Source organism: Lepus europaeus, chromosome 7 (genome assembly GCF_033115175.1).
Source record: "Lepus europaeus isolate LE1 chromosome 7, mLepTim1.pri, whole genome shotgun sequence".
In the NCBI taxonomy this organism is placed as follows: domain Eukaryota; kingdom Metazoa; phylum Chordata; class Mammalia; order Lagomorpha; family Leporidae; genus Lepus; species Lepus europaeus.
This window is the reverse complement of record NC_084833.1, coordinates 90,921,351-91,065,529: the sequence shown is the minus strand read 5'-3', so window position 1 is coordinate 91,065,529 and position 144,179 is coordinate 90,921,351. Positions and strand designations below refer to the sequence as shown.

At 43.5% G+C, this 144,179-nt stretch overlaps 2 protein-coding genes across 2 annotated transcripts; one reads left to right on the top strand and one right to left on the bottom strand.

Annotated features, from left to right (window-relative positions):
• The first annotated feature begins 40,558 nt into the window (after positions 1-40,558).
• Positions 40,559-97,569, top strand: TMEM123 (transmembrane protein 123). Its single transcript, XM_062197594.1, has 7 exons — positions 40,559-40,579; positions 43,116-43,393; positions 43,976-44,619; positions 47,925-47,981; positions 90,785-91,063; positions 91,250-91,403; positions 94,929-97,569. The coding sequence occupies exons 1-7, from the start codon at positions 40,559-40,561 to the stop codon at positions 94,951-94,953; spliced, it is 1,458 nt and encodes a 485-aa protein (XP_062053578.1). The 3' UTR covers positions 94,954-97,569.
• Positions 97,570-116,305: 18,736 nt separating this feature from the next.
• BIRC2 (baculoviral IAP repeat containing 2) lies at positions 116,306-137,939 on the bottom strand. The gene is made up of 9 exons (XM_062196934.1): positions 137,790-137,939; positions 134,479-136,621; positions 134,284-134,383; positions 124,636-124,714; positions 123,904-123,952; positions 120,829-121,071; positions 117,465-117,719; positions 117,139-117,180; positions 116,306-117,041 (listed from the first exon to the last, which is right to left on the bottom strand). The coding sequence occupies exons 2-9, from the start codon at positions 135,311-135,313 to the stop codon at positions 116,848-116,850; spliced, it is 1,797 nt and encodes a 598-aa protein (XP_062052918.1). The 5' UTR covers positions 135,314-136,621; positions 137,790-137,939; the 3' UTR covers positions 116,306-116,847.
• Positions 137,940-144,179: the final 6,240 nt, after the last annotated feature.

Here is a 144,179-nt window from a genome sequence, read left to right as displayed (position 1 = left end):
AAATATTAATTGTAAGTTTCTTAGGACAGATTTTCTTTGAACTTCAATTCGTATGTGTCCTTATATGTCATTATCAGATAAATAAGCTGTTTTGGCTAGAGTCTAATATTCTGATCATCTTAATAGCCATCACATCATCAACCATGATTAAAAGGCTTCATTTTAACTATTTTCAGGCAAGGAATTTATGTTTTATTAGACACATAGAAGATCATGTGACAGAGTAGGCACTCACTAAATATTTCTTGAACAGCAGAATAAATTAATTTTAAAAAACTGCACTTCCCAGTTGGAGTATATGATAAAGAATGTACAACCAAAGGCTGGCATTGTGCCATAGCAGGTAAAGCCACCACCTGTGACACTAGCATCCCATATGGGCACTGGTTTGGGTCCTGGCTGCCCCACTTTTTATCCATCTCCCTGCTAATGGACTGGGAAAGCAGCAGAAGATGGCCCAAGTAACTGGGCCCCTGAACCCATGTGGGAGACCCAGAAGAAACTCCAGGCTCCTGGCTTCAGTGTGGCCCAGCCCTGGTCGTTACGGCCATTTGGGAAGTGAACCAGCAGATGGAAGACCTCTCTGTCTGTCTCTTCCTCTCTCTAACTCTGCCTTTCAAATAAATAAAACATTTTTTTAAAAAAGTACAATCATCTTCAATCCATACTAACATTCTAACCATTATAGCAACCCTGAAAGGTAGATATTATTTCATTCCCTTCTCACAGCTAGCACATGATGTTAATTGGATTCGAAGCCCTGGTGCTATGTCCCCAAAGTCTTTGTAATGCCTGTCCAAAAAGACAATAAACACAAATCAAAAACAAACAAAATGACCAGGTATTACCTATGCTGACCGCAATGCATGCCCTGGCCTGAGCTTGCTTTCTTTTCATAAACCAGGAGATCATTCAGCCACCACTGCTTTATGAGACCTGGGTGCCGTGAGTGGTGACTGCTCCGGGTCAAGCATGCACACTGCAGTGCAGGCTGACTGGCCCTCAAAACCCAATCATTTTCCCTGCTGATGTGTGCTTCAAGGATGCAGAGCAGTTTAACGCTGCCTGACATAATTCTTCCCCACCCTAAAGCCCTGGAGATATTTCACATTTTCTTCTGGCAGCTTTAGTCGTTTATATTTAAGTTCTTTTTTTTTTTTTTTGTTCTTTTTTTTTTTTTTTTTTGCCAGATGTGACAATCTAATTTATTTTTTCCTACATAGCCAACTAATTTTTCCTACAAAATATTTAAATAACCCAAATGCTCATATGCCTGTTTCTGGATTCTACTCCATTCCATGGTTTATATGTTCTTATACCAGAACCATATTGTTTTACCTACTACAACTGGGCAGTGTATTTGAATTTCAAATAGACTCTGTCCTTTTTTCTTTTCTTTTTCATAATTGTCTTGGGGGTCAGAGCACTACAGCCCATGAATCAAACCCCAATTCACTGACCACGTTTGTAAGTAAAGTTGAATTAGAAGATGCTGACTCTCATTTGATTATGTTCTGTGTCTATGGCTTCTTTTGAGCACTGCAAAGGCAGACTTGAGTTGTATCCAGTCGCCAAAAGCTAAAATGTTGCAATATCTGGACTTTGACAGAAAAAGTTTACCAACCCCAGGTCTTAAATCCTCATGAAGGTGCATTTTACTACGTGTAAGTTATAGAAACATTTTGGAAACACTCTCAATTCCAAATGCTTGAGTAGAAGAAATAGATACTAATTCTAACTCAATGCAGAAATGGAATTTGTTGGGGAAGATATCAAAGAATTCACAGAATCAGGGAGAAGATCAGAAAAACAAGCTCAGAGACTGGCAGGAGCCAAGGGAACAGCAGACGTAGCTACACAGCAGGGAGACCATGGCTAGGATGTTTAGAAAATTCTTACACACTGTCCCTCCATCTCTGCACCTCTCTGCATCTCATCACTCAGCACTCAGTCCTGGAAAGGAGAAGCTCATGTCTGAGCTGGGCTCACACCCAGAGCAGTCTCCCTAATCTAGGAGGGGTGTGTTCCAAGACCCCAGTGGACACCTGAAACCACAAGCAGTAACAAACCCTGTGTTTTTTCATATGCTAAAGTCTAATTTATAAATTAGGCATAGTAAGAGAATGACAATAATAAAATAGAACCATTATAACAATATGTTATAGTAAAAGGTATTTAAAACTTATGAATTGTCTATTTGGGGAATTTTCTCTTTAATTTTTTTTTTTTTTTTTGACAGGCAGAGTGGACAGTGAGAGAGAGAGAGACAGAGAGAAAGGTCTTCCTTTTCCATTGGGTCACCCCTCAATGGCCACTGTGGCCGGCGCACTGGGCCAGCACACCACGCTGATTCGAAGCCAGGAGCCAGGTGCTTCCTCCTGGTCTCCCGTGCGGGTGCAGGGCCCAAGAACCTGGGCCATCCTCCACTGCACTCCCAGGCCACAGCAGAGAACTGGCCTGGAAGAGGGGCAACCAGGACAGAATCCGGCGCCCTGACCGGGACTAGAACCCGGTGTGCCAGTGCCACAGGCGGAGGATTAGCCTATTAAAGGCGCCGGCTCTCTTTAATATTTTTTAAGATTTATTTATTTATTTGAAAGGCAGAGTTACAGAGAAACAGAGATCTTCCATCTACTGGTTCTCTACCCAAATGTCGACAACGGCAAGGGCCAAAGCCAGGAGCCAGGAGCTTTTTCTGGGTCACCCAAGTAGGTGCAAGGGCCCAAGCACTTGGGCCATCCTCTGCTGCCTTCCCAAGCAATTAGCAGGGAACTGGATCGAAAGTAGAGCAATTGGTACATGAACCAGAGCCCACATGGGATATTGGTGCCACAGCGGAAACAGCCTACTACACCACAGCACCGGCCCCTCTTTAGCTTTTTTTACATAAATGATCTTAACACTTGAAAATGACAATTTTATCTCTTCTCATCCCATCTTTATATTTGTCAGCATTCTTTCTTGTCTTAGTACATTGGAATGAATCTCCAGCGTGATGCTGACTTTATCATAGCAGGGATTCTTGTTCTGCTCCTACTCCAAAAGGAAAAAAATATTTTCAAGTTTTTTCAGATAAAAAATTTTTGTCATATTAAGGAAATTTCTTTCTGCTTCTGGTTTTTCACTAACAACTTATAAATGAGTGTAAACATTTATGGTATGCCTTTTCTGTACCTGTTGAAATATTTGTAAGTAATTTTTTCTTCTGTTTGTCAATATAAGAGATTATTTTAATAGATTTTTCAATATAGAATCATTTCTTTATATTCCTAAAAATTAGCAACAATTGGTCATGGTATATTATATTCCTTTAATTGTTATATATCTTTTTAATCATTACTTAATTCAGTTAGTTAATTCATACTAGGGTACTTTGCTTCTGTGTTCACAAGTGGGACTGCTCTGTAGTCTACTTTTATTGCACAGCTCTTACGAGTTTTGATAGAAGGGTCATACTGCCTTCACAAAGGGAGTGGCAGCATTTGTTATCTTTCTGAAAAGGAGGAAATAATAAAACTGAGTTTACAAATCAGCAAAATGGACGACTTTTGAAAGTAGAAGGGATTGCCAAAATTATGATTTCTTGTTTTAAGATGTTGAGAAAAACAGAAACAACCAGGTTGACATAGGGGAACTCCAGTTTACACCTGCAGTCCTGGCACAATCATTAGCAGTAGCCCATTTCTTCCTCAAAATGTCAGTGTCGGGCCATACATTATCCCTGCAGGTGAACATACAATGCCAGATGGGGTCGACACCACAATGACCTGTGTTACTATGGTCAGTTTGCCTGGCCTTTCTGAGCTTCAAGTTTCCATAAGCAAAGAACAAATCGTAACATTGACCTCTCCAGGTAGTTTGAAGATCAATTAAACAAAGGAAGTGAACTGTAAAATTCTAAATGAAAAGGTAGTTAAATCCAGATCAGCCAACCCTGACCAGCTGCAGATGTGAGCAACAAGACCACAGACCCCAGTGTCAAGTCTTACAGCATTCAAAGCCACCTTGACTAGAGGTGAGAAAGCACGCGTGAGGCTGCACACCAGTGCACTTACCCCAACTCCTCCTCCACTCTACACCCTCTCTGCTTGGCAACTGGGAATATTCCATTTGATCTGGACACTCTGAGTACAAGCTCCTTGAAATGCTTCGTTGTGACAACCAGGGAAGCCCAAATCCAAAGCCATCTCCTTTAGCCATCTCTCACCACCCCCCCATTGCTTTTCCCACTAATTGTCTCATTCATCTGGTCCTGCAGAGGCCTGGGTTCTTCCCTGCACTTGCCACCTATTAGTGGCCTCTATTAGTGTGTAGCAGGGTATAAATGCTCACATCAATTTTTAAATAAATAAGTTTATTTATTTATATGAAGAGAACAGATTTCATGTATTTCATCTATACAGTTTTTGTTTTTGTTTTTTTATTTTTTTATTTTTGACAGGCAGAGTGGACAGTGAGAGAGAGAGAGAGAGAGAGAGAGAGAGAAAGGTCTTCCTTTGCCGTTGGTTCACCCTCCAATGGCCGCTGCGGCTGGTGCGCTGTGGCCGGCGCACCGAGCTGATCCGAAGCCTGGAGCCAGGTGCTTCTCCTGGTCTCCCGTGGGGTGCAGGGCCCAAGCACTTGGGCCATCCTCCACTACACTCCCAGGCCATAGCAGAGAGCTGGCCTGGAAGAGGGGCAACTGGGACAGAATCCGGCGCCCTGACCGGGACTAGAACCCGGTGTGCTGGCGCTGCAAGGCGAAGGATTAGCCTGTTGAGCCATGGTGCCGGCCACATCTATACAGTTTTAAACAAAACTACACTTCCCACACCCCTTCTCCTTCCTCCTTTTTATTATGCTTTTAATTTCTGAGCTAACATGCTTTTAATTTACTCAATAATCACAAGCTTAATCCTCTACTAGATAAAGATTCAACAAGTAGAAAGTGCACCGTTCCTCAGGAGTACAGACAAGGGCTATAAACAACATCAAATCTCAAGATGTCAATTTCTTTTTGTTTTTTGTTTTGCTTTAAATTTTATTTAAGGTATACAAATTTCATGTATTTCATATATACAGATTCAGGAACATAGTGATACTTCCTACCCTACTCTCCCCCCCACCCACGTTCCCACCATTCTTCCTCCTCCATCTCCTAATCCCATTTCTTATCTTTTTCTTTTCTTTTTTTTTAAAGATTTATTTATTTTACTTGAAAGTTAGAGTTACACAGAGAGAGGAGAAGCAGAGAGAGAGAGAGAGGTCTTCCATCCACTGGTTCACTCCCCAAGTGGCCGCAATGGCCAGTGCTGTGCCGATCTGAAGCCAGGAGCCAGGATCTTCTTCTGGGTCTCCCATGCCAGTGCAGGAGCCCAAGGACTTGGGCCATCTTCTAATGCTTTCCCAAGCCATATCAGAGAGCTAGATAGGAAATGGAGCAGCTGGGACTTGAACCAGCTCCCATGATGGGATGCCAGCACTGCAGGCAGTGGCTTTACCCACTACGCCACAGTGCCAGCCTCCCATTCTTATTTCTTGTAAAGAACTATTTTCAGTTAACTTTATACTCATAAGATTAACCCATTAATCACAAGATTAATCATAACCCATTAACTCATAAGATTAAGTAAGAGTTCAACAAATAGTATGGGAAAAAAAACACCGTTCAACAGTAGAGGCAAGGGCTTATTAAAAATCATCACATCTTGGGGCCAGCACCATGGCGCAATGGGTTAATCCTCCACCTGTGGCACCAGCATCCCATATGGATGCCGGTTCTAGTCCCAGCTGCTCCACTTCCAATCCAGCTCCCTGCTATGTCCTTGGAAAGCAGTAGAAGATGGCCCAAGTCTTTAGTCCCCTGCACCCATGTGGGAGTCCCGGAAGAAGCTCCTGGCTCATGGCTTTGGATCAGTGCAGCTCTGATCATTGTGGCCAATTGGAGAGTGAACCAACAGAAGGAAGATCTCTGTCTCTCTCTCTCTCAGTGTCTGTAACTCTACTTCTCAAATAAAATACATAAATCTTAAAAAAAAATCATTGCATCTCAAAGTGTCAATTTCTATCATCTAATCCTATAGATTATATTTTAAGTGCTCCATTAGTTACCACAGATTGAGGAGAACATATGGTATTTGTATTTTTGGTACTGGTTTATTTCACTAGATATAATGGTTTACAGTTGCGTCCATTTTGTTGCAAATGACAGGATTTCAAATTTTTTTTACTGCTGTATAGTATTCCATAGTGTATATATACTATACTTTATCCAGTCTTCAGGTAATGGACAAGATATCAATTCCACTCATATACATTGTATATTTTGTGCTCTATATATTAGTTATCACATGTCAGAGAAAACATATGACGTTTGTTTTTTTGTGATTGATTTACCTCATTAAACATAATGGTCTCCAAATATATCGATTTTGTTTCAAAAGACAAGAATCCATTCTTTTTATGGTTAAGTAGTATTCTATTGTGCTAGATTTATATATCACATTTTCTTTCATCCAGTCAACAGCTGATGGACAACTGGGTTGATTGTATATTTTTTTTTAGGATTTATTTTTACTTATTTGAAATACAGAGTTACAGAGAGAGGTAGAGCCAGAGAGAGAGAGGTCTTCCGTCTGCTGGTTCACTCCCCAACTGGCCACAATGGCCAGAGCTGCGATGATCAGAAGCCAGGAGCCAGAAGCTTCTTCCGGGTCTCCCACATGGGTGCAGGGGCCCAGGACTTGAGCCATCTTCTACTGCTTTCCCAAGCCATAGCAGAGAGCTGGACTGGAAGAGAAGCAGCCAGGACTCAAACTGGTGCCCATTTGGGATGCCAGCATCGCTATTCAGGGCTTTAACACCCATGCTACAATGCCAGCCCCTCCATATCTTAACTATTGTTAATTGAACAGTTATAAGCATAGGGGTAAAGATAACTCTTTCATGTGCTGATTAATTTAATTTTATTTTCCTGATTGCAAGTGATCCTGAGCATCGTTTCATGTGTCTACTGGCCATTTGTATTTCATCCTTCAAAAAATGCCTTTTCATATCCTTAGCCCATTCCTTTCCTTCTTTAAAGATTTATTTATTTATTTGAAAGTCAGAGCTATAGAAAAAGAGGGAGAGACAAAGAGATCTTCCAATCTGCTGGTTCACTCTCCAAATGGCTGCAATGGCCAGGGCTAGACCAGGTCAAAGCCAGAGGCCAGGAGTTTCATCTGGGTCTCCCAAATGGGAGGCAGGGGCGAATCACTTGGGGTAATCTCCACTGCTTTTCCCAGGCCATTAGCAGGAGGCTGGCTCAGAAGTGGAGTAGCTAGAACACAAAACAGCTCCCATATGGAGTGTCAGCATGGCAAGCGGTAATTTTACCTACCACACCACAACACCAGCCGCACATTTCTTAACTGGATTGTTTGTTTTTGTTTTCGTTGAGATTCTTGAGCTCCTTATATATTCTGGATACTAATGCTAATACTAACATGTATAGTTTGCAAATATTTTCTCCTAATCTGTCAGTTGCCTCTTTGTTGAGTGTTTCCTTTGCTGTGCAAAAGCTTCTTAGCTTGATATAATCCTATTTGTCAATGTTTGCCAATATTTATTGTGCTTCTGGGTTCTTATCCAAGAATTCCTTGTCTAGTTCAATGTCTTTCAGTGTTTCCCCTGTTTTCCTCTAGTAATCTGATGGTTTCAGACTTAGGTTTAGATCATTTACCTATTGTGAGTTGATTTTTATTTAGCATGTAAGAAAGGGGTCTTGTTTTATACAGTTGCATGCAGAGATCCAACTTTCACAATACCATATGTTGAAGAGACTGTCCTATCTCCAGAGAGAGATTTTTAGCTTGTTTGTAAAATACTAGTTGGTTTCTTTCTTTCTTTTTTTTTTTTAACAGGCAGAGTGGACAGTGATAGAGAGAGACAGAGAAGAAGGTCTTCCTTTGCTGTTAGTTCACTCTCCAATGGGCACTGCAGCCGGTGCTTCTCCTGGTCTCCCATGTGGGTGCAGGGCCCAAGGACTTGGGCCATCCTCCACTGCACTCCCGGGCCACAGCAGAGAGCTGGACAGGAAGAGGAGCAACTGGGACAGAATCTGGCGCCCCGACCGGGACTAGAACCCGGTGTGCCGGCACCACATGTGGAGGATTAGCCTATTGAGCCACGGCGCCGGCCAATACTAGTTGGTTTCTAATGTGTTCCATTGGTCCATATGTCTGTTTTTGTGCCAGTATACAGATGGTTTTGATTATATCTTCCCTGAAATATGTCTTGAAATCTGATATTGTGATGCCTCCAACTTTGTTCTCATTGTTTAAGATTGTTTAGGGGGCTGGTACTGTGGAATAGCAAACAAAGCCAATGCCTGGGGCATCAGCATCCCATATGAGTACCAATTCAAGTCCTGGCTGCTCCACTTCTGATCCAGCTCCCTAATGTGCCTGAGAAAACAGCAGAGGATGGCCCAACTTTGGCCCCTACAGACATGTGAGAGCCCAGAAGAAGTTCCTGGCTCTGGCCAGCTCCAGCCATTATGGCCATTTGAGGAGTAAACCACCAGATGGAAGATTTTTCTCTGTGTCCCTCTCTCTCTCTAACTCTGCCTTTCAGATAAATAAATAAATCTTTTCTTTAGAAAAATCACTTTAGATATTTGGGGTCTCTTGTATTTCTGTATGAATCTTAGCATCGTTTTTTCTAGATCTGAGAAGAATGTCATTGTTATTTTGATTGGGATTGCATTGAGTCTGTAAATAGCTTTTGGTAGCAGGGACATTTTGATGATATTGATTCTTCCAATTCATGAACGTGAAAGATTTTTTTCATTTTTTTCTGTCTTCTATTTCTTTTCTTAATGTTTTGTAACTTTCACTGGAGCGATCTTTCAGGTCCTTGGTTACATTTATCCCAATATGTTTATATTTTTGTAGCAATTATAAATGGGATTGATCTTACAAGTTCTTTTTCAGCTATGGCATAGTTTGTATATACAAATGCTATTGATTTTGTGTGTTGATTTTATATCCTGCAACTTTGCCAAACTCTCTTATGAGTTGCAATAGTCTCTAAGTGGATTCTTTTGTTTCCCCAATCATGTCATCTGCAAACAGGGATAAGTTGACTTATTCTTTGCCTATTTGTATCACTTTGATTTCATTTTCTTGACTACTGGCTCTGGCTAAAACTTCCAGAATAGTAATTTTGAGAGTGGCTACCCTATTTTGGTTCCAGATCTTAGTGGAAGTGCTTCCAACTTTTCCTCATTCAATTTAATGCTGGCTGTGGGTTTGTCATATATTACCTTGATTGTGTTGAAGAATGTTCCTTTTACACCCAATTTGTTTAGGGTTTTTATCATGAAACAATGTTGTATTTTATCAGATGTTTTCACTGCATCTACTGAGATAATCATATGGCTTTTATTATTGAATTTGTTAATGTGATGCATCACATTTATTTATTTGCATGTGTTGAACCACATCTGCATCCAAGGGATAAATCTCACTTGGTCCAGGTTTTGTGTTGTTGATTTTGATTAGCTAGTATTTTGTTGAGGATTTTTGCATCTATGTTCATCAGGAATATTGGTCTATAGCTCTCTTTGTGAGTTATATCTTTTTCTGACTTTGGGATTAAGGTGATGCTGGCCCCCTAAAAGTTTGGGAGGATTCTTTCCCTTTTAATCATTTTAAATAGTTTGAAAAGAGATGGAATTAGTTCTTCTTTAAATGTCTGGTAGAATTCAGCAGTGAAGTCATCCAGTCTTGAGCTTTTCTTTGTTGGGAGAGCCTTTATTACTGATTCAATCTCTGTCTTGGTTATTGGTCTATTCAGGTTTTCTATGTCTTCATGCCTCAATTTTGGTAGATTGTATGTATCCAGAAATCTATTTCTTCCATATTTTCCAGTTTATTGGCATGTAGCTGTTTGTTGTTATTTGTGATTATGGTATTCATTGTAATATCTATTTTTAGATTTCTGTTTATTAATTTGGGTCTTCTCTCTGTTTTTGATTAGTTGGACCATTGTTTTATCAATTTTACTTATTTGTTCAAAAAACCAGTTCTTCATTTCACTAATCCTTTGCATTTTTTTACTTTTTATGCTTTTTTATTTCAATTTTGTTCTCTAATTTTTACTATTTCTGTCTTCCCCATAATTTTGAGTTTCTTGTTCTTTTTCTAGGTCCTTGAGATGCATTGTTAGGTCACTTATTTGGTGAATCACATTATTTCAATGCATAATCTTCACTGTTTTAGTTTTTCTTTCCTTTCATGGATACACTAGAAAGTGAAATGCAAATCTTTTTCCTCATCTTTGAAGACGTAAGTCCTCCCTTCCTGGGAGCAAAGAAAAACATGTGTTTCAAGTTATAGATTTGATGAGCCATGAACATGTGTGATGAAAGAACAAGAGGGAGAAACATCCACCCAGACTGTGGCGGTACTGTGGGAGAGAGGCCTACAGGACTACAATTCAGAAAGACCCGGCCGGTGCCATGGCTCAATAGGCTAACCTCCGCCTAGCGGCGCCGGCACACTGGGTTCTAGTCCCGGTTGCCCGTCTTCCAGGCCAGATCTCTGCTGTGGCCAGGAAGTGCAGTGGAGGATGGCCCAAGTCCTTGGGCCCTGCACCCCATGGGAGACCAGGAGAAGCACCTGGCTCCTGGCTTCGGATCAGCGTGATGCGCTGGCCGCAGCGGCCATTAGAGGGTGAACCAACGGCAAAAAGGAAGACCTTTCTGTCTGTCTCTCTCTCTCACTGTCTACTCTGCCTGTCAAAAAAAAAAAAAAAAGAGAAAGAAAGACCCAGTGTCTGCTGTCAGTCATTCTCCCGAGCAGCAGCAAGACTCAAGGCACCAGGTCCATGAAGGCAAACAGAGCCCTGGACACTGGGTTTCAGAGTTGATATTCCCAGTGTCCTAAATGTGTCAGGGAAACTCCTGGAAGCTGCCAGCCCTGACAAGATTGTGCAGACAGAGACAATGGGGAGATAAGCAGAAACTGGAGTAGAGCGATGACTAATGACCAGGTGAGGCCTCTGGAACCTGAGCACAGTGAGGGAGTGCGATTGAGGTGGGGATACAAAGCTGCTGGAATGATTTATGTTACCTTCCAGCAGCCCAATAGGAGAGCAGCTTGGAGTCAAAACTAGGTCGCTTCATTGGTATAAGGAAATGTGTTGTTGCTTGTACACCTGATTCTTGGATAACCAACTCAGACTCGGGATAACACAGTAGACTCCTGACTCAGAGTGTAAATCTAATAACTAATGAACTATCCCCCGGAGGGAAGATCTCTCTGTTGACCATTCTCATTTTACTCTTCTACACAAATTATGGCCACACTGCAACCATGCCTCAGCTCTAACACCACCCTGCTCACTAGCCTCACCTGCTATTGTCCCACCAGAAACTGGGCCAAGTTTCCAGCATTGCTTCCCCAGCTCTTTCTTGATATTAATCTCAGGAAAGTGATGCTGGTAGGATGCAGGGAGTTTCTCCTCTGCAGTTTCACTTTCCATGTGTTCTGGGGCAGCCATATGTTTCCTTGCAACTCCCAAATCTGCCTCCAGTCCTGTCCTCACTACAGAATAGCAACTTACACATATGACGGCTTATTGGACAAATCTTTGAGTGTCGTACATGTAACTTGAGTTCTCACTGCTAAGAACAGACCCATTAGCTCATGCAACACTGCCTTCAACATCCTTATCTCATGGATTAGAACCACTACCCAGTTGCCTTAATCACAAACCCGAAGTCACCAATTCCTTTAAATTTTCTTAATTCTCCAACTTCTCTGGTTCCATGGCTTCTGATTCAGTTCAGGTCTTCCACATTTCCTGCCTGAATTATTACACACTCTTCCTAATTTGTCCAGTTCCAATTTTATGTCCACAAAGCCAGATTGTCCTAACACATAAAGTGACTATCACTCCCTTTTAAACACTATTCAGTGATGCCTTATGACTCTTATCCTATGTCCTGCAGAAGGTCTACAAGTTATAGCCCCTGGTCAAAACCAGCCTATAGGATAATTTCGTAGGGCTCTGAAGCTAAGAATGAATTTCACATGTTTAAAAGTTTGTAAACAAAACAATACCAACAGTAATATTTTTTTTGACAGGCAGAATGGACAGTGAGAGAGAGAGACAGAGAGAAAGGTCTCCCTTTACCGTTGGTTCACCCTCCAATGGCCACTACAGCCAGCACACTGCGGCCGGCGCACCACGATGATCCAAAGCCAGGAGCCAGCTGCTTCTCCTGGTCTCCCATGTGGGTGCAGGGCCCAAGGATTTGGGCCATTCTCCACTGCCTTCCTGGACCACAGCAGAGAGCTGGACTGGAAGAGGAGCAGCTGGGACAGAATCCGGCACTCCAACTGGGACTAGAACCTAGGGTGCCAGCACCGCAGGCAGAGGATTAGCCTATTGCGCCGTGGTGCCAGCAAAAGTAATATTGAAGGGTGGCCATAAATAATTTATTATCAAACCTAAATGAGTTACTATATTATCCTTAATGGCAAAAAATAAAGAAATTTAAAAAGTCTGCTACCTCCTCTAAAGTTTAGAAGGTCCCACTCAGGGCCCCTGTGTCTACCCAACCTCACTCAGAACTGAGAGTCCCATGGATCCAAAGGGCTGCCCCACTAAGAACCTGTGTCCTTCACCATGCAAGATGATACTCCTGGAATTGCTAACCCAGATGGTCTGAGTCTACCTCCAGAATCATGTAGCCACCTGGCTGTCAGAGCGCATCCTTATGCCTTAGACGTGGCCACAGGGCAGATGTTTCCAGGAAGGAAAGGACAGAGCTTAGGACTGCAGGCTGGACTCATCTCCCATGTGTCTGAGCTGTAGGAGAAGACATAAGAAGACCAGCCCAGAATCAGTACCTGTGCTCTTGCCCTGGGCTCCACAACTTTTAGGAACAGCTCATTCAGGATATTTAAAAATTTCCTAGTGTGGCAGCTGGCATTCTTCATGATGTAGTACCTGTGGAGCTCACACCCATGGCAAGCACAAACCAGGCTGACTCAGCACACGGTGCTGTTTGGCCAGTTCCCATGGACTGGTCTTCCTTTCACTGCCCATCCTGCTGGTAGGCTCCTCCCATCTTCAGGACTCAGCTCAAAGATCAACTCCCTTGTAAGACCTTTCCTACCTTCTCTATAGTCATCTATCTTTTCTCCTCATTTAGTCTTTAAAGTCTCACTACCTTCACACACTGTTTATCATAGCACCATGTATTCTAGCCAGTTTATAGTGTCTGTTTCTCTCCATTAAGCCTGAACTTCCTGGAGAACAATAACATGATCTGATTTGTCTCTGTAGCCCAATCAGTGTAGAATATCTAGCTCTGTAGCCCAATCAGTGTAGAATATATATATATATATACACACACACACACACTCAATGACTGTTGAAAGAACACATGAAAAAGTGAGTATGTTGGATCAGTATACCCTACCAAATCTTGAAATCTACCTTTAAGGACCATGGATACTTATACAGGGGGAAGACCTCCATCCCATTATTATCCATAGGGAATTAGAATCAAACCAGGATCCTAAACTATAGGAGAGGCAAACTTCTACCTATGCGTTCTTGGAGTTTTTCTACTGGGTCCATATTAAAATGACAGATGAATAAGATCAGAAGAAAAGCAGGGGCCAGTGTTGCTGAGGGAGGCAGGCATACAGGTTAAAATCGATTAGGTTTGTGAGCTGGAAGACCACGCCTTCGCCACACCCCTGTGTGACCTCATTCCCCTACCTGGCCACATCTGAGTACCCACCGGTCAGTCAGGTTAATTAACCACTCCCCTTTGGAAGTGGGTTAAAAGTCTGGGACACAGTGTGCCCTCTCTCTCTTCTTTTCCCCCAGCCTCTTGCCAGGAGGGGGCTGCCTGTAGCCCTGTGCCCCCAGGATGCATGGCTTTCGGGCCACCCACCCTAGGCTTCCTGGCCTAGATGCTCCTCCACTTGACTAGTTCCTGGTGCTTGGTATGAACCCAGATTTACCCCCCCCTTAGATAAAGCTCCCACTCTCCTATGCATCTTTCTCACTAAATAAAAGCCTAAAATGTACCATGCTGCCTTGTTTATTTATGCCGGTATTTAGAATTCTCTAAATATTAGGCAAGAATCCTCTCATGCTTATTAATATTGGGGATTTATTAATAAGCATATGGTGATATATGGCACCCCAAATTCTGGTAACATATGTGGCACCCCACACTCGACCTCTGGGGAACTTTAAGGGGCCACATTTTCATATATATTTTAGGGGGTCATTTCCGATATCACTGTGGCATAGCAGGTAAAGCTGCTGCCTGCAGTGCCCACATCCCATATGGGTGCTGGTTCAAGTCCCAGCTGCTCCACTTCTGATCCAGCTCTCTGCTGTGGCCTGGGAAAGCAATGGAGGATGGCCCAAGTGCTTGGACCCCTGCACTCACATGGGAGACCTAGAAGAAGCTCCTGGCTCCTGGTTTCTGATGGGTTCAGCTCAGGCTGTAGCAGCCATCTGGGGAGTGAACCAGTGGATGAAAGACCTCTCTCTCTCTCTCTGCCTCTGCCTCTGTAACTCCACCTTTCAAATAAATAAATAAATACATGTTTAAAAGAAGAAGAAGCAAAGCACACATTTACTTAGCACAAATTGTATGTAGCATGCTAGCCTTTGTAAGGAGGCAGCGGGGATGGCTGAAGTACTTGGGTCTCTGCCACCCACATAGGAGACTCATATTGGGTTTTGGACGCCTGACTTTGGCCTGGCCCAAACCCAGCTATGGTAAATATCTGGGGAGCAGAACAGGAGATGGAGGCTCTGTCTCACTCTCACTCTCTCTGCCATTCAAGTGAATCAACAAACAAACTTGAAATCTGAGTTAGTGGCTGCAAAGAGAAAAATCACAATAACAGCTAAAAAGCAAGAGATCTCCACAAATGAAGAAACTGAAGTTATGCCTCACCAAAGAAAGAGTGGCTCCTGCTCCCACATAGCTAGGGGAGGTACAGGAATCCCAAGTTCATCATCTTTTTTATTAGAATTCTTATTCTGATGCCAAAAAATCTCTATTAGATTTCCAAGGTCTAGCTCCCTGCCAAAGACTATTATCTCTAGAGAGATGATAAAATCATTTTAGAGGGAGGGCCAAGTTTCCTACCTCCATAACAATAATTTATAGGCACTTGATCTGTTTCTCATGAATTACCAAGTTCTTGTAGCCTTCTAAAGAGAGTAAAACTAAAACAGCTTGTAACTTGCTTTAAAAAGCTGTAGAAAATCACATCAATGAGTTTTATATAGACTCTTGGAATGACTTTCAATTTTTCTAGGTCAAGAATAAACTGAATCTCAGTATAAATTATAAGATGGAGGCAATCCAGCTAACCCGCAAAGCAGTCTGTCACAGTTCTTTTCTTTTATCCTACATACAGGGAAATGTGGAGGAAAAGAAAATCAAATCCAGTGAGGATCACCCCTCCCTAATCCTATTTGCCACTTCTTCTTTTCACCAAATAACCTAGAAAAAAGTGAACACAATTGAGTGTAAGATGTCATGTTTTTAGTAAAGATATCGAAACATTCCAGGAAAGTAAACAACCATATTCCTTTTAAAGAATTCTTAGTATTGGCAGAGTAAAATAGTTAAAGGTAGGATTGTAAAGGCTACCCTGGATTTAATGGCTATAATATCTACTTGTAAAAAAAAAAACAAATTTGTGAATAAACCAGTGGAAGAACTGGTTTTCTAACCCTTTTCCTTAAACTCAATCTGCCTATTTGAACATATAACTGCTTTTTAAATGTTAATTGTAACCTTCTTTAGCAGTCAACAATTTGCACACATTGTTTTTAGGAGAACCTTCTCCCTCACAGACTCGTAATAGTCCAGTGTTAGAATTGCATCTGGGCCGGCGCCATGGCTTAACAGGCTAATCCTCTGCCTGTGGTGCTGGCACACCGGGTTCTAGTCCCGGTTGGGGCGCCGGATTCTATCCCGGTTGCCCCCCTTCCAGGCAAGCTCTCTGCTATGGCCCGGGAAGGCAGTGGAGGATGGCCCAAGTGCTTGGGCCCTGCACCCGCATGGGAGACCAGGAGAAGCACCTGGCTCCTGGCTCCTGGCTCCTGGCTTCGGATCAGCACGATGCGCCGGCTGCAGGGGCCATTGGAGGGTGAACCAATGGAAAAAGGAAGACCTTTCTCTCTCTCTCTCTCTCTCTCTCTCTCTCTCTCTCTCTCTCTCTCACTATCCACTCTGCCTGTCAAAAAAAAAAAAAAAAAAGAATTGCACCTGGAGAGGCCATGGTGGTCAGCAGGAAAATGCTCTGGATTTTTACCTTCGGATTGGCTGGTAGTCATCCTCACCTTTGTTGCTGCCGTCCTCTTCAGTGTTTTTCAACCTGGTCTGGCAGCATTCTCAACACCTGGGAACTGGTTAGAAATGCAAATTCTCAAGCCCCACCCCAGACCTACTGAAGCAGAAATGCTGAGGGCTTGACCCAGCCCCTTGTGGCATAACAAGTCGGCCAGGTGATTCTGCTGTGTGACAGACTTTGGGGGTCCCTGCTGATCTCACAATTCACCATATCCTCTACCTTTATCTTTCAAATGTTTCTACCCCTACAGAGGCCCATAGCACCCATCCCATAGAGGTGAAACAGAAGGAATTCCTTGGCATCTGGGAGCTGACCTAGCACTCACAGCTAGGCCTATAAAACATAAATAATTCCACAGAATGCCAACATCAGACCAGGCCACTGCATAATCATGTCTGCATGATTATGAAATAATAGAGCATGTCCAAACCACAAAATAACCAAAACATCCCCCAGCCTAATATGAGTAGTTGTAGTCTCTTTGCCAATTAGAGCCTCAGACTCTGTTTATTCCTGCCCCTGCCAATCGGATATATTAAGATCCTCAGTCATAGAATTTCCTGAACACACCCAATCTTGGGCAAAGCCCCACTTCTCATTATTACCTGATACAAGCCCAAATTCTGAAGCAGTTCTTTCTAATTTACCCCTACCAGGTTGACCCATGGTGTGCAATCTCCCTTGCTATAAACCCCCATTGTCAATCACAGGTGTGCTCCCGTTGGGTTCCTCTAGAGCCCCAAAACCCTGGATGCACTCACAGACCCACCCACTGACACCAGGCAGGAGAAGAAAATAGGTGTTTCTTTTGCAATGCACACTGCAAGGAATCAGGCAGTGATTGTGCAATTCCTGAACTCCCCAAGGGATTGAGGGTGGTGAGTCTTACAGATGAAAGTTGGAATTGAGCAGTGTGTGACTGGTTGTGTGTGGGTTTCTGGTTGGTGCAGAGCTCATGGCCTTCCTTGGATCCTTAGTGATAGCAGGCCAGGGAGTTCTTCTGGCCCAACCGGGATCTGTGGGTAGATGGTTATCACTTCCTTTGATCAGGGTTTTAAGTTCCTGTGAAGTGTCTCAAAATAGAGTCTAACATTAGGAGGTTGACTACAGAGTCTGCAGGGCCAGCCTGCCCCTTGTACCGCTCCCTTCATTTAGTGAGTTAATCTTTAGTGTGGAGTTGATCTGTAATCATCACAGGGAAGTCAGAAGAGCTGCAAGCTAAGGAGGGCCACTGAGACCTGATAAAGTCTACATCAAAGGCTTTAGGGATAGGGGTTCAGTTTCACTCCTGGTGGCCTTCGACTGCGATGTTTTGGAGAGATTATTGCACCATCTCCAGCTAGTGCTACATTCACTGTCCTAGAAACAGCTTTTTCCAAAACAAGTGCAAAATTGGGATATGTTTACAAATATTTATGCTATTTGAAATAGTAATTCTATATCTGTTGAGTCAATAAATAAAACATCAGTCTTGTATTTTGAATGACAGTTGCTCAAATTTCATTTTTCTAATAATTTTAATTGTGCTTTTATAATGATCTTCAAGAGACTTAAAAAAAATGGTTCTTAATCACGAATGGTTTGAGAACCACGGAAAGGACTTTTTTTAAGTGGATAAAAGTTTATTTTGATACAAAAAATGTTTCAAAGCCATACATAGGTTTGTTTTATATACATACATATATGCTGCAAGTTAACTTGCATTATTAAAATCAATGACTTTATCAGAGCATATTTGTCATTATAAACAGAAGATTTTTTTCCCCAGAAACCCTTTATTTAAGGTATACAAATTTCATGCATTTCATAAATAGAAATTTAGGAACATAATGATTCTTCCCACCATACCTGCCCTCTCACCCTTCTTCCTCCTCCCTCTCCTCTTCCCATTCTTATTTTTTACTAATATGTGTTTTCAATTAACTTTATACACATAAGATTATGCTAAGTAAAGAGTTCAACAAATGTATGAAAATAAAAGCTGTTCCTCAACGATGGAGACAAGGGCTGTTCAAAGTCATCACATCTCAAAATGTCAATTTCACTTGTATAGATTACCTTTTAGGTGCTCTCTTAGTTATCACAGATCAAGGAGAACATATGGTATTTGTCCTTTTTGGACAAAGCATGATGTTATCCAGTTTCATCCATTTTGTTGCAAATGACAGGATTTCATTTTTTTTACCACTGTGTAGTATTCCAGGGTGTACCTATCCTGTAATTTCTTTAATCAGCCTTCAGTTGATGGACATTTGGGTTGATTCTATATCTTAGCAATTGTGAATTGAGCTGCAATAAACATGGGGGTGCAGACAATTCTTTCATTTGCTGATTTCATTTCCCCTGAGTAAATTTCCAGGAGTGGCATGGCTGGGTCATATGGCAGGTCTATATTCAGATTTCTGAGGTATCTCTATACTGTCTTCCACAGTGGCTATACCAGTTTACATTCCCACCAACAGATTAGGGTACCTTTTTCCCCATATCCTTGTTGTTTGTTGATTTCTATATGAAAGCCATATATGGGGGTGAGATGAAAACTCATCGTAGTTTTGATTTGCATTTTCCTGATGGCTAGTGATCCTGAACATTTTTTCATGTGTCTGTTGGCCATTTGCATTTCCTCTTTTGAAAAATGCCTGTTTAAGTCCTTTGCCCATTTCTTAACTGGGCTGTTTGTTTTGTTGTTGTTTCTTGAGCTCTTTATAGATTCTGGAAGTTAATCCTTTATCAGTTGTGTAGTTTGCAAATAATTTCTCCCCTTCTGACGGCTGCCTCTTCACGTTGCAGTGTTTCCTTAGCCGTGCAGAAGCTTCTCAGCTTGATGTAATCCCATTTCTCAATTTTGGCTCTGACTGCCTGTGCTCTGGGGTCTTTTCCAAGAACTCATGACTGTGCCAATATCTTGCAGGGTTTTTCTGATGTTCTCTAATAATTTGATGGTATCGGATCATAGACTTAGGTCTTTGATTCATTTTGAGTGGATTTTTGTGTAAGATGTAATGTAGGGGTCTTGCTTCATAGGTCTGTATGTGGAAATCCAGTTTTCCTGGCACCGTTTATTGAAGAGACTGCCCTTGCTCCAGGGATTGATTTTAGCTCTTTTGTCAAAGACAGGTTGGTTGTAGATGCGTGAAAGGGCTTTTCTAGTATTTTTCTTTTTCCAACATGGCTATCGTGTTAAGATTCTTAAAATTCTACTTTCAATATGTGACATTCTTTCTCAAAGATCTTCCACATTATAATCTCCTTGATTTTCCAGTTAAAAAAAGAGGACAATAATATATTTTGAGAACCTAGTGAATGGTATTAATTGTATAAACCTATACACAACAAGATACTTGTGAAAGAATTTTATTTTGCTTTTTTTAATTTTGAAAATAAATTGCTTTATATTTGTACATATATGTGTGTATATATATATACATATATATACACACAGATTTATTTTATTTATTTGAAAGGCAAAGTGATATAGAGAGATCTTATATCCACTGGTTCACTCTTTCAATGGCTGCAACAGCCAGGTTTAGGACAGAGTGAAGTCAGGAGCCAAGAACCCCATATGGGACTGAAACGTGGGTGGCAGAGGCCCAAGCACTTAGACCATCTTGTGCTGCCATCCCAGAAACACTAGCCAGAAACTGGATGGGAAATGAAACAGCCAGAACTTGAACTGGTACTCCAACATGAGATGCCAACATTGCAAGTAGAGGCTTAAACTACTACACCACAACAACCAACCCTGTTTTATATATATTTAAGCTATAAAACATGATGTTATACAATATCCTTAAAATCTTGTCATTTAGATTAAAATCTAGTTATTTAGCAGAATTCTCAAATACAATACAATGATATTAATTTTCAACTATGTGTATTAACTCTCAAGACTTTGTAGCTCCTAACTTCTATCTCTCTATTTCCTTCCCTCACCCCACCCCATTTCTTGCCCCACCCCTGGATACCAGTTCTATATATTGGACCTGTTTTTTTTTGTTTTTGTTTTTGACGGGCAGAGTTAGACAGTGAGAGAGAGAAAGACAGAAGGAAAGGTCTTCCTTCCGTTGGTTTACCCCCGAAATGGCTGCCACTGCCGGTGCGCTGCGCTGATCAGAAGCCAGAAGCCAGATGCTTCCTCCTGGTCTCCCACGCGGGTGCAGGGCCCAAGCACTTAGGCCATCCTCCACTGTACTCCCGGGCCACAGCAGAGAGCTAGACTGGAAGAGGAGCAACCAGGACAGAATCTGACATCCCAACCAGGACTAGAACCTGGGGTGCTGGCGCCACTGGCAGAGGATTAGCCTAGTGAACCACGGCACGGGCATATTGGACCTGTTTTTTTTTTAAAGATTCCACAGATAAGTGAGATTATGCAATATTTTTCTTTCTATGTATAGCGAATTCACTTAATATAATGTCCTACAATTTTATCTATGTAGTGACAAATGGCAGAATCTACTTTTTAAGGATGCCTAATATTCAATTGTGTAAATACCACACTTTCTTTATCCATTCATGACAATTAGGCTCTTTCTACATCTTGACTATTGTGAAATAATGCTGCAATGAAGGTGCATATCTTTACAGAGTGGTACTTTCATTTCTTTCAGATTTGTTCCCAGAAGAATTGCTGAGTCAAAAGATTTTTTTTTAAGATTTATCTACTTATTAATTTATCTATTTGAAAGACACAGTTACAGAGAGAGAAGGAGAGAAATTCCATCTGCTAGTTCACTGCCCAAACGGCTGCAACATCTGGGGCTGGGCCAGACCAAAGCCAGGAGCCAGGAACTTCTTCTGGGTCTCCCACAGGGGTTCAGAGGCCTAAGCACTAGGGCTATCTCCCGTGGATTTTCCAGGTACATTAGCAGGGAGCTAGATCAGAAGTTGAGCATCCAGGACTCGAACTAGCACCCATATGGAATGTTGACGTCACAGGCAGCGGCTTTACCTGCTACGCCACAACACAGGCCCTGGATCAAAAGAATTTTTTTAAAAATACTATCATCCCACCCCAAAACCCACTCCCCCAATAGTACATGGCCTCAATGATTTTTATAGATAAACTGTTTAATGATCAAGTGTTATATATATATATAACTTATATATATAAATTTATATTTTATATATTTATATTTATATATACACACATATATGTATGTATGTGTGTAAGAGAGTACTTGAAAAAGTTTGTGGGAAAACAGAATTAAAAGATAACTTTGGGAACAAGACAGTAGCTGAGTGAGGCGTCCCGGTGATCATCTCCCACAGAGACTCCAATCTGAACTATTCACACACCTTCACAAGAATTAAGGAAGCCAGGTGAGAGACCAGAGCACCCAGTTTTAGCACAAGAATAGGAAAAGATGCAGTCAAGAAAGCAGTGAGGAACATGTTTCCCACATTGCCTCTCCCTAACTCCAAGTAGCATATATGGGGAGAAAAGCCTTTCCTGTCTTGCCCTCCACACCTTGGGGGAAGGGAAAGAGAAATAAGCACAGACCTTAGTCTTGAAACCTAGTTCCAGTCCATCACAATAAAAAACCAATGCAGCACAGTACCCTCAATGCAGACTGCACCTTTGAATCCTCCAGAGCCAGGCAGCCAAGGGACTGCCTCTACCACCCTCCTCCAACTTCCACAGACGGGAGCAACTTCCAGCAGACAGTGGACCAAGACTCCAGCCACTTGGGAGTAGGGCAAGAAAAGTAATTTTGGACTCTGACTTGGAGTTCAGAGCCAGGCCCCCATTAGGTGAGACCTAGCACCTGATAAAGCTGGAAGGCCTCTATTCCCAGGCCATTGCTTGCAAGTGGAGCCTCTAGATTAGATTACAGCTTCAGGTGGAGACTTGGACCCTGGTGGGACAGATTTGTTTGCATGTTTATCACGGCCAGTCTTACATGGGCTTGGCCAACACACATGAGACTGCACAGGGCCTAGTGTCTATGAAATCTAGATATGACCCCAGGTTAGTGTCATCTGGAAGGCTAAGATCTGATTTTATCATGCTCCCCAAACATTGAGCAAAGAGCAAGGAACTGTAGTACTGTGTCTTGGGACTCAGTGCAAGCTTGGCAAACCTAACATTGGACCAGTAGAAATAGTCCTCGTTCCCAGGCCAGTGCCTACACTCACAGCCTCCAGACCTGCTCCACTGCCAAGTTGAGTCCCAGGGCTCCAATTGATCAGATTTGCATCCCAGATTGGCTGGTTGCAGTGGGCTTCAGCAGTGAGTCCTTTCAGCAGCTGATAGCCTAAAACAGTGTAGACTTTGGTCCTACCCATGTGCTGTGTTGGATACAGCAGGTTGTAGGCCACTTGTGTGAGCTAGCGTTATAGCATTTATGGCCAAAGAACTAGGTCTGTGTGCCTACCCAAGTTCCAGAAAGAGGCTCGCAGGAATGGGCTACCCTTTTTTAGATACTCTCACAATTCATATAGAACAACTTACCAGCTGTAGAATTGGGACAAATCTGAACTTGGTGCATCTTTTAGTGGTATAACAGCAATGACGCACCAACAGTAGGCTTGCAGCAAATCTCCATAGGGTGCTATAAGTACTTGGGCCCTTGCATCTGTGTGGGAGATCCAGAAGAAGCTCCTGGCTCCTGTATTTGGATTGGTCCAGCTCCAGCCATTGCGGCCATTTGGGGAGTGAACCAGTGGATGGAAGACCTCTCTCTCTGTCTCTCCCTCTCTGTCTATAACTCTGCCTCTCAAATAAATAAAATGAATCTTTAAAAAAAAAAAAAAAACAGAAGAAAGACAAATGTGATGATGAATGGAGTACAAGTATAGAGTTCTTTATTTGCATTTCTGATCATTTTTTGTTTCCATATATTTTTACTAAAATGTCAAGTTGCTATCATTTCAAAGCAACTTGTTATGAGCAAAAGAAGTTTTTTGAATACCTCATTGTAACCACAAAGCAAAAATCTTGGTAGACTTACCAAAAATCATAAACAAGGAATCAAAACACACTTGAAGGGAAATCACTTAACCACAAAAAAAGGAACTACAGTGAAACTAGAAACCAAGTATCAAAATGGCAGTAGTAATGCCTTACCTATCAAGAATTAACTTTGATGTAAATAGGTTAAATTCTTCAATTAAAAGACACAGAGTAACTGAATGGAGGAAAAAGCAAGACCAAACTATACACCACTTACATGAAACTCACTTCAGTTCTAAGAACACACATAGACTAAAAATGAAAGAATGGAATAAGATATTCCATGCAAATGGAGCCCCAAAGAAATCAGGAGTACCATATTTATATCAGATAAAATAGATTTTAAGCCAAAAGCAGTAAAAAAAAAAAAAAAAAAAAGACAAGGAAGGTCATTATTATATCATGATAAGAGTTCAGTCCAGCAAGTAGAATAACAATTGATATATGCACCCAATATCAGAGCATACAAATATTTAAAATAAAGATTAATAGACCAAAGTGAAGAGAGAGAGAGAATCCAGAATGGTAATAGTAGGGGCTTTTAACAACCCACTTTAGGAAATGATATATCATCCAGACATTAAATAAGAACAAAAGCAGCAAGTTAAGTTAAACCATGAAACTACTAGAAAAAAATGCAGAAGAAATGCTTTTGGACATTGGAATGGGCAAGAATTTTTGGATCAGACCTCAAAAGTAAAGGAGACAAAAGTGAATACAGATCCATGTGATTTAATCAAAAGAGAGCCGTCAACAGAGTGAAGAAACAACATACAGAATGGGAGAAAATATTTGCAAGTAAAATATTTGACAAAGGGTTGGCTGCCAAAATCTATTAGGAACTCAACTCAATAGTATGCGTGTGTGCGTGTGCATATATATATATATATATACACACACACACGCAATTCAATTTTAACATTGGCAGTAGGTCTAGAGATGTTTTTTCAGAGGAAGACACACAAAAGGCCAATAATGACATGAAAAGCTCAACATCATTAATCATCAGGGAAATGCAAATACAAAAAAGCCATGAGTTATCAGTAAGCAGTAGTAGTAAGTTCTATTGCATGGTACAGTGACTATAGATGGCGATAACATACTGTATATTTTCCTTTTAGAAAAGGAAAGAAAAAGCTAGAAAAAAAAGAATGTTGAATGTTTTTGACATGGAGCTAGGCCAGGAGTCAATTAGGAAATAATAAGTTGGAAGATTTGCCACGGTTTCTGTCTCTAGCCCTGCACTTTGAATCCACCCCCTTGAATGCCAGTTCAGCACACTCTTTCCTAAGTCTTCTCCAGCACCATGAAGAAGCCAGGATGAACGTGCATAAGCTAAGCTCCACATGGAGACATCATGGAACCTTCCCAGAGGACTTCACTCACACTGAGTCCCGGCCATAGTTCACCCTGTTGGTATATTCAACTGGGGCACCACCCTCTCCCATACTTAGGGTCACCAGACAGCTGGAGGGCTGGCTCTCCTCGGAGGCACAGAACATACTCCTTGTGTGGTTGCCCACACTAACATCTGAGTGTGTATTCACTCTCTTTTTACTTCTGTCCTTGCTTTGAATTCTTGTCTTATGTGGAGAGAAGAACCTGGAGTAAAAAGCTGAGGAACATTTTCCCACATTTTCAGTATAAAGAAATTATGCATGTTTGAGGAGATAGATATACTCATCCTGATTGGTCATTATACAATGTGTACAGGCATTAAAACATCACAAAAATGTATAAAATTTTTAAATGTCAGTTAAAAAATTTTAAAAATTATTTAAAAACAAAGAAAAAATATAAGTTTATTTTGGTATAAAATAATTTTGAAAGTCATTCATAATTTTTTAATAATATGCATTTTCCATGAACCTTTTGAAAGGCTCTTCTTTATCATGAACATACTTATCTGTGTGTGTTTGTAGACATATCAACTACTGCTTAGAGAACTAGAAAAGAAGGCAGACTTCCTAGTTGATGCTTTAGAAGGCAGCATAGCAGAACAAACTGGATCCATAAATCATTTGAAAAAGTACACTTGCTGTAGTAAATATTACTACGGAAACACAGTACCAGGTATTTATGATTGTTCTTCAGGCAACAATTATCATGTACAGTAATACCCCCTCCCCCCACATCCACAGTTGTCCTCTGTGTTTTCAGTTACTTGTCGTCAACTGAAGCACAAAAATATTACATGGAAAATTCCAGAACTAAGCAGTTCATAACTTTGAAATGTATGTTAATCTGAGTAGTGTAATGGCATCTCACACCACCCTGCTTCCTCCCTCCCAGGGTACGAATTGCCCCATTGTCCAGCATCACATTAGCTACTTAGTATCCTTCTCAGTCATCACATGGATTGTCATGGTATGTCATTCATGTTCAGATGGCCCTTATTATATTTAATAATGGCCTCAGGGGTGGGTGCTTGGCACAGCAGTTAAAGATGCCACTCCCATATAGGAGTCCCTGAGGTCAAGTCCCAACTCTGCTCCCAATCCCAGCTTCCTGGGAGGCAGCAGATGGCTCAAGCACTTGAGTCCTTGTTACCCAGGTGAGAGACCCAGATGGATTTCTGGGCTCTTGGCTTCAGCCTGTCCTAGCCCTGGCTATTGTAGGCATGTGGGAAATGAACCAGCAGATGAAGATATTTCAATGTCTGTCTCTGTCATTCTCTTTCTTTCAAATAAAAATGAAAATAAATAGTAATTTTTAAAAATTTAAATGCCCCCAAAGCATAAGAACAGGGCAATTTGGATGTGCCAAATAGAAGCCACAGAATGCTTCCTTTTTGTGAAAAGAGGAACGTTCTCAGCTTGATATGGAAAGAAAGAAAATTGTATGTTGAGTTCACAATGCTTATAACACTCTCTTCACCTCTTTGTATTATGTAAACATTGTATTATCTCTCATTATCAAAGAGAAAGATGAATACAATACAATAAGATTTTCTTGTAAGATTTATTTATTTATTTGAAAGTCAGAGTTACACAGAGAGGAGAGGCAGAGAGAGAGAGAGGTCTTCCATCCGCTGGTTCACTCTCCAATTGGCCGCAACGGCCGGAGTTGCACAGATCCAAAGCCAGGAGCCAGGAGCCAGGAGCTTCCTCCAGGTCTCTCACATGGGTCCAGGGGCCCAAGAACTGGAGCCATCGCCTACTGCTTTTCCAGGCCAAGGCAGAGAACTGGATTGGGAGTGGAGCATCCAGGTCTCAAACTGGCACCCATATGGGATGTTGGCGCCTCAGGCAGTGGTTTTACCTGCTACACCACAGCACTGGCCCTACAATAAGATGTTAAAAGACTACATTTGCATACCTTCATTATAGTTCATTGTTGTAGTTGTTCAGTTTTATTGTAATAATCTCTTATCGTCCCTAATTTATAAATTATACCTTATCACAACCAAGTATGTATAGGAAAAATTGCAGTAAACTTATTAGCACTATCTGCAGTTTCAGACGTCTAAGGGGGTCCTTAGAGTGTATTCGCTGTAAAAAAGGGAGACCATTTTACTGTTTCGGCAACATTCATGATCCGTTCATTGGCCACGTTGTGCTACTTCCTCCTCTTTTGATAAAGGCTCTGTGACCCTTGGCTACCAGAGTGGGTTAGTGACACAGGTAAGGCCAATCAGAGTACCTCACCGCTCTGGCCTCAGTGGTAGATGCGCAGATGTGTTAATGACCCATGTAGCGCTTTCCCAGGATTGTTCCAACTGCAGATAGCAGAGTGCTCCTTCCTTGCTGCTGAGTCATTAGGACATGGTTAAAGTTGCCAGTGACTGAATTCTCACCTAATATATGGAGAAATTCTAGACAATGTAAGGGAAAAAAATCCATCTAAAATGCAGAGAAATGTCAAGATGGAAGGGACAAAATCAGAGCAGGTGTGCACCTGAGCCTGTGGGGCTCACTCAGGCCAGGTCGTCCTTGAAGGCAGCAACTACTCTTCCCCTGGTTGGGCTGAGTTTCATAAACCAGTAAAATTCTTTTTTAGTTTAAGCTAATTTGAGTTCCTTTTCTGCCACTTAAAACCCAAAGGCCTTCACTGATACAAATCTTCATTGATACACGTCTCCCACATAGGTGGCAGGGGTCGAAGCACCTGGGCCATATTCTGCTGCCTACCCAGGTGCATTAGCAGGCAGCTGTGTTGAAAGCAGAGTACTCACCACTCTGATATGGATGTTGGCATTGCAAGCAGTGGCTTAACCCACTGTGCCACAAGGCCAGCCTCCAAAAATATTTTAAGGTACATTTTTATTTATTTTTGTAGAATACTCATTTTTTACTTTCTAGTCTATTTGATCTTTCTTATATTTCTTCTTATATAACTTTTCAAAGGTTTCCTAGTGTTTATGAAATGGTCAAACCTTTGGTTAAAGTATACAAGTGCTGAGGAATATATGTAATCCTTATCAATAATAAGTAAAGCAGAACAGTTAAGAGCATGTATTTGGGTTCCAACACTGATTGCCGCTCACTAGCTATGCACGCTATGCCTTGGCTTCCTCATCTGTGAAGTGGAGTCAGAATACTAGTGTCATCTTTGTGAACTAGTAAATATATGTAATGCTCTTATAGCATTGTCTGCCACACAGGAAATAGTAGACAGTATCCATATTGCTAAATTTATTAAATTATTAAAATTGTTATCACTACCTGTCAATGACAACATTTGTAAATTAACAGCTTTTCTTCATATGATCCCTGTTGCTTGTACTTCAGGGGATACAGAGACCAGGTGAAAATGTGCCCATAGAAACCTGAGGGAAACTTGACCCAAGGGCTTTATTTAAAGACAGAGTTCAGGGTGGGCATTGTGGTACAACAGATTAAGTGGCTGCTTGGGACCACTGCATCCTATAATGGAGTGAAGGTTCGAGTCCCCAGAACTTCTGCTTTTGATCCAGCTTCCTGCTAATGCATCATGGGAGGCGGCAGGTGTGATTGGGCCCCTTTCACTTACATGAGACACTAGATGGAGTTCTGGGCTTCTGACTTTGGCCTGAACCAGCCCTGGCTATTGTGGGCACTTGGGGAGTAGCCTCGTGGAGAGAAGATTCTGTGAGTGTGTGTGTGTGTGTGTGTCTTTCTCTCCACCTTTCTAATACATGAAAATAAACAATCTTTTTTTAAGAAGTAAAGAAAAAAGTCACATTTACTGAATACTCACTATGCTGGACACAGCAGATGAGATTTCCTATTAATTATCTCATTTCTTCTAACACCCCTGTGACATAGATGCTGTTCTGATCCTCCTGTTATAGTTACGAAGCCGAGGGATTTGCTCGGGTTTGTAAGTGGCAGAAGGGACAGATTCAGAAAATCAGGCTGTCAGGTGGCACAGTGATAAGAAGATGCACAGCTGTGCATCTCTGGGGTCAGTGCACGTGTGTCCCTTGAATTCTCAGGTTTGGTGCTGGTGTTGCTGTTGTTTTGGGAAGCTGAATGAAACATTCAAGACTCCCCTGTCAAATGTATCCCCCCTGTGTTACCTAAGAATGTAGTTAGAGCTCACAAATGTATGGTTTGTGTTTCCTGACTTAAAGCAGCAAGAATGAGGCCAGAGCCTTAGTGTCTAACACTTGTCCGGAGACCACAATGCTCAGCCACTGTTTACAGCTTCTAAAGGCCTGAAGTCAGACTTTTTAAAATTGAGGTTTGATAAACAACACCCTGGGTTGATTGACATGGGAGAAATACGAAGTTATGTAGAAACATAGTAAGTTGAAAATTGTTCTCATCTAGGTAAACTTGTATTGTTACTTCTATACTTCCCAGCAAGCAATAAAAGAAGATAATAGAAAACAAAGCATTCTGAACAATACGAACCTGCAAAGAAGTTGCAAGTGTTTAACTAAATTAGATTACAATGCCATACCGCCTTTTGAATATGCTAGGACTCATGTGAGCTAACTGGGTCAGCAAGAAGAAATGTTTTATTCTCAGTGAAAATTCCTGTTCCCACTGAAGTGTACCCCTCTCTGTGAACAGGTACAAAGCATGATGAGACTTGCCACCTCTGGTCCCCAGCTCCACCACCAGTCCCTGGCGTCTCAGGCCAGGCTGTGCAGGAGAACGGTCCCAGGCGATCTCGGCCGACTTGGCTGTCTCCCACAGTGTGCTGAGAAGGTGACACCTGAGATGAGGAAGGGTCTGGGGCAACCTGAGCAATGTGGTCCCCCAGGAAGGATGCTTGGTGATGCTTGAGCTGAGCAGGCCTGGCGGCACCCAGGCTACACAAGCCCAGGCAGAAGGCTCTCCAAGTTCCACAACTGTTGTGTTAGATGGAGTAGGTGCAGATGAGACACCATCCACTCTAGGCAGCTTTCCTGAGCCTTCAAGGACTGCTTCCCTGTGGATCCTAGGCTTTGGTGTATCCTTGCGGCTTCTCTGTAATAAACCTGCTTGCCTTACATGGTGTGCCTGAGTGGCTGTCTCACCAGACTTGTAATTGGGAGAGAACCTTTGCAATCCATCCCTCATTAACATGAGTGAAAAATCTCTGAAACAGATTCAAATCCAGAGATATAACCTCTAAGACTGGGGCACTCGTGCCTTCCAGTTACCCAAGCATTGAAGTATTTCACTTATCGCAGCCAATGACAAGCTTTGAGTTCCACAAAGAAGGGCACTTGATGAGTTTGCTATGGTTTGGATGTTGAATGTTCCTCTAAGGCATACATGATGGAGGCTTGGTCTCCAGGATGGCACTGTTGAGAGGGGGCCTAGTGGGAGGCCTTTCGGTCACTGGGGAAAAGAGATACATATTTGTCATGCCAACCCTTGGTAGTGCTCTTGTGACCTCTCAAATTCTCACAAGGCAGTTGATGTAAAAGCCTGGGGGTGGGCATTGTGGTGCAGTGGGTGAAGCTTCTGCTTGAATACCCACATCCTGTATTGCAGTGCCAATGCAAGGCCTGGCAACTCTGCTTCCAATCCAGCTTCCTGCTAATACATTCTGGCAGGCAGCAGGAGATAGCTGAAGTGCCTGGGCCCCTGTCACCCAAGTGGGAGACTGGATGGAGTTCCAGGTTCCTGGCTTCAGCCTGCCCCAGCCCTGGTTGTTGTAGGTGTTTGCAGAACAAGCCAGCAGATGGAAGATCTCTGTGTCTCTCTCTTTATGTCTGTCTGTTTCTAACTTTCAAATAAATTAACTAAAACTGAAGGCTGAGTTTGGGCCCAGCCATGCTCTCTGCTTCCTGCTTCAGCCTGTGATCCTCCATTCCACTTGTGCTCTGCCAGCTGCCCTGAGACCCTCGCCAAAGACCGTATTAAGCCATTTGGACTTTGAACCTCCAAAACTACATGCAAAGAAAATATTTGCCCTTTATCGAGTTAGTGGCTTCAGGAAAGCTAACTGGAAGTATTCACTCCACTAGTCAAGCATTCCAAATGTTGTCCCCAATCTACTGGGATTGAGACTCTGGATCTTTTGGCCTGTCTCTCCACATTGTTTTCTTCTACCCAAAAAAGTCCTGTCCATCCCAGTCTTCATTTCTCCATTATCCTTCCTGGAGTTCTCTGGTTTCACAATCCAGTCCCTATCCTCCGAACTTGTTTCTATTCTCCCAGAAACCCTGCTATGATATAAAGACACTTCACATATTTTTTAAAAGGTATTCATTACTTATTTGAAAGGCAGAGTGACAGAAAGAAAGATGGAGAGAGCCTCAATCTACCAGCTCACTCCCCAAATGGCCACAAGAGCTGTGACTGGGTCAGGCTGAAACTGGGAGTCTGGAACTCTGTCCAGGTCTCCTACATGGGTGGCAGGGGCCCAAGCACTGGGGTCATGTCTGCTGCTCTCCCAGGTGCATTAGCATGAAGCTGGAATGGGAGTGGAACAGCCAGGACTTGAACTGGCACTCTGATATGAGATGTGGGCACTGCAAGTGGGGAATGCTGGCCCCAGCACTTCACATCTTAATATTCTAGTTATTTATGTACATGTCTTTAATCATAGCATAATTTAAACTCCAAACCCTTTCAGAGACAAGTGACTTCTTTTTCTTTCTTTTCTTTCTTTTTTTTTTTTTTTTTGCTATATCTGCTCCCATGTGTATTTCCTATTCATGACTCCTGTCTGTATCATTAGACTGATCTTCTAGAGGACAGCAAGTGATCTCTGCATTTCATTTTCAATTACATACTATCGAGGTAGTTGTTCTGGCCAAGGAACAAATATTGCTGGTCTGGCGGCTGAATCAGTATCTAAAAGCCACAAAAAGAGGAAGCCGACACACTCGGACGCAACAAGAGTTTACACACCAGTACTGAGGTTTTATTTTGTTTTGTTTCTTTAAGAGTTATTTATCTATTTGAAAGTCAATGTTGGAGAGAGAGGGAGAGACAGAGATCTTCCGTTCACTTGTTCACTCCCCAAGTGGCAGCTGAGCCTGCTGCAGCACTGAAGGTTTGCAATATCCCTGAGTATATAGAGAAACAGATATTTTCATGTCTACATCTCAATAGGAGTTAAGCAACTTAGGATATTAACAGTCCACTCCTGGAGCCAGCATTTGAGCACATCAAGGTAAGCCACAGCTTGTGCTGCAGGCCATCCTGAACACCAGTTCCAGTCCTGGCTGCTCCACTTCCAATCCAGTTCCCTGCTGATGCTCCTGGAAAGCAGCCAAAGACGGCCCTAGTGCTTGGACTCCTGCACCCATGTGGGAGATCCAGATGGAGTTCCAGGCTTCTGGCTTCTGCCTGGCCTTTGGGGAGTGAGCCAGCAGAGAGAAGATTCTCTCTCTCTCTCTCTCTGTCTCTCTCTCTCTATCTCTGTGCTGCTTCTTCTCTCTGTGTAACTCTGATTTTCAAGTAAATAAATAAATAAGATTTTATTTATTTGAATTGCAGATTCTCAATCTCTAAATCAGAGTTACACAGAGAGAAGCAGCAGCACAGAGAGAGAGAGAGAGAGAGAGAGAGAGAGAGACTTCCATCCGCTGGTTCACTCCCCAAATGGCCACAACGGCTGGAGCTGTGCTGATCCGAAGCCAGGAGCCAAGAGCTTCTTCCGGGTCCCCCACACGGGTATAGGGGCCCAAGGACTTGGGCCATCTTCTACTGCTTTCCCAGGCCATATGAGAGAGCTGGATCAGAAGTGCAGCAGCCGGGACTCGAACCAGTGCCCATATGGGATGCCGGCATTGCAGGCAGCAGCTTTACCCACTACGCCACAGCTCTGGCCCCATAAATAAATCTTAAAAAAGATAATTCCCGGAAGAGGAATTATGGATGGCTAATAAACACAAGCAAAGTTGTGCCATCTCAGTTAGCAAGAAAGGAAATGCAAATTAAACAAAGTGAGACACCATCATTTGCTTACCACACTGACAAAAACCACAGAGACATTATTAAGTCCAGTGTTGGCAAGAGTAGGCATGTAAATTTTAAAGAGCACTTTCTAATACTGAGCAAATTTTTAAAACATGTATTCTTTGACTAAATAATCCCATATCTAAGAATCTGCTCCTCAGAACTCTTTTTTCGACATTGTCAAGATAATGGCTTGAAGTGTCCATAGTGCCATTAATTTTAAATTAGCAGAAACCAGAGATAACCCAAATATCTGTCAAAAGGAGGCATTTAAACTACACCCACACCTTGAATGCTACATAGCCATTGCAATGAAGTGTATCTATTTGTACAGATACACAGAAAGAATGATTATGATACATTGTCAGAAACAATAAGTTGCAAAGCAGTAACTGTGTAATTTGGGGTGAAAGGACATGTTCTATGTTTATGTTTATATAAGCACATATTCAAATTGCTATATAACTGTATGTATAAAAACTAAAACATACAAACAAAAACAAAGGGCTGGAAAAAAATAAAACATCTAACTGCTGACTGTGCTCACCGCTAAGGAAGTGAAACAGGAAGGCCCTTCTCCTTTTACTTTATGTACTTCTGGGTATTGTTTAAATGTGATTCAACACTAATATAATATTTTGACTTTTTTTGAAATGAATGAAACCAACAATATTAAGGGTCTTAAAAGTTATTATCAAATGTTCAGATATTCTAAGAAATAGTGATACAGCTATAGGAACCACAATCACGAATAAACTCCAAGTTTGAATTCTACGCACCCAAAATTATTGACACATATTTGGGTTAGTTATAGAAATCTTAAATGCTATGTGGTAATAGAACAGTCATTTCCATATTGTAGATGAGGTCAGAAAAGAACCAAGAGAAAGAGAAATGTCTTTGACCCTTAAACAAATTGACAGGGGTAGGCGTTTGGCTTTGTGGTTAAGATTCTGGCTAGGATACTGTCATCCAGTATCAGCGTGCCTAGGTTTGAGTCCCAGCTCTGCCCTCAATTCCAGTTTCCTGTTGATGTGCTCCCTGGGAGGCAGCAGGTGATGGCTCAGGTGGTTGGGTCCTGAACCAGTACCCATATAAGATGCTAATGTCTTAGGCGGTGGCTTAACCCACTGCACCACAGTGTCGGTCCCCAGAACTTCATTTTTTTTGGGGGGGTGGAATAATATTCTATTGTATATGAATACCATGTTTTATTTACCCATTCATCTGTTGATGGAATCTTGGGTTTTCTCTACTACTTGGATATTGTAGATAATGCTGTGAATGTTAGTATACAAGTATTGGTTTGAATCCTCTGTTTTTTATTCTTTTGCATATAAATATATTAGCAACAGAATTGTTGGATAATATGACAATTCTATATTTCACTTTCTGAGGAATTACCAAAGTTTTTGGAAGTGGCTGCACCATTTTATATTCCCATGAATGTCAATTCCTCATTTGTAAGACGAAGAAACCAGGGCAGATGTTGGGCTCACATATAAGATGTATTAAGGATGTTCACATCCCATATCAGAGTACATCTGTGGCTCCTGACTCCAGATTTTGGCCAATGCAGACCCTGGGAGACAACAGTGATGCTTCAAGTAAGTGGATTCCCATCACCATGTGGGAGACACGGCTTGAGCTTCATGTTCCCACTGCCAGTGTGGGCCCCCCCAGGCTGTTACGGGCAGTTCAAGAGTGAACTCAGAGGGTGAGTATGCATGAGCTCTCTCAATGCTCTCTCAAAGATAAGTAAATGAACAAAAAAGTTTTAGTGATGAACATTTGGCACAGAAGTTAAAATGCCACTTGGGATGCCCACAACTAATATCAGAGCACCCGGCCATCTAGGTTCAAGTTCTAGCTTCAGTTCCATGTCCTGCTTCCTGCTAATGCACACCCAAGGAGGCAGCAGTGGCTCGAGCAGTTGCGTCTCTGCCACCCACCTGGGTGACTTAGATTGAGTTCCTGGATCTCAGCTTTGGCCTGGTCCAGCCCAGGCTTCTGTCAGCATTTGGTGAATGAACCAGCAGATGGAAGAACTCACTCTCTCTCTTTCTGCCTTTAAAATAAATAAATAAATGAGATACTGTTTTTGTTAATTTTAAGATGAAGAAATCAAGGGTAGAACCAGTTGGAAAGTCAGCAGCAGAACTGACATTAGAAACCAGGAACCTTGGCTGCACTAAGATTTGATTCAGATGATCACACAAGTGATAGTCTTGTCCACACAAAGAAACACTACACTAGAAACAGATCCCTTGATGCACTGAGTATTTGAATAAATTTTGTGCTCCATCATGAAAAAATTCTTTTCTTTTTAAAGGTTTATTTATTTGAAAAGTGGAGTTACAGAGAGGCAGAGGCAGAGAGAGAGAGAGAGAGACGTCTTCCATCGGCTGATTAACTCCCCAATGGCAGGGGAGGGGAGGGGAGGAGGAGACTGTCCTTCTACTGATTTACTCCCCACATATAGGCAATAACCAGGTCTGGGCCAGTCCAAAGCCAGGAGCTAGGAACTCAGTCTGAGTCTCCCACATGGATAGTAGGGACCCAACTACTTGAGCCATCACCTGCTGCCTCTGAGGGTCTGCTTTAGTAGGAAGCTGTATCAGAGACAGAGAAGCACTGACCTGAACCAGGTTAGTGACTCTACTCTCAATCCCTATCCCCAATATATTCACTGCTTCTATTTTCTTCTCACTACTTCTACCTTTTTTTTTTTTTTAATTTTTTGACAGGCAGAATGGACAGTGAGAGAGAGACAGAGAGAAAGGTCTTCCTTTTGCCGTTGGTTCACCCTCCAATGGCCGCCGCAGTAGCACGCTACACCACGCTGATCCGATGGCAGGAGCCAGGTGCTTCTCCTGGTCTCCCATGGGGTGCAGGGCCCAAGCACTTGGGCCATCCTCCACTGCACTCCCTGGCCACAGCAGAGAGCTGGCCTGGAAGAGGGGCAACCGGGACAGAATCCAGCGCCCCGACCGGGACTAGAACCCGGTGTGCTGGCGCCGCAAGGCCTACCTTTTTTTTTAAATTTATTTATTTGACAGGTAGAGTTACAGACAGTGAGAGAGAAAGAGAGAGAGAGAGAGAGGAAGGCCTTCCTTCCGTTGGTTCACCCCCAAAATGGCCGCTATGGCGGGCACTGCGCTGATCCGAAGCCAGGAGCCAGGTGCTTCTTCCTGATCTCCCACGTGGTTGCAGGGGCCCAAGCACTTGGGCCATCCTCAACTGCCCTCCTGGGCCATAACAGAGAGCTGGACTGGAAGAGGAGCAACCAAGACTAGAACCAGCGCCCATATGGGATGCTGGCACCGCAGGTGGAGGATTAACCAAGTGAGCCAGGGTGCCAGCCCCTCTACCTTCTTTTAAGCCACCAAACAACAGCCTCTCCAGTGGTCTCATTGTTTCTTCTCTTGTTCTTCGTTTTTAGAAACTAGTGTCTTCTTTTCCACATTTTATTTGAGATATAGAGAGTCACAGATATCCCACTCTCTGGTTCAATTCCCAGTGCCTGCAACAACCAAGGCAGGGCCAGATCCAACCCAGGAGCTGAACACAACCTGGGGCTCCTACATGGGTGATAGAGTCCCAACTAGTTGAGCCATCACCTGCTGCCTCCCAGGGTGTGCATTATCAAGTAGCTGGCATCAGAAACAAGGCTGGGACTCAAAGGTAGGTACCTTGTATGGAATGCAGACATCCAAGCAGCATCCTGTTTGTCCAGTGCCCACCTCTGGTGCCATTTTCTTTAAGATTTATTCATTTATTTGAAAGGCAGAGAGAGAGAGAGAGAGAGAGAGAGAGAGAGAGAGAATATCTTCCATCTTCTGGTTCACTCCCAGAAAGGTAACAATGGCTGGGGTTGGGCCAGGCCAGAGCCAGGAGCTTCTTTTGGGTCTCCAACATGGGTGTAGGGGCCCAAGCACCTGGGCCATCCTCCACTGCTTTCCCAGGCCACTAACAGGGAGCTGGATCAGAAGTGGAGCAGCCAGGACTTGAACTCGCACCCAAATGGGATGCCGGCACCATAGGCAGAGACTTAACCTTCCATGCCACAGTGCCAGCCCCTATCTTTTCAAAATATATAAATCATATGTCACTTGGCAACTTGTCTTTTAAAGATCTATTTGTTTGTTTGAAAGGAGAGAGAGAGAGAGAATAGAGAAAGAATGAGAAAGAATAGAGAGAGAATGAGAGACTGTCTACTCACTGGTTCACTCCCCCAAATGTCCACAGCCACCAGGTCTGGGTCAGGCTGCAGCCAGGAACTCCATCCTGGTCTTACACACGAGTGACAGGACTCAAGTACTTGACCCATCATATGCTGCTCTCCCAGAGCATTAGCAGGAAGCTGGATTGGAAGTGCAGTAGCTGGGACTCAAATTTGGTACTCCAATATGGGATGGCTCCATCGGAAGTGGTGGCTTAACCCGCTGCACCACACCAGCCCCCATTTGCCAACTCTTGAATTGCTTTCCATCTTTATGTAAAATAAAATCTAAACTTTTAACCTGAAAAGCCCCAAACCTCATTTTCCACACTTCTGCCCTTACTTACCAAACCTTAGCCACACTGACTTTATTTCTGTTCCTCTAATTTCAGCTTGGCTGAGCTGTACTTTCCCCTGGTTTTCACGTGGCTCCTTTGAAGGACTCAGTTTAACTGTTATCTACCTTAGAGGACCCCCTAACATCTTATTCTAAAGTAGCCACCCAGTCATTCTCCAACACATCACTAGTGCTCTCAGTACAACCCAGGCTTCTAGTTGTTTTTCTGCACATACGTGTGTGTTTTCAACTATTCAAAACGTTTTTTCCAGTGAATGAATGGTAAACCCGACTCTTCCATTTCCTGGATGAAGGATAGGAAATACTGAGCAGGGATTAAGACTGTTACACCTTTGTTTCATTTTTTTTTAAACTTCCCCACCATAACTCTTTTATTAATTTCTCTGTCCAGAGTAGCAATGAAACCCTTGCTATGGAAAATGTTTATGCTCATGGCAGCGAGAAGGCAGAATCTGGGGATTTTATAACAAACTTCAAATGCCCTGTGCTTAAAGAAATACAAACATCACAGGGTGGGGGAAGTGGCACTGCCTTAAAACAGGAAAGAAAACCAGGCAGAATTCCTGCAGCCAGCCTCCTAGAGGGAAGAAACAAAGAGACACATTGGGAACTGGTAAATCACCTGGGACTTAACAATGGAAAAGCCCGTGGGGCTTGCCCCAGCCCACTCCCAGAAGCTCTGAACTCTCTTTCTGCTGTCCTAAATAGCACAACACAACCTGCCTAGAACTCATCCGGAAAACACCAACATCAGCCCTCGCCCAGCCCAGCCAGATCCTTCGGTTTGAGAAGCTGCTCCCTAGCCCCTTTTTGAGAAGGTCTTTCAAAGCTTCTGTCTACCCAGAGCTTTCTTCTCTAGCCTCCTTGTTCCAAAAGCAAAACCGAGTTGGACTTCTTTGATCTCTGCTTATTTTTTGTATATCTTTAATTTTTTTGCCTGTTTTGTTTTTACCTTTGCTCATCTTAATCTAGAATTCTACACAGAGTTGAACACAAAACAGATACCCAATAGGATCTTTTGGATTAATTAAGTAGATTTCCACTCTGACTGCAGCTTGTACTCAGAAGGAAGCAGCAAGAAGGAAAAACTGAAAGGAGAGGGAAAAAGAGGGTACCAGAAAAACATGGGCTCAGCTGCCACGGCGGGAGTGGGGGAGGAACCTCACAAATCAGCTTTCATGTGGCGTCTTCATCACATTTTATAACTTCTTGTCAGTCGGTTGAAATGGAAGTTGACAGGAAATTGGCACAAACAGGGAAATGGACACAGGCCAATTGACAGTCTTTTGTTAAGTCTTTCCACTGCCTTGCCTCCCCAGTATTTGCATCTACTTCAGTCTCAAAGCCAGGCAGATTCTGATTCTTTGCTCATGCAAATACTGATTTGTCAACGGTCACATAGCTGGAAGGCAATTATCTGTTGGCATCAAACCAGATGGACCTTCCTCCTTTATCTCTTGATTCTTTTTATATTTTAAATATTCATTTTTTTCTATTTTAAAGATGCAGGGAGATCTTCAACCCATGGGTTCACTCCCCAAAGGCCACCAATAGCTGAAACTGGGCCATGTCTGAGCCTGGGTCTATAACTCCGTCCAGGTCTCCCATGTGAGTGGCAGGGCTCCAAGAACTTGAGCCATCACCTGCTGTCTACCAGAATGCACACTAGCAGGCAGTTAGACTAGAAGCAGAGTAGCCAAAACTTAAGCCAGGCACTCCAATATGGGATTTGAGCATCCCAAGTGGCAGCTTGACCCGGCACACCACAGTGCCCACCACTGTCCCCTACCTAGGTGCATGATGCTCTTTCCAGTTCTGTCTTTTCACGAGGCAGGTAGATCTGTACTATTCATTGTCATTTTCCAGCACTTAACTTAGTGTGTGCTTCCTGCCATGTGTTCAATGAACTTAAAATATGTTAACTGATGGAGTAAATGAGCGCTGATTCTAACATCTGGTCCATCCTAAGGCAAAGATACAACCATACAGGAAATACAGGATGGATAAAAACAGAGCATTACTGAAGGAAAAGGCTATCAGTTTTGCTGCTCTGTTTGTCTACCCAAAATTCATTCTACAATGTAAATTGAACACTTCTATATGATGGAAAGTATGTTAGACACTTAGGTTCCAAGATGAAGACACAGACCTTGCCTCCCATTTTTTTAAGACTTACTTATTTGAAAGAGCTACAGAGAGCGAGCGAGTGAGCGAGTGAGAGAGTGCGTGCAAGAGCACTCTTCAATGTGCTGGTTCACTTCCCAGTGGTTGCAATGGCTGGAGCTGTACCAGGCTAAAGCCAGGAGCCAGGAGCTTCTTCTTGGTCTCCAAGTGGGTACAGGGACCCAAGCACTTGGGCCATCCGCTGCTGCTTTCCTAGGTGCATTAGCAGGCAGCTGGACCAGAAGTGGAGCAGCCAGGGCTTGAACTTGTGTTCGATGGGATGCTGGCACTGCTGACGGTGCCACAGTGCCAGCCCCCTTGCCTCCCCTTTTCACATGATAGTATTTATCATACTCTATTATCATTGCCTATGTGCTTACCACCAGACCCAGAGCTCTGTGAGAATACTGCAAGTAAGCACTCAGAAAACACGTGGTTAATCTTCTAATGGAGACTGTAGTCTACTGGAGAAAGACAATCATATATAGCCAGGATCTTTCGCTGTGATAAAGAAAAGCTGCTGACTTCTGCTGATGTAGCAGAAAACAAGTACATTATTGAAGATATTGGGTAACTCTGAGGATTGTTGAAAGACATTCGGGACTGAGGCCAAGCCTCCAGGAATGTTAAAACCAGCACAGAACTAGCCCAATCAGGAGACTGTCTCCAACGCAGCTCTGCAGAAACCCCACTTCTCATCAGAAATTCAATTCTGCAACCACTGAAAAGCTGCTTTTGCTGCCAGCGCTGCCAACAAAGGCAGCCGCCTTTACTGTGCGTTCCAGCAAAACGGGAAGCCCCACGAAGAACCTGTTTCCTCTGGTTGCTCAGACCTGCATTCAAGCTTCACGGGGCTGATCCTGATTCGTAGAGCCCGAGTCACATTCCTGAGCCCAACTGCAAAGGAGTCTGGGACTCTGAGTTCTAAGTGAAAGAAAGCTATTCCAAACATGATGAGCACCCATAACTAGGACAAGTGCCCACTGACCTGCAGCAATGTGACAGGAGCTAGACTGAAAACGGGCAGACAGGATTCTGTTCTCATAGAACTTACATCCTCGTAGGAAAGACAAGCAATGAACGTGATGGCTAGTGATGGAAGCACAACGACAAGTGAGGCTGTGAATGAGGGTCTTCAAGGAAGGTTTTTCTAAGATGAAGACAGACTCAGATGAGGTAAGGGAGCAGCAGGCACAAGGGCTCTGGGATGGATGCTGACTTGGCATTCCTAAAGTCCTGCAAGGAGGCAGAGGCTGGGCTGAGGAAGTGAGGCGGGGAGGGGGGGGATATGAGCTGGGAAGGGAAGCCGAGGACCACGTCACCCAGGCCATAGCTTTGCTTTGTTTTGTTAAAGATTTTATTTGAGAGACAGAGAGAGAGAGAGAGAGATCCTCCATCTGCTGGTTCACTCCCCAAATGGCAGTAATGCCCGGGGCTAGGCTAGACTGCAGCCAGGACCCAGAAGCTTCTTCAGGTCTCCCACGTTGGTGCAGGGGCCCAAGGACTTGGACGTTTCACTGCTTTTTCCAGGACATTAGCAGGGAGCTGGATCAGAAGTGTAGCAGCCAGGACTTGAACTGCAGGCCACAGTTTTGAATTCGGTCGGGTGGCAGAGGAATGGTACTACTTGACCTATATTTTAAAGCATTTGGCTGGTGCTGTGGTGCAGTGGGTTAAGCTGCTGTCTGCAGTGCTGGGATCCCACATGGGTTTGTGTCCTTGCTGCTCCACTTCTGATCCAGATCCCTGCTAATGTGCTGTGAAAGCAACGGAGAATGGCTCAAGTCCTTGGGCCCCTGCATCCATGTGGAACACCGGGGGTGGGGTTCAGGGGAAAGTTCCTGGCTCCAGTCTGCCTCAGCCTCAGTTGTTGCGGATATTTGGGAAGTCAAACAGTGGATGGAAGCACTCGCTCTACCACTCTCTCTCTCTTTTTCTTTCTCTCTCTGTAACTCTGCCTTTCAAAGAAAAAATAAGATTCTTTAAAAGGGGGGGGGCAGTTCACGCTGGCAATTGTTCAGAGAACAGATAAGGGTAAAAGGATAAAAGTGGGAAAAGCGAGCTGAGCAAAATATGGGCAGTGGGACCAGAGCGCTAACTAGACCCAGCTGGTTGGGGAGAAGGCAAGGCATGAAAGGAATCTTGAGAAACAAGTGAAAATTGCCCCAGAGAAAAGGTCACAGGCATCTTAGGCAAAAGCAAGAAAAGGAGGCAAGGGGCTGGCACTGTGGTGCAGGGGGGTTAAGCTACCACCTGCAGTGCTGGCATCCCAGTTGGGCACTGGTTCAAGTCCCAGATCCTCCACTTCTGACCCAGCTCCCTGCTAATGTGCCTGGGAAAAGCAGTGGAAGATGGCCCAAGTGCTTGGGCTCCTGCACCCGTCAGGGAGACCCAGAAGAAGCTCCTGGCTTTGGCCTGGTCCAGCCTTGGGTAATGTGGCCATTTGGGAAGTAAACCAGCAGATGGAAGATCTCTCTCTTTTTAAAAAGAACACAGGGAAAGCTCTGGAATGTTTGGAGAACTTTTGAGTGAGGTTACAGAGAAGATGCAGACACATGGCTGGAAGGGAAGGGAGACCGCCAGAGCTGTCCACACCCACACTCCAACATACATGTTATTTATTTTCAATATCATAGCAGCAGGCTGGGCCAGGGCCAGGTCTCCCACACAGGTGGCAGGGACCTAAGTACATGAGCATCCCCTGCTGTCTCCTAGGGTGCTCATATCAGGAAGGCTTGGAACTGGAAGCAGAGCTGGGAATGGACTCCAGGCGCTATCATGGGATGCAGGTGTCCCAAGCAGCACCTTAAGCACTGTGCCAAATCCCATCCCGTATGCTGTTCTTTTAGCCTTTGATGTCCTCAAACTAAAATGCTGCTACAGTGATGGGGGCGGAGCGTGAGACAAAACTGGAGCTACATCTTCCCCCAGGGAGTCCAGACCTTACATGAGCGTTTCTAAGGGGGCAGAAAGTTCATAGTTCGTGCGTCCTCCCACCCCCAGACTAGACATGAACCACCTACGGCACTGAGCTGTTACTATTCAGGCAGCGCTGGACATATGCACTCACAGTGTGGTGTGCAGTCTTCAAAGGAGATCTAAGGGCTGGAAAAACTGTCAAGTAGTCATCTGGTCTTCTGTCCTGTGCTAGTCTGTTCCTGCTGCTGTAACGTAACACCTTACACTGGTTAACTTCTAAACAACTGAAATGTATTTGCCTCAGTTCTGGAAGCTGCAAAGTCAAAACACCAACAGGGGCTCCTGCTGCTGTGTAGTAGGTTAAGCTTCCACCTGTGGCACCAGCATCCCAGATGGGTTCCCATTTGAGTCCTAACTGCTCCAATTCCTATCCGGCTCCCTGCTAATGTGCCTGGGAGAGCAGTGGAAGATGGCCCTGCGTGGGAAACCCAGAAGCAGCTCCTGGATCCTGGCTTTGGGTTAGTCCAGCTCCCCAACTCCGGCAGTTGCGGCCATTTGGGGAGTGAACCAGCGGATGAAAGACCTCTCTCTCTCCCTCTCAAATACATAACTATTTTTAAACAAAAAAGATACCAACAGATCTGCTTCTGGGAGGGCATCATCTCGCTGCGTGCTCACACGGTGGAAGGAGAGCGCCAGCTCCCTAAGCTCCTCCTACTCACTGAGAGAGTCCTGGTGACCTAATCAGCTTCCAAGACCCCCCACCTCTTAGTGCCAGCACCTTGGGGACTAGGTTTCAGCATGTGGATTTGGGGAGGGAGGCAAACATTCAGACCACGGCACACCTTCCCATTACACGTCTGGAGGCACCTCTTCCAGGGAGCAGACGCACACGGAGCCTCCAGATTCCTCAAACAGGCCGACCAAAGCCTGGAACGCGTGGTGCTTGCTGTTCGTCCACCGTGAACGCGGGGAAGGCGCCGCAGGCTGGCTGGTGGAAGCCACAGATGGGCCTGTCAATTTAGAACTGGTCTATGACTGCTCAGGTCCGCTGCGACAGATTTGTAAGAGGTCAGAGAGTGCAATCACTCACAAGAAGGCTTCGGGAACTTAACTGCAATGTGCCCTTTACTACAATAAAATCTAGGTCAGGTGCCAACGATTTGCAACATTGAGAGCACTGCAGGTGGGGATTCACCTGATTTTAAGCGCCCTGGATCCATCTGCCCTCCACCTCAGCTGAGGGTTCCCTTCCAAACCAGGACTCAGCTGCGGGTCGCTCTCCTGCGGCATCAGACACAGCTGACTTCCGAGTTCCCAGTGGGACCCACGGGGCAGACTTAGAAGCACTGCACAGCAAGTGTGCAGAGCTGGCTTCCAAGCACTTCAGAGGGATCCACCAACAGGATACAGAAAAACATGGTGTTGTCTCCGAACGGGGCCACCTTAGGAGAGAAGGGGTCTGGTTAGACCCCCGTGCCTCAGCCTCGATCTGCCTGCAGCCCGCGCCCCCATTACCCTCTCCACGAATCTGCACGGAACCAATCTTGATCCAGAGAGCCTGTGGCGAAGACGACCTACAAAGGGGGCATGGAGATCGTGCATGCTTTACGTTTCAACTTAAAACGACTGTGTCGGGCCTGCCCTCCCCAGGCTGGCCACGGGGCTGGGGACAGACCCCTACCCCAATGCCGCCGCTCCACTTTCCTCCCGGACTCCGCTCGGCTCCCGCCCCCACCTGCTACTCCCCGCTCCGCCTCCGCGCTGCACGCACCCCGCCCCCCGCCCGAAAACTACTCTTCAAAGACTTCCTTCCGGGCCCCGCGAAGCGCAGCGTGCTCGGATCCGGAGCGGCACAGCGGGCCTCGCCTTCATCCGCGACAACAAAACCGCCGCTTCCTGGCACACAGACAGCCGAGCCACCGGCGCACCGGGTCCTGCGCTCCAGGCCCCGCAGAGTCACCGCGCCCGGCCCCGCCCCAGGCCCCGCCCCGGCTCCGCGCGCGGCGCCCCCTCCAGCCCGGCTCCCGCGCCCTATTTGGTCATTCGGGAGGCCGGCGGCGGGAAGAGCGGCTCGGTCGGCGCGGAGGGACGGGCGGCGGGCTCCGTGCGCTCGCTGAGAGGTTGCTCTCCCCGCCGCAGCCGCCGCCACCTGGGCCGGGGACCCACGAGGCCGCCGCGTCCTGCCCTCGGAACAATGGGACTGCGCCCGCGAGGTGCCTGGGCCGTGCTCCTCCTGGGGGCGCTGCAGGTGCTGGCGCTGCTGGGGACCGCCCTGAGCGCCCAAGACCCGCCGGGTGAGTGAGCTCCGGGGTTGCCAGCCCCCCAGGCCAGAGCGGAAGCGCGCCGCCGGGGAGTGGGCTTCCGAGTTGGGGTCCCGTGCGTGAAGTTCGGGCCGACCGGGAGGAAGAAGACAGGGTGGGGGGAAACTGAGGCTGGGGCGGGTCTGCGTCTGGCCCTGGCTCTGGGGTTCCGGGAAGTGGCGGCCGCAGCTCCGGAGGGGCGCCTACAACCTGTTGAGTTACCCGAAGCCCGGGCCTCGAGCGGTTCTCCAGGCTTCCCCGAAGTTAGGGTCCCGTGGCTGGCGTTGATCGCAGGCTTCCTCCGTAAACAACGCTCAGGTGGATTGCAAGTAGTGCCTGCCGACTCGTGCGGAGACGTTGTCTGCTGGTTGCTTGGGGATCTTTTCGGGCGTCTCCCCGGCGTTTTTATCGTCTGATTATGTGTCGCATCTCGCGAAGGATGTGCAGTCCTAACGCTTGAAGTTAGGCTCGGGGGGCGAGCGGGACTGGGTGGGAGCCGGGGGGCCGCGTGCCTGCTCTCCCGGCGCAGGTGCGGCTCGCGGCCCTGCGCTTCGCGCTCCCCGACCTCGCCGGCCAGAAGCACTCAGCCGTGGCGCGCGGCAGCTGCGCGGCCTGAAACCGCAGCTGTAGGGGCACAGGGAGCCCTCCACGTCGCCTGCAAGGTCACAACAGAGTGCTGTTGACTTGACTCGTGTAGGCGCTTTTGTTCCCCCTCGGGCCTCGGGCCCTTTTGGAGACTTGAAAAGAGTGTTTTGGATGGGGCCAGGAATCGGGGAACCCGCTCGGTAAATTCTGTTTTGTCAACTATTCTAAGAGTTGAAACACTGGATGGCGGTCAGTAAACCAGAAATAAGTTGCTTTTGCTTTAAGTTAGCCACGTCTTTCATGGCCTCTCTCTTTGTGCTGTGTAGTTAACTTGGATGAGTTTTATCTAGCAAGAGAGAAAGAGGCGCTTTGCATAATATCCAGCCAGTCCAGGCACCACACCTGCTTCTGCTAGAATCATCTGGTTGCATCACATAACACTTTTTATTTGTTTTGCTGATTTTTTTTTTTTGTTTGCTGAATTGTGCATGTGGAAAACTGGCTTTTTGCACACCTAATTTTGAGGTCATGTAAGAAAGTGGCTAGTAAGATGCCCATGTACCTTGGTGCTCCTGGTATGTCAATATTTATTCCAGGAAGTCTTCATTTTTCTTTTGAAGTTTTTTCTTTGTGAAAGTAAACCTTTTTATTGTTTCTCTAGTGAATTACCATTTAGAGAAACTGTTGAGGGCCATTTTATTTCTTTTGCCCTCCTAACAGATTTTTTTTTTTTTGCTCTATTTTAACACTCATCTTACTCAAAATAAAACAGTGAATACATGTTTGATTTCCAATCGGAATCGGAACTCATTAACCATTTCAACACTAAGCACATTATGTAAGGTGGGCTCCTAAAGAGGTGATGATTTATTTTCATAATACTGCTGTTGTCTACAAGATTGTGAGAGGAGAGAAGAAATCATGGTGGAAATTCTGCCTTCAAAATGTTCTTCACTGTCTGCTGCATGGTTTTATAAATATCCTCAGTTGGAGGAGGGGATGAACAAGTTAGCGGTCAGCCAATAGAGACTGTGGTTTTCTAAGGAACAATGATGAGAGAGAAGCTTGGAGGCGAAAGATGGAAGTCAGCCTTGCACAATCTTAGGGCAAGAAGGGACTTCATCCATAGTTGTGACTGGAAAGTTATGAGTGGAGGTAATTTGGAACTGGCTGTGTTCAGAGGTTCCTGTAGGTTACCAAGAAATCATTTCGCACAAACAGGAAGCTTTTGCAGCGGTCCAGGCCAGAGATGATGGTGTGCGGTAACAGCGGTCGCAGGTCGGTGGATTCTCCATCTGAGGCCGCTCACTTGCGAATGGATTGCACAGTTGAGTGGGATGGAAGGAGAACTCGAAGGATGACCTCTTGGTCTGGGGGTTCGAGAGGCTGATAGCAACAAGCAGGAAGATGGGTAACAGCCGCTCTCCAGTGGGCCATCAGCAGGTGTGTTCTGGTGCTCACACACACATAGGCTTGGGATCCAACAGGCTGGCCCAGATCCAGACTCTGCCACTTGGCCCTCGATAGGCCTCAGTACCTGTCGCTGCAGAACTGCTGCTGGGTGAGAGTAGTGGTTGGGAGGGTGATAGGAGCTAATGTCAGTGCCTTGCTCCCCACAAGGCCTGACATGTGGTGAGCGCTTCATAATGTTGGCGATTCCATGATACGTGCCACTGAAGGCCTCTGTGTAGTCTCCTGACCTTGATCTTGAAGTTTGATCTTATACTGTATCCTTCTATGATAAAGGGATTATGGTGTTATCAAGAGGAAGAAATTTACCTAAGCGGTAAAGATAGCGCCTTCACAGTTGTTACCGCTTGCCTTTCTTTGTACTTTTAGTGGGGGAGGGTCTGTCTTTGTGAACCATACATAGTAAAACCCTTGCCCTCTTTTTCAGTCTTCCTTTGTACAAAGATTGAAGGTGAATAAACCAGAAGTCCCTTAGCTAGGCCGCAGGATTCTCTTTTTTCCAAATCTTAAGTACTGGTTTAAAAATGAAAAGAGGTTTTGCAATTGACAGTGATGATCCTGCCCTCTTCATGTCTCCATTATGAAGGTAGAGATGGTGGTGGTGCTAGGCTTGGACAGAACCCGAGTAGAAAGGCGACCTGCAGCTACTACTTCAGTGTCCCCACCTTCCAACTCCAGTTTCCTCCTAAAGCAGGTCCAGGAGGGAGCAGGTGATCGGGTTCCTGAAGCGGTGGATAGCGGAGAGCTCCCTCTCCCTTACCTCCTCTTCTCCTCCCTCCCCACCCCCTTACCAATTCTCTTTCACTGCCTCTTAAATGAGCTACAAAGAAAAAGGGGGCGGGGAGAGACAGGAAGAAGAAAGGGGCCCTCTGGAAATGGTCCACTCCTCTCAGAAGAGCAGACTTGTAGGAGCAGAACCTGTCGCCATTTTCTCTGTCTTCATGTGGGCAAATGAGTTTTGGCAAAGCTGTCACACTTGTGTGGCTGGCACATAGTAAGTACTATGTAAATGTTTGTTACATAAGCGAGATGTTTTCTGTCTTGAAAAATCCAATAATGCAGTTCCAGATTTACTGACAGCTTCAAGGTGTGTTTCATAGCAACAGTGGCAAAAGTAGAAGTTCCTGTGGAATAATCTACCCTCCCCCATACCACCCGTCCTCGGGCTAAAAGGAACATATTGCCAGTGTTCCTATTAAATATTAAACGTTCTTTCATAACAAGATATGTCTTTATTTTTATAGGGACTTCAGATATCAAGAATCTTGTATCTCTGCAAAACTCCACTGCTAACTCAACAGGTGAGTTTTAAAACATTCAAGAAATGGATTTCCATAGGTCTGGGATACGTAAAGTGTTGGCAGCCAAGGAAGGACATGTATGTTGGCCCACAGACCAGTGTTAACCAGGCGAACTCTGAGGGTGTGTCTCCTGTAGGATGTGCTGTGATTATTCATCCATGAATCTGTTGCCTGCCCCGAAGGGCTGTCCGGCAAAGGCATCGATATGGGGAGTACATTCAGAATGTTTATCAGTCTAGCAAAGGCTAAGCGAATAAATTCTAAAATACGACGTACCAGACTTTGATGTGAGTTTTGGAGCACACTTTGACACGGGAAGGCTTTGTATTCCGCCTGTAGGAATGAAGGAGGGACACGTGCATCTGCGGGGCCTGCTGGTGAGACAGCTCACTCAGCCGGTCCGCTCTGGCAGCCTTGGTGTACCGTGGCTGTCTCTGAGACCTGCTTACAGGTCAGCTGTCGGTCCGACTCCATGCTGCTTGCTTGCTGAAACCGTTGGTGAGGCCCTTCCCCCTTGCCTGTCCTTTGCCACAAATGGATTCCTTCCATGCCACTCTGAAGTTGCTAGCATGCAGAGAGGCAAGCATCAGGCTAACGTTGTCCATGGCAGTAGTAAATCATCAAGGCGTGATTCTCCTAAGCCCTGCTCGGGTCACCTCCCCACTGCCCTGTCCTTCATCGTTCACTGTGTGGAAGCTATTAAAAAGGAGCACATATCCTGCTAGACCCATTCCCTCTGCTTTCATTCTGTGAATATTTAGCAAGTGTCTCTAATGTGCTGGCGTGTTCTCCCTGCACAGTGGACCAAATCCTGACTACTTGCAGATTTTGATTTTTTGGTTTTGTATTACTTTTGTAAATATCACCTGAAGTTTATCATTGTACCCGTATACTGGCTGTAGTCCAGTAGCATTAGGTACATTCATATTGTTGTGCAGTTTCATAGAGTCCTTAATTCTTGGGGGCATCCCAGGGCTCCCCCGGGTTCCTACTCTCAGTTGACCTCTGCTTTCTTTTCATTAGCTCTGCCTTTGCTACTCGCCTCTGGTGGAATAGAATCAGGACACACTTTTATGCCAGCAAGGCTTAGTTTTTCTACATAAAAAATTTTACTAGAGGAAAAAAGACTAGATAGATTACCCTAAAATATAATAGCAGTTATTATTGGGTGGTTATGGCAGGAATTTTTAAAGAAAACATTTTAATAGGTTATTAGGTGTCTTGTCTATTTTTTTTTTTTTTTAAAGATTATTGATTTATTTGCGAGGCAGAATTATAAACAGAGAGGGAGAGGCAGAGAGGTCTTCTGTTTGCTGGTTTACTCTCCAAATGGCTGCAACAACTGGAGCTGGGCTGATCCAAAGTTGGGAGCCACGAGCTTTCTCTGAGTCTCCCACATGGGTACAGGGGCCCAAGTGCTTGGACCATCTTCCACTGCTTTTGCAGGTACATTAGCAGGGACCTGGACCAGAAGTGGAACAGCTGGTACTTGAACCAGCACCCATATGGGATGCCAGCATCACAGGCAGGGGCTTACCCTACTATACCAAATCCATTCTTTTTTTTTTTTTTTTTTTGAGATTTGTTTATTTATTTGAAAGGCAGACAAAGTTACACACAGAGAAAAGGAGAGGCAGAGAGAGATCTTCCATCTGCTGGTTCACTCCCCAATTGGCCGCAATGGCTGGAGCTGCGCCGATCTGAAGCCAGGAGCTTCCTAGGGGTCTTTCCATGCAGGTGCAGGGGCCCGAGGACTTGGGCCATCTTCTACTGCTTTCCCAGGCCATAGCAGAGAGCTGGATCAGAAGCAGAGCAGCCGGGTCTCAAACCATTACCCATATGGGATACTGGCACTGCAGACGGTGGCTTTTCCCACTACGCCACAGTGCTGGCCCCCCAAATCCAGTTCTGTGCTGCCTAACTTTTAACTTTGGATAAACCCAGGAGAAGAAAAGTAAAAATAAGGGTAGTATTAACAGTAGCCATCATTTATTGTATGCCAGAAGCTTCTACAAGACACTTCTCATATGTTTTGCAGTCTAACAGTGATGAGGTAGGGATCATCTTTGTTGTATGCATAGGAAATTTTAAATTCAGAGTGGTTAAGATACACAGGATCACAGGACAGTAAGTGCTGCATTCAGGATTTGAAACCCAATTTCTTGGATTTTAAAGCATGCATTCCTTCCCACACTTCTTGAAACTGCAGTGTGGCCTTAGCTTTAAGAAATACTTCTTGGGGCTGGTGCTGTGGCATGGCAGGTTAAGCTGCCACCAGCAGCGCCGACATCTCACATGGGCACTGGTCTGAGTTAGGCTCCTAGCGTCAGCCTGGCACAGCCGTGGTTGTTGCGGCCATTTGGGAGATGAACCAGCAGATGGAAGATCTCTCTGTCCTCTGTCTCTGCTCTCCAAACTCTGCCTTTCAAATAAATACATCTTAAAAAATTAGGTAATATGGCTATTAAAAATGTTTCTAAAGGTCAATATGTAGCACTTCTCACAACTCTTTATTCTTATATTCCCTGAGCCTTGGAAGCTCATGAAAAACAACTGGATTTGTGTATTTTCATACGACATAATGATGAACTTTTCTTTTTTGTAACATGGAGCCTTTACTTGTTGAAACACGATTTTGAACATACTGCTTACCAGTTTATTTGCTGGTATTTATTTAGCACAGTTGATTTGGCACTGATCCCAATAGCAAAATAGCTTCTTTCTTTGGCAAACTCTATTACGATGTGTATTCCGTAACTGTTAGTGGGAAAAGTAGGCGCCGTATGCCATGCTGCTTGGAGTACTGACTGACTGTCACTTAGAGCACTTGCTGCATTGGAGTCCACAAATGTTTCTGTTTCCCTCGCTCTCCCTCCCTCTCCCTGTCTCCCTTTCTCCCTCTTTTAAAAAATTTTATTTGAAAGAGGATCTTCCATTGTGCTGGTTTATTTTTCAAATGTGTGTGACAGTCACAGCTGGGCCTGGCTAAAACAAGGACCTAGGAAATTCTATCCGAGTCGACCACATGGGTGACAAGGACCCAAGTACTTGAGCCGTCGCTTGCTGCCTCCTAGAGTCTGCGTTAGCAGGAAGCTGGAATTGGAAGTGGAGCTGGGGATTGAACCCAGATATTCCCAATATGGGATGCAGGCATCCCCAGTGGCATCTTAAGCATTGTGCCAATTCCCTGTCTCTTTTTTCTTATGTTTTTGGTTTCCATCCAAGTTCCTGAGAGAGGAATATATGATTTATTCTTTTCAACAGCTAACTCTATGCCTGGTACATAGTAGGTATGCAAAATAGTATATTTTTGGTTGCTTGAACTGACTTATCAGCATACTACTATACAGGTGGTCCCTGGCTTAAAGGTTTTCAACTTTATGGTGATGTCAAAGCAATTTGCATTCAGTAGAAATCGTACTTTGAATTTCGATCTTTGATCTTTTCTCAAGCTACCAACATGTGATACAGTCCTTTCTTATGATGTGGGCAGTGGCCATGGCTACGGCTTCCAGTCAGCACAGGACCTGAAGGGAGACCACCAGGAATCTACAGTGTATGGTGTTGCTTGGCTATGGTGTTCTCTATAGGTGAAGCGTATAAAATGCATTTTCTTTGAAGATTTATTTACTTGTTTGAAAGGCAGAGCTACAGAGAGAGTGGGAGACAGACACACACACACACACACATTCATTTGGTGATTCACTGCCCGAATGTCAGTGTCAGCCAGGGCTGAGCCAGACCAAAGCCAGGCGCCTGGAACACTGTCCAAGTCTCCCACCTGGTAGGCAGGGGCCCAAGGACTTGGGCCATCTTCCCCTGCTTTCCCAGGTACGTTGGCAAGAAGCTGGATTAGAAGTGGAGGAGCCAGGACTCAGACTGACAACTGGCATTCAGTGGGATATGGACATTCCTAGCTTTGTCTTAACCTGCTGTACTACAGCACCCATCCCTAAATGCATTTTCACTGTAGAATATTTTCAATTTAAGACGGGGTCACTGGGATATGATCCCATTGTAAAATGAGGAGCATCTGTATATATTTTAAAGACATACATTGATCCATGCTCCTATCTAGCCATTTTTCTTTATTTTTTTAGAAAATTTATTTATTTATTTGAAAGGCAGAGTTACACAGAAAGAGGAGAGGCAGAGAGAGAGACAGAGGTCTTCCACCCGCTGGTTCACTCCCCAGTTGGCCACAACAGCCGAAGCTGTGCTGATCAGGAGCCAGGAGCTTCCTCCAGGTCTCCCACGTGGGTACAGGGGCCCAAGGACTTGGGCTATCTTCTGCTGCTTTCCCAGGCCATAGCAGAGAACTGGACCGGAAATGGAGCATCCAGGACTCAAACCGGTGCCTATATGGGAAGCTGGCACTGCAGGCATTGGCTTTACCTGCTACACCACAGTGCCGGCCCCTGTTTTTCTTTATAAAGTAATATAGGTACTGAAGTCAAAGAAACAGGGAATGAGGTTACTCTACAGTTGTACCATTGAATTATATGTAACTCTTCTACTTTTTTTTGTGGACTTACTTATTTGAAAGGCGGAGAGTTTTTTTGTTTTTTGTTTTTGTTTTTTTCATCTGCTGGTTCATTCCCCAAATGGCCACAGCATGCAGAACTGGGCCAGGCTGAAGCCAGGAGCCAGAAACTACACCCAGATCTCCTACATGGGTGGCAGGACACCCGAGCCTTCTCTTTGATCTTTTTTCTAAGAAAGAGGAATCTGAGAGGGTCAGGTTACCACCATCCAGTTCGAAGCTATTTTCTTGGACATAACTTGTACTAAGCCAGCTCTAAAACTCCTAGTTCTGTGTGTTTTTTCATCCATACAGGATTGCCTTTGGCTTGGTGATCCATCCTGGACCCAGTCACTTTGGTTACCCTAGTAGAGTTGGTTTTAGCCACAGATATGGTAGAGACCACAGTAGTGTTGAGCAGGTGGACCTGGTTTAGGCTTAGATTTCTGCGGAAGGGAGGAGTGTTCATTTGGGAGTGATGTACCCAAATCATTTTTATCCCCAGTTACTGCCAATTGAAATGTGAAAGTCTTATTGAAGTGGAAAAGGAATTTACAAGATATATAATCCCAAGTTTCATACTATCTGCTTCTGTTTATTTTGGATAAAATTTTTGAAAGAAATATTAGATGAAAACTTGCTGTGAGGTTGTTAAGCTATTCTCAGACGGGAGCCGTTGGCTTACCAGGTTGCTTCAGGTGCAGATGGTGTTAGGTAGACAGGGATAGAGATGCTGATACTGTTTTTTTTTGTTTTGTTTTGTTTTGTTTTTGTTTTTTGACAGGCAGAGTGGACAGTGAGAGAGAGAGAGACAGAGAAAAAGGTCTTCCTTTTTGCCATTGGTTCACCCTCCAATGGCCGCTGCGCTGCAGCCGGCGCACCACGCTGATCCGATGGCAGGAGCCAGGTGCTTCTCCTGTTCTCCCATGGGGTGCAGGGCCCAAGCACTTGGGCCATTCTCCACTGCACTCCCTGGCCATAGCAGAGAGCTGGCCTGGAAGAGGGGCAACCGGGACAGGATCGGTGCCCCGACCGGGACTAGAACCTGGTGTGCCGGCGCCGCAAGGTGGAGGATTAGCCTATTGAGCCGCAGTGCCAGCCAGTACTGGTTTTTAACTAGAGAGTTCGTGTAGGTAAGAATTTCCCTGCCTACTGTGAAAGAATTGTTCGTACTTAGAGAATTGTTTCAGCTGCTTGGACACAGTCATTGTGGTCAACTCATGTTTGTGAGCTTGGCATTCAAAAATTGCTGGTAACCTAATGTCATCAGATTTTGTCTTAAGGAATGTAGGGTAGGGTAGTCATACTTAGGGAACCAACGTCTGGACTGCCTGCTCGGCTCATTGTTGATTTAGGTACAAGGCGTGAGGTGGCACATAGACAGGTAAACCTCTGCTCCCAGGAAGTTTGTATCCATGGGGAGAGATCAGACTACAGGGAGGTGACCCACTAGAGATGCTTTTAAATCACGATTTAAAAATTAGGGGCAGACATCTGGCTTAGTGGTTAAGGTAGCGCTGAAGATGCCCATGTCCCCCGTTGGAATACCTGGGTTCAAATGTCGGCTCCAATTCCTGACAGCAGCTTTCTGGTAATGCAGGCATTACCTGGGGGCAGAGGTGATGGCTCCCACCCTAATGGGAGATCTTGATTGAGTTCTTGAAAGGGCCGAAGCCAGGGACCACCATCCCCACTCTCCCAAACCATTGCAAGCGTTTGGGGAATGAACCAGCAAATGGGAGTGGGAGTGCTCGTTCTCGGTCTCCCTTCCTCTCAAAGAAATAGAGAAGCCAGATTAAAACACATATTCATAACAGGATACCATGGTGGAGAACGGCTGGAGAAAAGGTTCAGATGTGTTAGTCGGGGAAACCTCTCTGCGGCTGGGTCACCTGAGCCAAGTCCTGAACGACAGGGAGGAGTCAGCCATGCAGTGCCAGAGAGAACATTCCAGGTCCTGATGTCGATGCCCTGGTTCAGTCGCTCGAAAGCAGCAGTGTCCGGTGTCCCACACGTGGAGATGGATTTATATTGCAGTGTCCTGTGTCCCCCACATGGGGTGCGTCTACACTGCAGAGTCCTGTGTCCCACACATGGGGGGTGTCTACACCGCTGTGTCCTGTGTCCCCCATGTGGGGGTGGGGTCTACACCTCGGTGTCCTGTGTCCCCTATGTGGGGGTGTGTCTACACTACGGTGTCCTGTGTCCCATATGTAGGGGTGGGTCTACACTGTGGTGTCCTATGTCCTGCACATCAGTGTCTACACTGCAGTTGCATGGCTACCTACAGAGGACATAAGGAACAAATACAAGGCTTAAGATGTAAGACAGTGTTTTGAGATGTTCAAAACCACGGAAGGAGAAGCCAGCAATATGGATTCTGATAACTTAGTTAACTTCTCTGGGTCTTTTTTTTCCTTCCTGGGGGATCAGCTTCTCATACGTTAAACTCCTCTGATGGCCCAGCCGTGGAGACAGATCCGTGAATTGTAGCTGTCCTGACACACTGTCCCCTCCTTGGGTTCTGCTTAGGAGCCTGAAGTGCTCCCAGCTCAGATCAAGAAGTGCTGCTGTTTACTGTGGGGAATAGCTGACATGTAGTCATCAGAAGGTAGGAGAGATGGAAGGGTAACCCCTGTGCTGTGAGCATCCTGGGAAAACCAGGGACTTGTGTTTGTGGGCTCGCGATAGTGGGAGGAGGAGAGACAGTGGGAGAAGCCCAGGAACAGAGAGCATGCGAGACATCGCAGGCACCAAGTGTAGTACAGCAGCGGAACTAGAGGAGAAAACCCTTTGGGAGCATTCTTACACTTTTTCATTTCAAAAACAGAAGAAACAGAAAGATGGCATAGGAGATAAAACAGGCCAAGAGAGGAGCTGGCGGAGAGCCAGGGCGGCGGCTCTCACTCTTGCTTCCCGTGGTCTCCAGGGCTGCCTGGGAGGGCTCTGGCGCCCAGTGGGTGGGCCCTGCCTTGTGGGACTGAATACTGGGCACTTGGTTTCTGTTGTCTTGCTTTTCTTTGGATGCTCCTTTTTCACAGCGAGCTGACAGGCTTGGTCCTGACTGCTTCCTTCCCGGCTGAAATCGCTGGCGTAGCCCGGCACGGCGAGTCAGAACAGCCTTTCCCAGAGACAAAGTTCTCAGGAAGGGAGCTTGTCCGGGGCGCTGACGAAGCAGTGATGGCTCCTGGATGTGAACAAGCTCGACTTCCCATCATTTTGCTTGTCTGCGTCCGTCTTTTCTGAATAGATCATTTTTATGTAAAATATAAAAGTGACATTTCTACATGCATGTGATTGAAAAGTCCAGAGAGTGTTTGGAAATTTAAAATACCTAGGTCTTCATGGTTTTGAGTGGCAGTTTCTCATGGGTTAGATGGAGAAAGTTTCCATGTTGACTTTTTGTTAGCTTTTTGGGCGGTCTGTGGCGCTATGATTTGGGTGTGGTGAGCACCAGTGTGGCAGTGGTGCTGAGGTCGCGGGCGTCACCTCCGGAAGCAGGTTGTCGGAAGTGAGGCCACCCCTCGAGCTTGGCCCCCTCTGCGTATCACCAGTCACCTTTCCTTTTCTCCATCGCAATGTGACACCGCCGTGGGGCCTCGTCAGGGCTGCGCAGACGCGGGTCCCACGCTCTCAGACCTCCAAAACTCAGCTAGCTGAACCTCTTTTGCATGAGCATTTTGTTAGAGCAACCAAGAACGGCCTCATATGCCATACGGTTTACTCACTTAAGTGCGGCTGTTGCCGTAGTCCATTCTAGGACATTTTCATTGCCTCGGAAGAAACGCTGGGCCTTTCATCACCACCATTTCCTCGTGCCCCGCATCTCTAAGTCCTACCCAACCGTGAGTGTACATTCCATCTCTGTGGAGCTACCTGTCCTGCACTTGCGTGTGGTCCTTCGACCTGGTGTCTTGCAGCAAACATGGTGCTCTCAGTACCTCCTTTCCTGCAGTAGCCCGATACAGTTCCATCATGTGGACATACCACGTTCGCTTTACCCATGCATCTCACTGCGCATCCGGGTTGTTTCCACCTTTTGGTGTTCTGAGTAATGTTGCTGTAACCATTCCTATCCGAAGTTTTGTGTGGACGTGTACTTTGATTTTTCTTGAATGTACTGAGGATTGAAACCGCTGGTTGCAGGGCGTCTCCGTGTGTGATGAGCAGCCAGACCGCTCTCCGAAGCAGCCACACTGTTCTGTGTTCCCACCAGCAGTGTGCGGGGGGGGGGGGGGGGGGGGTTCTGATTTCTCTACATCCTCCCTACAGCTTACTATGCGACTTTGATTCCGGCCATCCTAATGTGTGTGAGATACATTTACTTGATGGTTTTGATTCGCATTTCTTTTTTTTCTTTTTTTTCTTTTTGACAGAGTGGACAGTGAGAGAGAGAGACAGAGAGAAAGGTCTTCCTTTGCCGTTGGTTCACCCTCCAATGGCCGCCGCGGTTGGCGTGCTGCGACCGGCGCACCGCGCTGATCCGATGGCAGGAGCCAGGTGCTTCTCCTGGTCTCCCATGGGGTGCAGGGCCCAAGGACTTGGGCCATCCTCCACTGCACTTCCGGGCCACAGCAGAGAGCTGGCCTGGAAGAGGGGCAACTGGGACAGAATCCGGTGCCCCGACCTGGACTAGAACCCGGTGTGCCGGCGCCTTTGGTGTGCCGGAGCCACAAGGCGGAGGATTAGCCTAGTGAGCCGCTGGGCTGGCCTTGATTCGCATTTCTTTGACTAATGATGTCGGACATTCTTTCATGTAATTGTTATATCTTCCTTAGAGAATGTCTATTCAAGTCCTTTACCCATTTTTATCAACTGGAATTTTTGTTAACTGTGTGCTTTTATTTTTTGAGATTATAAAAGTAGTATATAGTTCTTGTGGAGATTTTGGAAAATACACCTAAATTTTTTTTTAAAGATTTTATTTATTTATTTGAAAAATAGAGTGACAGAGGAAGAGAAAGATCTTCCATCTGCTGGTTCACTCCCTACATGGCAGCAATGGCTGGAGTTGGGCTGATCTGAAGCCAGGAGCTTCTTCCAGGTCTCTGAAGCGGTGCAGGGGCCCAAGCACTTGGGCCATCTTCTACTGCTTTCCCAGGCCACAGCAGAGAGCTGGATCAGAAATGCAGCAACCAGAACATGAGCTGGAATCCATGTGGCATGGGATGCCGGCACTGTAGGTGGAAGCTTACCCTACTGTGCCTCAGTGATGGTCCCCTAAGTATTGTTTTAAAAAAAATCATTGGAGTACTTCCTCAAGAACCTGCTGTGCCGTCTAGTGTCTGCAGTTAATGAATTTTACATTGGAAAATTGCTAGGGTTCTGAATACAAAAAATACGTGAAGTAATCCATATATTAATTAGCTTGATTCAGGTATTCTGCAGTGTAAACAGAAATACATACAAGTGTTTTTCTTTTTAAAGGACAAAATACTTCTTCCAAGCATTTTTTTTTTTTTTTTGTAACTGAAGCTTAACCACATAGGTATGGTTTCTTAAAATGGGAACTAGGCCAGCGCCGTGGCTCAACAGGCTAATCCTCCACCTTGTGGCGCTGGCACACCGGGTTCTAGTCCCAGTTGGGGCGCTGGATTCTATCCCGGTTGCCCTTCTTCCAGGCCAGCTCTCTGCTGTTGCCTGGGAAGGCAGTGGAGGATGGCCCAAGTGCTTGGGCCCTGCACCCGCATGGGAGACTAGGAGAAACACCTGGCTCCTGCTCCTGGTTTTGGATCAGCACGATGCGCTGGCCGCAGCAGCCATTGGAGGGTGAACCAACGGCAAAAAAGAAGACCTTTCTCTCTGTCTCTCTCTCTCTCTCACTATCCACTCTGCCTGTAAAAAAAAAAGGAACTAACCCTCTCTTGTGTAATATTTCATTTACGGTCACATCTGTGTGCCATGAAAGCAGGTTGAAAAGTGATAGTTGCTGTGGCGCAGCGGGTTAAAGCCCTGTCCTGAAGTGCTGGCATCCCATAAGGGCGCTGGTTCTAGTCCCTGCTGTCCACTTCCGATCCAGCTCTCTGCTATGTCCTGGTGGGAGACCCGGAAAAAGCTGGTTCCTGGCTTCGGATCGGTGTAGCTCCGGCCGTTGCGGCCATCTAAGGAGTGAACCAGTGGATGGAAGACCTCTCTCTGTCTCTACCGCTCTCTGCAACTCTGTCTTTCAAATAAAATCTTAAAAAAAAAAAAAAAAGTGATAGTTGCAGTGTGTTACCTGCAGAGGAAGAAGTGGTTAACACACTGAATTTGAGTCACTAGTTTTAGTGGCTTCCCCACTGCTAGTATGTGGATTATGTTGTATTTCAGGGAAAATAGCAAAGAGAAAAGAAGTTGCCTTGCTGCTGACTGAACTTGGGCAAGTGCTTGGTCTTCCTGCGCCTGCCTTCTGTAACAGAGCTGATAACAGTAGTACGGCTTTCTCGGGGGACCTGGAGAGTATAGTCATCTACTGGAATAAATGAGAAAGCGTGGAAGCACAGGCATGAACTTCAGAACTAAATAAGGCACGGGCCTTTTTTAACTCTCCTGTTTGTTTGTTTTTTTTTTCTGCCATGGGGCCTTTGCATATCCTGTTCTCGATTTCTCAATTTGTGTATCTTCTTCTTCTTCTTTCTTCTTCTTTCTTCTTTCTTCTTTCTTTTTATTTGAGAGGTATAGTCACAGACAGAGAGGTCTTCCATTCATTGGCTCACTCTCCAAATGGCCGCAATGGCCAGAGCTGGGCAAATCCAAAAGCCAGGAGCTTCTTCTGGGTCTCCCATGCCGGTGCAGGGGCCCAAGGACATGAGCCATCTTCTACTGCTTTCCCAGGCCATAGCAGAGAGCTGGATTGGAAGTGGAGTAGCCAGGACTAGAACCGGCGCCCATATGGGATGCCGGCGCTGCAGGCGGAGGATTAACCTACTATGCCACAGTGCCAGCCCCCCAACTCTTCCAGAGCCCTCCCCAGCTTTGCTTTGCCTGGCTAACAACTTAACTGCCATTAGCTGGGGGTTCCAGGCTCCCAAGGGCTGTGTGATTTCTGACCGTGTGATGCAGTACCCATCAACCTCTCCAAGTAGGACATCCGCTCCTTCAGGGCCTTGCTCATTTCGCTTGCTGTCACCTCCCTGGGTCCTGTGCACGCAGGAAGACGGCGTGTGTGTCGTCCACCAGCCTTGGCTATCAGCCACCCACGCCTGGGCCTTTCACTTTGTGTTCAGGGAGGACTATTTTGTCTTCTTGTTTTTGAAAAAGCCCCTTAGAGATTACTGACGCCATGAACAGGAGTGTCAAATTGTTAAGTCAGCAACAGGAGTCACTGTGTACTTACATCCCATATGGGATCGGTCCTTAATGTGTTGTCTATTATGCAGTGATGCTATAACTAGTACTGAAACAGTATTTTTACACTTTGTGTTTCTGTGTGGGTACAAACTGATGAGATCTTTACTAATTATATACTGAATCGATCTTCTGTATATCAAGAGAATTGGAAATGAAAAAAAAACCTGGTGTTAAATTGGAAATGGCATAGAAAATTAATTTTTAAAACAAAATATTATGTAGGATCTCTGTCTTTAATGTGCTGTACACTGTTATTTAATGCTATAACTAGTACTCCAACAGTATTTTTTTCATTTTGTGTTGCTATATGGGGGCAAACTGTTGAAATCTTTACCTAATATATACTAAACTGATCTTCTGTATATAAAGAGAATTGAAAATGAATCTTGATGTGAATGGAAGGGGAGAGGGAGTGGGAAAGGGGAGGGTTGTGGGTAGGAGGGAAGTTATGGGAGGGGGGAAGCCATTGTAACCCATAACCTGTACTTTGGAAATTTGTATTCATTAAATGAAAGTTTAATAAATGAAAAAAAAAAAAGAAAAGAAAAGAAAAAGCCCCTTAGTCCAGAAAAGACCCTGGTGCTCACAGGGGTGAGGGGAAGGGGATGGTGGGGGTGAGAGGCTCAGAGAGGGTCTTGCCCCAGTGCAGACCACCTGTGGTCAGGGTTCCCTGCCCGCCGTGCTGGCCTCAGCCCGCTGTGGTTCAGGCCTGTGGCTTCTGAGCCGGCGGGAGGCGGACGTGAAAGAAGGAAGGAAAGGTGACACCGAGAAGGGGTGCTGTGAGGCCCCTGACGTGGAAGGGCGCGAGGGGTGGCTGAAGAGCCTTGGGGACTGGGATGTGACTGTGGTGCAGCGGATGCCGTAGCCGGACTTCATTCCTTTTCTCTGGGTGTGGACCTGCCTGGTGGTCATGGAGATGGACTAGGTATGGCAGGTGGGAGCAAGGGATGGCTGGTCCAGTCAGAACAAGATAGATGCCTGGCCACCCATTAGTGGAGCAGTCACAGCCTGCAGGTCTCAGCGGGCCAAGCACCATCCGAAGTAAGAGGACCCAGGGACAAAAGACAGGAGGAAATAGAGCCTAAGAGCTGGGAGCAGAGTGCCACTTTTATCAGCTCCCTTATCTTTGGACCAATGCGGGTGGGGCAGTGCCAGCGCCAGCACTAAAATTAGGTCATCTACGGGACCCAGTGCTTCAGGGTTTCTTGCAAATGAAATGGTGCCTTGAATCCTACAGATTATCATCTGATAGTTACTTTTTTTTTATTTTAGGATATATTTATATTTATTTACGTATTTGATAGGCACAGTAATGGGGGTAGGGATGATGGATGGAATAGAGATCTTCCATCCTCCAATTCACTCCCTGAATAATCACAACAGTTAGGGCTGAACACAGGAGCCAGGAGCTCCATCCAGTCTCCCAAATGGGTAGCAAGGCCCCAAGTACTTGGGCCATCATCCGCTACCTTCCCCGGCTCATTAGCAAGAAGCTAGATCAGAAGTAGAGCCTCCCAGACTTAAACTGGTGTTCCTGTTTGGGTTATGGGTGTCTTAAGTGGCAACTTAACCTGCTGCTACACAATATGTACCCCATATTATCATATTTTAACTGTTTTTTAAAATTTTTTTAAATGTTTATTTACTTATTTGAAAGGCATAGGCAGAGAGAGAAGTCTTCTGTCTGCTGGTTCACTCCCCAAATGGCCTTAATGACCAGGGCTGGTCCAGACTGAAGCAGGGAGCCAGGAGCTTCATCTGGGTCTCCACGTGGGTGCAGGGGCCCAAGCTCTTGTGTCATCTTCTGCTTTCCCAGGCACATTAGAAGGGAGGTAGATTGGAAGTGGAACAGGCGGGACTCAAACCAGCACCCATATGGGATCCCAGTGCTGCAGACAGCAGCTTAACTCACTATGCCACATTCTGGCCCCATATTTTAACTTTTTAACTTTATAATTGTTAAAGGTTCATTTATTTGAAAGTCAGAGTTACAGAGAGGCAGAGGTAGGGAGAGAGAGAAGTCTTCCATCTGCTGGTTCACTCCCCAAATGGCTGCAATGGCTGGAGCTATGCTGAACCAGAGCCAGGATCCTCCTCCGGGTCTCCCACATGGGTGCAGGGGCCCAGGGACTTGGGCCATCTTCTGCTTTCCCAGGTCATAGAAGAGAGCTGGATCAGAAGTGGAGCAGCCGGAACTCAAACCTGTGCCCTTATGGGATGCTAGCACTGCAGGTGGTGGCTTTCCCCACTACGCCACAGAGCTGACCCCTAAGTTATAAAATGTAGAACTTAAAGAAGCTTTAGAGCAGTGTTGAATTAGGCAGCACTTTAGTACTACCTGAAGTGTTAAAAACTACTGATTTGGGCCCCACTTGAGACCACTTAGCTCTGGGGGTGCAGGGAAAGAGCATTAAAGCATGTTCAGGTGATTCTAACGTGTAACCGAGGTTGAGAATTGCTGACCGAGCCGTGAGGGTGGCCGCCTCTTCCCCGGTGGCCTTTTTGCGGGTGTTGGAATCCGTAGCCGCTAAGCAGGGACCAGGGCGCCTGGGCAGGTGTTTGGCCTACAAGTTACAGCACTGGTTAGGACACTCACATTGCAAGTCAGAGTGCCAGTTTTGAATCCTGACTGCAGGCTCTGGGGAGCAGTAGTGATGGGTCAAGTAGTTGGATTCTTGCCATCCATGTGGGACACCTGGATTGAGTCCCTGGCTCCTGGCTTTGACTGGCCTGGCCCCGGCCTGCCAGGTTGTTTGGGGAAGAAGCTGTAGGATGGGAGCGTTCTCTCTCTCTCTCTCTCTCTCTCTCTCTCTCTCTCTCTCTGCCTCTCAAATACATAAGTTTTTAAATTAAAAAAAAAAGCTATTTTAAAACAATTTTAATTCCTGGGAATATGCAGTAAATACAGTGACTCCCACGCCAGGACATTGAAAGTACCTGGAACAAGACATTGCTTAGACACTGATGGGAACAGAGTAGTAGTGTGGTATTTTGCTATTATGATTAGTATTGTTGCAATTTGAGAAAAACCCAATAGCTGTTGAGAATAAGAGCTAACTGTAGAAATGTACAATATCCTTAAAGAAGTTTCAGAACCAGAGGCCTACTTATGTGGAAAACTACGAAGAGTAGTTGACAAGTCCATTCACAACTTATATTTTACTTATATCAACTTAGTATAAATTTTTTTTAAAAGATTTATTTACTTGAAAGGTAAAGTAATAGAGGAGAAACAGCGAAAGGTCTTCCATATGCTGGTTCATTCCCCAAATGGCCGCTACAGCCAGGGCTGGGCCAGGCTGAAGCCAGGAGCGTCTGTTGAGTTTCTCACGTGGTGCAGGTGCCCAAGCAGCTGGGCCATCTTTCGCTGTTTTCACAGGCACATTAGCAGGGAACTGGATCAGAAGTGGAGCAGCCAGGATTCGAACTGGTGCCCATATCAGATGTCAGCATCGTAGGCAGCAGCTTTTCCCGCTACGCCACAACACTAGCCCCAGTGCAAATATTTTTAACCAGTGTTGTTGGATTATTTGTGTAAATTCCCTAAGACATTAAAGCTAACCCTCATTGCAAGTTAGCTCATTCCTGCTAAATGCTTGAACTTCACTGTTAGCCAAAAAGAAAAAAGCAAACAGTAACTTTATAAGTAGCAATATGAATCATTTATGCATTTATATACTGGAATGGAGTCAACGCTTTGTCTTAAAGGGCACCTCTGCAGCTTTTGTCATAAAGATGTACACATCAACATCTACACAGGAGAACTTTTTTTTTTTATTAAGATTTATTTATTTGAAAGGCGGAGTTACAGAGCAAGAGAGGGAGAGACAGAGAAGTCTTCCATCTGCTGGCTCACCCACAACAGCCAATGCTTAGCCAGGCTGAAGTCAGGAGCCAGGAGCTGCTTCCAGGTCTCCCACATGGCTGAGGGGCCAAAGCACTTGGGCCATCCTCCACTGCTTTCCCAGGCACATTAACAGGGAGCTGGATTGGAAGTAGAGCAGCCGGGACACAATCTGATACCCATATAGGATGCTGGTGCTGCAGGTATCAGCTTTACCCACTATACCACAGTACTGGTCCCCCTACTTTAGAGATTTTTTAAAAAGGAACAGTACATTTAAATAGAGAGGTGCGTTTTTAAGCATAGATCTCACTGGCCCCTGTGTGTGTGTTATATTTAGTAAACTGTGTGGCCCCTGAGTCTCGGGAACAGGATTGGCCTCAGCTACAGCTATGAGAAACGTGGAGTTCCCCTGGCCTCTGACATTCATACCCTGGCGGTCCTAAGAAACATAGAGACTTAGAGTGCCTCGCACCACGTGACACGGTCCCTCCCCCTGCCCCCCGGGCCTCCAGGGACAAAACAAGAACCAGTCAATGACTTTGCCAGTTCCTAGGGGTTCACCAGGGCAGGAACAGGTCACCCAAACAGGCAGCGACCAAAGGTGGCAAGAGCAGAAGTAAAAAACAAAAATCAGCACGGAATCTCAGCCGCACCCCACCCCAGAACACTAACCTCCCCCTTCCGTGTCTAAAGCTCTGGTGTCCTTGTAGACTAGAAAGTTAGTGCTGTCGCAAAGGGGAAATCCAAGGACTCTTCAGGGTTCACTGTGGACAAAGCATAGGATCAGAGAAAGGTACCAGTAGGTTACCTCGCTTTGTTTCTCTCAGTTGTGTGAGTGTAACTATTTTAGGCCATAAGTTTTCTTCCAAGTGGTGGTATCCCAGTTTTGCTATGACTTCATTGCTTCTATGGATTTTGGGAAATTGCCTTGATTTGTCTGTCAATCTGTATACCTCTGATATGCCAAAGACAACATGTGCTCATGAGAGTTGTGCCGTATGTACACCTATGTGTTGTTATGTTTTTCTTTAAGGTTTGTTTATTTGAAGGAGTTACAGAGAGAGGAAGAGACAGAGAAAGAGATCCTCTAAGTGCAGATTCAATCCTCAAATGGCTGCAACAGCCAGGGCCGGGCCCAGCTGAAGCCAGGAGCCAGGAACTCCATTCAGGTCTCCCACATGAATAACAGGGGCCCAGGCTCTTGAGCCATCTGCTGCTGTTTTCCCAGGTGCATCAACAGGGAGCTGGATCGGAAGCAGAGCAGTGGGGACTTGAACCAGCACTCATATATGGGCTGCCAGTGTTGCAAGCAGCAGCTTAACCCACTGTGCTGTGATGCTGGCTCCACGTGTTGCTATTTCTGCAAAGCCGCGCTCAGTCTCCCCATGTACTAGGTTTGATGGACAATGTTTCTGCTTATCGGTCTAGGCTCCAGTCAGCTCTCACTCCGGAATATGCTTTTCAGTTTAACTGCTTTCGATGCTAGATCCTTGTAAATTCAGTGTCTGGCCACATCTGAAATCTGTAATAGTCTACAGTACAATGTGCTATGAATAAGATGAACAACATTTGCTTGGTAAGATGCTGTAATTTCATTAGTTTACTTTTGAACCAAGAGTAAGTTTCATTGGCTCAGCGTGAGTGCAGTAACATTGCAGCACAAACAAGCACTCGTGTGTTCATGTTTGCTCATTTTAAGGACAAGTTTTCTCAGGGCAGGAGGCAAAGGTTCTTAGAGGAATGCCAGAGACCCTCTCCAAGAGGAAAGTAATGTTACAAGCTTGCAGCCTGTGCATCAAAATTTGCCTTCCAGTAAATAGTTTCATGTAATCTTCCTGCTGACCCAAGCTAAAGAGAGCATTTTGTTGGAAGAGAGGGAAAAAAACTGATGAGGAAACCCCGAGTATGATTATGAAGAAAACAGCAGAAAGAAAGTAGACGTTACCCCCAGATTTAAATTTCCTCTTAATTCTTAAAATTATTTGGTTGCAAGCAACAGAAACCAACTATGGCTAACTTAGGTAAACAAGGAATTGTTGGACCCGTACAGGGTTGCTCCCAAGGTAGTACCGCTAGCGACCAGGGCCAGGAATTAGAGGAGAATCTCTTTAGGGGGTTGTGGTCAAAGTGTCAGCTCTTTGCCATCCTAGTGTCCCTGGCAGCGTCTGCTGGGCTTCTGTAAGACTGTGTGCTCCAAGGTGTGTGGGCGTGAGGGAAGGCTGCTTCCCCCAGAGAGGGGAAGCTGGCCGAAAAACGAGGAGCCGGAGCTGGGCAGGGCAGGTCCCCCAGATGTGCAGCACAGCCAGTCAGTAGTAACGCGACTTTGCCCGGCTCAGAGTAAGTGGCCGGTGATGCCTGCTCTGCTTTCGCTTCAGAACATCTGCTGTTGTCAGCCCGTGTCCTGTGAATATGCAGGACAGAGTTCATGGAAAAGTACAATGAAGAGAGACATTTATTGTGGCTCAAGAAAGTTTGGAAGTCCGTGCTTAGCTTGTTCCTCATAGGTACTCCGTGAACTTTTTGCAGAGGACTTGTATGTGAGCAGTAGCAAAACAGTGCCACAGTTGATTGGTGGGGGAATCATTCCCCCATTCCCCAAGAATCTCTGAATGTCTTTTTCAGTTAGCTTTGTTAAAGCAGTTGTTCGGGTGACCATTGAATTCCTAACATGGGGTAAAATTAATCGAGGGGGAGAACACACTAGTTCAGAGTAGGTTTTGGGGCAGGGATTTGGCATAGTGACTAAGGTGCTACTGGGGTCGCCCACATCTCACATTGGAGTGCCTGGATTCAGGTCCCAGTTTCACTCCCAGTTCCAGCTTCCTGCTGTTGGATCCTGGGAGGCAGCAGGTCTTGGCTCAAGTAGTTGGGTCCCAGCCACTCCTGAGAGACATAGAGTGTGTTCTCAGGCTGCTCCGGGCCCAGCTATTGAGGGCGTCTGGGAGTGAACCAGCAGACAGATTTCTCTTTGTCTGCCTTTCAACTAAACAAGTAAATTTTAAAAAGGAATGGTATTGTTGTGTAGAATAAAGATTCTGTTGCAGATAGGCATTGTGGCTCAGTGGGGTGTGTTGCTGCTTGGGGTGCCTACACCCCAGTGCCTGGGATCACACCCCACCCACCCCAGTCATTCAGTTTCTATCTTTGTGTTCTGGTAGGTAAATTTGCTCTCACTATTAAACATCAGCAACAATGGCACACCAGAGCCTGTGTGTAGTTCAGTTGACTGTAAACTTTCTGGGTTTTTCCATTGATGTGAAGTTGGGCAACTTTTGTAACTTCACTGAGATAGCTAAATTTGACCTCTTTAAGTAGGGATTATTGGGGCCAGTGTTGTGGCACAGTGGGTTAAGCCACTGCCTGCGATGCTGGCATTCCATATGAGTCCTGGCTGGTCCTCTTCTGATCCAGCTCCCGGCTAATGTGCCTGGGAAAGCAGTAGATGATGGCCCTAGTATGTAGCCTGTGCACCTCTGTGGGAAACCCAGATGTTGTTACAGGCTCCTTGGCTTTGGCCTGACACAGCCCTGGCTGTTGAACGAGTGAATAGAAGGTATTTTCTCTCTTTCTCTCTCTCTGACTTTCAAATAAATCTTTTATTTTAAAAAAGTAAGGATTAGTGTAATGAAAATGATCTCAAATAATCTTCACTCAAGGATTCTAGTTAAACTTTTTGTTTATTTTGTTTTAAAAATACCTTATTTATGTACGCTTTGTAAATCTATAAGTTAGCTACAAGGTAAAGGCAAAGTAAGTTCCTGTGGAAGTCTAGTGCCTGTAGCCAGGGAAACCATTTTGCTTCACTACTACACTAGTTAGAGGTAACCCAAGCTTTTTTAATAGATTAGCTGAAAGTGCGGGTAGATGGGGCCAGCACTGTGGTGTAGCAGGTTAAAGCCTCTGCCCATAGTGCCGGCATCCCACATCGGCGCCACTTTGAGTCCTGGCTGCTCCACTTCCAATCCAGTTCTCTGCTAGTGGCCTGGGAAAGCAGCAGAAGATGGCCAAGTGCATGGGCCCCTGCACCTGCGTGGGAGACCTGAAAGAAGCTCAAGCTTTGGATTGGCCCAGCTCTGGCCATTGTGGCCATTTGGGGAGTGAACCAGCACATGGAAGATAGAGCTCTCGCGCTCTCTGCCTCTGCCTCTCTGTAACTCTGCCTTTCAAAAGATTTATTTATTTATTTGAAAGGCAGATTTAGAGAGAGGCAGAGAGAGAGTGGTCTTGCATCCGATGGTTCACTCCCCAGATGGCCATAGTTGCCAGAGCTGTGCCAATCTGAAGCCAGGAGCTTTTTCTGGGTCTCCTATGCTGGTGCAGGGGCCCAAGGAATTGGGCCATCTTCTACTGCTTTCTAGGCCATAGCAGGAAGCTGGATAGGAAGTGGAGCAGCTGGGACTTCAACTGGCACCCATATGGGATGCTGGCACTGCAAGCAGCAGCTTTACCTGTTATGGCACAACACTGGCCCCAATAAATAGATCTTTAAGAAAAGAAAAGAAAGTGCTTGTAGGTGATCATAGTGGAAACCACTTTTAGCTTGGGACAGTACACATTAATATCCATTAAAATGTGAACAGGGAGAGAGTTGAAAATAAAACATGGAACTATTTGGAAGCCACCAGAGGTTGAAAAGATTTATTGAGGCAAATTACCTGAATATGCTTTGTAAATTGTGAAGTGTCAGTGTTTAATAAAATCTCTTTGGCTGTTAGAGCTTTTCAAATTGTTGTCGGGATGGGTATTGCGGCACAGTAGGTTAACTGTCGCTTGGAACATCCACATCTGTATCAGAGTGTCTGTCTGAATCCTTGCTGCTCTGCTTCCAATCCAACTTCCTGCTAATGCATCCTGGGGGCTGCAGATGGTGGTCCAGTGATTGGGTTCCTGCCACTTGCATAGGTAACCTGGATGCAGTTCCAGGCTCTGGCTTTGGCCTGATTGTTGGAGGCGTTTTGGCGTGGTGAGCCAATGGATGGAAGATCTGTCTGTCTCCCTCTCTTCCTCCCTTTTAACTAAATGAAAAATAAAATTGCTGTCTCCTATTTTGACTGATCTGAATTTCCATTGCCTTATGAGACGGAAAGCAATTATGAAGGCGCTGTGCCTCAGTTTCCTTCTAGTCCTACTACATAGAGTTGTTTTGGGGGTTAAATGAGTTAACACAGGTGAAGCACCTAGAAGAGTGCGTGGCACATAAGTGCTGGGTATGTGTTCACCATTGCACTGTCGGGAATAGCCAGGTACAGTGGTCAGGAGTGGAGAAGTCAGAGTTCTGATAGGATTTTATAGTTAAACTTGAAAGCAAAGCCACAGAAAATCCAGCTGTCCTTCCTGTGGTATATTGTGCCACTTCTGCCTCAATGCCCTTTGTTATATCTGCTCAACATATATTCCTTTTGTGCTTCGTACCTATGATGTGACATAGGGCAGCGTGCCGCGTACTGTTGGAGTCACAGGGGCATAGATCCCGCTGTAGGATGCTTACAGTTTAAATGGAAAGGTAAACAGAACAAAAACAGCTATGAAAGGCTGGTACGCCAAGTGCAGTGATAAAGGTAAAGAGCACAAGTGAGCATCGAAGAGGGAGAGATTGCTTTCAGGTAGGGAGACCCTGAAGGGCGTAGCGCCTGGGAGCAAGTGTGAGTGGGCGTGCCACTCAGAGGAGGAGAGAGGAGAATCGGAGCTCGCTGGAGGGTACCCAGCGATCAGAGGTGACGAGAAATGAGTCGGGTCTGTGCTTCAAAGGAGGGCCAAAGCGTCCTGACCTGCACATTCGACTCTGCTGAGATGAGAAGTGATGCTGATGGTGGCGATAACGATGCTAACCACGCATTGAACACTCTGCTGTTGCCACACGTACCAGGTGTTGGACCCGTTTCTGAGTTGCACACGTTAACTCTACGAGTTGAGTGTTGTTTCCCCTGTTTTAGAGACGAGGAAGAAGTTAATCCGGAAAACGTCTGTGCACAGTTTCTGCACAGGCCTGCTTGGTGCAAAAGCCTGTGTTCTTTGTGAGAACGCCCCGCTGCTGCTGAACTGATTGACAGGTAATTAGACTGGTACAGTCTCTCCACCATCTTGAATAAGAATTGGTGCAAATTAGGATTCCCTCACCGCCGCTTCCACATCTCCCACAGAGATTTTCCTGCCGCCTCTGTTTGTGAGTAACTCCTGATAAAAACGTACCTTGGTCTTTAACCGTGGCCGTCAGCTCGGCGAGCAGGCGATCGGCGTGGTGCTGAGGGCAAGGTCATTGGGGCTGCAGGAGCCAAGGCCCCGCTTCCCCGGCTTTGGCCCTCTCCCTTTGCAGTGTCACATATACAGTAGTATTTGTAGAAATCGAGTTTCACCTCTCAGAACGGACTTCAGGGTCAGTTGTGCCCTGGCTCTACTGACACCCTGAGTTTATTTCCAAATCTGTAAAATGGTAGTAAAAATACTTCGGTTTACCTCAAGCCTTGTAGGAGCAATTCTGTATGTGTAGCTCACGGTCAGCGGTCCACTGCTTTATAAATGCTGCTTTTATAATCACAGTCTTGTGGCGGTCTCAGCCTTAGAGGGGTCTTGGTGCGGACGCTCAAGCGGCCTCAGATGGCTCACTTAGCTTTGCCTCCTTTTTCTCTGATACTCGCTGCCATGTCTTTGCATTGGCATTGTGCCTCCGTTAATAGCCCATTCCTCCCTCAATTTGCTGCTTTTCATCGGCATTCAACTAGGAAACCACATAATAGGACTTGTTAGCTATGTGTCTAAAATGGAAGTAATTTTGTTCTTTTACAAGAGATGGAAGAGGTTTTTTTTTTTTTTTTTTTGTCACAATTAGTTTCAAGTCTTTCATATTTATTTTTTAAATCTTTGTAGGCCCTTAAAATTGTTGAAGTTTTATCAGTGCATGCACTTAACCTCTCAAGTAATGAAACACCTAAACCGAAATGCATGCTGGCCCTCTCCTTCCTGCCCAGTAACTCTGGAGATTGTGCCTGTCAGTTGGTGTGAATGTACAAAACCGGCTCAGACATACTGTGCTACAGCTTGCTTTTTTGACTAAACTGTGAATTACTGAATTTTTTTGTTTTTCTTTTTGTACAAGACATTGGTCATCCGTTGCTGCTAGATAGCAGAATCTGAGAACTTCGTGGTTTGTAACTCTACTTAGCATCCCCTGGCTCCCGTGGGTCAGGAATTGAGTGATGGCTGAGCTACCATCCGTTTGGAGCTTGCAGCCCTGGAAGCTTGACTGGGGTAGTGGGTTCATTTGGAAGGTGACTTATGAAGTTCATGTGACTGGCTGTTGGCCAGAGGCCACAGTTCTTCGCCATGGGAGGTTCCCCGTAGGGCTGCTCAAGTGTCTTTATAATCTGGGCACTGGCTTCCCCCAGAGACAGCAATCCTAGGGGGAGCCAGCTGGACGCTCTGCCCCTTAGGACCCGTCCTCAGAAGCCATGTGCCTTCACTGGTGTGGTGTTGTCTGTTTGTGAGTTAGGTCCACTGGCGCTGCGGCTCAGTAGGCTAATCCTCTGCGGCGCCGGCACCCTGGGTTCTAGTCCCGGTCAGGGAGCCGGATTCTGTCCCGGTTGCCCTTCTTCCAGTCCAGCTCTCTGCTGTGGCCCGGGAGTGCAGTGGAGGATGGCCCAATTCTTTGGGCCCTGCACCCGCATGGGAGACCAGGAGAAGCACCTGGCTTCTGGCTTCGGGTCAGCGTGGTGTGCCAGCCGCCACGCGCCAGCCGCCATGGCTATTATGGGGTGAACCAACGGAAAAAGGAAGACCTTTCTCTCTGTCTCTCTCTCTCACTGTCCACTCTGCCTGCAAATAAAATAAAATAAATTTATTTATTTGAAAGGCAGATAGAGAGAGAGAGAGAGAGAGAGAGATCTTCTATCTGCTGGTTCACTTTCCAAATGGCTGCAATGGACAGAGCTGGGCTGATCTGAAGCCAGGAGCTTCTTCTGGGTTTCCCATGTGGGTGCAGGGCCCCAAGCACTTGGACTGTCTTCTGCTTTCCCAGGTGCATTAGCAGGGAGTTGGATCAGAAGTGGAGCCACGGGGACTTGAACTGGCACCCATGTGGGATGCTGCTGTCACAGACGGCAGCTTCATCAGTGATACTATAACACAGGCCCCAAGAGAGGCTCTTGATTTTTAAATCTGAGTGGCGTTTATTTTACCTCCAAGATTTGTGATTGTGCGCTTTGTTTATTGTTGGTGATTCTAGTGATGGGAAGATACTCTGGTAAAATTAACACCTAATCAATACCTACAGTTAATAACAGATATGGGAGGTCCTGGGATTCTGGTGGATTTTCATCAGGAAACAATGAGCAAGCTGGTGATGAGCACCAGGGTTCGAGTACCATCTCTGGCTGTGGTTTGGGGCGTGTGCGTAACCTTCTGCGTGTGTCCTTAGTCTTCTGGGTCAGTTTTCTCATCTCGAAGCTCACTTCTCTGCTGTTACAGAGATCTCCTGAAACTCTTAAGTGAAAGGATGAAAATCACTCAGCACAGTGACGCGCACACAGCAAATGCTCAGTATTTTCTTCTGCCTTTAGCGATGATTGCTATGTTAAATTTGGGGCCCTTTCTCAGATTAAGCAAGGGCACACTTCTAGTAACTGCAAAGTTTGCCTTTTTCCTTTGTCCGACAAGAGAAAATGTCCAGTATTGAATCTATTAAGTATTCCAGTGCCTTGACACATGAATTAAAATTATTTCCTAGTGGCCGCTAAACAGTACAGTTGTCGTCTCGAGGGATTTCCTTTGTGCTGACATGGGAGCAGGCGGTGTTTTGCTGACTGAATCTCTTTGTTGTGGGGCGTTGAGCTTGTTAAAGACCAAATTCTTGTGTGGCAGCTGCACATTATGCACGCTTGTTCTCCATGTTCAGACCGTAAATCTGTGCAACCGAGGGACAGCGCCACCTGCACCGCCCTGCAGGTTAAGTAGAGCTCTAATAACCTTGTTTCAGATGTGTTTCCCCACACACTGCAGCACTGATGTTACAATGAGGCGATATTCGAGGGTATGAGAAGTCCTTGTCGTCGTCGTTTTGTGCTGATGTTAGGGTGAACACAGTAGTAGTCTTTCTTTCTTTCTTTCTTTCTTTCTTTCTTTCTTTCTTTCTTTCTTTCTTTCTTTCTTTTTTTTTTTGGACAGGCAGAGTGAATAGTGAGAGAGAGAGAGACAGAGAGAAAGGTCTTCCTTCTTGCCGTTGGTTCACCCTCTAATGGCCGCTGCGGCCAGCGCATCTCGCTGATCCGAAGCCAGGAGCCAGGTGCTTCTCCTGGTCTCCCATGCGGGTGCAGGGCCCAAGGACTTGGGCCATCCTCCACTGCCTTCCCGGGCCATAGCAGAGAGCTGGCCTGGAAGAGGGGCAACTGGGAGAGAATCCATCGCCCCAACCGGGACTAGAACCTGGTGTGCCGGCGCTGCAAGGCAGAGGATTAGCCTGTTAAGCCACGGCGCCGGCCAAAGTAGTAGTATTTCTTATACGCAGGAACTTCCCGAGTATCTTGTGCACACGCAGCTAAGGTATCTGAAATACTTGGGAGTAACCCCGAACGTGTGTGTTATTACTTTTTCTACTTAACACCTGTTTGTTTACTAGTTCCATTTTTTTTTTCCTTTTAAGATTTATTTATTTGAAAGGCAGAGTAACAGAGGCAGAGACAGAGATCTTCCATGTGCAGTTCACTCCTCAAATGGCCACAGCTGCCAGGGCTGCTGGGTGAGGCCAGTGCCAGGGGCCAGGCACTTGGACAATCTTCCACTGCTTTCCCAGGCGCACCAACAGGGAGCTGGATCAGAAGTGGAGCAGCCAGGACTTCATCTGGCACCCATATGGGATGCCAGTGACTTACCCCAGAACGCCACAATGCCAGCCCCTAGTTCTGTTGTTCTTAGCCAGCAGCATGTTTAACACGAGAGCAGTGAGTGACACAGTCAATCCCTTCCCAGCCATATCCTTTGTGACTGGCAGCCTAATAGGGATTAAGTGCAGGGGTTTATACTACCCAAGTTCTAATGTTGGCTCTTTCCCTTAGTGGCTTGCGACCCTGAGCAAGTTCCACAACCTCCGCGTGCCTTAGTTTTATCAGTAAAATGAGGACAGCAGTAACCCTGTCTCCTAGGGTTGTTGGGAAAATTCCGATGTTTGTAAAATATTTAGGACAGTGCACAGAGCAAAGAGAGCACTAAGTATTTTCCCGCCGGAACCCACTGATTCTTGTGGAGCACCCAGGGCTCAGCTTTCTGAGCTCATTCTGTAAGCTATAGACTCTGATACACAAAAAGAATTTGAGGATGAGACCTAGGCACAGGTCAGCAGGAGAAGCAAGATTTATCCACACAAAGCAACAGGATGTACTAAGGAAGGAATATGGGCATGCTCAAGAAAGAGCTGCACTCCACAAGGTTCTGGGTCATCCTTTTATATGATCTCTGGGGCATGGGTGGGCGTCTTGGATGAGGCTGAATTGAATTTTCAAAAGGGTGGACTTTGTGGGTGGGGCCTGAATACTACCAACTTCCTTGCCATGTTTTGGAAGTCTCTGAAGTGTCATGGTGTCAGGTTATGATGGGAGTGTTGGCAGTGATTATTTTATTCTAATGACCTTATAATTAGCTAGTGGGCGTCACGGGGTAGAGGAGGGGAGGGTGCAGCTGGCAGCCATGTTGGATGTTTTGAACCAGTGCCTTCTGAAAAGCAGGAGTGGTTTGGGTGGTACAGGTGGGGCTACTGGGAGGTTCTAGTGCCCTCAGCTCCTCCTTGCTAGCTGCCTCCCTGGCTGTATTAACTGCAGGTTAACAGTAAACACATTTACTGTCCTTCCAGTCATAGGAGTCACACATGCTAATAAGGATAGGGGGTGGATGTAAAGTGTGAACACTGGTGCTTTCTGTCTGCCAGAGCCAACCAGAAGCCGGGGGACTGCTCCCTGCGGTTTCTGAGCATCACTGCTCCTGGCAGAGAGAGCGCTGGATAGGAGGAGAGTCCACAGGGGCAGACAGCTCTAAATCAAGTGTCTCATTGTGTATTTATATATAATGCACATTTTTGTGCATACTTCTGCCTAAAAATCATCCTGTTCCATTATCTTCCACTACATTTTCCAAGTTTCTACAGAAAAAAATTTGGCCTCAGCAAGTAACTGGGATGGAAAATAAAAACTGTCACAGTTGCTCGAAGTACATTTCCAGTATTCCTGTTTTAAGCCTTAAATCAAGGGAGAAGCCATTCATTTTCCAGCTAACCCAGAGAAGCCGTTGCAGGCCTGGTGGCACATGTGAAGGGTAGAAGAGAGTGTTGCCTCCTAGGTGGGAATGCAGGCAAAATGCCCCTCGTCTTAAAAGTGAGAGCTGTTAGCCCACACTGGTGGCTTCTGCTCATAAATATATAAATCAGTGCAATTCTTTTAAATTCGGCCCTTCCCTAAGTGAGACATCTCATTGCTCGTCTAGACCCTAGAGCTCATTCTCGTGCATCTCCAAGGGCAGGGGATGCTGGTGTGGTGTGCACCGAAGAAGACAAGTTAAGGAATGCTTAGAGCCATCATCTAACACACCAGCTGTGCATTGGCCCGGCGTGGGGTGGGGACAGTGGCTTGGGTGGCCAGGGGCCGATGAGTGAGGAGTTCTCTGCTGCTTTGTTACTAGAGGACCCTTTGCAATTCCCACCTGGACCCTTGAGAAGGAGGCTCCTGCCTCCTAACATTGATTAATTCTGCCTCCTGGTACACAAGCGTGCATGATTAACCTGGTTTGACAAATGATGTTGGTAGCTAGTAGGTACCTCCTCAGGACATGAGAAAGTATGACCTTTATTAATTTGAAAGCCGGTGGACAACTTTGTGGCCTACTCCCACCCCCAAATAATAAACACCAAGAATGTTCCATAAATCACCATCAGACAGCTTTTGCTTGCCTGTGGTTGCAGGTCAGTTCTGTTTGCCTGACTTTTGAACCTGTGAATTTAGTAAGAGGTGGCTCTTTGCCATTGGACAGCTGATAAGTTTACTTTTCCCAGGTTTGCAAAGCAAGGTCAACATTACCCAAAGCTCTGTATGGAAGGCGGAATCCTAAAATGACTCCCTGTGACCCTTGGCCCGTGTCATCCCCTCCCAGTGAATATGGAACAGCACTCTTGTGGTTATGTTCTCTTACTTGGCAAAGGAATCTCTCCGATGTGATGAAAGGTCAGAATCAGCTGACCTTAGGGTAGAGATTATCCAGGTGGGCCTAACATAAGTCGCTTGGACCCTTTGAAAGCAAAGTTTCCTCTGGCTGTTGGCAGAAGGGGAAGTCTGAGATGTGAAGTTTGAGAAGGTCTGGATGCTCTGCTCTTGGCTTTGAAGGGGAGAGCAAATGCAGGCAGCCTTTAGGAACCTAGAGCAGCCCAGGTGATGGCTGGCAAGAAGATGAGGACCTCAGACCTGCAGACGCAAGGCCTGGACACTGCCAGCAGTCTGAATGGCCTGGAAGCAGACTTCTCTAGAGCCTCCAGAAAAGAGCCCTGCTCAGCCAGCACCTTGGCTGCTGCCTTGCAAGACCTGAACCGAGCCCATCTGTACCTCTGACCACACAACCATGATTGCTGAATGGTGCTGCGTAAGCCCCTACGCTTGTGCTGATGGGTTGCACGGCAGTAGAAGGCTGATTGTCTCTTAGACCAAGCCCTGGGTCCAATGCTGTCCAGGTCAAAATCCTGTTTTTTAGGGTTTACACATAAGGGATTTCCCAGGCAAGATGTCCCAACCCCACCGCCACCCCCAGTGGAGGCACACGTCCCTTCTTTGTTCCTTTATCTTTTTTTCCCTATGGGGGAGGGGAGGAGGTTGTGGTCACTGTGTAGCCCAGTTTTAAAGGGCAGCAGTGCTGTATACTCCCTAGAATATCGAGTCTACCTACAGCATATGTCCATTTCTTCCAGGCCTGGGCCTTTCAGATAAAGGTTTTCTTCCCAAGAGTTGTCAGGTGTTGCGCACCATCACTCATCTCTTGACCACTGGTACTGCCCGTGCCACCTTGTGGGAAGACTGAGGAACGTGCGGAATGTTTAGAGATTATGGGGGCTGTTTTTAGCCATTGAGTCTGATTAGGAAAAAGATGGATAGGCTAAGCTGCTTGAGATGTGTGCGTGCACACACACACAGTTTGTTGGTTGTAATGCAAGAGCCATGGTTGCGTGGAGTCTTCTGATAGTTCAGAAACCAGTTTGCAGCTGAATACAATAGACACAGGTCTCTTGCCTCATTCCCGTCTTCCTGCCCACCCTGTTTATTCCTTCCTAATTTTGTTCCCTTTAGGAGGGATTAAATGCCTCCCTTCCCGTTGGAGTAGATAGGGAAATAAGCATTTCCTTTTAGGAAGTGGCCCCCCACTTTTCCCCGTCATGTGGAAACGGTCATCGTATTTAGAGTCGTTGCCTTTATCCATGGGTTTGCTCCCTGGGGTTCCAGTTACCTGCAGTCAGTTGCAGCCCGAAAATGTGAACTGGAAAATGGGAGAAACAAATTTATCAGTTTTAAATTGCATACCATTCTCAGTAGCATGGTGACGTCATCCTTTCTGTCTCGAGTCCACACCATGTGCATGGCCTGTTAGTTAGTCAGTAGCCCTGTAGTTCCCAGCTCAACTGGTGCAGAGTCCCAGTGCTTGTTCAGTGGGGTTGGTTGGTTGAGGTTTCAGGCATCCATGGGTGTGTTGGTGTGTATCCCACACACAGATGGGGGGAAGGGCTACGGTAGCTTGTGCTGCCTGTCTACTGCCTGCCAGAATAGACAGCCAGTCACACATCACTTAGGGACACAGACGTCATGAGAATGCATCCTTACTAGGTTTTGTTGTTGTGGTTGTGCAAACACACAGTGTACTGACATGTACCCCGGGTGGTATATGCGTCATCAGAAGTGGCCTCTTGGGGCTGGCACGGTGGCACAGCGGGTTAAAGCCCCGGCCTGAAGTGTCTCCATCCCATAGGGGAGCCAGTTCGAGTTCCGGCTGCTCTACTTCTATCCAGCTCCCTGCTAATGTGCCTGGGAGGGCAGCAGAGTTTGGCCCAAGTCTTTGGGCCCCTGTACTCATATGGGAGACCCAGAAGAAGCTCCTGGCTTTGGATCGGCTCAGCTCTGACCACTGTGGCCATTTAGAGAGTGAACTAGCAGATGGAAGACCTCTCTGTGTATGTCTCTCTGTAACAGTCTTTCCAATAAATAATTTTTAAAAAATGTACCACAGCATGCTATTTCCATCAAACCTTTTTTAGTATGTATGAATAGCAGGATAGTGAGCGTATATGCCAGTAACGTGGTTATTAACATTGTCAAGAATTGGCTGTGCCGTGTTTTTATATAACTGGCAGCACAGAAACAGCATCACCACAAATGGGTGAGTGATGCGTCGCACGGTGACGTCACGAGGGCAGTGATGTCGTCAGAGGTAGGAATTGTTCAGCTCCCTTATGATCTTGTGGGGCCATCCTGGAATCTGTGGTTTGTCACGAACCAAAATGTTGTTACGGGGCTCGTGACAGTAAGCGACCTTACAGGTGAAGTCATCAGTTCCGGTCAGTGCTCCCAGATTTATCAGTAACTGGTTCACCATGGAACTAGGGGTCCTACACACCGGTGTTCTTAACCCGGGCGGGACTTGCGGGCCACCTACACTGCCCCGCAGGCCAGCCGTGAATCAGGCGATCAGAGCGGAGCACCTGTGTGGCAGGTGAGCTGCTGGCATTGGGGAGCCACTGCCGTGTGGTAAACTGCAGCACTGCACCTTGCTGCTTGGGTGCGGTTGGCATCTCTGGAGCTCTGCTGGAGTTGAATCCCGCTGCTGAGGTGTTCAGAGGGCGAAACCTGATCCTGCTATGGTGCTCAGAGGGGAGACCTTCGGGAGGTGTTCAGGATCGATAAGGCCGTGAGGGTGGAGCCCTGTGATTCAGTACTGATGGCTTTATAAGAAGGGAGAGACCAGAGGACATAAACACACCCATGTGCTCTTTGTTGCCGCCTGAAGCCCTGCGCCAGCTCGGTACTTGGCCAGAAAGAATGCCATCGCCAAATGTGGCCGCTTGCCTGCTTCTTAACCAATCTCAAAACTCCAGCCCTGTACTTCTGCATCCTCCTACACAGGGTCTCCAGCAAAAATCACTTCTTTTGCTCATCTTGGTGTTCACATCTTTTCGAACCCAGACCTGCTCGAGTCCCCTCCTTCATTCTCTTACTCCTTTCAAACCTCCGTCATGTGTTTCTATTCGTACTGCAGCTGTTCTACCTTGTATAAAATGCAATCTGTTACATTTGAATAACAGAAAATGTTCTTGTCTCATACAGTGCACTGTAGTAGAAGGGTCTTAGTTTTATCCTCGCATCTCTTGAAGTACTTAGCATTGTGTCTTACAAAACAAGCAACCAGTAGGTGTATATTCATTGTATGCTAAATGATTTCAATTTTAAATGTATTAATTCTAATTGTTGCTGAATTTAATTGAATTCTGCTTTAGCTGGGCCAGCATTTTGTTCATTGCTTTTTCGAGCTTACCTTGGGATGCTTTGTCTGTGTTTTCTCTCTCCACCTGGCCATATGCTTGAGGAACAGGAGCATGTATTCATCTTAAATGGAAGTGGCTGACTTGTAGTAGGGTGCCCAGTGTTTAGTGAGCAAATGGAAATAAAGAGCCAAGGACTGAAATTATGAATGAACTTAGTTCATCTGCACTTTATTTTTTAGAATAGCGAATAAGAAAGCTAAAAAGGCCATGGATTGGATGTGTGAGAGTTTAATTAAACTTCCCTAGCTAGCAGAACCATCTCAAGATGCCCGCCCACATAGTTTTGACAAAGCAAGGTGTCCCCAGGTTCTTTCTGTTGGTGGGGTGAGCATCTGCCTTAAAGGATACTCCAGAAAGTAGGCTTTGGCCTGCAAGAGGGAAACGGCCTTCAAGAGTTCTTACCTTTCCCCTAGATGGAAACATTTGCATGAGTTCCTGCAAGTGGTATGTGTTTTCCAAGCTTATCCACAAAAAGGCATTTTGCCTTTTTTCCCTCATATGTGCATTTAAGCTGTAAGTTTCTCTCCTGGGATAGGCTTTGGCTGAGTGGTTAAGACACTGCTTGGGACACCCATATCCAGTAGCAGAGTGCCAGGGTTTGAGTACCAGCTCCATTCTCTAGCCCCTTGCTAATGCATACCCTGGGAGGCGGCAAATGGTAGTTCAAGCAGTTGGGTCTGTACCACCCATGTGGGAAGCCCAGATTGGCATTTTCAGACTGCTGGCTCCAGCCTGGCCCAGCCTTGGCTCGTGTGGGCATTTCTGGAGTCAGATGGGAGATCTCCATCTGCCTATCAAATGAATAAAATTTAAATATTTTAAAATAATTTCTTTATGTATGGCTTGAGTTATATCCCACAAGTTTTGATGTGGCATAGATTCCTCATCAAAATGTTGTAAAATTTATATTGTGATTTTTTTAACTTTTATCTGATTGGGAAGTGTCTTACTTGTTTTCTGATTTGTTGGAGATTTTGTAGTTATCTTTTTACAGTTGATTTCGACTTATATTCATTGTGTCAATATATATATTCTATGTTCTTTCAATACTTGAGATTTGTTGACTTGTTTTGTGATGAAATTTGGGTGCAGTGTCAGTAAGTATGTAATATGCCCTTGAAAATACATGAATTCTGTAGTTATACTCAGGTATAATGGTCCACATGTCAGTTAAGTCTCATTTTATAATATTGTTCAGAACTTCTAAATTCTTGGGATTTTTGTTTGGTTACTCTGACTTACAGCTGTTGACAAAATTCCACCTCTGTAGAACTGGCTTTTTGCTCTTAAGCTCTATCAATTTTTGTTTTATGTATTTCTCATGGAAGAAATACAATCATATATTCCTCTTAGAATAACTCTTTGATAAAACAGCCTTTCTTCTTAAAAGTTCCAGTGATGCACTTTCCCTTAAAGACTATCGTAGATGATACTGATAGGGCTGTGTCATTTTTGTTCTAGTCAATCGTTATGTGGTCTAAGTTTTTTATACTGTTTTAGTAATTTTTAGCTTCTTTGTATCTTATGTTTAAGATATACTACTTGTAAACAGTCTGTAATTCCCTTTTAAAGATTTATGTTATTTATTTGAAAGGCAGAGTTACAGAGAGTCAGAGGGAAAGACAGAGAGGTCTGACATCTAGTGGTTCACTCCCCAAATGGTCGCAATGGCCATGGCTGGACTAGTTTGAAGCCAGGAACCAGGAGCTTCATCTGGGTCTCCCCTGTAGGTGTAGGGGCCCGAGGGCTTAGACCATCTTCCACTGCTTTCCCAGGTGCTTTAGCAGGGAGCTGGATTGGAAGAGGAGCAGCCAGGACTTGAACTGGCGCCAGTACGAGGTGCTGACATCTCAGGAGGTGGCTTAACCCAGGGAACCACGACACTAGCTCGCTCAGCGTGTGATTCTTTATTCAGTCTGATCATCTCTGTCTTAAATGACCTGTTCAGTCCATTTACTTTTTTTTTTTTTTTAATTTGACAAATAGAGTTAGCAGTGAGAGAGAGAGAGAGAGAGAGAGAGAGAAAGGTCTTCCTTCCATTGGTTCACTCCCCAAATGGCCACCATGGCTGGTGCTGCGCCAATCCAAAGCCAGGAGCCAGGTGCTCCCCCCGGTCTCCCATGCAGGTGCAGGGCCCAAACACTTGGGCCGTCCTCCACTGCCTTCCCTGGCCACAGCAGGAGAGCTGGACTGGAAGAGGAGCAACCGGGACTGGAACCCGGTGCCCACATGGGATGTCGGTGCCACAGGCAGAGGATTAACCAAGTTAAGCTCAGCGACGACCCCTCCATTTACTTTGGATGTGGCTTTAGTGTGAGAAGAAGTTCACCAGGTTGAGAGTGGGTGGGAAGCGGCCCACACAGAGGTGACAGCAAAGCAACAGTGAACGGCGCTCTGGGTGGAAGGAGGGCAGACAGATTGTTCCTGCTGGGGCAGGAAAGAGTTGCAAAGGGAGAGGGCCTTGTCCGCCCTGGGAGATGGGAGACGGCACGTGTCCTGCCTTAGTGCCTTGCACAGCTTGGAGCCTGTGCTAGGAATGTGCTGGGAATGGTCGAGCTTTCCCAAACTGCTTGGCACTTTGGTAGAAGAAGACGGCAATTTAAATAGAGTTCTGGTAATGAACTGTCTGCCAATTCCATGGGAAAGAGAGGACAAGATCTGGAAAACACTGTCTATTCTCAAAAACCTCTGACGCCGGTTGTGTGGGTTTTTCCCCACTGGCCGGTTCTCAGACCCGAGCAAGAGATGGGCAGTTGAATTCTGACCCAGTCTATCTTCAGCCCCACACAGCTGCCCTCACTTCAGGGACAAGTGCCAAGTTCAGCATTTGTACTTGGCACTGACCATTTTGACGTGACCCTCTCTTTGGGTTAGGTGATATGCTGTAGAATGGGTTGCACAACTCACGGAAACACTTTTCTTAGGTTTACTGGTTTCCTACAAAGTTCACAACTCAGGTGCAGCCAGGTAGAAGGGATGCGTCTGGGCAGGACGTGGGCTGGGGATCTGCGGGGCTCCTGTGCCCTCTGCAGGAGCACCACCCTCCCAGCTCTTGGATGAGCCCACCAGCACTGAAGCTTATCAGATGTCAGTGCCAGGAGCCCTTACAGAGCCACTCTCCTGACCCGCTCCCTTTCCCAGAGATCAGTGGGCTGAGCTGAAAGTTCCAGCCATCTTACCACTTGGCCTCTCTGAGGAGTCAGCCCCATCCTGAATCACTTTATTAGTATCTGCCTTCAGTTGAGATCAGAGGGGCTCATTGTGAATAGCAAAAGTTACTCCTCTATCACTCTGGAGAACCCCAGGGTTGTGGGATATCTGCCAGGAGCCAGGGTCAAAGACCCAATGCATGTCATATGATAGTACATGTACGATTTAGAGCTCAGAGAAATGAATAATGTGGTTCCATAAAAATGGGAGTGGGATAGTTGTTGGGTACAGCAGTTACGTCCCCATTTGGGACTTAAGATTCAGATTCCAGCTTTCTGCTCAGGCTCACCCTGGGAGGCAGCAGGTGATGGCCCAAGTACTTGGGTCCCTGCCACTCACGTGGGAGACCCTGATGGAGATGTGGGTTCCCTGGCTCAGCCCTGGGCTGTTGCAGGCCATTTGGTGAGTGAACCAGTGGATGGAAGATCAAACTCTTTCAAATAAAATGAAAATAAATATACATTTAAAAAATAAAAAGTTTGCAAATAAAAATGAGATGCCAGGGAGGGAGGTGGAAATTGAACAGGCTGGTGACCTGCCACACTGTAACTGTGTTCCCTTGTCTTACTCCCCAGACCACAAACTCCCTGCAAGTAAGGATTACATCCTAGGAACCTCCTAGCCTGGTTCCAGTAGCTGCTACACAAGGATCTGGGAGGAGTGAGCTCCTAGGGAGGAGGAACAGATGGAGCGAATTCTGTTCCATTTGGGGAGAGCAAGGGTGCCAAGATCTGAGGCTTGGAGGGTTCTCTGCAGCAAGGGGGAGGGGGTGATGGGATGCGCAGGACTGGGACTCATGCCTGTTTTCATGCCTTTTTTAGTACCTAGCTGGGCTTAGCAAGTTCAGGTTGTCTACGGTAATGGAGTAGGGCGGGCAAGGCCGGCCCTGTGGCAGAAGTGTAACAAAGCCTGCACTCTGTCTACACAGACCCAGCCTGATCTGCCTTCTCTTGGCAGCCAGCCTGTGCCAGGGGCTCTGCTGCCTTCTGACTCAGCTCCACCATGTTTCCTCCTGCCTGGGGCACGCACAATATCACCCTTCAGACCCGTGATTCTTATTTATTTTTTAAAAAGATGTTTGTTTACTCGAAAGGCAGAGCTATGGGGGGTGGTGGTGGTGGAGGTGGTGGAGTGGGAAGAGACTTTGATCTGCTGGTTAACTCCTCAAATGGCCCTAACAGCTGGAGCTGGGCGGGTCTAAAGCCAGGAGCCTGGTTGCAGGGGCCCAAGCGCCTAGGCCATCTTCCCCTGCTTTCCCGGGCGCATGAGCAGGGAGTTCTCTTTGTCCTTGGGGACCAGTAAATGGCTTCCACAGAAAATATCTCTCTCAGTTCTTGCTAGAGCAAGTAAACATGTTTATATTAATAGAATATGTAGAGCAAATGACAGTGTAACAAAAATGTGGTAGTAAAATTTACTGCAGATACACCATAGCTTACTTCAGATACTGGAATGTTACTTTGCTGTGATCCTGTAGATATACAATTGTTTTTCCAATTTGATATTTTAATTTCTGAATCCAGAAATTCATAAAGTATATTTGATTTTTCAGAAAAGGGACAGTTCTTTATGATGGGAGTCTTTAACAGCCCACTTAGATTCTTTTTCTTTTTTTAATTTAGACTTTTCTAGGTTTTTCTTAAAGACATATTTTTATATTCATTTTAAAAAGAACTGAACACAAAAATTGTTACAAAGGAAATTCATTTTCATATTTCACAACACAGTGAAAAAATCATCATGTATCATTATGCACAAAACAAAGTCTAGGTAAAATACGTAAGCCTAGAAATATCGGGGAGGGTACCATAGCACAGCAGGTTAAGCTGCCACTTGCCTTCATCCCATATTGGAGCACAGGTTTGGGTCCTGCCTCTTGTGCCTCCAGTAAGCTTCCTGCCGATGCACCTGAGAGGCAGCAGATGATGGCTAGATTGTGGGAGATTTGGATGGAAGTTTTGGCTCCTGGCTTTGGCCTGGCCCAGCCCCAGCTGTTGTGGGCCTTTGGGAAGTGAACCAGCAGATAGAAGACCTCCCCTCCCCTCCCCTCCCCTCCCCTCCCTTTTCTTCTCCCCTCACCCCTCTCCCATCAGTCTTTCAAATAAAAAATTTAAAAAGTATCTGAGAGGGTAGATTTTGAGACAGAAAAATTAAGGATGAATGTACTGGCTGGAATTTTAAATTTTTTTTTTTTTTTAAGATTTATTTATTTGAAAGAGTTACACAGAAGAGAGGCAGAGAGAGCGGTCTTCCATCCGCTGGTTCACTCCCCAGAAGGCTGCAATGGCTGGAGCTGTACTGATTTGAAGCCAGAAGCTAGGAGCTTCTTCTGGGTCCCCCACGTGGGTGTGGGAGCCCTAAGGACTTGGACTATCCTCTGCTGCTTTCCCAGGCCATAGCAGAGAGCTGGATCAGAAATGGAGCAGCTGGGACTCGAACCAGCGCTCACATGGGATGCCTGCACTACAGGCGGCAGCCTAACCCACTGTGCCACAGTGCTGGCCTGCTGGCTGGGATATTAAGAGATGCTGGTTACAGAGTAAATGAACTGGAGTGAAAAATGGAGAAACACCAGGTAGATACTGGGGTTCAGGACATGACACCCTGAAGTGAAGATAATTTTTTTTAAATCTAGATTTTTGATTGTATGGGTTTTTTCATATTCAAATAATTTGAATTCTAAAGAATTTTTAGGATGAATCTGTTGACTTTACAATGATTGAAGGTTTCTTTGCTTCCTATACAATAAATATTTTTATTACACTGATATTTATTTGATGGGGTAAGGTTATAAAATATTCTGTAGGAAAGAGGTTTTCAAGTTAGAAAAACCTTCCAGGACACCACAGAAGAGTAGTCATTCTCACAGTCACTCAAGCAACAAACCACTCTTGGACTCCTCAGAATAACACCGTCTTAAATAGCTCAGGAGTTCTGACAACTATAATAAGAAATGAAAAGCTACTACTGTCCTCTTTTAAAATAACTATCAGGTTTGAAAAAATGTGTTGTATATTTTCAACTCTGGCTTAAATGTGTCTTTGATACCCTGATGAAAAGAGTTACCCTTAAGTTGGAAATATTTAGGTTAAAGGGTAAAAATGGCACTTGGATATTTTTGGACTCCAGGTTATGGGAATGAGGAGAGTTATTTCAACACACAGTTATACAAAGGTAGTTTGTTCAGTACTTTTGTTTAGAGCGAGAACAAAACAGACTGCTTCAGAGTTTCCTGGGTTTTGTTGAAAAGGCGGCCTGGGGCGTCACTTCTCTCTGGTTGTTTGCATCAATAAACTGAGAATACCCCCAACCGTGTCCTCAGGATGTTATTTAGGTAGCAGTTACAGTAACTATGAAATGGAGAGAAACAGTGTAGTGCCCATTCTTTGGCATCCTATAGGGAACTTTATAATGCAGCTAAAAAAAGAAATCCTTGCCTGCTGCCACCACGGCAGGCAGGGTGCTAACTGCACACCACAGATGGTCTGGTTCTAGCCCCACGTGACATTCCTGTTCTGCAGATGTGTGAGCAGAGATGACTGAAGTAGAGGTTCTTGTCTTTGCACAAGAAAGAATCCAGATGTGAGAGAGCAGTGGTAAGCCAGGTAGCGAGGTTTGCTGGGGTGGGGCAGCTGTCAGAGTGGATGGCATTCATTGAGACTGGGGTAAGCAAGGTTACAAAGGTTCATGGAGAGAACACCTGACAGGCCAGGCAGGTGTGTCAGGAGAGATGAGTGTGCAGTCCATATTCAGATTGGGGCTCTTCTAGACAAAGCGTTTGCTGGGTGTGGGGTGGGTAAAATTCTTCCTGAGGTTCTATTACCCAGTGCTCTTGGCGGAGAGGAGTCTTCTAGGGTGCTTTTCATGGGGGGCAGTGAGAAGGTTGGGAGGTTGGGGTATGACGGGGGGTATGGTCAGAACTTTGTAGTGTAAGACACTGGGCTGCTTCCACGGTGTGCGGCAGAGGCTGCCACATTCCTTTCCTGTGATGCCATTTATCTTGGGCACCTTTCACACACACACAGGGTAATTTCTGTCTTCCTACCTAACAGATGCAGAAGGATAGTGAATCTCAGAGAAGTTAAGAAACCTGGCTAAGGTACCCCAGCAAGTCAGTGGTTGAACTGATGCAAAGTCTGAGCTTGCACCTGCTGTGCCTGGATCACATCCCCATGTTTGAGAGTGTGGAGCTCAGTAAATTGAAGTTGTGATTCCACCACAGAAGAATTGGGCACGACGAATAGTTTTACCCTGAAACAGAAACGGTGAACTGAATAGACTGAATACTTTTACAGTGGCCCCAAAATATTACTCATACCCATATGTGTGCTCTTCACCTTTTTAAAGATACATTTATTTGAAAGGCAGAGCAAGAGAGGGAGAGAGGGTTGAGGGAGAGAGAATCTTCTATACGCTGGTTCACTCTGAGTTGCTGCAACCAGGAACTCATTCTTGGTATCCTATATGGATGACCTGGGCCCAGGAACTTGGGCCATCATCCACTGTCTTCCCAGGTACATGAGCAGGAAGCTGAGACACATCTGTGCCCTGATATGGGCTGCCTGCCATTGATGTGGGATTCTGGTGGCCCCAGTGGACTGTACCAGCCCCCTTTACTGTCTCTGGGCTGACACTGCAGCTACTGGGAAGGAAGGGGCATGATTGCTGTTACTACAGACCTTTGCTTTCCCTTCTTGTGATTGTTAGTAGAGACCAGGAGTTAAGACAGAAAGAAAAGCTCCCATGTCTCTGATAGAAATCTCTAGATGATCTCATTTTATTGAAATAAATTTTGGATTGGTCTAACAAGTACATGCTGACTTACCTCACAGTGACTGGTTGCAAAGGTCTGTAAAAGGAACTGGCTCATCAAAACCGTTATTGCTACATGTATGGAGAAACTTTGTTGTAACTGAGAAAACCTCGTAGCAGAGTGAGTTCCTTGTCTGTGCCTGCAGTAACATGGCCACTAACTTGATGGCCCAAACACATTCTTTTCTCTGTTCTGGAGGCTGGAGTAGATCAAGGTGTCAACAGGGCTGCCAGGGAGACCATGGCCCTCACCTGGCTTCTGATTTGCTGGCAGTCTTTGGTGTTCCTTGGAGTAGAAGCATCAACATGGTCTCTACCTATGACTTCAGGTAGTGGTCTCCCTGTATGTGTGTCATTCTCCATATTTTCCCCTTTTATTTTATAAGGACAGCATAATGGATTAGGCCTACCCTTATGTCTCATTTTTAAACTTGACCTTTGTAAAGATCTTATCTCCAAATAAGGTCACATTTTGAGGTACCAGGCCTTATCAGCATATGAACTGGGGGCACTGTGAGGCATAATTCAACCCTAATACTTCAGGCTTAGAAGCCCATAGTGTTGGCTTCCTTCCTTGTTCTACCCCTTCTCTTTATTTGGGTTACTTGTGACACTAACTCTGTCAAGCCTAGAGAGGCTGCAAGGAAAGAAAGCCCTTTCACTGGCTGGTGGCTGGGATGTTTTCACCTAGCAAAGGTGGCCCCTGCATGGGTGATGTGTGCCTCTGGGAGGTTCCCAGGAGATCTTCTTGCTGCGGCCTCCCCCTTCAGCTCCCATGATGCATCCTGGCTGTCCTCCAGTTGGCCCCTTCCACCCTCTGAACCCCTTGCTTTTGGTGCTCCACCCTTCTGCTGTTTCTCTATGCTGAAGGCTGTATTCTTGGGAAGCTATCTTTGAAAGTAACTCTTGAGGTCTTGATCTGGTTCATGGGAAGGTAAGACCTGCTGTCCCTGGAGGTAGAGTCTACTTTGGTGCAGCCTTCAAGTTCTGCTGTGGGTAGAGAAAGCTTAGTTGTGGCATCTTGCCTTTGGATGTACTTTTTTTTTTTTTAAAGATTTTATTTATTTGAGAGAGAAGGAGAGACAGAAAGGTCTTCCATCTGCTGGTTCACTCTTCAGATGGCTGCAGTGGCTGGCACTGAGCTGATCCAAAGCCAGGAGCTTCTTCTAGGTCTCCCATGCAGGTGTAGGGGCTCAAGCACTTGGGCCATCTTCAACTGCTTTCCCAGGCCATAGCAGAGAGCTGGATTGGAAGAGGACCAGCCGGGACTTGAACTGGTGCCCATATGGGATTCCATATCGCATATGGAGGCTTATCCCACTACACAACAGCACCAGCCCCTTGATTTACTTGCTGGCTTGAGCTAACTGTAGTCAAACCCTAGCCTCTGTGTTCTCCAAGTCCAGGAGATGCTTGTCTAGCTCTCTGAGTAGTTTCCTTGGAGCCATTCCAGCCTAGTCCCATAGGCAGAGGTGGAAGTAGAAACAGCTCAGTGGCACACTCCAACAGCAAACCATAAGAACCTTTTCAGCCTCAGCTTGTCAGAGGCCAGAAGACACTGGGTGGGGAAATCGGACAGAATCAGAGCTTGCACCTGGCAAGTCCTGCATGGATGGTCTATCTGCTAACATCTCTTTGCAGTGTTCACTGTGTCACTCTCTGGAGGTACCAGTCAGTACCTAAACGCTTAGGCATTGCGTTTGGATTTTCTTAGTGAAGAAAGAGCTTTACATTTTTGCCCATGTGACTCTGTAAAGTCTCTTTAAAGAATGTCTCATGGCAGAGAGATGGGAATAGGCTCTGTGTTGAATCCAAAAGCAGCATTGTGTTTATTGTCTGACTCTGCGAGGATCATTCTGTTGTAAAGATGTGATCATGTTGCATCTCTGCTGAGCTAATTTCACGACAACGGACTTCATTTGGTGGCATAGAATAAAAGGCGATTATTTCAATGCTAAAAGTATGACATCTGTATTGAGCATTCAGAATTGAATAGGTTCAAGCTGATAGTATTTTAGCTACTTGGTAGTTATACTGTGTAGTATAAAAGTATTAATTTCCTTAGCCAATTTTAAAAATAGATGTACTTGGCCGGTGCCGCAATAGGCTAATCCTCCACCTGCGGTGGCAGCACCCTGGGTTCTAGTCCCGGTCAGGGTGCCAGATTCTGTCCCGATTGCTCCTCTTCCAGTCCAGCTCTCTGCTGTGGCCCGGGAAGGCAGTGGAGGAAGGCCTAAATGCTTGGGCCCTGCATCCACATGGGAGGCCAGGAGAAGCACCTGGCTTCAGATCAGCACGATGCGCCAGCCGCAGCAGCCATTGGAGGGTGAACCAACAGTAAAGGAAGACTTTTCTCCCTGTCGCTCTCTCTCTCACTGTCCACTCTGCCTGTCAAAATAATAAAAATAAAGAAAATAAGTACTCAGTGGAAGAGACCAGAGAGTAGAGACCCAAAGCTGAGGGAGAATTTAGGAAGAATCATAGCAGTAAAAGAAAATCAGTCTATAAAGTGAAAACAACTAAATCTTTCAAAAATAAGTCCAAAGTAGTTGTGGAAATGAAGATGGTAATCTGAAAAAATCATTCCTGGTAGAGGGGGCTGGGGGCCCTGGTGGAAGGGAGCAAGTAGACACAGTGGGTAATTCTTTACACCTTTAGTGTTCGGACATAATGAGTCAAATGGGAGAATACGGGAAAACACTAAACCTGAAAATTAACCTTGAGAGCTACGAAATGGATAAAGAAATAAATAGTGCTAGCACAGAAAGATTTGCTGTGGGCCTTATGACCCCTCAAAAAAACCTTTACTGAATGAGACACAATAGATTTTTTTATTGTTAGGAGTTTTGTTTCAGAGTATTGGCACGATCAGTATCTATAACTTCTTCTACACATAATATTGTTCCATATTAAAAAAGAAAAAGGTCAGTTGCAGGTATGAACTAATAAGGCTTTAAGTCATCACTTAATGGTTCTCTCATATACAATTGGCTTTTGGGAAGGCGGTGGAGGATGGCCCAAGTCCTTGGGCCCTGCACCTGCATGGGAGACCAGGAGAAGCACCTGGCTCCTGGCTTCAGATCAGCGCGATGCGCCGGCCGCAGCGGCCATTGGAGGGTGAACCAATGGAAAAAGGAAGACCTTTCTCTCTATCTCTCTCTCTCTCTCATTATGCACTCTGCCTGTAAAAAAAAAAAAAAATTGGCTTTTGGGTTTTTAGAGCTTCAGAAATAGTTTTGGAAATAGCCTCCAACTATGGGTAATTATTACCAGGACAAAGTTGGCAGCAAGCCACATTCTGTGATGATGGTATTTCACTTCCTGATGCGTTAGAGGAAGCTGGTTTTACCCTGATAAATTGTAACTCACTTGTGCTTACATCTTACTCCTTTTCATATCTTCACAAATTCCTGAGTATTTTGTTGCCACTTTGTTGGAACTCTTGCTATATGTGTGTCTGTTGAAACTTACAGGAAAGTGTGGGGTCTTAGTCTCTATGTGATAGTTCGTTTTAATAATTATTGATGTTCTTGCAGATAAAACCCAACCTGTGCCTTCTAACAATACAAGTGAGCCTTCCGGAAGCGCTGTGAATTCATCGACTTCAGCTGCCTCGACCTTGAGCAACATGACAGCCACAACTGTGAAACCCACGTCTAAAATGGCACCAACACCAGGGGTCTCAAATGTGACATCCACCACCTTAAAGTCTACAAGCAAAACAAGTGTTTCACATAACACAGCCCAGATGTCGACATCCTCGATGACCACAACTCACAGCAGTACGGCGACATCTGTTTCTTCATCAGCAACAAGTATGTGTGAAAAATCGACCAGTTTGTCATATGCTGCATTTAGGATATCATTCCATTCTGCAAAAAATTAACATAGAAACTTACTCTAGATTTCCCCTCATCCCCAATTCAGTGTTCTTACACAGAAATGCAGAATATTTAATTTTTTTTTTTTAAAGCACTAAAGCCTGTTTTGTTTTCTTCTAGTAACAGCAACCATTCATTCTGAAGAAAGTAAAAGATCAAAGTTTGATACTGGCAGCTTTGTTGGTGGTATTGTATTAACACTGGGAGTTTTATCTATTCTTTACATTGGATGCAAAATGTATTACTCAAGAAGAGGCATTCGGTATAGAACCATGTAAGTTTTTATTGACTGTCTCTGCATATTTTTATAATTATGACAAAATGAGGAGCAAGTATGCATTGCAGGCGTGAATAATTCATAGATTTTTGAGTTATATTCGCATTACATCCCTCTTGACTGAAGGTAAATTGTTCATATATAGGTTTGTTATTACAAATATCTGGGAATGAAAGTGGATGCTTTTACCTACAATGTTTTCATTTTACTAGTGTCAAACATTGTTTTTTTTAACCAGATACTAAAGTTTGGCCAACTCTTAATTTGCTTACATGAGAAATGCAATATTGCATCTTGTTAGGCTAATGACCTAGTGTCTGGTGGTGCTACAAAAGCATCCTTGGTATAAAAAACAAAAATTCTTTCCTTTTCAAAAATTTATTTGAAAGGCAGAGTTATGGCAAGGGAGAAAAAGAGTTCCTCTACGGTTCACGCCCCAAATGGCCACAGTGCCTGGGCCAGGCTGCAGGTCTCCCACCTGGATACAGGGGACCCAGTACTTGGATCAGGATGCTGCTTTCCAGGTGCATTAGCAGGGAGCTGGATCAGAAGTGGAGCAGCCAGGGCTTGAACCAGAGTCCACATGGGATGCCAGTGTTGCAGGTGGTGGCTTAACCCACTACACCAAAATGCTGGCCCCTCCCTTTTAATAGATTGATTTATTTATCTCAGAGTGACAGATCTCTGATCTGCTGGATTATTCCCTAAATGCACATAACAGCCAAGGCTGGGCCAGGATGAAGCCAGAATCCAGGAGCCTCTGTACAGCTATCTTCTGTGGTGTGGCTTCCCTGCCCATTAACAGAGAGCTGGGTTGGAAGCTGAGCAGCCAGGACTCCACCTGGCACACCAGTATGGGATGCAGGTGTCCCAAGCAGTGGCTTAACCTGTTGTACCACACTGCCTGCCCCTGGTTTTTGCTTTTAACTCAAAGAGAAACTAAAGAAATTACTCTTAACAGCCTTATTTTCCCTAACAATTTAAATGAGTTGTTAGCATAAATAATATACTTGAACATTTTATCTTTAGTAAAACTGTCTTTATCGGGGCCAGTGCTGTGACGGGCAAGGCCGCTGCCTGCGGTGCCGGCATCCCATGTGGGCGCCGGTTCCAGTCCTGGCTGCTCCATTTCCAATCCAGCTCTCTGGGAAAGCAGTGGAAACTGGCCGAAGTCCTTGGGCCCCTGCACCCACATGGGAGACCTGGAGGAAGCTCCTGGCTTTGGATCGGCGCAGCTCCGGCCATTGTGGCCAATTGAGGAGTGAGCCAGTGGATGGACTGTGTAACTCACTTTCAGGTAGATGGATAAATCTTAAAAAAAAGCGATAGTCTTTTTTTTATCAGCAACTCCCAGTCAGCAAACTGTATCTGTACTACCTATAGCTCCAAAGGTCTTAGGGATATATCTCAGCTTTTGCTGTTCTAGTGATTTATTTTTTTGTCTTTTCTGAGTCTTGTATGTTGTCTTAGTTCAAACACTGTAACAAATTACCAGCCTGTGTGCCTTAAAATAGCAAACATTTTTCACCTTTCTAGAAGTCCAGTGAGATCTCTCTTGGGCTGCAGCCTTTTTTTTTTTTTTTTTTTTTTTTTGGTATTATTTTTATTTGAAAGTTAGTTAGGCAGAGAGAGAGAGAGGACTTCCATCCGATAGTTCACTCCCCCAGTTGGCCACAACAGCCAGAGCTGCGCCAATCTGAAGCCAGGAGCTTCTTCCAGGTCTCCCACATGGGTGCAGGGGCCCAAGGACTTGGGCCATCCTCTGCTGCTTTCCCAGGCCACAGCAGGGAGCTGGATCGGAAGAGCAGCAGCTGGGACTAGAACCGGCGCCCATATGGGATGCCAGGGCTTTAACCTGCTGCACCACAGTGCCAGCCCCTGGCCATAGACTTTTTCCTTATATCCCTGGAAAGAATCCCAGCTTAGTCTAAATTGTCTTATTTAAGGACACAACCCTAATGATGTAATCACCCCCAAACACTATCATGTTGAGGTTTGAATTTTAACATGAATTTTGGGGTGACACAGCCCATTGCATACACCTAAGAGCCAATTCATTCTTTTGCTTGTAAATATTATAGATGACCCCTTTTTGTCATATACACATGCATCCCACTGTTTCCTAGTCAGAACTGTTTAAAGTAAAATGCAGTAGGTTATATTACTAATACTTAATATATGCAAAGTATCTTTTTAAATATAATTTTTAACATTCTTATAGACTAAGTTAAAATGCTTGAGATTTTTAAAAATATTTTAAAAAATTTTTAAAATCTCTAGATTTCTGTTTTCTTAACTTTTACCAACTAATAGGCACATTTAATTACAGTACATTAAACACCATTTCTAAATACAGTATTTAAGGATGAAGCTATACATAGTGAAATGATTAAAGTGTGCTATTTATTCATTGTAAACCACCTCAACTACAAAATAAGTAGTTTTAGCTCTGTGGAGTAATTTTTTTCTCACATATCCATTTAGTATGCCCTAAGGAGGAAGTCAAAATCCCGAATCCCCCTAAGGGAACACAGACTCTGGACACTTGACTCTAACAGGAATCTTTTTTCACATGGGAATATCAGTAGGTGGTGAAAGTACCATATTTTGTCAAAACTAAGGTCACTTTATTTTCCCCAAATTTTAACAACACTGCAAGACACATTGTAATTTTAGGAATAACAGTTTGACTATGTTTCTCTAAATCCATTTTAATGCCAGTAAGTTTTCCCTGAGGCCCTTAATTAAGAAGTGGCATTTCATAGGTAAGGACTTAGTGTTTATCCCACAAAGAAGCAGACCACCTACATCTAGTATTTCTAACTTTTCATCTATGGGGTAATACTGATTAATTTTAGCTTCCTGGAGAAACAGTAAGGTAGCTGGAAGGTATTGTGGTGGTAAGATATGTCACATGCACTCAATCTACAGTATGGTATGCATCTTGCATAACTGAAACTTCATGTCCATTAAGTAGCAATTTACTTCCTTCTGATCCCACAGCCTGACTTCGCTTTGAGTCTGGTTCTGCTGTTGAGTTAGCAGAGTGCCTTCCCATGCTTAAATAAATACAGGCACCAGTGTGCCTGGTCAGGAGCATTCATGTGCAAGCTTAACTTCTATAAATGAGGTAATGAGTTAAAAAAAAAAAAAAAAAACACCTTCTGCATAGGGTTGCTGTGATAATTAAACGGGACATGGATATAAAGTCCTGGCTCGAGAAACGATAGGTAGAATTTTGTTCTTTATAGAGAGGGCTGTAGTAGCTAACTGTTAAAGTCACTCAGCCACTAACAAGCAGAGCAGAGATTTGAGAGGCGGTCTTTACGATAGATAACCTTACCCATTATCGGGATCTTTTCCCACTACACTATTCTGCATACTTAATTGTTACTGCTCTGTGTAAAATTTAACTTTGATTGTGAAGCTTGAAATTGTTCTAACATTATTGAAAAATATGAACTTAAGTAGCTTTGGTACAAATAATATAAAACAAAGTAATTCTAACTTTTGATATTACAGTGATGAACATGATGCTATCATTTAAGGAAATCCAAGGACCAAGGAAAGAAGAAGTACCGATGCAACACTGTCAATTTTGTTTTTTAGTATAATATGTTGAAAATAGTATAAACAGGCCATGCATATAATATACAACACATTACATGAATATGAAGATTCATCATATTACTAAAGGTAACAAGGGCTTGGTTTGGGTTTTCATGAATATTTGTAGCTTATGCAATGGTATTTACTTTTAACAAACACATAGTAAGAAAAACCTTACCCCATTTTTGTGGCATTGATCACATAGGACCAGTAATGAAAGGCATCTTCACTGTAGGGCAGGATGGCATCGGGGCAAATAAGTAACAGCACTTGAGATTTTCAAAGCAGGATGTTTACTAATGCCACACAACCTGAAGCATAATTTAAGAAAGCATCAACATTTTAGGTATTTTAAAAGTATAGTAGTTGGTCTAGAGGCCAAATACATACACAAAATGTTCAAATAAAACCCCAAAGAATACCTGAGCATAGGCCTGCTAAAGATCCACTAGAACACTGGCAGGCGTGTATCTCTGTTAATATAACTTCTTTTGACCTTTCAATTGTTAGTGGATATAATTTTTTTCTTTGTGTAATTTAGGTAAATTTCAGTGTTTTAACATGATAGTTTTAAGGGTTTAGTTTAAATAATCTTGATATTACAGGGGGAAAAACTCCTTGAAGTTAGATTATTTGCTGTGAGAAAATTGTCACCACTGGAAATTGCTTTTGTTTTATATTCACTTGTTAATTTAAATCTTATATTTAGTGAATATTTCTAAAGAAAAATAGCTAAAATTTTTTTTTTTTTTTTTTTTTAATTTTTTTTTTTATTTTATTTTTTTTGACAGGCAGAGTGGACAGTGAGAGAGAGAGACAGAGAGAAAGGTCTTCCTTTTGCCGTTGGTTCACCCTCCAATGGCCGCCGCGGTAGCGCGCTGCGGCCGGCGCACCGCGCTGTTCCGATGGCAGGAGCCAGGTGCTTCTCCTGGTCTCCCATGGGGTGCAGAGCCCAAGCACTTGGGCCATCCTCCACTGCACTCCCTGGCCACAGCAGAGAGCTGGCCTGGAAGAGGGGCATCCGGGACAGGACCGGTGCCCCGACCGGGACTAGAACCCGGTGTGCCGGCGCCGCAAGGCGGAGGATTAGCCTGTTGAGCCACGGCGCCGGCTTGAAAAATAGCTAAAAATTTTTAATGGAGCCTAAACACACCTAACTTTAAAACAGCAGTCCCTTCTGTGATCTCCTAAACAGTATGCTTTAGAGCTCCCTGTAGCAGAAGCTAATGCTGTATTGATGGAATCAGGGATTAGGAGGCTATTCCCAGGCCGTTCAACCTAAATGATGAAAATGCTGCATTTTTGTGCACTGTCAATTTTACTCAGATTTTAGGAAATGACATTTGCGTACTAAAATCACACTGTATTTTGGAATACATTTATAAAATTTTGAGAAGAATATTTAGACAGGAAATTTCCTGCTTCCTTCACGTGGTATTCCCGTTTTCTTACTCTAGTGTTAAAAGGGAGTTACTTTCAGATAAATTATGTTAATGGAAAGAAAAAAGCATAGTATTGTATGGACATCACTATCAGCCAATGTATTTTTGGAGTGTTTTCAGTTTATATTCCAGCACTTAAACTCAGGGTCAAATTTTAACAATAGAGGTATTTAGTCACACTAAATACTAAAATATTTTTATCTTAGAGGCCAAACTAAATCGCACCAATTGCTCAAAGCCCAGAAATAAGCCAAGATGTCTTAATGAGCATTCACTAACATTTAACAGACATAAAATACAAGTAATGACAGCTATCTAGGATTGTGATGTGTCTCCTCACTATACATTTTGGCAGAACAATCTGATGAATATAATTATCCAAAATCCAGGTATGATTGGATCTATGAAACACGACTATTTAGACTGAAATGTGGGCTGATGGTTGAGGTCTATATTACTCTCTGGTCCTGCAACCACAGCTTTCATTTCTTTGGAAGATACAGTCAAAATGTACTTTAGTAATGAGGAGGCCTGTAACTTTTGTCTCCTACATTCTTGGTATTTCAGTACTGCAAGTCATTCAGAATTCTGTGTATTGGCTTGAAGTTTTTCTTGAATACTTGTTTCCTTAGCACTTTGAAGCTAGAAAACCACTTTTTAAGGAAATGTCATTTGCCTTGAAAGTCTCTTCTGCTTTGGGTTGGAAATACTTATTTGTTCTCCTCTATGTATATAAGTAGTATAATTTGTAACTTTCATATATAATAGCCAGTACTTTCAGTGCAGTTTGTTATTTGCAAAAATGGAGATGTAAAGCAAATGTTTTACTTTGGACCACATTTCTTAAATGTATCTAGTTATGTTTATACTTGTTTGCATTCCTTAAGAATGTTTTTACTTCAAGATAAAAAACAATCCAGAGATGTGAATATTAATTTGGATAAACTGTAAAAGAACTATAGAAGTTATTGTTTCGTATTTTCAGAAAAAAGTTAAAGTGAACTCAGCTGTTACCTTCTCTCCCCTTTATATTATAATGACCAGCTTTTGGTATTTCATTGTTACTGAGATCTATTTTTAGAATAAAATTTGTTCTCCTTCTCAGTTTTCAAGCATGTGGTTTTGCTTCATTCAGTTAGGCTCAACATAAAATGGGAGATTACAGGTACTGGCCTGACACTACAAAGCTACAGTTTCCCAACTGTCTAGACAAACATCAGTACCATTACCTGGAACTTACGAAAAAATGCAAATCTTTAAACTCCAGCTTTGGAGTAAAGCAGAGCAGTCTGTTTTAATAAGTCCACTAAAAGGTTCTGATGTACACCAAAATATGAGAACCACTAACAGGATTTTCATTTGAAGTTATTGCTTCATTCTGCTGAGAATAATATTTTTATTTCCTCCCTGAGAATAGCTACTTTTTAAATATTTCCAAGACAAATCAGCTACAAGTGGACTAGTGTACAGTATGGTATTTTCAATAGTCTGTATAATTAAATGTAACTGAGCTGTTACAGAACAACTAAGATAAAGGTGCAGACTGCTCAGTTTAAAAACGTCCTCAGGATCCTGGGTAGTCTGTACCACTCTAACAGAATGCCACAGACTGGGTAATTACAACAGCCAGAACCAGGCCTGGCTCACAGTTCCAGATGTGGGGGTCTACAGAGGGGGGCAGACATCTGGAGCAGGCATTCTCCCTACACCAGTACATGGCAGAGGGCAAGAGGCAAACCTACTTCCAACATAAACACCTCTTAAAGGGCCCAGTTACACTGGCAATTGAACTTCAGCCTGAGTTTTGGAAGGGACACTCTAAATACTTAAAAACAATCACATTAATCAAGCCGATTTTCTGATTCTAAGGAGGAAAAGTACCTTAAGTATTTGTTCCCGAGTCCTCCTTCATCCTGGGCAGAGATTCCCCCACCATCTTTAGGCGTGGCTGGCTTGGCTTTTGACCTGTTGGTGTGAGAGTGGATGTAATAAACATCATGTCTGTTAGGGAGGGGCTCTCGAGCCTCAGCTAATCCTGTTAAAACTTCATAAGTCTGAAATATACAGAAATGTCAGACATCACCAAAATGACAGAGGAGATACCAGCCTCATTCCCCACTACCCACAAATATATAGACAGCTATGCAGAAACTAAAATAGCCCTGGGAGGGCTCAAGGTTCCATTTGGGGATCCTCAACAACATAGACTATCCATACCAAGAACTGTTGGAAAGATCAGCGTAACTGAGATGCCAGAGACAGCTGAGAACAAGGCAGCAGCTGTCAGCATCAGCATCAGCGAGTGACCTCCACCAAGGTCACAGCATCATTAGTCATTGAGATACTGGAGAGATGAAATGGATGCCCACCTACCTCTACCATGAAGCAGCTGTTGTTTGCCGCAGGTCCGGAGCAGCCATCTTTCCCAACCCTTGTGTACATACTTCTGACTCCTGGGCTGTACTCTTTATGCAAGGGTCCATATTCCAGACCTGGTTTCTGTGGCTGCACTGCACCCACTCAGGCCTAGACACTGGAGCTAGTACCCAGTGTACCCAAGACACCATTTCCACTGTCATTGAGAGCTCTGGAGCTTATGCTTCAGACCCTACTGCAAGCCCATAATAGGTAGATCAGTACCAAAAACACCAAAGCAAATAGTCTTTCCAAGGGAGCTTGCACCAGCGCAAGTCTCTGTGCTCCTGTTTTGGACATCAATTCAGCCACTATAGAGAGCTAGGCCTCACCTTAACCCCAGCATCACTGTTGCCAGAGACACACTTGTGCTCTCACACTCAACTCTTACCTACTTCACAAGCACCCACTCCTCATATCATTATCAATTCATTAGTGGGGATGCCTGTACCCCGTGCACCCAAGTACCCTAGACCCTAAAGCTAAAGGCTTCCAAATGTGCTATTTCAGGCCTCAGCTCCATGGCTTCCACATAGGTACCATCTATTAGCAGTGCTACCTCTATCGTAAATGGGACTGCTAGCTAGACCACTAGACTGAGTGTTGGGCATCCCACAATCACAACTTCCTTGGTGGGAGACAGATCAGGAAGACTGTAGCCACCATTGACACTGAAGACCCCAACAGCTGTGACCACTACCGCACACATTGAGCGCATCGCGCTGTGAGCCGCCTGCAGTCTTTGTCAACACTGATGTCAAAGCTGCTTCAGGACCAGTGGGTGAAGTCTTCACCAGTGCCAGAACAACTGCACCCTGCCCAGTCAGTGTTCTTGCTCCCTTAACAGAGGAAGATTTTTCCCTCCAAAACCAGCCTGTGAACTCTAGAAGAGGTGACTGCTCTACCACATGTGCAAACATCAAGACAAGAAACATGAAAAACCAAGGAGACATGCAAACACCAAAAGAACACAACTTACACAACAATTTTGATAACCAATTTAAGAAAACTTGGCAAACTTCAAGAGAATACAGAGAAGTCAATGAAATTGGGAACATGAAAGTGAGGAATTTACTGGAGATAAAATACACAAATTCTGGAGCTGAAGGATACAATGAAATAAAAAATTAATACTGTGTTAACAAAGGATCAAGCAGAATATATGAAGACAATGACTTGAAAATAGTTGTAACTTGGAATGCACTGGGAATTGGTTCCAGGATCCTTTGCAAATTAAAAAAAATTCATAGATACTCAAGTCCTTTAAACAAAATGACACAGTATTTGCATATAACCTACACTGTTCTTGTATATACTTTAAATCACATTTAATTTGCATATAATACCTAATATTACAAATGCTACATAAAAAGCTGTTACCTCGTACTGTTTAGGGGAAACATGACAAGAAAAGTCTGTACATTCAGTACAAATGCCATTGTCTGTCAAATGTTTTCCATCTACAGTTGGTTGAATCCATAGTACAGAACCTGTAGAAACAGGGCTGACTATATAGTCAGAGGAGAAAAAAGATAAAAAGGAATGAAGAAAGCCTAAAGAATTTCTGGGACAGCATCAAGAGAAAAAATTAAATCTTAAGGATTAAGAGAAAGTGTAAAGAAATAACAGCTCTAAGCTTCAGATACTTATATTCAGGTACAGAAATTAAAAGCCTCAATTCAACCCAAAAGATTATGCTATGACATATTATAATCAAACTGTTTAGCTAGCAGGTAAGAAGCATGTATTGCACAACAGAGTGCCTCACTCTGATTCCCAAATCCAGTTTCCTGCTAATACAGACCCTGGGAGGCAGCAGTGTTGGCCACCCACGTGGGAGACCCAGAGGGGATACCCAAAGCCTGCTTCAGTTCCAGGCATTTGGGAAGTGAGTCAGTAGAGGGGATCACTCACTCACTCACTCACTCACTCTCTCTCTCTAATAAAAAAAGACAAAGAGTGGATCCTAACAGCAACAAGAGAAAAGATTCATATGATGTAAATGGGAACTCCAGTACAGCTTTCAGATTTCACAGCCAAAAGCTTAAAAGAAAACAGGATGGTGATATGGTGATACATTCAAAGTGCTTAATAGTAGTACTTTGCCTGGCAGAGCTGTCCTTCAGAAATAAAGACATTCTTAAACAAAAGCGATGGGAGTTTATGACCACCAAACCTGTCTTTTAAGAAATACTGAAGTCAGGTCTTCAAATGAAAGACAGTAACTAGAAAACTCACAGGTCAAAGAATGAAACTGTAGTGTGTAAATAACTTTTTAGTGTAAATATTAGAAGACAAAAATGATGGCTAGAATAATACAGTATAAAGAGATTTAAAATGTGGCATCAATGGGGCCAGTGCACCAGGTGAATCCTCTGCTTGCGGCGCCGTCATCCCATATGGGTACCGGGTTCTAGTCCCGGTTGCTCCTCTTCCAGTCCAGCTCTCTGCTGTGGCCCGGGAAGGCAGTGGAGGATGGCCCAGATGCTTGGGCCCTGCACCCGCATGGGAGACCAGGAAGGAAGCACCTGGCTCCTGGCTTTGGATTGGCGCAGCGCCGGCCATGGTGGCCATTAGGGCCTGAACCAATGGAAGGAAGACCTTTCTCTGTCTCACTGTCCGTAACTCTAGCTGTCAAAATAAATTTAAAAAGAAAAATCTTAAAAAGTGGCATCAAAAACAAAATAGAATACAATGGATTTTAAGTTTAGATCTTTTTTAAATATAATGAAGTAGCTGTCAACTTAAAATTTTCTATTACAAGAGCCTCATATGGCAGTGACAGAGGAAAAACCAATATGACATGGACAAAAGATAAAAGGAAAGGAACCAATGCATACCACTACAGCAAGGCATCTAAGCACAAAGACAGCAAAAGACAGTATCTATAAGACACTCAGAAAACAAATGAAATCGTTATTTATCCATGATTTAAATGTAAATGAATTAACATTTTCAGTCAACACAAGGTATGACTGAACAGATGAGTAACTTGAGACCCAACTAACTACATGCTACCTAGGGAGACTCATGTCACCTTTAAGACACAGGCATTTGGAATGTGAAAGGACAGAAAAAGATGCTCTGTGCAGTGGAAACCTTGAGAGCAGGGGTAGCTATACTTGTATCAGACAAGACAGACTTAAAAAACAAACCAAAAACACCCCACAGTGAGACAAATTACATAAAAGTCGTCTCTTCATCAAAAGGATATAAAGATTGCAAATATATATATTCACCTACCATCAGAACATGTAACTGTATAACAAAAACATTAATAGCTCCAAAAGGAGACAGGCTGCAATAGGAAAAATGGTACGGGACCTCAACACCTTGCTTTCAACAATGAACAACAGATCAGACAAAATCAATGAGGAAATACTGTACCTCAGCTACACATTAGGACAAATGGGCTTAACAAGCATGTACAGAACATCCCACCCAACAGCAGCAGAATACGTATTCTCACAAGCACACATGAAACATTATCCAACAGTGTCTTAAGTCACAGGACATTTTAAGTTTAACATGATTGAAAGCCGTATCTTCATTTTTTAAAAAATTTATTTAACAGGTAGAGTTATAGACAGTAAGAAAGAGAGAGAGCGAAAGGTCTTCATTCCGATGGTTCACCCCCCAAATGCTGCTACAGCCGGCGCTATGCCGATCTGAAGCCAGGAGCCAGGAGCCTCCTCCTGGTCTCCCATGAGGGTGCAGAGGCCCAAGCACTTGGGCCATCCTTCACTGCCTTCCCGGGCCACAGCAGAGAGCTGGACTGGAAGAGGAGCAACCGGGACTAGAACCTGATGCCCATGTGGGATGCCGGCACCGCAGACAGAGGATCAACCAAGTCTTTTTCAGACCACACCAGTACAAAGTAAAAATAGGAAGAATTTTTGAAATTCACAAATGCCTGGAAATTAATGTGTTTCAGAACAACCAACAGATCAAAGGATAAATAGGGAAATTGTTAAACCTCAAGACATGCAAAAATGAAAACACAACATAGCCAAATTTAGAGGATGCAGCAAAAGCAGTTCTAAGCAATAAATGCTTACATCAAAATAAAGATCGCATATAAATAACCTAACAGTGTACCTCAATCAATCAACAGGGCAAAGAGGCAGCCTACAGAATAGGGGAAAAAAAACTCAAACCCATACTTCTCACAAGAGAGAATATCCAAAATACTTAATGAACTCAATAGTAAGAAAATAATTTTCAGTTATTTTTTAATGATTTTTAATAGGTTAAAGATCTAAATATTTTTTGCCTAAAAGATGTACCAGGACATACATGAAAGAATGCCTAACATAAATGATCATCAAGGAAATGCAAATTAAAACCACATTTGAGATGTCACTTCTTACCTGTAGCAAATCATGCTGCTTTTACATATGGGATCTTCTACTCAGTATTTATGAGATTCATCCACAGTTTTAGTAGTCACTGATTTTCATTGCCATGTTTTATTCCACTGTGATTACATCGGTTTGTTCATCCATTGCACACTGGAGTTTCCAGTATTTCATTATTGCCTTTAGTGTAAACATGCATGCATTTCTTTAGCTTGTATATATCTATGACGGGAATTGCCAAATCATAAGGTTTCTAAGTATGTGCAGATTTAGGAAAATTATGAAAAAGTTTTTGAGAGGAATTAAATGTTATATTGTACATGGTAGTCCCGCTGTTCTATATTATGATACTGATTTGTCAGCCCTGACTTTTTGTCATTTTGGTAAGCGTGTAGTGGTTATAGCATAGTGGTTTTTCACACATTTTTGTGGTAACTATTGAGTTTAAACACTTACATTCTTGTGAAGTACCTTTTTCAAGCATCTTTCCCACTTTTCTAATGGGCTTTGTTACTGATTTGTAGTTCATAATATAAGTCCTTTGAGTTATATGTGTCCAAATATATATCTCCATATCCACAGTTTAATCAACTTTTAAAATCTATTTTTCTGTTAACTTGAGGGACAGATCTCCCGTCTGCTGGTTCACTATCCAAATGCTGACAACAGCCAGGGCTAGACCAGGCTGAAGCCAGAACTCAATCTAGGTCTCCCATATGGGTGGCAGGGACCCAACAACTTGAGCTGTCACTGCTGCCTCCCAAGGTATATATTAGCAGGAAACTGAAATTAGAAGCACAGCCAGGACTCAAAATCCAGGCAGTCTGATGTGGCATCGTAGCCACTAAGCCATATGCCTGCCCCTTAATCACTGTTAATATATATACAAAGGGTCTTCTAAAACTTCATGAACATCCATATTATGAAAAACTTACATGTATTTCAAAATTTCTTGCTATAAACATTTAATGAAAATATAATTTGTGTGTATACATATATGTAAAACATACTATTTCAGCCACACAATTAATTCCTTGCAGAGAATAACAATTTAGTGTTCCTACACAGGGGTACTCCAAACAATTCATGGAAAATGGAATTAAATGTTTATTTTAGTGCCAAAAGTCATAATCCTTTGAAAATGTTTCAAAAGAAATGTTAGTCTTAATATTGCAAACATTTATGGTAGTGGAGAGACTGATAACTTCTTGAGAAATAATTCATATTAAAATGAAACATAATAAATACAAACATTTATGTGTACTCTGCTGTTGTGTAATCACATAGATCATTACCTGGTTCACAATAAAGGGAAGAGATCACAATTTAATAGATATTTCTGGATATAAATAGCTGACAGACTCACAAAAATCTTCAAGAAAATGAATTAGAGATCTAAGATAAAGTTCTGGAAAATTTCTGTCATAACAAAGTATTCCTGTAGGAACAGCACCACTGTTAACCTTCCTCTTACCACTACCACCACACCCAGCATAGACACACACACCCATTCTAAACTTTTTCCATTTCAGAAAAAGTGTAAATAGTTCATCTCACAGCTATTCAAAGGCCTTGTCCACTTCTCTTAAACATTTATCATAATCACCTTAAAGTTTCTTAAAAGCTCATTGAAGTGCCATGTGTATGTAGAACTTTGATTTTTAACCTCATATTCTCTTCTGCTGCTTCTGAAAACTAACAGGCAGGCATAGAGCAAAAGATTCTCAGAACATTCTGTCCTGTCCTGCATTTTTTGCTGTGGGATCAGGAAGAGAATTTCCGGGAACTTCAAGTGCTCTGCACCCAAGGGTATTTTAAACACACACACACACACACACAACTAAAAAGTAACTCCTCTTAACTCAATTCTATGAAACCAGAATTACCCTGATACCACAGACAAAATATCACAACATTACAAGTTTTCTTATGTGTAGGAATAAAACCTCAACAAAATACTAGCAAACCCAACAATATATTGAAAGTGCTATACATCATGATTGAATGGGTGTCAACATAAGAGTGAATCAGCATAACAAAATACCTCATATTAATAGAACAAAGGGAAGAAACACATGATTATATCAACTGCTACAGAAAAAACAGTTAAAGATTATTTGAAAGTCAGATTAGAGAAAGAGAGGGAGAGACAAGGGGAGAGATTTTCAATCTGCTGGTTCACTCCCCAAATGGCCAGGCCAAAGCCAGGAGCTTCATCCAGGTCTCCCAGGTCTCTGAGGAGCCCAAGCACCTGGGCCATCCTCTTGTTGCTTTCCCAGGCACACTAGCAGGGAGCCAGACCAGAAGTGGAGCAGCCAGGACTTGAACAGGTGCCCATATGGAATGCTGGCACTACAGGCAGCAGCTTAACCCACTCTACCATAGTGCCACCCCCCAAAAAAACATTTTTCAGAATCTGATACCTTTGAAAAACTACTCAAAACTAGTAACTTCCTCAATTTCGTAAATGGCATTTAAAAAAAAAAAGAAAGAAAGAAACAACAACACAGCAAATGTATTCAATGGTGAGAGACTGAACGCTTTCCTCTGAAGACCAGGCAAAAGAAGCACACTTTTATTGCTGCTATTTAACATTATACTGTAAGAAAAGGTAAGGAAGAAAAAGGTGCTCAAATTGAAAAGTGAAACCATCTCTATTTGTACACGGCAGTACCCAAAGACAGAAACTCCCAAAAAAATCTCTTAAGAAAACTACTTGAGCTAATGAATTTAGCAGTTACCAGATACACGATAATGCAAAAATCAGCAGTAAACAATCCAAAATGAATATCATGAAAGCAATCCCATTTACAGTAGCTTCCAAAGGAATAAAACATGTAGCAGGATACTTAACCAAAGAGGTTAAAGATATGCATACTAAAGCTATAAAAACATTTTTAAAAAGTAAAGCCCTAATAAATGGAAAAACACTGTTTTCACTGCAAGACTTAATATTGTTCAGATGGCAATACGTCTCAGAGCAATCTGCAAAGTCAATGCAGCCCCTACCAAAATCCTAATTTTATCCTCAAATCCATCTCAAATGACAGAAAGCCCAAATAGTCAAAACAACCCTGAAAAGTAAGAAAAAGTTGGAAAACTCACATATTCCAATTTAAAAATTTACAAGATGGGGCCAGCATTGTGGCATAGCACGTTAGTCTGCTGCTTGCAATGCCAGTATCTTATCAGAATGCTGATCAGTGTCCCGGCTGTTTCACATCCAATCCAGCTTCCAGCTAACGTACCTGCAAAGGCAGTGGAAACAGCCCAATTATTACCTGGGCTCCTGCCACCCATATGGGAGACCTGGATGGAGTCTCTGGCATCTGGCCTTGGCCTGGCCCAGCCATGGTTGTTGTGGCATTTTTGGGGAGTGAACCAGCAGATGGTAGATATATTCATTCATTCATTCATTCACTCTCTCTCTCACATACACAGCCTTTCAGATAAATCTCTAAAAAGAAAAACAATTAAAAATTTACAAGACTATTGTAATGAAAACAGTGTGGTTCTGACACAGAATAAACACTCAGATCAATGGAATAGAATTGAGCACCCAGAAATAAGCCATGACATATGGCCAATTGAGAGTCACAAGTGACAAAACTGTTCAACGGGGAAAAGAACAGTTTCTTCCACAGATGTTGCTGTGACAGCATATCCACATACAAGAGAATAGACTGGAACCTCCACCTCACATCATGTATAAAAATTAACTCAAAGTGGATCAGTGTCTAAACACAAAGAGGAAACTATAGTAAATACTCTGCAAACAGGTTGATCTTCATGACCTTGTATTTAGCAATGGGTTCTCAGGTGTGATACCAAAAGTAAAAGCAACCAAAGTAAAAGATAAACTGCATGTCATCTAAATTTAAAATCACATTTTTATAGCAAAGGACACTGAAAGAGTAAATAGAGAACAAAAGAAAGTATCTGTAAATTATATATCTTGTAAGGGCCTAGTATCCAAAAAATATAAAGAACTCTCACTCCATGCCAATTGTTAAATCAACAACGGGAGTCACTGGGTGCATGCTCCCCATGTATGAAACGTAAAAACACTACTAGTCGAACAGTACCCTATACCTTGTGCGGTTGTGTGAGTGCAGCCTGTTGAAATCCTTGCTTAGTATATACTAAGTTGATCTTCAGTATATGAAGGTAATTGAAAATGAAACTCGATAAAGGGCAGGATGGGAGAGGGAGAGGGAGAGGGGAGGGCCACAGGAGGGAGGGAGGTTGGGGGGGAAGCCACAACAATACAAAAGTTGCACTTTGTAAATTCACATTTATGAAATAAAAAATAAAAAAAAAAGAAACAACATTGTGAGCACACACACACACAAACTCACTCCAATAACAACATAACACTAAAAAGTCAATGCACCTGAATAGACATTTCTCTAAAATGGCTAATAATCACACAGAAAGATGCTCAATGTTGTTAGCCATTAGGGAAATGCAAATCAAAACAGTAAGATACTAGTTCATAGCCATTAAAATGTCTAATTCTTTTTTTAAAGAAAGGTAAGGAAATGCTTTTGGCAAGAATGTAGAGAAATAGGAACCACTGGACGTTTCTGAAGGAATGTAAAATGAATGGTGCACCAGCTGTGGAAAACACTTTGACAGTTCCTCAGTAAGAAGCAGGGAGATTTCTATATGGCCCAGCATCTCCACTCCTAGTTATAGAACCCAAACAACTGGAAAGGATTGTCAAATACTTCTACATGAACATCCATAGCAGCAGCATTCACAACAGCCAAATTCTGAAACAACCGAAGTCCATCAGCTGACCTATGGATAGTATATTACATCCATGGATTATTCAGCTTTTAAAAGAAATGAACTATTAGCACATAGTATAATGTGAAGACCTTAAAGTATGCCAAATGACAGAACAGACATAATAAGCCACATATTACATGATTGTATGAAATACCCTAAATAGGTAAACTCAAGCGAGATAAATAATGTTTTCCAGGGTGGTGAGGGAGAAGAAATGAAGACTGCTTCAAGAGTTTGGAGTTTTCTTTCAGGGTGTTGAGAATGCCTTGCGGGCCAGTGTTGTGGCGTAATGGGTTAAGGCACCACCTGCAATGTTGGCATCCCATATGGGCACCAGATTAAGTCCTGGCTGATCCACTTCTGATCCAGCTCCCTGCCAATGCATGTGGGAAAGCAGTAGAGATATCCCTTTCTGTCTCCGTCTCTGTACAATTTTACCTTTCAAATATATCAATCTTTAAAAAATGTTGTGCAATTTGATAAAGGTAATATACAACACTGTGAGTGTACTAAATGCTACTGGATTGTATGCTTTAAATGGTGAATTTCTGTTGAGTTTCACAATTATAAACTGGTTAATAGCCCTTCCAAGAAAGTAAAGCCAGAATACAAAGGATGGAAAGTTTAGCATCAAATGAACTACTCAACATCCATGTAGATTTTTCCATTCTAGTCCTTCTGCCTTCTCAACATTCCCACATTACCATCTCCAGTGGCAGTAAGGCTACTGATCACTTAAAAATGAAACCTTTTAGCCATCTTCTAATCAGTATCTCCTCTTTTTTTTTTTTTTTCTTCACACAACTGATGTTTTCTTAGTGTTACTTATGGCACTTTGTGAATTTAGCTTTACATCCAAACAGGTTGTCTTCCCAAACCTCTTTTGTATAGAAATTTAAGACTGACAGGACCAGTGTTGTGGGAAAGTGGGTAACCTGCAGTGCTGGCATCCCACATGGGCACCGGTTTGAGACCCAGCTGCTCCACTTCTGGCCCAGCTCTCTGCTAATGTGCCTAGGAAAGCAGCAGAAGATGGCCCAAATGGTTGGGCCACAGTACCCACTCTGGTTTCATCCTGGCCCAGCCCTGGCCATTACAGCCATTTGGGAAGTGAACCAGTAGATGGAACACTCTGTCTTTCCCTATGACTTTTAAATAAATAAATATTTTTAAAAGAAATTTCATTCTGCCACTATTTTAACTGCCTAAAAAACCAGCAGCTCCCTACTACATATTGTATTAGCTTTTCATCACTGTAACAATACTTGAGACAAGCTACTTAAGAAGTAGAGAGATGTTTAGTTGCCAGTTTACAGTTCAAATGGTGTGAAGCAGACTTTGGCAAGGGCCCCACGGTAACAGCAGAGCATGCATAGAGGAAAGCTGAGAAGCAAAGTGGGATTAGCCGCAAACTCAGGCTTCTGTAACATGTTACCCTCTCATAAGAACTGCTTTCCAAGGGCACAGCCCTGAAGACCTAAGGACCTCCCCCTACTTCCACAGGACGGCCTTTAACATTTGGGCCTTTTGAAGTCATTCAGCATCCAAACCAAGCAGTCCAAGCCACATTACTTATAGAACAAAGTCTAGAAAGCAGAGCCTATGATTTGTTCCTATTAAAACTTGGTTCCCCCTTGACCCTAAAGCTACATACATTTTTCCCAAATGCTTTATGTACTTGTGTCTTTCTTGTTTTTCCCTCTGACTGGAAAACAATTCTAGTAGCTGCATTCTCCAATTGTGCATGTTGTAATCCTCTTTAATACTCAATATTAAATTGATTTCTAACTTCAACTAAATGTTTTTGGCAACACAAGTATATCACAATTATAGCACTTTATGTCACCTGCTTTCTAACTTTGGTTTAAAATCTCTGAGCCTCAGTGAAATAAATATACTTTCTACCCCCCAAAGAAACCTTTTATTTAAGGAATACAAACAATGTATTTCATAAGTACAATTTTAGGATTCAGTGATTCTTCCCACCATACCTGCCCTCCCACCCACACTCCTACCCCTCCTCCCACTTCTCCCTCTCCCAGTCTCATTCTCCATTAAGATCCATTTTCAATTAACTTTATACATAGAAGACCAACTCTACACTAAGAGTTCAACAGTTTGCACAAAAGAAAAAAAAAAAACCCAAAAACTGTTCAACTGTCGAGACAAAGGCTGTTCAAAGTCATTGCATCTTGAAGTTATTTTCACTTTTTTGAAACAATTTTAAAGAATGAAACATCTTTTGTAAGCACTTAGACATAACTGTGAGACATAAGAATATCCTCCACTTAATACATTAAAAGAAAGTAAGTCATTGAGAACATTTTATCATTAATTAAGAAAGCACCTAAGAAAACAAGCAATGGGTTTGGACATATAGGCATAACTAAAACTTATGAGGCATAATATCCTCCACTTACTACAACAAAATGAATCTTTGAGAACAAGTTTTACTGTTTAAACTCTAATAATACAACTCTTTAAGAACAGAGGTCCTGCAAGGGAAGTTAGTGCAGTGACTCCTGTTGTTAATTTAACAATTAGCACTCTTACGTATGATGTGAGTGATCGCCCGAGGGTCGACATGAGTTGCTTAGGCAATGGAAGCCTTTTGAATCCACAGTCTCCATCAGTATTTAGACAAGGTCATAAGCAAAGTGGAAGTTCTCTCCTCCCTTCAGAGAAAAGTACCTCCTTCTTTGATGGCCACTTCTTTCCACAGAGGTCCTTCATGTAGAATATTTTTTGCTAGTGTCTTGGCTTTCTATGCCTGAAATGCTCTCATGGGTTTTTAGCCAGACCAGAATGCCTTAGGGGCTGAGTCTGAGGTCAGAGTGCTACTTAAAGTGATTTCATTCTCTAAGTCTGCTGTTTGGACTGCTTCCCATGTTGGAGTCTTTACTCCTCTTTAATTCTGTTACTATTACTAGACACTTACTCCTATCCATATAATCACTTTAACACTTAAAATGCTACTTATGCCACCAGCTTAAGGGGATTTGGGGTCCCATGGCAAATTTTTAAACTGCACCCTTAGAATAAGTCCACCGGAATGTATGCAGAACCATGCAGTTTTATATTTACAAACTTCATACACTTCGTAATTACTTTAGGAATATGGTGATTCTTCCCAACATGCCTGTCCTCCCACCCACACTCCCACCCCTCTTCCTCCTCCTTTATTCCCACTCTATTTTTTACTAAGACTTATTTTCAATTAACTTTATACACATATGATTAACTCTATGTTAAATAAAGAGTTCAACATATTATGGGGCAAAAAAAAACTGTTCCACAACAGTCAAGACAAGGGTTGTTCAAGTCTTTGCTTCTCAAAGTGTCTACTTCTACAACTGCTCTATTACCATAGGTCAGGGAGGACATATGGTATTTGACCCTTTGAGACTGGCTTATAATATACTTTTAATTCATAGGCATCATCCTATCCTCTGAAAATGCCTGTTCTTTTGTACCTCTGTGCCTTTACGTGAGCCAAATCTATCCCTAACATCAGTACCTGCCCCTGTTTTCTCACATCTGTATCCATAAAATATTCCCCAAATTGTGTTACACTAACAATTACTCTACCAATCAAAACTGCCTAGAAAGCTTCCAAAGGGGTAATAAATTGTTTGAAGCAGAGATGTGCATGTACTTGTTAGAAGTACTGTGGAAGAGATTAATGTATCAGATAAGGACACACGAAAGCCTTTAGTTTTCTTGTAGCTCTGAAGTTAAAATTATGATTTCTATAGAAAAATCTTTGGGTATTTACTGAAAAGGAAAGATAGATCATCAAAGCTTACTGCTGAATGAAAAAAATTCATAGAACCTTATGTATGTAGGCATGTGTACATATATATATAGCTCACACAATGAATGCATAGCAGATTTAATGGTGGTTACCACTGGGAGGAGTACTGAAAGTCATAGCATGGAGAAACTGAGGGAGACTTAAACAGTTTTTTATAACAAATACCTATTCAAGCTTATCAAGCTTAAAAAAACACTGGAGCACTGTGCTATGTTTATCCACATCAGACATGAAACTGGATGCTTGCTGTTTAGGGGTCAGATCCATGACACTGTATTAGAACAGCCCACTAGTAAAAAACAGTTATGTGCAATCTCACACACACACAGACCATGGTCTCACAGGGAATAAGCAGGGCTGGAAAAACAAGTCATAGAGAAGCTGAGGATGAGAGTCACACAACACTTCCTAAAGGCCTTATTACCTGCTGGAACAGGTGGAACATGCCGAGGCAAACAAAGCTTTTGGACTTGAAATTCAGGGCTCTTCACTGTAGTATTCTGATCAACACAGTTGAGTGGCTTGCACATGATAATAACCTAGTCTTTATTTCAGAACTGCTAAGGCTTAAAAGCTCTGAGGACTCAAAGGTTAAACCCATTCTGGACACCATTATACCAGGAAGATAACCAGACCTAGCACAATTATCACTTACTACCATGGTCTTCCCACTTCCGTTAAACTTACCTAGATTCTCTTCCCCTGAATAATCATGCATCTCTCTACAGAGCAACCACATATATTATGGGCTGTGGTCCCAATAATGAACAGCTCTTTTACCAAAGTTAAAGCCAACAGTGGATGAAAAGAATCATCATAGTCAAAATGTCATCTATGTATGACCAATAAATGGCTTCAGAGGACAACACTTAGGTATTGATTTCCTAATATAAATCCTAGATTGAAACCAACTTTCCATGCAGTCATTGACAATACTGGAAAACCCAGGTAGGCACCTGTGATACCAAAAGCACAGAGGTACATTCTCTACAGGCAGGCTGGCTCCTAAAGACAAAGAAGGTGGGACTGAGCTTCTACATATACTCAAGTTTCTCTTCCCCAAGCACCAAGAAGAGAAGTGCAAGAGCAAAGAGTTCCCTCTGTGCTGATAGAAACCTCATAGAATACTACATGCTCTCCATTAATACAATTTTTCCTGTATTCATTTTTTTTAAAAAATAAGTAGTGGTTACCATGGTTCTTAAAGGGTGGCCCACTTAACTCTGAGAGCCCCGATGACCTTATTGGGTGCTCTTAAAAAAAAGGCAAAAACAGTTAATTTGACATTTTTACTGTGCTGACATCTGTACTGAAGCTGAAAACACAACGTTGGTTAAATTGTTAATACTTTAGCATTAATTGAGGCAATGACATCAAAGTGTACTCACATAAAAAGAAAATCACTACTGGCAAGTAAGAATACCCTTGATGATGGTGTAAAATTATTAAAGCTGATCCTTGAGTAGACATTTTAATAATATGCAACAAAATGGGAACTACAGAGAAAATAATTCTACATACTAAAGTACGTTATCTCAAGGAAAGGCATTTCTGTGACTCGAGTGCAAGGTGAACTAGTTGCTTTTACATGGAATAGTGTTTTTACTTAAAATAGTAAATGACTGAAAAAAGGTACTGAGTCAAGTATTTGGTAGTCACTTCAAAGCCAGTCTGAGAAAACTGGCAATGTTTGTAGCTAATGATGATCAAATTTTTTAATCTTGGCAAAAATGAAGCACAAATTAGAATTTTAGGAAACTTATACTTACCTCTAGCAGCCTGAGATTTTTCCAGTACTTTAATTTGCCCTGGTAAGACTGATGGTGGTTTTAACAAATGTGATATTTGGTACTGTGTAATGAAATGTGCTAACACTTGGAAGATCTACCTAAGTAGGTGAACCAGTATTTTCCAAATGACCAACACATAACCATGCAAGCCTATGCAAGAGTAAAAGATCCATTCAAATTTCAAGATTCACCACTGGGTCTTAATGTAACAGTAAACAAAAAGATCAATGAACAGTAATAAGATCGGTGGTTCCCAGCACTAGTTAGAGAGGGAGGAAGGAAACAGTCACAAGCACACAGGATTTTAGGGTAGCATATGTATGACACTACAGTAGTGGATACATGAAATTATACATGTCAAAACCAATAGAATAGGGCAGAGTAAGCTGCCACTTGGGACACCCATGTCAAAGTGTCTGGTTTGAGTCTCAGCTACTACTTGCTTCTGATGCAGCTTCCTGTTAATGTACCTGGGAGACAGCAGATGATGGCCCACGTGGTTCCTGCTACCCACATTGGGGACCCAGTGGAGTTCCTGGTTCTTGGCCTAATCCTGGCTACTGTGGGCATTTGGAAAGTGAAGCAGTAGATGGAAATTTCTCCCTCTTTGTCACTCTGCCTGTCAAATAAATAAACTTTTCTTTTTATAAAATATTTATATATTTATTTGAAAGAAGGGGGGGGGGGATGAGACATCTTCTATCTGCTAGTTTATTCCCTAAATGGCTGCAACAGCTGGAAATTGGCCAATCCAAAGCCAGGAGCCACGAGCTTCTTCTAAGTCTCCCAAGTGGGTACAGGGGCCCAAGTACTTAGGCCATCTTCTGCTGCTTTCCCAGGCACATTAGCAGGGAGCTGGATCAGAAATAGAGCAGCGGACACTTAAACCAGTGCCCATATGAGATTTACCAGCTACGCCACAGCACCTGCCCCTAAAAAAATAATCTTAGGAAAAAAATAAAGATAGAATGTATAATACCAAGAGTGAACCCTAATGTAAACAAATTATGGATTTTGACTTTGGGTGATAATAATGTGTAAATACAGATTCCATGACAGTAACAAATGTCCCACCATGGTGTGAGATGTTGATAATGAGGGAGGTTGTGTATGTGTGGGGACAGGGGATACATGGGAACTCTGCACTCACCACTCAGTTTGCAATAAACCTGAAAGTGGTGATTTAAAAAATACTGTGTATTGGGGCTGGCACTATGTCACAATAGTTAAACTACTGCTTGGGACACCTGCATCCCATTTCAGAGTTAAGTTTCACTTCTGATCCAACTTCTTGCTAATGCATACCCTAGGAGGAGGCAGGTGATTTATCTGGGTCCCAGCCTCCCACATGAAATGCTGATGCAATTCTTAGCTCCTGGCTTCAGCCTGGCCTAGATCCTGCTCTTGCAGGCATTCGAGGAATGAAGTAGCAAAGCTTTCTGTCACTGTGCCTTTCAAATGAAACTTAACAAAATTTTTTTGTAAAAAATGATCATTGAGGGGCTGGCACTGTGGTGCAGCAGGTGAAGCCACCGCCTACAGTGCCAGCATCCCATATGAGTGCCAGTTCGAGTCCTGGCTGCTTCATTTCTTTTTTTTAATATTTATTTATTTATTTGAAAGGCAGAGGCAGACAGAGCGAGAGAGATCTTTTATCCGACGGTGCGCTCCCCAGATGGCCACAACGGCCAGAGCTGGGATGATCCGAAGTCAGGAGCTTCTTTCCAGGTCTCCCACGTGGGTGTAGGGGCCCAAGGACTAGGACCATTTTCTACTGCTTTCTCAGGCCACAGCAGAGAGCTGGATCAGAAGTGGAGCAGCCAGGACTTGAACCGGTGCCCCTATGGGATGCTGACACTGCAGGCGGTGGCATTACCTGCTACGCCACAGTGCCGGCCCCTGCTCCACTTCTGCAGGAGACCTGAGGAAGTTCCAGGCTCCTGGCTTCAGATCAGCTCACATCCAGCCATTGCAGCCATTTGTGGAGTGAACCAGCGAACGGAAGACCTTTCTCTCTCTCTGCCTCTCTGTAACTCTGCCTTTCAAATAAATAAATCTTTAAACAAAAAATCATTGATATAATTTTTGATTCCACCCTCCATCTTTAAGAAACTTCTACTAATCAAGTTTTACTAAAACATCAAAAAGAATATCCACAACTATCTGAAAAATTCTTCCTCCTTTCATAAATACATAACCGTGAGACTGGATTTTCTTCATACTTTTACCAAAATATAATATTATGCAGAAGCAGGTACGAGAATCCATCTGTTTTATTCTAAGACAAACCTTAAAAGTGTTGATAAAATGTAACAATGCCACTCTTCTCACTAAATTTTCTTAAAATTCTCATGAGCAGTGTTATATTAACATAACATTGCATTTAAAAATAAGTTACTTAAGCTAGATCAAAGAAGTGGAGTAGCCAGAACTCACACCAGGCACCCCATATGGGATACAGGTGTCCCGAGTGGAGATTTAAACCGTGACATCAAACAGCATACTGGTTCATTTTCCATTCAACAATACATCTACATTACACAAAGCAACTAGAGAGTATCATCTAAAGGAGTTCTCATAAATCACATTTTAAAAAGCACTTGGTTTATGAATTAAATTTTTTTACTTAATAGCATTTGAGTGCAATGAAGAATTTAACAAAACTACTTTTTAAAATCAAGACAGGAAAAATCATTTTGATGATGCAATCCATTTTAAACACTTTATTAAGATATTTCTCACAAACTAGGGGAAAACTTATTATCAGTAAGAGAAAAAATCCTTAGTTTACAACACAAGTAAAAAGCACCAAAGAGAATTTGGTACCATCATTCTGATGAGCTCAAGTTCCTGGTTTCCAATTCTTTAAACCACACTCTCATGTAGCACTACTCAAAGCTTGCAGAAGGAACACCAAATCCAGAAACTCCTGAAATGATATCTAAGAAGCACTGACACTACTTCTTTCATTTCTCCCACGTCCACATATAGATAATAATTTAGTTCTTCAAACAGAAATCTTCCTTTGCAAATAAACAGATTCTAAGATTAAATACATAACACTATCTTTTTGGAGACAAAATTATTAATACCAAAGCAGAGCAGAACATGAATCTATCTGATTGAAGAACTAATAATTCCTTTTTTACTTCAGGTGGCTTCAAATGCTCAATATTTTAAAGACTTTTCTACATGGGTAATACACAGCCTACTTTTCCTTTATGAGAGAAATGTCCGAACAGTACCCTTGATTATACCCCTGCAAATAGGGCATTTTCTTAGAGAAGGGGCACATCCTTGGCACACTACAAGATGACCACAGGGAATGAATACAATAGAAACTTCTTTGTCCATACACACTTTACAAGTTCGTTCTTCTTGCAACCTCCTCAACTGTTCTTCCAGTGACAGACCTAATAACAAAAAGAATTTCAATAAAATTCAGTTTCCAGTTTACCTCCCAGTAATTAAAGATTTTAAGTTGGTTTCAAGTCTTAAATTTTATTTTACCTGAAGCATCTTCTGTTGGAATATACTTCATGTTCTTTTCCACTGAGTAAAGAAAACATAAGACATCACTCTACCAAACAGAAAACTGCTTCACTTACTAACCACTTTTTTTTTTTAACCCACTACTTACTGAATAATGTTGATTTTTACCTATAATTGATCAGAAACTTTCAAATTCAGGCATACTACTTGGGCCATAAAAGACTTCATATTTTTGGAACAAGTAAAATGTACAGATTATAGTTTGCTGATTATAATTATTCTCCTGTCAAGAGACATGAACATAAGCCTAAGGATTTCTAAAATGATCTTCCCAAAAAACTCACCAAATAAGTTCTCATACAATGTAGAGTCAATTTCTTTCAGACAGTTTTTGAAGATGTTGGCTGCCACATTTCCTTTAACTAAAACAGTATCAATCAGCTCTCTTGCTTGTAAAGGTATCTGTGTTTTTTGTTTAATAATATCATGTTCCTGCTTATTAATTACATTGGCCTTTAAAAGATGATCCAGGATAGGAAGCACACATGTCAACTGTTGAAAGAGAGCCATTCTATTTTTCCGAATTAATGACAAGTCGTCTTCATGTAGAAAAAAAAAAGGGGGGGGGGGAGAATATGTTAGATTTTGAACACCTCTAACTATACTGTACAGTCACTACCAATCAACCTACAAATAATTTAGGCACTAAATAAGTAGAGCTTGAAAACAAACAAAATGACTTGCATGCATTTTAATATGTCATTTGGAAAACTTGCAGATTTAGATAAGACACATACAGTATATATTGGGTCTGTATAATTTTTAAAAGTATGTATTTATAAGTTCTAGAACCTCACTTTTCCTTTATTTTGTAAAAAGCAAGCATAGAATTTTAGAGAACAGTAGTGTCCTACTTCTGTATTCCTTCCACCAAGAATTAACAGTACTGACTTCTATTTGCATTTTATCACTTTATTTCCATAAGCCCTTGAATATAAATTGTTTCATTTGGTGTTGGCACTGTGGCATTATGGGTAAAGCTGTTGTCTGCAATGCCAGCATCCCATTGGGCTCTGGTTCATGTCCTGGCTGCTCCACTTTCAATCAAGCTCCCTGCTAATGGCCTGAGAAAAGCAGTGGACAATGGCCCAAGTGCCAGGGACCTGGAAGAAGCTCCTGGCTTTAGCTTGGCCCAGTCCCAGCCACTGCAGTCATTTGGAGAGTGAACCAGTGGATGGAAGATTTGTCTCTGTAGCTCTGAATTCCAAATAAATCTTTAAAAAAAAACATTTCATTTGATACACAGATTCTGTCAGTTAAACAAGCCAAGTATTACTGCCTCTCAATTTTCAGATACAGGGAAAAAGACACAGAAATGAGTACCCTATTCAAGGTCACAGAGAAGTAAGTTGCCGAACCAAGCCTTCTATAGCAGTGTTCTGTTCAGCACTCCATGGTTAAGGAGCACCTGCAGTGCTACAGAGCTTGAACTGTGAAGGCAGGATGGGCCAAGACTCCTACGATGGCCTGACCATACTAGCCAAGTCCCTTGGCCTCCCTCCACACACCCAAATTTCCTCATCTGTAAAGTATCCATAATAACAGTGCCTTCCTCAAAGAGCTGTGAGGATTAAATTATACATATAAAGCATATCGCACACATCTGGTACACAGTTAGCTACACTGTCTTATAAATGTCTAGATTTTTAACAATTAAGAAAACCTACAGGAGTCAAGCCTGATCTTTTCATAAAGTTCCTTCTGCTGGTGTCCCAGTCACTATAAAATCTAATTGCCTGTTTTCAGACTTTCAAAGAAGTTTTTGAATGTACATCTCTATCTCTGCATGGTACAACAAGTTTAATGAGAACTAAATTATACAAAGTCTCTTCCTTTCCATTTTACGTCTTTCTAAAAACGAACTGCTCTGTTCATCTTAAAACTATGGAATTCCCTTCTATGACCACAACTTATTCTTCTGCCATAACTTGCCTTGTTGTGAATTAAGTTATTCACTTTTTCAAGATTCCCCACATCATTGCCAATTCTGCCTGCACAAAGCAGTCTTGTGGCATTGCTTACCTCCCATTTCAAATCAGTCAGGTGTTTCAGTGCTGTTCTTTTAGTCCCTTAACTTTTCCTCCCTAGTCCTTATTTGGCTTTCCCACTTATGGCACTATCAGATCCATTAATTCAATACTATTCTTTGACCTTCCCAAGTAGGACAAAGTTACAAAATTAAGGTGACTAGGTTTATTACAGTGAGTTCATGTAAGCATATTCAGGATTCATTACCACTTAATAATCCTTACATCTTTTCATTTCCCTCTGGTCCTTTCTTTCATCAAGTCCCTCTCACTTCCCAAATCAATTTATTTAATAGAAAAAAAGATTTTTTGTCTTTGATGTGATAGGCCTGTGAAGTGTTTTATTTGCAATAACTCATTTAATTGCTTTAGCAATCCTAAGGCATTGCTATTATTATCTCTACTCTACAGATGAAAAAGCTAAGGTCTTGTTGAATAAACTGCTACCTTAGTAACTCACGGATCTAGAATTTAAATACAAATCTTTCTCGACCTCTAAGTCACTTTTAAACATTCTGCTATGTGTACACACAATAAAGTTCTCTTAAACTGTTCTTAACTCACAAGATTACAAAGAAATGTGTCTTTCAACCAACTCCCCAGTTTATACTATGTATGCAACCTTTACCTACATGCTACTGTCTAGCCTTTCTGATAACTCTTTTGTGTTCCCCAGCTAGTCTATATGCTCCTCGAGAGCAATCACCATAATTAGCACTGTAGTTGGCACTGTGCACATGCTCTATAAATATTTGTTGAGGGAATAAATGATTATTCAAAAGATTTATTTGGGAGGCTGACTTAACGCAATTTGCATAAATACCAAAATCAGTCTCCTACTATCCCTGGGTTGAGCAAGGGATTTTCATCAAGCCCCAAGATTTCATCCTAAATTTCATTTTTGTATAAGGCTTACCTAGCAAAGATTAGTGAATAGAGTATCATATTAAGAATATGATTTGGGGGTGAGCATCTGGAGTAGCAGTAGACACTTTCTGGAACACAACACATCCCACATTGGAGTGCCTAGGTTCAAGTCCCAGCTCTATTTCAGATTTCAGCTTCCTGGAAATATGGACCCCTGAGGGCAGCAGGTAATGGCTCAAGTACTTTAGTCCCTGACATCCCTGTGGGAGACTCAGTACGAGTTTCAGGACCCTGGCTTTGGCCTGGGCCAGCCCCAGCTGTTATGGGCATTTGGAGAATGAACAAGCAGATGGAAGAAATTTGTCTTTCTGCCTTTTAAATAAATACATTTTTTAAAAAATGTACTTCTAAAAATTTGATTTAAAAGAGCTTATAAAAAGTAGAAATAAGACCTACATCCAACTTACAAAATGTTTTTTCTAACCTACTTAAAATTGTTATGAATGAGGAAGAAAAATAATCTAGCTCAAGAAAAGAGCTTATTTTGCGCAATTTTAGCACGAATGAGGGAATCTTATCCAAAAATAAATACATAGAAAAAGCTCTAGTCAGTGTTTCTCAAGTAGGGGAGCTGATGGGGCAGAAGAGGATGCGGTTTGGGAATGACCGGGGTGCTGCTACCAGTAGACAGTGGGTGTGAGACAATCCTGAGTCCCCCTGAGAAACAGTGCAGGTGACTACCATTCCCCAGTACCTGATGCCATTTCTTCAGCTTGTCTTTCCTTCTCCTCTTCTCTTTTTTCATCTTCAGCATTAAGAAGTGCTGATACAATATCATTAACTGTTTTATAGTTCTCTCCAGTTGTTAGAATTTTACTCTGGACTGTCTGTTTTACAAGGCTTTTACTAAAGCCCATTTCTAAGGCAGCTTTAACCACAGGAGTATTCATCATGACTGCATCTTCTGAAGAACTTTCTCCAGGTCCAAAATGAACAACTATTTGAAAAGACATGTGCTAATATTACGTTCCACAAATATAAAACTAAGGAGAAAAATAATGAGCATGGCACAATCTTTACTCAGTCATCTTTTACTCTAATATTTTGGCGAGGGAAACAAGCTATTTGCATCAATTACCTATAACTCCAGTGAAAGTTTGAACTCAATAATGGCCAAATAAGAGTATAATTGATATGCTACACTTTTTAAAAATATCAGTTCCCAAGATACATCTTAGACCTACTAATGACAAACTCTTTAGGGATAAAGCTTAGGAATCTTTAAATTTTTAAAATTCCCCAAGTGATTCTGATGGATAATCATTTTTGAAAACCAGTAACATGTACAAACTTAGAATTTATAAATTATCTCCAGCTAGGAAGACAGGGGAAATAACAATGACTTCATGGAAAAGGTAACTTGGATTTGAAGCCTGGACAGGGCCTAGTTGGGTGGATAGCTGAGACAGAGAAAATAAAAATGGGAAATACAGAAAATGGAAGAGTATTATACCTGTAACATATCTAAATATGCAGTGAAAACTATGGTTAAACAAACTAATGTGGTTTTAGATGGAGACATGTGCTCTCCAAAGTAAAAAACTAACTTAAGAAACCCGGAGCCTGGAGGGCATTTTAATTAAGAATGGTCAGGGAAGCATTTTCTGATAACAGCATCAAAGCTAGCCTATATGGCAGTTTTGTGAAAACTGTGGACCTAATTCTTCAAGACACTTTAGTGCCATCTGCTGGTAAGTTGTTATAATAAACATTAATAAAAAACAACATAAGTGCTGTGTGCGACATTGCCAAAACATTATGTGGACTCCCTGTCTGAAGAGAACACCCAGTGGGGCCAGAATTGTGGCATAGCGAGTAAAGTTGCGGCCTGTGAGCCGGCATCCATGCGGATGCTGGTTAGAGTTCCAGCAACTCCACTTCCAATCCAGCTCCCTGCTAATTCACCTGGGAAAAGCAACGGAGGATGACTCAAATTCATGAGCCCCTCTACCAACTTGCGAGACCTGGAAGAAGCTCTAGGCTCCTAGCTTCAGCCAGTTGCAGCCATCTGAGGAGCGAACCAGCAGATGGAAGATCTGATTTTTTTTTTTTTTTTTTGACAGGCAAAGTTAGACAGTGAGAGGGAGAGACAGAGAGAAAGGTCTTCCTTCCATTGGTTCACCCCCCAAATGGTTGCTACTGCCGGTGCACTGCACTGATCTGAAGCCAGGAGCCGGGTGCTTCCTCCCGGTCTCCCATGCAGGTGCAGGGCCCAAGCACTTGGGCCATCCTCCACTGCCTTCCCGGGCCACAGCAGAGAGCTGGACTGGAAGAGGAGCAATTGGGACAGAACCGGCGCCCCAACTGGGACTAGAACCCAGAGTACCAGCTCTGCAGGTGGAGGATTAGCCTAGTGAGCCGTGGCGCCGGCCTCTTCCTCTCTTTCTGTAACTCTCAAATAAAAATAAAATCTTTAAAAAAAGAGAGAGAGAGAACACCCAGAGATTTAAAACGGTAAGAAAAGAATAAGTTGTGGATATATCAGAGACGTCTTGCAGGCAAGAGAATAACGTGTAAAAGCCATAAAACAAAGGAAAACCTTCATGTGTTCAAGGAAGAGAAGGAAGGTGGTAGAAGGATGGAAGGGAGGACAACGTCCAGATGGAGAGCTTTACAAAGTGTTCATATTTTATTCTAAGTTTGCTAGAATAGTCTAGGAGGCTTTTAAGCACAGCTCTGATAAAATGTGATTAGTATTTTCAAAAGATAATTCTTTAAATCAGGTAAAAGTGGCATCCGGGAAACCTATTACTATGACAAAAGATGATGGCAATTTGAATACAGTGATAGTGATGATGGTGAGAAATAGTGAAAGGGATGTGTTATGAAGGCAGAAAAAAAATTGCTCATATACAAACTAAAGAAAGGAGAGGAATCTGAGATGATGCATCTTTTTTATCTTAGCAAATGAGTATCATTAACTGAAATGGGGAAGACCAAGGAGAAGCAAACTTGAGGAATAAAGGATTAGGAGAAAATTTTGTTTTGGTCCTATTAACTCTGAGAATTCTATCATAGCCAAAGACAGAGTTAAACAGAGAGCTGGACATTCCAGCCTGGGTCTTGGGAAATGAAGAAATAAATTTGCAATGACCACTGAAGTTTGAAAAAGGAGCAGTGAGCAAAGGAAAATGGGAGAATACCAATTGTCTGGGGGCATCTGAGAAGCTAAAGGAGGAATCCTAAAAAGAATGAAGTACTCGACTGTATCTGCAGTTTCTCAATATGCATTTTCTATGACAGTTTGAGACTTCTGTAAGCAAAGGTTTCCATTTTTTTTTTGCGGTAAAATTATCTCTTAATTACATTTTCCAGAAACTTTGTGAGCCACCCTCAAATGTACATTCCGAACATCAACTAATACACCAATGAGGCTAAAACTAAATTCTAATCTAAAGAGATTATTGAAATATTATATACCTGACCTAAATATCTAATATATAAGCCACTTCTTAAATCATGTGAACCAGGCAACCTTTTCCTCTTAGAAGGGCTTATTATTTTCAATTCTTATTGACATTGCTTTGAGCTATTTGTTGTTTTTCTTTTGCATCTGTCTTTTCTCCCCTGTTGAGATGTCAGCACTAAACTATGTAAACTTTCTAGAATCCCCAAAATACCATTAATCTTTGTATGTACCTAATATTTACCAGTTAACATCCCAGTATTTTTCTCTGTAACTTCAGAATCTCTTTTTTTAAGAATATATTTTCATTCCTAACATTATTATATACATTCCCATTCTACACTAATAATATTTCACACTTACTTGGTGGATCAGCATTTTCTTCTCCAGGGGGGTCTGAAGTTGACAACAGCTATAAAACAAGAAAAGCTAATAGGTAAAATCAGAAATCTCAAACAATCTGAAAAGAGGAACACTAAGTTTACCCTAACTAATTGTACATACTCGAAAACTGGGTAATTTATATACTTCACTTTGCTTTGTTTTATCCTAACTATAGGACAGGTTTCCTTAAACTTACCCTACTTCCAGATTAGAATCCAGGTATTATCTTCCATTTCAACAAAGTAGGAAAATATATAAATGGTTTCTTACTCCATTTGAATGGGTTACTCTCAAGAGGTCTCAATTGCTAATAAGTTAATTTCTGTAAAAGGTCTAAGACACATGAAAGATCCTTCTCCAACCCTATCATAAATGTATACAGCGATAGAATGAATACTTTTTTCAAAAGACAATCTTTTTTGAAAGCCCTCACCAAATACATTGGATACAAAAGTAAAAATTAAAGTGTTGTGATACAGCAAGTTAAGCCACCATCTGCAATGCTGGCATCTGATATGAGCACCGATTCGAGTCCTGGCTGCCCCATTTCTAATCCAGCTCCCTGCTAATGCGTGGGAAAGCAGAAGATGGCCCAAGTGGTTGGGCCTCTGCCACCCACACATGAGTTCCTGGTTCTTAGCTTCGGCCTGGCTCTGTCAAATTATCATATAGTAGAATCCAATATTGTTAACTTTTAAAAAGTGTATTTACCTGTTCAAGAAGGTGAGGAAATCTAGCTTGAATCTCATCAACAAACTCCTGTCCTTTCATGCGTATCAAGAATTCACACCTAAAACATAAGATGAAAAATATTGTTTCAACTTTTATTTATGTATCAGAGAGAGAGAGAGAAAGAGAGAGAAAGAGACAGACAACTTGAAACCTAGGGTTCCCATCCACTGGAGAGCTAGGAACTCAAATTAAGATCTCCCACATAGGTGGCAAGAACCCAACTCCTTGATTCATCACCACTGCCAACCAGAGTGTGCGTTGTCAGGAAGCTGATAGCAGAAGTCAGAGCTAGAATCAACCAGAGCACTCTGATGTGAGACATGGACTTCATAATGGGTATCTTGAACACTAAGCCAAACACCTGCACTGAGGAAAATTAATTTTTAAAAGTAGTACCAAAAATATAACTTTATCAGGGCCAGCGCTGTGGCATAGCAGGTAAGGCCACCACCTGCAGTGCTGGCATCCCATATGGGCACCGGTTCGAGTCGCAGCTGCTCTACTTCTGATCCAGCTCTCTGCTGTGGCCTGGGAGAACAGTAGAGGATGGCCCAGGTCCTTGGGCCCCCTGCACCCACTTGGGAGACCTGGAGGAAGCTCCTGGCTCCAGATCGGCTCAGCTCCGGTCATTGAGGCCAACTAGGGAGTGAACCAGCGGAGGGAAGCCCTCCCTCCCCCCCACTTCTCCTTCTCTTCCTTCTCTCTCTGTGTAACTCTGCCTTTCAAATAAATAAACATTTAAAATAGATATATAATTTTATCATTCTAGAAAAATAGCTGTCAAACACTTTTGATTGTACTCCATGGTAAAAACATTTACATCATAACCTCTGTACATATATATTTGACAGGAGAAAATAATCATAAAATGCATTCTTACTATGTGTCGACACATTCTATTTTCTATTTTATTCCGTTAACACAGCAACAAAGAGAAAAGAGTTTAGACCTACAAAAGGTTATGAACAAACTGATATCTGAAAATGCTATTATAGACAGTTTACTTTTGGGGCTTACTATAACATGAAACCATAGTAGTATTCCTAAAATGTGAACTTTCACAACATAACTTATGTTAATGTCTCCAATGCTCACTCTTCCGTTAAGTTTGAAATACAATCCACTACCATCTCTCCAAAATATATGAAATCAGGTATTCTCATCTATACATACTGTGATATTTTTCTCAAATATTTGTTTTAAAACTATTAGGCCATCTCAAACATGTTCCAGAAGTTCATGTAACACCTGTTTCCATTCTGTTCCTTTTGTTTTCTTCAACAGTGAGAGATAACTGGATATCCCTATATACATACAAAATAACCTGGACTTACGCCCATACTAAATAAACTAAAAATGGGTCACAAACCTAAATTTAAGGGTTAGCACTGTGGTGCAGAAGGTTAAGCTGCCAACTGCAGTGCCAACATCCGATATGGGTGACGATTCAAGTCCTGGCTGCTCCACTTCCGATCCAGCTGCCGGCTAATGTGTCTGGGACAGCAGTGGAAGATGGTCCAAAGTGCTTAGGCCCCTGGCTCCTGGCTCCTAGCTTTGGCCTGGCCCAGCTTCGCCACTGTGGCTATTTGGAGAGTGAAACAGCAGATGGAACACCTCTCCTTCTCTCTTTCAAATAAATCCCTCCCTCCATCCCTCCCTCCCTCTCTCTCTCTATATATATGCATGCCCTAATATATATGTATGCATGCCCTAAATGTAAAATCTAAACCAATAAAACTTCTGGAATAAAACTGAAGAAAAACCTCTTGTCCTTATGTTAGGTAAAGTTTAGGTAAATAGACCAAAAATATAACCCCTAATATTTAATAAGCTGACATCAAAATTAACACCTGCTCTTAAAACAGTATGTTAAAGAAATAAAAAGACAAGCCACAGACTGAAAAAATGTTTCCAAGCGTGACATCAGCAAAGTTTCAGAATAGAAAATACTAGCCTTCTTCCCCTCACAAAAACATCAAAAACAGACCTAGAAGGGCTAAGTAAGTAGTTCAGCTGATACACACTGCTACAGTGAAGCAAAAGAAAAGGTTGGAAGATTAGCTTAGAAGCGATGCCTGGTGACTGCTAGAAACTAGAAACAAAGAGGGGCAGACTATCAGTCATGTGCAGGTGCCACCCCAAATCTTGGTGGGCTGCTATGGGGAAGACCCCAGCAGAATTTGCTACTGAAAATATCAAAAGCCCAAGACAGCCACATATTTCCTAGAGGTGTCACAGTGAAGGACCCAATAGCATTAATTAGCACGGACCCCTGCAGCCACCTCTGCAAGGAACACTGAGTTTCCATCACTGTGACAACCAATACCCATTACTGCTATTTACTCCTGGAAAGACACTGCTGCCCCCCCCCCCGCCCACACACACACAAAAGGAGCAACTTTTGCACCACTCTGAGAACACACATGCTCCCTGAGTCACCACCCTCCCAAACACACACACATGCATTTCTGCTCTTTAAAGCTATAGCTGTTCCATGTGCACCTGTGGGGCCATACCCATGTTCTGTGGCTGCTCTGCTTGCACATATTCCAGATGCCAGTTCTGCATTGCTCTACACAGACCAGATCCAACTCCATATGTCCGTGTTCAGGCACCACAGCTGCAGGTTTGCCAGCACCATGGGCCCAAGAACCAGTTTCCCTGCATACACCCACTCTGCAGACCCCAATGCTGTGGCTGTAGTAGAACCATCAGACACTGGTGCCACCAACACCAGTAGGACAGTGCCCACAAGCCAGGGTCCTCTTGGCCATGACATTTCTCAGGGGAGAAAGATCAGCAAGTTGCTAGCAGCCATTGCTACCAAAGACCCAAACAACCCTTGCTGCTACTGCGGACAGCTGCAGCCTTGGAGGTTGAGGAACCCTACAATCCTCATTGACAATGACCTCAGCTAACTCTGTCCCCTAGACTATGATGCTGGATTTGCCATAGAGCCAGAGCACTACATCCCTACCACAAGTAAAGGTCTTTCCCCAATAAACCCTGTCCATAAAGTCAATAAGAGGTAACTATTCTGTCAAATGTACATATTTTAATGCAAGGAAATGTACACTCAGCTAGACAAAGAATTTAAAACAACTGTTTCAAGGAAGCTCACTGAGTTGCAATAGAACACAGACAATTTAGTGAAATCAGGAAAACACATAGGCTAAACGGAAGTTCAACAGAGAGAAACTAGGTTAAGCTGGCATCCCACACTGAGTGCCTGTTCTGCTCTTCATTTCTGGTAAAGCACTTGAGAAGGCAGCAGATGACGGCCCAACTAATTGGGCCCTTGCCACCCATGTGCAGACCTGAATGAAACTCCTGGCTCCTGCTCTGTCCAGTGCTGGCCATTGTGGCCATTTGGGGAGTGAACTAGCAGGTGGGGAGGTCTGTCTATCTGTGTTGCTCTGCCTTTTATAGAAATAAACATCTTTAAAAGAAAAAAAGAAACCATAAAAAGAACCAGAGAAATTCTACAGCTACACAAAATAATGAATGTACTGTATAATAGAGAGCAACAGCAGGAAACTAAATCAAGAAGATGATACACGCATCCCATGTGGCACCGGGTCATGACCTGGCTGCTCCTCTTCCAATCCAGCTCTCTGCTTAAAGCCTTGGAAAGCAGCGGAAGATATCCCAAGTGGTTGGGCCTCTGCACCTACGTGGGAGACCCAGAAAAAGCTCCTGGTCCTGGCACAGAGCAGCCCAGCTCCAGCCATTGCAGGTATTTGGGGAGTGAATCAGCAGATGGAAGACCACTCTCTGTCTCCCCCTTTCTGTATTTCTGCCTCTCAAAATCTTTAAAAAAATTAAAAATTACTATTGCTACAATAACTTGTTAATGGATACACAATATAAGATATAGAGTGACATCAAAAACATAAAATGTGGACAGCGAGCACAAAGGGTAGTTTTATGTATGTAACTGAAATCAAGTTTTCTCAGATTAAAATAGACTGTTAGAGCAGCAGGTATCTGGGCTGGCAGTGAAGCTGCCCGTTGGGATGACACCAAAAATTAGGTGTCTGGCTTTCAGTCCCATTTGGGCTCCTGACTTCAGCTTCATACTAATATACACCACGGGAAGGAACCAGTTACGGCTCTACTAGGTGCATCTTTTCCACCCACGTGGGAAATCAAGACTGAATTCTCAGCTCCCAGCTTCAGCCTGGCCCAGCCCCAACCACTGTGAAGGTCTAGGGAGTAAATCAGAAGATAGGAGTAGTCATTCTTTCTCTCTGCCTCTCTAATTAATTAAAAATAAATATTAGGGGTAGGTGTTGTGGTACAGCAGGTTAAGACACTACTTGGGATGCCCACATCCTTTATCAGAGTGCCTGACTTGAGTCCACGCCCGATCTAGCTCTCTGCTATTGTACATCCTGGGAGGGAGCAGATGATGGCTCATGTCCTTGAGTTTCTGCCACCCATGTGAGATAGGATGGAATTTTGAGCTCTTGGCTTCAGCCTGGCCCAGTCCTGGCTGTTGAGGGTATTTGGGAAGTAAATTACCAGATTGAAGATATCTCTTTATCTGTCTCTCCGTGTTACTTTGCTTTTCAAATACATAAATAAGTAAATCTTTAAAAAGAAAAATCTTGGGAAAAACAAAAGTTGAGACATAACATGCCAAAATTCATGGGATGCAACAAAAGCAGTTCTAATAACTAGTTTATAGTACAAACACCTATATTTCAAAAAAGAACTAAAAAAAAAAAAACAACAAAACTTTATTATCATAAGGAACTAGAAAAGAACAAACTAAGCCCAAAGTTGGCAGAGTAAAGGCAATAAAGATCAGAACAAAAACTGAGACTACAAAAAATAGTATAAGAGATCACTGAAACTAAGAGCTGTTTTTTAAAGGTAATCAAAACAAAGCTTTAACTAAACTAAAATCAGAAATAAAAAGGAGAAATAAGTGATACTCTAGAAATACAAAGTATCACAAGAAACTACTATAAACAATTATATGCTTACAAACTGGATAATCTGGAGGATAAACTACTAGAAACACCATCTACCAAAACTAAAATCATGAAAAAAAGAGAAAATCTGAATAGAGCTATAACTAGTAAAGAAATTGAAATCATGACCAAAAGTCTTCCAACAAGGAAAAACCCAGAAACACATAGCTTCATGGCAGGATTTTACCAAATATTTAAAGAAGAATTAATGCCAATTCTTCTCAAGCTCTTCCAAAAAACTGTAGAGGAGCGATTATTTCAAATTCATTTCATGATTATTCTGATACCAAAGCTACTCAGACAGTAAAAGAAAATCACTAGCCAATATCCATGATGAACACAGACACAAAAACCCTCCACGAACTACTGGCAAACCAGATTTATCATTAAAAGGATATCATACACAATGATGAAGTGGGATTTGTCTTTCGGATACAAGCAAGGCTGAACATATGCAAATCAATATATATGACACACCACTTAACAGAATGAAGAATTGAAATCATATGAGCAACAAAAACAAACAAGTAGGACTATATCAAGCTAAAGTTTCTATAAGGCAAAGCAAACAATAACATGAAAGGGCAATCTATATGATAGGAGAAAATATTTATAAACCATACAATTGATAAGGGATTAATATCTAAAATATATAAAGGAACTCAAAGTATTCAATAGAAAAAAAGAAAAATCAGATTAAAAATGGGCAAATGCATACAAACAGCCAAGTTAAAAAAGCAAAGGTATTCACTAATCATCAGAAAACCCAAATTAAAACCACCATGATGGGCAAGTTGTGGCCCAGCAGGTTAAGCCTCCACTTGGGATGTCTGCATCCCACACTGGAGTGCCTGGAATCAAGTCCCACCTCCAGCTGTTTTCAATTCAGCTTCCTGCTAATGACCCGGGAGGCAGCAAAGAAAGTAGAACGGTAGTTGCTAGGGACTAGGTGGAGGGTAGGATAAATAAGGAGACAGTGGTCAAAAAGTAATTTTAGTTATAAGTTCTGAAGGCAGCAGAGTGACTACAGTTAACAATACAGTACTGTAAGGCAGGCATTGGTGAAGGGGTTAAGACATCGCTTGGGGGATTTGCAGTGTGGTTTAGCGGGTAAAGCTACCACCTGCAAATCTGCCATCTCATGTGGGTGCTGGTTTGAGTCCCAGCTGCTGTACATCCAATCCAGCTCCCTGCTAATGGCCTGGGGAAGGCAGCAGAAGATGGCTCAAGTACTTGGGTCCTACCACCCATGTGGCAGACCTCAATGAAACTCTGGCTTCAGCCCAGCCCAGCACTGGCCACTGTGGCCATCTGGGGAATGAACCCACAGATGGAAGCTCACTCTCTCTCCCTTTCTTTTAAATAAATAAATATTTTTAAAAAATAAAAGAAAGATTATCACTTGGGACACCTGAACTGGAGTGCCTGGGTTCCAGTCTTGGCTCTGCTCCTGATTCCAGCTTCCTGCCAATGCACACCCTGGGACACAGATGACGGCCCAAGTACTTGAGTCCTCGCCATCCATGTAGGAGACTCATGATACTGGCATCGGCCTGGCCCAGCCTTGGCTGTTGCAGGCATTTGGGGAGTGAACTAGCAGATGGAAGATGCTCTCTTTGTCTCTCTCTGCCTTTCAAGTAAATAAAAATAAATTAAAAATTTTAAAAACACTGTATTGTATACTTGAAATTTGCTAGGAGGTCTTAAGTGTTCATACACACTGCACATGCACAAAAGGTAATTAACACATGTTAACTGCCTTGATTGTGCTTATCACTTCACAATGTATACATGTATTAAATCATTACATGTATAGTTTCAACACATGCAGTTTCATCTCTAAGTTATATCCCAATAAAGCTGAAAAACAAGCAGCAAATTTACAAAACACACCTGACGAAGGACTTCTATCCAGAATAGAAAATAAACATGTAACAGAAGTCAGTAGGGATCATATAAGCATGCTCAAGACTCAAGTTTGTGATGCAGATGACAGTTACTTCTCTGTCTATGCATGACCTTTAGAGAATTTCAAATTTCTGTTATTCTTGGACTGATCCATTTTTATTTACACTGGTTAAAGACACAAAGCCTAGTGAACCTGCTCCAAATTTTGCACTTCTCTGATAAACTCCAAAAGGACAGAAATTTTTGTCTATCTTGTTCACCATTACATCTCCTGTATCTATATAGTATCAAGTAGGAACCCCAATATTTGATAAATGAGTTAAATGACCTGTGTTAAAATATAGTGATAGGGACCAACGCTGTGGTACAGTGAGTTAAGCTACCACTTGCAACACCAGCATCCCATATCTGAGTACCACTTTGCTTCCAATCCAGCTCCCTGCTAATGTGCCTAGGAGGCAGTGGAGTAGGGCCCAAGTCCCTGGGCCCCTGTCACCCACATGAGACACCTGGACAGAGCTGCAGGATCCTGGCTTTGGCCTGAAAAGGCCCCAGCTGTTAAGGCCATCGAGGAGTGAACCAGTAGATGGAAGATCTCTCTCTGCATCTCCTCTCTTGTCATTCTTTCAAAAAACAAATCTTAAAATGACACATATTAAAAAAAGAAAAACAGATATAGTGATAATGATTATCCATTTTGGTTTTTCATGTACTTTAATTAAAGATTATCCAAAGTTGGGGCCTGTGTTGTGTCATAGCAGGTGAGGCTGCTGCCTGCAATGCTGGCATCTTATTTAAGTGGTTCATGTCCTGGCTACTCTACTTCCAATCCAGACCTGCTAATGGTCTGGGAAAAGCAGCGGAAGATGGCCCAAACATTTGGGCTCCTGCCACCCATGTAGGAAAACTGGAGGAAGCTCCTGACTTCAGCCTGGTACCAGTGCTGGCAGTTGTGGCCACCTGGGGGAGTGAACCAACAGATAGATCTTCCCCCAACCCTTTCAAAATAAAGAATTTAAAAATAAAATCCAAAATTGAAATTTGTTTTTTTGAGAAGTCATTTATAAAAAGCACTCCAAGTTTTCTTCCTTATTTAACAACTTCAAACAAAACACAAATTACAAAAAAAAAAGAAAACCACTCTTGTTTTAGAAAGCACAAAAATCACAAAATGCAGCAATTCAAATCTAGAATTTGGAAGCTGTCTTTGTCCGATATCACAAACACAGTTAAATTTCAAATTATATGTATATAACCCCATAGCTAAGCATAATTAAGTTACACAGAATTCTGACAATAAACAGACTTTCTTACATAGTCATTTCAAGTAAATAAAACATCAGTTTTTAAGAGTGAAAACAAAAATTTATCTCAGTATATTATAAATATTAATGATACAATTCCACAATACAACTTTTAATGGTGAACTGATCTGTAAGATTTGTTGCTTTAAGTTCCTTTTCATTATACAAAGATGATAAAATAATTTCCTAAAAGGGTTCAAGATTCTTCATTACTATGGAAGTCCTTCACAAGTCAAAACATTATATATACGTTTCCATCTATATGTGGTACCTACAATAGTCAAATCCATGGATACAAGTAGAATGGTGGTTACCAGCAGGTATGGTGAGTGGGTAGTGGGAATTAGTATTTAATGGGTATAGTTTCAGAATGGGACATAAAAACACTCGGGAGTGAGATGTTGCTGACTGCAGAACCATATGGATCTACTTAATGACACACTATACACTTCAAAATGATCAATTTTATGTTATACATATTTCATCATACAAAAATAAAGATCCAATCCAATCCTCTCATTTTATAAGTGAGGTCAAAAATTCACATTGCTGCTCAATTACAATGACAGTTAATTTCTAATTCTATTAACCACTAACAACACTGCCCCTAAATTCATTTTTGGCTATAATAAAACTAAAAGACACTGCTGGACAAAGAGTAGCAAAAAGCAAGTGACGTATCATAAAAAGATACAATTTTGTACAGAAAAAAAGTATTTTACAAATATAATTAAAATTACCAGATTTTATTACGTGCATTTTTATATTCAGCTTATTCTAAATACATTTTATATCCTTTGTTACCTTTTTCTAATTCATGTTATTTTTGTTCTATTTTATATTTGTAATCACGAGTCCTCTTTAAGCAAGATGGGAGGAAAAATGAAATGATGGCAATAAATATAAATGAGTCAACAAGAATGTCAAATTATATCCTGAGTGCATGACTTATAAAAAATGAAAAGTACACAGATTATAGAAGACTTTCAATAATTTAAATTTGGTCTTTTAAAAGGGTAATTTCCCAACAGTACATAGTCACGTAAGCATGCTACTTTTTAAAAACAGTTTTGCGTGGGATTATCTTTTCAAAACAATTACTGGGGCTGCTACTGTGGCGTAGCAGGTAAAGCCCCAGTCTGCAGTGCGGTCATCCCATATGGGCGCCAGTTCAGGTCCTGGCTGCTCCACTTCCGATCAGCTCTCTGCTTTGGCCTGGGAAAGCAGCAGAAGATGGCCCAAGTCCTTGGGTCCCTGCACCTGCATGGGAGATCCAGAAGAAGCTCCTGGCCCCTGGTTTCAGATCGGCACAGCCCTGGCCATTGTAGCCATCTGGGGAGTGAACCAGCAGATGGAAGACCTCTCTCCATTTGCCTCTGCCTCTCTGTAACTCTGCCTTTCAAATAAATAAATAAATCTTAAATAAAAAAAATTACCTTGGAAACCACTTGGCATGTTCGACCCATGGATCATCTCCAGATTCCCAACACCTCAAGCCACCATCACAACAAAAGCATTTCACATCATCATTGCGACCTAAAGGGGAAAAGAGAGCAAAAACTGAATATACACGTATATTAATGAGTAAATCAAAATGAAATAGGTAAAATGAATGGTTATTTGTTTCTTACCCACATAATAAAAACCAGCACTTGCAAGCTGCTCAGGACCAACTGGAACACTAGATGGCCAATACATAAATGTTCTCATTCGAGACGCATGTGTCTGCATGCTCAGATTTGAAATGCTAAACCTCAGTGTTTCGAGAGAATTTTCCAAAAATGGACATTTGGGGAAATGTCTCCGGTGTTCTGACATAGCATCATCCTTTGGCTCCCAGTTGCTTAGCTTCCCACCACATGCAAAGCAGGCTACTCTATCTCCAGGTCCTATATAATAGAAGCCAGCTCTTGCCAATTCTGATGGCGACAGAAAGCTTAATGGCCACATATGGTAAGTAAGAAATCTTGCCTCTTCAGAACTCATTGAATAACTATAGGGGTTAGTCCTCAGTGGAGAAAAGTCTTCGACTGTTCTAGAATTAAGAGGGTTTGCTGAAAGGCTGGAGTAAGAACCACTGAACGAGCCACCTGGTTCCACAGTGGGAGATAATGAATGTGCAAAACTACTTCTCACTGGAGACGTATTCTTAATGGTGGAGTCCAGACTAGCTGAAACCAGATTCTGAATAAAACTACAGCTAGGATACAGCTGTTTATGCTTTTCGATAGGATTGTCTCCTTGTTTCCAGTTATCCAACATCAGGCCACAACAGAAGCATTTGACCTTGTCATTCACTCCAGTGTAATAGAAACCAGCACGAGCAAGACTCCGTTCTGAGACAGGAACACCGTTGGGGAAAGCTGAGTAGGTAGACATTCTGTAGAGTTCGCAAGAGAAGTCATACTTCATTTTTTGTTTGTTGTCGTTTGTCCAAGTTGACAAGATGGTGCTATCTTCCATCATATTTTTAGTTCTTCAATACAGGGTCCTTGGGACTACTCTTGGGGAGGTAGTTTTGTGCATGAGTAGGTGACAGTATTTCTTGATGGCTAAAACCTTCACATGAAACCTCTCATCTCTTCACACTGAGACTTCACCACAGAAAGGAATCAAATGACTGGTTCTGACTTACGCAGAATTCACCACACCTGACTTATGAGCTTATGGTAAGGTGGGATAAATAACTCTCCTAAATTACCAAGATACTCTTAGTATTCTTCGAGATTGCATTTACTTTTAAGTAACTAAAAAGCTATTTACCCATTGGTATAACAATAACGTAAAGGCTTGAAAAAGTTCACGCACTTGCAAAATGTTAAAACGATTTTTCTAAAAGGTTTATATTCTCCAAATACTAAGCAACTACAGATTATCTCAATTATGACTCCAATTCGCTTTTGGTTACAAGCTATGAAGCTTGGACATCAGGCCAATTACTGATTATTTCACAAGAGAAAAAATCTATATGCAGGATTGTTTCCCTGTAAGCACCTTACTATGACATCCAAATTTTTTTTCACTTTCTTCTAGTAAACAAAAGTAATTAAAAGCTTCATTTATAAAAGTCACATTATCTAAAGGCTAACTGCACATAGCTTATCATCATAGTATTTACTTAAATAGGTTTATTAGCTTCAGTTAACAATTTTGAGGTTAAGTTAACATCCACCGGGTTTGTTCAATCTATGCCTATTACAGTGTGTATGATCATCAAATGATTTTTGCTTAAAGTTCACAAGCTATTAACTCCTCTATTTTTGTTAAATATTACCTGTACTTGTTTCCATTCCCTGTAGCATGTTGTCTTTCTAACTTTGCACGCCACTTGATTATGACTGATCAACTGCCAGTGCTTTCTTCATAAACAACTAGTTAACCATAGAAAGTTCCACAGTACACACTCTTCACACTGCATTTAAAAGTTAACCTGCTCTTCTTTTAAGGACAATTCAGCTGTAATATCAGTCATGTTGTAATTGAGGATGAACCAATTTATCAAAACACACAGCTTGTCCTTTCTAGTGTTATCACCAATGCCTAACAAAACACTATTACCAACAGAATTACTGCTTCCACATAATGGACCAGTGCTGAACTCCTAGCCTTCTTTCTGAAAACTCAACACTTTTAAAATTTAATTCATACATAAAATTACACTCCATAGAATTCAAACTATATTCCTTTATAAAGTTTCAGGGTCTCCATAATGGGATTTATTATCTTCAAGGGGAGAAAAAATGGGGGACAAAGAGACTCTTCAGAGCCATAAATCTGAAAAGAAAAAAAGAAAAGGTATTTTAGAAAACTATTTGCATGCCACATGAAGCTTACAGATTACGCAATTTATTCAGTGAAGTCTGATTGACACTTTAGACAACATGTTAATTCCAGCAATCTGTCACCAAAACTTTCTAATTGGACATGCTCTTAATTTAAATAAATGCAAAACAGCTCCACAGCCACCACAGCACGAACTATATCCATGTCTTTACAATGCACAGCGTCAAAGACAATTCCACACGTGGAAACACTGTCTTCGGTCTCCTCCCTTTCTCTCACTTCACTTTGGTGGAGGCACACGGGGACAGAACTGGAGACTCCATTACTCCCTGTCTGCAACCGGGCTAGCAGAGGGAGATCCGTAACGCGATTTTTAAATGTTAGGTCTCTCCAGGGCTAGAAAAACCAGCTGGTCTGGTGGGGCGTTCAAGACATCAGGAGGAGCTCATTAATACAAATCCTTAAACCATACCAGCTGCCTCGCAATTCCACAGCCGCCGCCACCTCTACAGAAAGCCAACTCGAAAACAAACAGTACCATAATAGTCCTTGCAACCCTGGGCCTGGCACTGTGGCCGCCTGCATGAATGCACACTTTAATTACGCCGTGTCTCGCGTCTTTAAATTTTAGCTCTTTATCTACAAGCAGCATATTGCTACTTTTGATCTCTCTAAGCAAGCTGTAGGTGGGCGGGGGATACACTGGAAGGGAAAAGAGGAGAAACCGTGGGGCTTTAGCCATTAATTTCTAGGAGTTATTTCAAACAACACACAACAGCAGCGGACCGCAGAGAGAACCTTGCAAAATGTGAGCTCTCGCGTTCCCACGGACCACGGAAGCCTAAGTGTACAACCGCGCAAAAACTCCCCTAGAGCAACTATCTTGATCGAAGTCCAAAGGACAGAAGAGCAGACGGCGGCCAGACTTGAAAACGAATCATTTAAAAAAAAAAGAAAAACAGCCAGTCTCGACTGAAAGTCTTTTGAAGTTGGGGCTTCCGAATTAAATACAAGCCTCGGCGAGGCCAGAAACCACACAGCCCACGGCGCCCCAGGCCCCGTCCTCCCTCGCCCGGCCGCAACACCAGGGAAGTGGGCCCCCGCAGGCCCGCGCCCCGACCCGCCCCGCGCGGCCCGCCCCGGAACGAGCCGCACTCACCGCATCGTCAGCACAGCAGACACCGACACAGCTCGGGGGCCTGCAGGCCTCCGCACCCCGGGAAGGCAGCGGGGCAGAGACCTCGGTCAGCCGAACCCGGCTCTGCCGGCCCGCGGCGCTCCCCAAGCCCCCTACCCCGGCGGGGCCGACGCGGACGCACGGTGACGTCAGCGCGTCCTGCGGGTCGCCCACGTCCCCCGCCGCGCGAGGGCGCCCGGGAGTCTGCGGTCGGAGAGCGGAACGGAGCGCTGGGTCACCTCCGGGAAGGGGGCCCGGAGGCCCGGGGAGGCCCGGCGGGGCCCGGCGGGTCCGCCCCCCTGGAGCGGCGCGGTCGTTCCGCGGGGCCCCGCGGCTCGTTCGCCTCAACTCGGCGTTTGCATGTTTTAGCTGCCCCTGTGACCTCTGCCCCCTCTCTGCCGCGGACATTCTCCTGAGGGGGACGTGGCAGAGCGTGAGCGGTTGCGTTGGAGGCTCGGGAAACCCTGCGGAAACGCCGCGGCGCAGGGGCTGCACGCCGCGGGCCGCCCCCTCGTTGGGCCCGGGCCCCAGCGGGCGTTCCCGCAGCATCCAGGGTGAACAGCCGAGACGTGCAGCGAGGACGGCGTCAAGAGATTGCGTTTTGAAAACTTGAAGTTTTTTTTTGTTTGTTTTCCTTATCAACCAGCGTTCCTTGTTTAAACTTTCGGTTTCCTGCTCTGGAGACAGGCTCCAGGGAGAGAGCTGTGTTTTATTTCAAATGCGCATTGTTAGCCACAAGTCAGGCTTCAGTCCGAGGATTTGCTGGGTTTGAACACAATGGACCGTATACGTTATGTCCGTGCACACATACACAGGAAGCGCCGAGGAGTGCACCCACCAAGACCAGGATTTTTTTTCCCTATGGGGACGTGATGGAACACGCGTAAATAACCCTTGGTTTCACTAGCCTGGGCCGTGTGGCTTCCGTCCACTGCGGCGTGGAATGCGGCTGCGCTCCCAGGGCCGTGGGGTACACGTTGTATCGCGGGGTCTGTGAAGATAGGCTGTCTCAATGAACTCGGATGCCTGCTTCTTTCCGGGGAACTCCAGGGGCAAACATTTCAAAAACTTCCAAATAAGCCACTTGATTAGGCAGCCAGGGGAATTCCAAAACACTGAACCATTTCCCATTTCCTGTCCTGTCATTTCTGCCTGCCAGTCAGTCACAGAGCAGGAGGTCCTCTGTTCCATGGTTGATAGTAAAAAGAAAGTGTGATACAGAGAGAAATGCCACGGCTCCCAATGACTAAAAACTTCCAAAAATGCACATGGGTCTTGGTAGTAGTTTAGTATTTAGTTCAAGTTATGTTTCTCGGAAAGTTACAGAACATTCCCAATATATGTGGGAAAAGTATACAGCAAGAATTGTTCATTCTGAATTCAAGATTATTTCTCCTTTTCAGTTCTTGTCCTGACCAAAAAAGGTAATGAATGTACTTCTGTAGAGGGGGAAATTTTGCATTTCAAAAGCCTTAGATATTTTTCCCAAAAATATTTAATATAATTTAGGTATAATAACTACTTTACAACTTTTAACCCTATTTAACTTTGTAACCTCATGTTAAACTTATCCAGTGATTTTTTTTTTAACTGACAGTGTAAAATTGTTGGAAGTTTTTAAAAATAGGTTATTTGTTCTGCTGAGGTTGCCATGCTAACATCTTTAATATTTATATAGAAAAAAAAAAAAAACCCAGGATCCGAGCCAATTTTGAAAAAGAAAAACAAAGTTGAAAGGACTTGTCCTACTAGATAGCGTGTCATATAATAAAGCCATAGAAATTGCGACATTATTATTATTATTAAATGTAGAAGGATGGACAAATAAAGGAAAGAAAGAGCTGAAAAAAGAGACCTACGTATGCATATATGGAAACTTGGTCGGTGACCTTGTTATTACATGTTAGTGAGAAAAGGATAGCTAGTCAATAGTGCTGAGTGAATGGTTATTCTGGAGAAAAATAAAATTATATCACTATTTAAAACAATTTCTGGTGGATAAGCTCCTTGCTAATGGCCTGGCAAAATCAGCTGAAGATGGCCCAAGTGCTTGGGCCCCTGCTACCCACATGGGAGATCTGGAAGAAGCTCCTGGCTCCTGCCTGGCCCAGCCCTGGCTGTTGTGGCCATCGAGGGAGTGAACCTGAAGATGGGAGAATGGAAGATTGTCTCTCTCTCCCTCTCTCTCTCTCTCCCTCTCTCCCTCTCTGTAACTCAGCCTTTCAAGTAAATATAATAAATCTTAAAAAACATTCTGGTAAACAAAAGCCTTTAGAAGTGAACAGCCATCATTACGAATCCAGTGATGTAAATAAGCTTGCTGAGCCATATCCATTGAATTTACTGTTACGGTTGGTGCTCAGGTTATTTCATCTTGGGCCCATAGGAGCTATCCTGGTTGGCTCCTGGCTCTTTTTGACACAGCTGTGGTAGTTTTTGCTTCTTTTTGAGGCTTATTTTGCACATTTCTTACCCATTCCTCTGATAAGCCATTTATCCGGAGTGCCCCAATTCTTTAGTGGGAAATAGTGTTCAAAGACCATAATCTGAATGTATATCATGCTAATTGCTAATGAGTTCTGTGGTGTCTATACCTGTCCTATGGACAGAGCTGGGTAATACGGTTTCGTTTGTTGTTGTTTTTTAATAAAATGCATCATGATTACAAGTTCCTATTCAAATTAAGATTTAAGGCAGACACTGTGGCACAGCAGGTTGGGATAAGTCCATTTGGGATGCCTGCATTCCATGTTGGAGTGTGTGATTCATGTGTAAGATACTTTGTGTGTCCTGATGATATACACTGGAGCAACAGATGATGCTCTAATGCTTGTGTTCCTTCCATCCACATGGGAGACCCCGATGGATTTCCTGACTCCTGGCTTTGGCCTGGCCCAGCCCCAGCTATTGTAGGTATTTGTGGGGCAGACCAGAGGATGCAGGGTCTCACTCCCCTGCCTCTCTGTCACTACTCTGCCTTTCAAATAGATAAATCTTGAAAGCAAAAAGAATTCAAGGTTTTATTTAGCCTTTTTTAAATCTTTTATGTAATGAATATAAATTTCCAAAGTACAGCTTATGGATTACAATGGCTTCCCCCCCCATAACTTCCCTCCCACCCACAACCTTCCCCTTTCCCGCTTGCTCTCCCCTTCCATTCACATCGAGATTCATTTTCAATTCTCTTTATACACAGAAAATCAGTTTAGTGTATATAAAGATTTCAACAGTTTGCCCCCATATAGCAACACAAAGTGAAAAAATACTGTTGGAGTACTAGTTATAGCATTAAATAACAGTGTACAGCACATTAATGACAGAGATCCTACATGATTTTTTTTTAAATTAATTTTCTATGTAATTTCCAATTTAACACCAAGTTTTTTTTTTCATTTTCAATTATCTTTATATACAGAAGATCGATTCAGTATATACTAAGTAAAGATTTCATCAGTTTGATATAGCTGGTACTGAAACAGTATTTAGCCTTTTTTTTATTGTAGATCTGTAAGTCTTTTTTTCACTTATCAAATGCAATTTTATGAACATTTCTACTTTTCTTCAGTAAAGAGTAGCATATTTTTCCTACTTGTTTTACACTTAATAATAAATTCAAGGGACAGGCATTTAGTCCAGGAGTTAAAATCCTGATTAGGGTACCTGTAGCCCATATTTGAGCGCCTAGGTTTTCGTACTCAGCTTCTCTGATGCTGACCCTGGGAGGCAGTGGTGATTGCTCAAGTCCCTGAGTTCCTGCTACCCAAGTGGGACACTGGATTGAGTTACCTGCTCCTGTTTGGGGCGTAGCTCAGCCCCAGCTGTTGTAGACAGTTAGGAAGTAAACCAGCAGATGGGAACTCCATGAGTGTGTGTGTGTGTGTGTGTATCTCAATGCTTCCCAAATAAGAATAATTATGAGCTCAGGCACTCAGTAGTAGTATATGCAGATAGATATTTCTCCTTTCTGTACAATAGTACTCCATTGTGTAGTTGTACCAGAAAATATCCAACTTGAATAGTTTTATTCAAAAAAGCAATCAAATACCACTAGGTCTGTGCCAAAGACTCTGGAGCCAACCTAAATAAACTTCCCTGGTCTACGATAAAACTAAAATCATAATATATTCAACTACTTCCCTGTTGATGGACATCTAGGTGGTTTCCTGGTGTCTTTTGCTGTTACAAATAGTGCCATAATGAATAGTCACAAGCATGCTTCTTACTTTAGGATTAATTCCCAGAAGTTGGATTGTTCCTTCAAACGGTAAAGTCACATGTGATTTTGCTGGATGTGGCCAAATACCACTCTGTGTAGATCCTGGATTCTTGTAATCCCATCAGCAATGTATGAGTGCCTGTTTTCCCCCACAGCTTCACTGGTGGAATATATTGTCAAACATTGGGGTTGTTGCCAGCCTATTGGAAAAGGACAGGGTCGGTGCTGTGGCGCAGTGGGTTAAAGCCCTGGCCTGAAGCGCCGGCATCCTGTGTGGGCACCAGTTCGAGACCCAGTTGCTCCACTTCTGATCCAGCTCTCTGCTATGGCCTGGGAAAGCAGTGGAAGATGGCCTAAGTGCTTGGGCTCCTGCATCTGTGTGGGAGACCCGGAAGACGCTCCTGACTCCTGGCTTTGGATCAGTGCAGCTCGAGCCGTTGCGGCCAACTGGGGCGTGAACCATCAGATGGAAGACCTCTCTCTCTCTCTCTCTGCCTCTCCTTCTCTCTGTGTAACTCTGACTTTCAAATAGATAAATAAATCTTAAAAAAAAAAAGAACTGACAAACTGGGGTCACATCAGAACTTCCCTCCCCAACTTATAGTTAGTTACAAGCATCTCAAGCATTATCTTAACATCTTTTGGAAAAAATCACTCTCTATTTCTTGTAGTAAGCTTTGGAGTTTTTTTCATAAGAATTTTCATTGGGTTTTGAACTTTGAAAATCCAGTAGTTCACTTGTTTTATTCAATTGGTTTTATATTTGAGGATTCAGCCAAGGTAACTGCCAAAGAGATTTTTACAGATATATTGAGGATCATAACACATATAACGGCTTTAAAAATTTAATATCTGTTATAAAAAGTCATATTTTTAAAATTTCCAGAAAGAATTACATAGCATTTTGTTACTATAACAAAATCCCTGATACATGCTATTTGTAAAGAAGACATTTATTGGTGGTGGGCGTTTGGCCTAGTAGTTAACGTGCTGCACAAAGCATATGCAAACCACAACAAATTATTTAAAGATTTAGCTAGTAAACCTTAGTCATTTAAATTAGAATGGCAGAAACTACAGTTTCAAAAATCCATGAGTTAAAAGTTAGGATGGGGGCAAAAACTGGGGTGAGTGAAGCCAGCACTTGGGCTGCACACATTCCACACTGGAGTGCCTAGGATCAAGTCCTGCCTCCATGTTTGATTTAGCGTCCTAGTAGTGCACACACTAGGATGCAGAAGGTGATAGTTTAAGAACTTGGCTCCCTACCACTCGTGTGGAAGACCCAGATGGAGTTCCTGGCTTCTGGCTTCAGCCTAGCCCAGTGCTGACTGTTGCCTGCATCTGGGGGGGTGGGGTGGGGTGGTGAACTAATAGATGGGATCTCTCTCTCTCTCCCTTCCCCTCTCTCTCAGTATCTTTCTCTTTCTGTCTTGCTCTGCCTTTCAAATAAATAAAAAATTAACAAGTAAATTTTTTTAAAAAATGAGATGATAAAAGTGTTAAGAAGGACCCCTGTATATTGGACCTGTACTGTTTACTTCTTCATAGCAGACTGGGATCAGTAGCTCAAAAGCTCACTTGGCCAAACCCACATTTTTACACATCCAGCTGCTTTACCCAGATAACCACATTTTTAGATATTCAGCTGGAGCCTGCCTGTGCTGCACGCCCCAGGAAGCGGCTCCTAGCATCTGCTCGCCAAACACCTGCGCCATCAAAACCCCAAGCCTCTGCTTCCTTTCTAGGCTCTCTGACCCAGAGACTCCCCATCCTACTGCTGTGCAACACTATCTAGACAAAAGCAACACACCCTCTCCGGGTCACTTCTCCCCCCGTATGGTTCCTTTGCCTTTCCCCCTTCTGGGTGATGGTTCCACATCTGTCTCCTGAGGGCCTCCAGCTTGGGGCACTTTCCCTTTTGCACATTGCCTGTCAAGGATCACCCGCAAAAATGCTGTGTGTGTGTTACTGCCACCACGCGGCAGTGATTTCCCTTGCTTAGCTCCCAAATCCTTGAAGTCAACAAAAAAGCTTTATCTTCAGGGAAAACCAGTAACAGGAAGCCATGACAGCCCACCCCATATTTCCTGTCAAGAAAGGAAAGAGGAATTCTAGTACCCAAAAAGTTGATGGAAACCTCAGGGAAAGCCTTT

Excerpts from the sequence above, each read along its gene's own strand:
- TMEM123 (XM_062197594.1), top strand. The coding sequence starts at position 40,559 with ATGAAGACAGACTCAGATGAG. Across the intron at positions 47,982-90,784 it reads CTCCACTGCTAACTCAACAG|ATAAAACCCAACCTGTGCCT; the intron begins GTGAGTTTTAAA and ends ATGTTCTTGCAG. Across the intron at positions 91,404-94,928 it reads GGCATTCGGTATAGAACCAT|TGATGAACATGATGCTATCA; the intron begins GTAAGTTTTTAT and ends TTGATATTACAG.
- BIRC2 (XM_062196934.1), bottom strand. The coding sequence starts at position 135,313 with ATGATGGAAGATAGCACCATCTTGTCAACTTGGACAAACGACAACAAA. Across the intron at positions 124,715-134,283 it reads CATGCCAAGTGGTTTCCAAG|GTGTGAATTCTTGATACGCA; the intron begins GTAATTTTTTTT and ends CTTATGTTTTAG. Across the intron at positions 121,072-123,903 it reads AGAAAATGCTGATCCACCAA|TTGTTCATTTTGGACCTGGA; the intron begins GTAAGTGTGAAA and ends CTTTTCAAATAG.